At 43.0% G+C, this 116,047-nt stretch overlaps 1 protein-coding gene across 7 annotated transcripts; it reads right to left on the reverse strand.

Annotated features, from left to right (window-relative positions):
* Positions 1-6,240: 6,240 nt before the first annotated feature.
* On the reverse strand, positions 6,241-95,642 carry LOC124187758 (glutamate receptor ionotropic, kainate 2). 7 transcript variants are annotated; one of them, XM_046579871.1, is made up of 22 exons: positions 95,225-95,642; positions 91,138-91,581; positions 49,101-49,262; positions 41,287-41,538; positions 39,840-40,015; positions 38,990-39,043; positions 37,096-37,260; positions 36,023-36,175; positions 31,432-31,635; positions 29,597-29,800; positions 26,881-26,985; positions 25,519-25,776; positions 24,230-24,409; positions 22,193-22,330; positions 18,029-18,226; positions 17,716-17,941; positions 17,403-17,567; positions 13,093-13,193; positions 11,734-11,938; positions 7,405-7,705; positions 6,641-6,730; positions 6,343-6,367 (listed from the first exon to the last, which is right to left on the reverse strand). In XM_046579871.1, exons 2-21 carry the CDS (start codon positions 91,208-91,210, stop codon positions 6,655-6,657), a joined length of 3,396 nt encoding a protein of 1,131 aa, XP_046435827.1. In that variant the 5' UTR covers positions 91,211-91,581; positions 95,225-95,642; the 3' UTR covers positions 6,343-6,367; positions 6,641-6,654. The 7 variants fall into 7 exon arrangements, with proteins under 7 accessions (XP_046435820.1, XP_046435827.1, XP_046435823.1 ...); XM_046579864.1 differs by lacking the exons at positions 6,641-6,730; positions 25,519-25,776 and having other exon boundaries at positions 6,241-6,367; XM_046579867.1 differs by lacking the exons at positions 6,343-6,367; positions 6,641-6,730; positions 25,519-25,776 and having other exon boundaries at positions 7,481-7,702; positions 11,732-11,938.
* Between the last annotated feature and the right edge of the window lie 20,405 nt (positions 95,643-116,047).

Below are 116,047 nucleotides of genomic sequence, written 5' to 3' on the forward strand. Positions count from 1 at the left end.
AAAAGTTTAGCGTCGCGAACTGGTATTGCGTCTGAATGATGTCGAGTCGGGTGTCGAAGGGGGGAAAAAGCTCTTAGAAAATATCGACGCTTTTTCCGCGATTCTGAGTCTGACGTTGATGTCTTATTATCGGTATCTTATTGGCCGTATCGTGACTTTTTCAGCTATCTGTCTCATTGTTGGATACATGTTACTTCGCATTCCTTAATGCCCGTACATATATATTAACGGAAATGGACGATAAGTGAATAAAATGTGTCGAAGAAAATTTTTAAATCAGGAAAATCTAATCAAAACTTTGGGAAAAGTATCGCGTTTCGTTTTCGTTTAATCAGTCAGTGACTTCGTAGATTGAAATATGCGTAATACGAGTATAAGGGATGACGTATTAAAAAGCGAGTCCAATCGCAAAGGTATTCAACGTTCTGACAAATCTAATTCCGTGTACGATACGAAGCGCGTTGCGAAAAGGAAAATTCGGTTTGAATTCCCTTTCGACGTAAATTAGTTTTGTGTATACGCTGTATACTTTATAGCATTGCTACATAGCGTTGGACAATTGGCGCTTTTTGAAAGCTAAATGGAATCGTTCAGCAGATCATTTTCCTGCGAAACTCCGATTTGTTATTAAATACTGGCGCAAGATTAGCGTACTCGAAAATAAACTAACGCAAACTTCGACGCTCCCGAAGAAGTCACTTTATTCGAGATTTCATATCTTGCAGCGGTGCTTGAAAAGAGGCTTATTTTGCAAAATATTTGCCCGGTCATAAGTTGATCTCAACTGCGGACAATTAGAAAATTCCTAACGTCAAATCAGACGAACATAAGTGTAACCCTCGAGCATCTAGCAATCGGTCAATTGGAATTAAAATAATCTTAAATATAAATGTTCAAGGAGAAAAAAGATCTTTAAGTTATGAAAATCGTTTTTCTGCCTGTTAGTTTTTGTCAAATCTTACGAATAAAGTTTTTTTTTGTATCATAATTGGCGATTTGTCGAATGCACAAAAATCGCTATTCGTGGGCGTTAACTCGATAAATAATGCGTATGTAGAAAAACATTTCGGAATATTAAACTACGATATATTTTAGCTCGATTCTATAAATTTTTTTTCTTCAAAAGCCATTCCTCATCCCGTCGTTTTGGTTATAACGTCAATCTCAGTTTCCATCAGCTATGAATTATTGATTGGTAAAAATGACTGCTCTGCTGCTGCAGTCATGATCCATCAAACGATATTTGAATTTTACCATTTTTTTGTTTTTCATTTCAGAGAGCAGAAACAGGCACCAAAGAATCGAAGCTTAATATTTAAGAATAGACTCGTCAATTTTCAAATTACTCATTTGACATTGTGCACAGGCTTGTACGGTAATGTTCATTGCTAACTTGTTTTTGGCTCGAAACAAAATGCGAGTTCGATTCCACACGAATTACGTGACAATGACTCCCAATTCCTCACGAGCTAATATTTCTTCAAGGTACTAACGAACATTACTGTAAACAGATATTCCATACAAAGTGTAAATCATCGGCGACGCATCTTACACAATCCGTGTAAGATTACGGAAACTTCGGTCCCATTCGTCAGGATCCGATTTACTCTTGGGTAATAATTCAAAATGACGTGGCGCCATGACGACAGGACGATGAATCGCCTGGGCGTGAATTTAATTGTTCGGAGTCTCGGAGATAAAATTGCACAAGAAATTGCGCCGAAAGTGACACGTTGAATTGAGCGATGAGAAGAGAAGCAGGGGAATTAGAACTCCGGCAAAAACAGACGAGACGAAACGAGGGGGAGACGCTGACGCCTTGGGGAGGAAAAGAAGTTAGGAACGAGTGCGAAATAATATGAAAAACAAATACTCGGGCTTCTCTGGCAGCGTGCTGATTTTTTTCACAAAATTTATCTCAACCATTTCAGAGCTTACAAAGGATTACCTTACGGTCTCGCTGCACGCGTTCCCTTACAGGATAAGCTTTTTACCCCTTGCGTGATAAATCGATTGACTTCAAGGAGAGGATAATTTGGAGATGAAGTTTATGCGTTGAAGGAGCGTGAGAAAAGAGATGGTGTAACGAAGTGAATATTATTTGATCATTACGGTTTAAAACTCTGCTACTATAATTAGAATGATACATGGGAAATAATGTATGAATATACGCACAGCACTTTTTTCGAATCAAACTTACACCAATTCTGGCATCTACCCAAGCATGTTTCAACTCTTATTATAGGTCTTGTAACTCCAGTTATCGGATTTGTAAATCTTGCCACAATTTCTGTAAATTCAACACTAAAAAAGTTCTGTCCACATATTCATCACTGTAGATGTAAAATCTACATTATTTTTCGTTCCTTGTACCGATTAAAATCGATCGCGACAAGTATTCTCCCTATAATTTAATTTCATTTCGGTTGGATTTCACGTCAGTTGGCCAGCAATCGTCGAGCCTTGATTAGTCCGGGCTTGTATAGAAAATCGCAGGGAAAAAGATTGAGAAAAAATGCAAGAAGTGCTTTGCTCTACTTTATTATATACGAGACGTGGGTAGACGTACAAAATAGACAAACACGTGACGGATCGGCTCGGCGTCCGGATACGGATGCGGAGGCATATAATACGCTTTGCGATATACCGGGTGTCCGCAACAGAAATATCGAATTCGATCGAATTGGGCGTGCAAAAACACGCAAACAGAATAATAGATCAAGGCGAGAAATTCCGAATTCGCCGGTCGAGTGGAAAAAAAAGGGAAAATGTACTATTCAAATTTAGCGCGTATTACCCAGAGTGCATCGCGAAGTGATTGATAAAAATTTTCCAGCAACTGCTTACCGTTGCTTTGATCCGGTGTGGATACTGTCTGTGTTTTTTTTTTTTGAGTTTTTTTTTTCTTTTTTGGTTTCGAAAACTGCACTTGCCGCGAATCGCGGAAGATGAAATCGGTAAGTTATGTGGCGAATTTAAGGTAGGACTCAGCGTCAATGGGTCGTTAGTGCCAACTGCCTGCAGTCTTTTACAGACCCTTCGTTCGCTTTTATTCCGACTTTCTCATTCGTCCCGTTCAGCCCTCCGTCTTTTTCGGCTTTTCACTTGAGTTCAAGCGGGGCAGGGTAATCAGGTAATTAACGCGAGCAATCAAATAGCAATTAGCATCGAATTAAGAATCTTTCCTCGAAGAAGAAAAGATGCGAGTAAAGGAGAAAAAGATGGGGGAGAAACTCGCCTCCCTTTCAAAATAAATCCATTGAATTTCTTTTTTTTTTTCTCCGAGTCCCTACATTCACCTTTCGCCCTTCGCATTTCTCGCTTTCAGGCAACGACGCCTTTTCTTCCCACTTGATATCTTTGCGCGCACACTTTCCATCTCCAAATTCCACGTATTGATGATATTGATTTTACGCACAGTAAATTGTACGGGAATTTCCGTGCTAAAAGAAAATACTTTTTTCATAGTCGACGCATGTGATATAACAACACAACGCACTTATACGTAGTATGTGTAATTGTGTAATTAAAGCTGGAAAGTTTTCTCTTTTCAATTTAAGTTCACCTCCGCGTTCATTAAAACGATTATTAAACCGTTTATCACACTGTATAAAAGAAGGAATAAACAGAGAGAGAAAGAAAAAAAGAAGAAGAAAAAACAACTCGTAACTTTCCGGTCATTACGAAAGGCAGGCACTTTTATACAATTCTGTGTTTTTTTTTTTTTTTCTCCAACCTTATAATTAATTATTCCTTTTACGTTTATTAAACCAGACATTCTCGTTACAGAGAAATAATTTGATTGGCACAGGCCTCGTCGTGTTGCAATAAGGTAATAAATTGTTAATTAATTTTTTGTATTCCCCCACCAGGGTAAAAGCTAGCTGCAAAAATACCAAAATATTCCAGACCTCGTTTTGCGTTCCTCAAGTACGCCGCGACAATGTTTAAAACACAGATTGAAACGCACCTTTCGTTATTGTTGAAATTCTTTATTTCGGTATAGACAAATTATTCAGGGTCTCCGCGGGAGTTTTCGGCGAACATCATACGACACCCTTCGCACAAACAAACGTTTGTCCTACGTATAAATATTAAACAAATATAATCGTGGTAATGGAGAATTGAAATTATCCAGTTAAATTTAGGCCGGTTTTATATAAAATCTCTTTGTTCTGTCACTCGGGCTTCCAAATGCGAGTCTCGATCCTCGTTGCAATGAATTTCATAGAAGACTTTTGAAAAATATGCCACCGAAATGCCGTTAAACTTTTTTACCTTCCTGGTCTTAGGATTGCAAAACTTATTATAATACATGCTGATATTCCCTAACAATTTTCCATCCAACTTTCTCCTAAGTCGATAAAAAATTGTTACCCACGTTATCGGTTTATTACGTTATACACACGCAGTTGTTTACGCACTCTCCTTAAATCTCACTCATTTGACAGGTCTTATTATTTATTATTCTTCGATTCAGATTTATCTACACACGTCTCGGATTGTAAGGAATGGCTTTTTTTTTTTTTTTTTTTTTCGTAACCGTTGTCACTCGCGGAGTTTAACAGTTGGAGTTGAAAAATAATCAACTTGTTGTTAAATTTCCACCAGAATCTTGATATATTTTTTTTGTTGCAGAATTTATTATGTTGTTTTATTTTTCGTTTTGCATGTGCGCGAGTTACTCGATTTGTATTTTATTCAAACGTTCGAGTTATTTTCTAATGATAAAAAATTCATTGGCATCATAATTATTTAGTATACTCGTATGTATACATATATTATATACACATGTATATATTGGTCACTTTTGTATGTGTATAGTTAAAGTAATTATGACGCGTGGCAGATCGATTAAACGCACGTATTTTATAAATAAAATATGATTGAATTTTGGCAAAATTGACTTTCATCTGAAAACTGCATTCTACGATCTTATTTTCGCATGGAAATAAAATGATGACGTTGTGTACGTGAATAATTTTTTAACAATATTATACAATAATAACTTTGATATAAATAAAAATTATTTCATCGGCATAACTTACGTAACAAATTTCATGTACATACATAGATATACATATATATATATACATATATTTATATTTTTACGTATAATACTATATTTATATATATATATATATATATATATATATATATATATTTATACATCATACTATACTATAAATAATTTATTTCTTGAAAATCACTCAGCACTGTAAATGGATTACAAGAATTTTCTTCCTCCACGCCGTGACAATCGTTCAGCTAATTGAATTTCGCAATTGTGTCAAAATACGACTAAAACACTCTTCGTTTTTACCTACGTCATTAGCTAAACAAATTATCGTCTCTTATACGTCTATACTCAATAATCTCTTTTATCAATTTACTAATTACTTTACACTTCATAGAGTTTCATTATATCGTTTATACAACGTTACAATTACTGTACAAGACACGCGGATTGGAAAAAGATCAGCTTCACCGTTCACGAAATAATATACGCCGAAGCAAATATTTTTTCAAGACTTGTTTTCTTAATTTTTATATTTTCTAAAATGTTTTTTAGTATTTGTTTTTTTTTTTTTTTACAAATTCACATGGTATTATTATTATACGTATTAATCCACTTCCTAACCCACATCATCCATTTTATACAACAGGTAAGTGTATTCAAGGTAACACACGACGTTATTATAATTTATTTTACCCAATTAGTTGCACTGGAGTTCGTTGCTAGTGTTGTTTCGATGATTTTTTACACGGTATTATTTGTCGTAAAGAGAGAGAGAGAGAGAGAGAGACAGCAAAAAAAACAACAACAACCTTGACTAGCTAATTATGACTTCGATTTTTACTTTCATTTCCAGTGTTCTCTGATTTTCTTTACCTCCTCGACAATGAGTTTCCTCCGTTCTCTCTTTCCTTTTCTCGTCCTAAACCTCACCATGATTGTTCATTTCACCGTATACAACAACAACGTCGAACGAGTACGAAAAAAGTTTGAAACCGCACCCCGCGAATTACGAAAGAACGAGTTCAACACTTCGGTGACGATCGCGAATACAGTCCGAGTGTTAAATCGGCGGCATTCCCGAATCCTCGCGGCCGATTTTCACCGTCTGCTATAAGCACGTCTCCTTTTGGTCCACGTTTACGACAAGGGCCGAGGCGCTAGAGGGGATGTTTTTTTGGACGGGAACCCCGGTGGGCACCTCCTCGAGTATTGGTCAAAGGGTCGTCGTCCGCGAGACAGCGGCCGAGGGTGGCGGCGGCGGGGGCGGCGGGGGCGAAATCACCACGTCCGGTTCACCGGCCAGGTCGCAGTCGAACCTCCAGAGAATGCTCTCAGGGTGGTCACCTCCTGCAGAAATTATTCGAGGGTCAGTAAACGGCGAACCGACGTTTCGCTCTCGCTCTGCCAACTTTGGATTGCTTTTGCTCCGCGGGTGGGGCCGAGAAGACACTAGAAACCAACTATTCCGGCTTCGTGATGAGATTTCGGGAGTGCAGCGAGAGGTGCAAGCCGGAAAACTCGGACGCCTCGCGAGCAAACTTGTTAAATTTTCGAGAGTTCGGACAATTGCGAGCGTTGTTTCGAATAAGCGGAATTTCGAGCTTTCGCTGTACACTTTACCATGTTTATTCTCATCAGTTGTCGTCTGGTAGATTGTTCTTTCTTTTTTTTTTGCGGATGCTTATTGGCTCCGATTGCGGGTACAAGAATCTGCATCATTGTTGAGAGAGCCGGGAAAATAGTAAAAGCGAATTATTTCTCGCAAATCGGAATTTTATTCGTGAAAATTTTGAGAAAATTTAATTTCTTATTCTTTGTTTTTTTCAATAATGCGTTAGCTGTTCGATCAGCGCATAGAGGACAAGAGTTGGCATACAATTTGCTATTTGCAAAAAAACGTTTTATAACGTTGGAGAAAAACTCGTCATTACGACGCTCCTATTTCACAATCTTTCAACATTTTCACCCCGCGCCTGAGAAATAACTCGATGTCGTACGAATCAGCGACAAATCTCAGCCGAGTCGGCATTTCTCGTATTTTCAGGATATACAGGGTGCCTCATTTTAATCAATCGAGTCAAGCTTAATCAAACGATTCAAATTTACGCGTCAAGTAGGTACATACGAGTACTTTTTTATGCAGAATTTGACGCCCTTTTCAGATGCCGATAAAAAATAACGTACTGGTTCGCGTCAAGACCTTCGTCTGACCTCGACGACTCGACTTACGGAAAATCGTAAAGCGTCAGATTTCTTTCCCCCCTTCAAACCTTACAATTTTTGTCCGAAAAATTTGTCAATTGACTCAGACTCTTGGCTATTTTACTCACAGACATTTGACTTTGGATCGATTGAAGCGAGACACCCTCCGCAATCTAACTGACCTTGAGCCAAGCCGATGCCGGAAGAGTCCCGCCTCAGCCTCGGGGGTGGAGGCTGATGATGCTTGTGCGTGTGAGTGTGAGAGTGGCCGTGGGCGTGGGTGTGATGCCCGTGGGTGTGGGGGGGCGGGGGTGGGTGAGTGTGCGTCGAGGGGGTGGTTCTGGTGCAGGCCTGAGGTTGCAGACGAGGAGGAGGCCTGTGCTAGGTGTTCCCCCCGACTCGTCCAACCCCCCTGCATGTGTCCGCTGCTTCGAAGCTCAATGACTTCTTCATCTCCGTCATCGGCAACGCCCCAGCCTCCTGCTGGGAATCATTTACCAGTGTTAGCCATATCGAGCCGTCGAAAATTTCGTGGGTCATTCGGTTACGTTTTATTCAATCGCTGAGCAATATTTGCCGGTGCGAAAGTTGCCGAGAAGCGTGTGTTCTTATGTTGCAGGATTTTCTTCTTTGTTACCACTCGGTATTCTCCGCTGTTTGCATTTATTTCGACGCTTAGTTTTCGCGTACGGAGCAACGGGGGTGGAAAGAAACGAAACTGATATTGGTTAGAATCGATGGTTTATACGCGGTTCGTTCGTGAGGGTGGAAGACTCTCGGCCAAGAAGAAAATTTGCATATGAATCTGGCAACGACGCGATCCTGACATGGTGAAAAGTGGAGAAAACCGACGGGCGAGCTTGCACGGATCATCTTCTTCCAAACACGTGTTTCCGGTGTTCGATTTTTACAAGTACGAGACAGCCTCCCGCGGTTACTCCCATAAATATCTTTATTTCCATCGTCGTGAATTTGAGCTTGCAAAATTTCACGTAGGAATAAATTTCAAACGAAGAGCAAAACGAATCACTCGAGGAATCTTCGTAGGGATAAAACCTCAAGAATATTTACATTAAAATATCTACTGGACGTAGTTCTCAAGGGTCGACGTCAATGAATTCCGGGAAGCGAGGCATGTATATACACGCAACAGGGAAGAAAGGATAAAGAAAACTTTGATCTCTCTTCGCACTCGTCCTAGAAAGAAAGTAAAAATAAACAAAACAAAATAATAAAAGAATAAAAAAAAAAAACAGAAATGGAAATACCTGTATACATCATATATTGCGAAATGAGCGAGAGTGCGAAAACGAGACAGTAAAATTGAGCTGAATAAAAGCGAAACCCTCTGAGGGAAGTTCTCTTATACACGTACACACACACACACATATATATTGAAACTCGATAACATTTAGCGCTGGACGGGGTCCAAGTTCACCCTTTGTTCTCTGCCCACTCATTGTTCTCCTGTACTTCATATTTCTTTTCTCACCGAGGCCCGTATTATCGCAAAGACAAACACACATAATACGTGAGCACTTCATCCCCTCGTTCTCTGAATACATATGTATATTTTATCACGTTCAGAATTATTCGAGGGTTGCAGCCCTTTTGCAGAATTTTGGAAGAGGGATATAAGCTGATATACTTTACGGGGGGGAAACTTTTCTCGTTGTTGCCAGGAACGAAGCTTTTATTACGTATGTATAGAGAAATCAATCGAGGGGATCAGCTGCCTTTTTTCGGGCTTGAAAAATCTACTCAGGTTTTCATGAGAAAATTTTCTAATTTTTTTTCCTCCTTTCAGGTCGAATAAATTTACCCCCCCCCCCCAGAATTGTTTTTATCAATTATATTTTGTCTGGCTGCCGTCACGTCGGTGATACGCGTGTATGAATGATAGTAGGTTGAACAGAGAATTAGAATAAATAAGAAACAAAAATTGAACTTGGCGCTCGAACGCGTGTTTTTCCTAATTTTTTTTTCAAGAAAATAAACTGTTTCTCTTAAAACTTGCGAGAGCCGACTCCTTGGCTTTCATTAATTTTAACCGTAAGACATAAAGCGCTCTTTCTCCCGTCAGCAAAGACCGGCGCCTCGACTTCATCAGGTTTTTTTTTTTACTACAACGTGACGCTAAATTTCATCCCTAAACTGCGGAGTCCTCGTTTCCGTATTTTCGTTAGCTCGCCTCTAATTCCGTCGGAAGATTACTCGGACTATATAATTTTTTCTCGTCCCCGTACTATTAAGATCACTCGAAAAGATTAGGATTGCGGTGATAAGAAAATATTTCTAAATTCGTTTTTACGGTTACACGGTTATTAAAATAGAAGATGGAAGAAAACGTCTTTCCTGACTCAATCAATCACGTGCAAGCTCGCAGTTTCGTCGAGAACAGAATTAAAAAAATTTGCAAGGAAAACAAGCCGACTAACTTCGTACGACGGAACGTCGGAGCTTTTGGCAAATACAGAAATTGGCGATGACGTCTTCTTCGATTTCAGACTTCCTCTCCGTTCGTCTCTGTCCTTTCCGCGACTTCGACGGTGTTTCGAGCAAGTAAGTAAACGCCAACAACAATTACTTCGATCCGACTACCCGGCAACTTCCTCCGTTGCACGCCTGTTAAGCTATGCAAATTTCAGCCATTTCGAGTATCCTCATTCGCTCTCCTCGCGCTTCCCTCTTCCGTTCAGCTGAGAATGCAGCTTTCCACCTTGCACGTGCAATTATCAAACTGGAAAAGGCGATCCTCGAGTTATTTCAACCGAGAGCTATGATACGACTGTTGCAGCAGCGAAAAGCCGTGCAGCGCAAGCTTTTCTCTGGTACAGGAGAAAATTCGGAATGTATAATTCGAGCAGCTGTCTATTGTTCCGGAAAAAGTATACTCCGTCTACGAAAACAATCCTGCACTTTAAAATTTCCACTCTTTTTATACCGTTCTACGTATTTTTATTATGCAAAGGCAAGGAATGAGACAGAGAGAGAAAAGGGGAGGCAATTCTTTTCAAATTTTATCCCTGGCCCCGTTTCTTTCCCACCGTTGGATTCGGATTGTACGACGATTTTCCCCGAATCTGTCGACTCCGCAGCAGCCGGCCTGTTTTGAGGCTGACAAAGCGTTTTCTAATAGCTTGGCTACAGGCAGTGATTTATTTGCTACCACTCCGTTTGTCTGGATTTTCAAAGAGCGCCACGGTCAAATTTTACGGTAAACTCGAATGGCGGAGTCGATGCGAATGTCAAATACATCTCCCAATTTTCTTCACATTCGTAACGTGAAAATTAATTATCTGCTAAATTTATACTTCTCGACAACTTTCGCTGATGCGGCAAATGAGCGGAATAAATCCGCATTTTAATTGAAAGTATGTAGTTAAATTAATTCACTTGCGATCTGGGCTTTGAATTCTAACGAATCATTCAAAATTTGGTGTTAAAGAAGAAAACCATAGATAATTTCTGTGCAATTAATACGTAACATTATCTTTTTCTTTTTTTTTACAACGCATGCAATCAAGTCGCCATTATTCCTATGATGCAAATTCAAGCTGCAAACTGAATGCTCCACGTATATAAAAATGCAGCACGGGATAAAGCGGTATAGGAAAAAAAATAAATCAATAAAATAAAAAATGAAAATACAGTTTTCAAATTAATGAAAAAGTCTATTTCTTGTTGCTAAATTAAATTGCCTCGATAATTTTAGTAATTTCATATTTGCCAATTCTGCGGTAAACCATACATGCTCACCGCGTTATCACGTTCTGCATGATTGGATAAATTAATCCAGCGCTTGCACAAACTTTATACATTTATATATATGTGTATCCAATATTTAGGTATTACACAAACGACGAGTTGTATCACACAAAACACGAATATTGTTAACGAAATGCGGACAATCTAAAACATAAATAACCCCAATATACAATACAATATAATATATTGAAGTATACATATAATGTAAACTGTTATTTTCATCGTGCAAAATGCAAACAAGTAGTACGAAATTTAACGAACACGCATTTAACGAAGTTACGAAAAAAAAAAAAGAACAAAGCATTAACAGACAAAATTCAATACACAAGTTACAATCGCGTTCTCATCTTTGCGGTGAAAAACTTTGCCTTTTATTTTCCATTCTCGCAATGCGAGTAAAGAGAGAAAGAAAAACAAACCCTCGTAATATAAAAGAATGGAAAGAAGAATCCTACGAGGCGTTCAGTCATCGTTCCATCGCGATAATACTCCCTTCGTTTACTTTTTCCGTCATATCCGCGACGAGTTCCCGTGGGTCCAACTACTGGAGGCGACGAAACATCAACGACCCCGAACAAACAAGGATCATGTCCAAGTTATACGTACACGTGACTACGTATTTACGTACGCATATACACGTAAAACACCCCCGTCCATGTGCGGAGGTAGGTGTAAAGACGGGCGAAGGGGGTGGATTACTCCCACGGGAACTCGCCGCTCGTCGGGCAGGACGCGACTTACACCATTTAGTCGAGGCAGCTCGATGCTGGGTACGTATGTGGTTTCTTCGCGGGCGCAGTACCTTCCTCTTCGAATTGACGCGCCGGGGCTGCACCTCGGACATGGAAGATGCCCCTCGCGTGATATCCGGTGTTTCGTCGCGGGCTTCTGACGGGAACCGCATCTCACCGCGAATCTTAATTCCGATGCCATTTCAGCGCAGAGCGACTTCTCGGGCGTTAGTTAAGATTTTTGGTGGTTTTTTTTTTTTGGTTTTTTTTTTGTTTTTTTTTCGTTCAGCAGCGACAGCGAAAACAGCAGCAGGATATATTTTTGGCGGCGGATGCGATGCAACGATCAGGATCACAACGACATATATACACATAAGCATGTGCACACAAAAATTCAACAATTACAATATCGTAAGTGTACACGTATGGGGCGGGGTTGAAGTTAGGAATTTGAAATTTTACGAAAACGCCTAATTTCGTATTGTTTGGTGGGGAGACTTCGAAGTAAGGAAATCAAAGTTTTGAAGAAACAACAAAGTTCCGAATATTCATGTTACGATAGAGCAAAGTTTCGACAGAGAAAATTTCCGGAAGTTAAAATATAATTACACAGTGTAGTTTGGTCAACGAGTGGGTGTCAAAAATCAGTGAAACCGAAAATCGGAATGAACAGGAACGCAAAAATATCGAAAATCCAAATCGAAGAAAGATTGAAGCGGTGAAATTTCACCAAGCCAGAAATTCACGCAATAAAAAATCTTCGATCAATCGGAATTTCGAGTATCCAGTTTCTTTTCTTAATTTTTCTCACTTTCGCATGTTTCGGAACATTGACTTTTCGGAACTTTGATGTTTCGTCAAAGCTCTATTTCGTTACCTTAATTAAGTTTCGCTACCAAAAAATTCGGAATATCAAACCCCGCGCCACACATATACAATATATACATATAATATATGACGATACAATTTGTATAAATAATAATGATAATACGGACACGGCACGAGACGATATTTATACAATTGTTCAAACACCAAGACGAAATTTATGTAAAATAAAACTGAACAATTATCGTGCAAAAAAATATCATGTATTATGATTATCATTACAAGGGAACTGAGGCTGTCTTCATTTTTTCCTCTCTCTTTCTCTGCACGTGTGCTCACAAGATTATCAAATTACATTGATAACAGCTACAGTTCCCCTGTAACATATTTCGACAAAAAATCGGCGATTCTTCGATTCGTCGCGGTTCGATAATAACTCGCCGATTTTGGGTCTTGAATATCCCCCCCCCCCCTCGAGATTCGCCGATCGGGCTCAACCTAAGTTGAAAACCGGGCAATCGCGAACTTCCGGGTTCCGATACTCACCCTGTCGGACTGGGCGTGTTTTTTCGAGTTCCAGCAGAACTCGAGAATCGCGACGAGAATCGCGAGGGCGAGTCCGCAGAGCAGAACGACGAACACTCCACCTGGAACAAAATACCTCGGGTTTAATGTTCGGCTGCAGCTCACCCATTCCTTACTTTTGGTGCGAACGGTGAACCGGGAATAAGGAGGGAGAGAAGACTGGTTCCAGGCTTACGGGGGAGGGATTCCCCGCCATTAGTCAAAATTTACAAAGACGTTCGGACGTCGCGATTTGCATTCAAATAACAGCGCCCCGGTTGTAAATTCCCCTTCGTGCCTGCACTCGGGGTTCAAACGGGCCCAATTTCGGCGCCAAGGGTGCTCAGGCATTGATATCAGGTAGACGTAATTCGAAACGGAACTCGGTGCTATTTTCAACCGCACACAACTTTGACGCAACTTTCCAAAACTCCTCACCGGAACGTGAAATTTTTTTTATGGTTGCGAAATTTTACTCGATCCGAGCGTAACGCTGTGTCGGAAAAAAAAAGAAAAATATCCACCCGTCCCACCGTTTTTGTATCAATTTCAGAAATTCATGTATGTAAACGAGGAAAAATCGCTGAAGCAGGGAAATTCTTTAGTTCGACGAGAGGCGTCGGCGCACCTTTAATTCGGAAACCCTCGGGTCCAAGGGTCGTGGTTTAATTGAGTTATCGAGTAAGGGGCGACGGAAGGTCTCTCTTTTCCTCCGTCGAGGCTTTTCATCCCTTTATTGAGGGGTGGAGGTCTCCAGGAAGTCGGCGTCGTCCGTCATTCGGCGATGATTCGAACGATTTACTGCCAACCTTCGGGCTCGCTGGGAAAAAATATACGCGGCTTTTACACGAGAGCGCGGTTATATTCGCGATTGAGATCTGCTAATGCCCGGCGTTTTCTGCGAAGAGGGAGTAAAAAGGGAGGAGGAGCGAGGGATGAGAATTGTAATACGATACAGATGCTGATATTTCCAAGTGCGCGCGTGTAAAAATGCAGCGAAAAGGAAGAACGAATAAAAAAGAAAAAAAAAGTAAAAAATGGTGAGAAGAGTAAAAAGAAAGAGAGGGAACTTTGAAAGATTGAAATGTCGGCTTTTCCCGGACGATTTCCGTATAATGGAGGGGAAAACGATCCGTGTTAAAAGTGCTTGCGTCTATATCATGGGAGGAAAAATTTTCACCGCGTATTAAAAAGGCCATGTGCGGCCCGAATGTAAGGTACAATTTCACCATGGTCGAGAACCTCCGAAACCTGCGATCGATCCTTGCTCCTACATTATTGTAAATCCTTCATTATACATATACTTTATACGCGGTACCTTACATATATATAACCTTCTGGCCCGAAACGTCGCTTTGGATTTAATCGCCTGTAAAAGCTTCGTCGGTTTGTAGGTAAACGCTTTTTGCCAACCTTCGGATTATTCACCGTCGCGCGGATTTTCAACAATTTTAGTTTTTCTCTTGACTGACGACCCGAGTTTCCGGCGAATAAAATTTCGGTGGAATGGAGAGAAGAAAAAAAAAAAAAAAAAATGTCCAGCCGAGCATACGTATGCGGCATTCCATTCCAACTCAGTAAACGATTGACACTGACATTTTTTATTTTCACCACCAATTTTTTCTTACGACGGTATAAAACCTGCGAAAATCTCGCGCAAAAATAGAACGGAAATCGTAGAAATGAAAAATAATAAATAAATTACTTCCACTCCGAAGCTAGTGTGACGATTTTATAAATCGCAAAACAAATAATTTTATTAGTGGTGTTTGAAAATCAAATATCAACGTATACGGCGTTTCTGAGAAAGGTTTTAAGATCCATGGGATGAAAACGGCTTGTAAGAAATAAAAGAAGAAGAAAAAGAACGAAATCGCAAATTTGTTTTGGGAAAATTATTACTGTGATAGGAAAAATCCCTGGGGAGAGAATAAAATGTTTCGTGGCAAATAGTTTACTGAGCTAGAACAAATTACCGCATAACGTATACTTGAGTTGAATATTTTCTACAAATAAAAGCTTGACCGAAGTTTGCACGTATAAATCTTACAACGATTCGTCATAATTTTTCGAACGTATCTGAAACGCAAAAAGTCAGAGTAATATTTTGTGTAAAACGTTGGAATTATAATTCCGCGAGTAGCTAGTCGCTCAATTTGTTCGTGACGGTTAATTATCGGCGAAACGTTTGAATCGGCGAGTTGAACGGTTAGAAATAACGGCGAAACCCGTTTAAAACGAGACAGGGTTGATATTGGTGAAAACGTTGAGTTTCGAATATCCGCGTGAGTTTAAACGGGGAATAGGTATAAAGTACGGTTCGCATGGCGCGGAATTCACGGTTTGAATATAAATCCGCGTTGCCGGAAATCAGGGTACTGCAGGGGTGAAAGATTTTACCTCGGTCTTTGGCCCGCCCTTCGGGGCGAGTTCCGCGCCCTTTGACCCGCCGTGCGGGATACTGCGGAATATCTTAGGGTTTATACCTATACACCATCCACGCGTACGTACACCTAAGCCGGGAGAAAACCGTCAGGCTCCACCCGCTGGTTGCCACTATGTATTCATGGTGCGGGCGGGCCGCGACTTTATCAAAAGTTGCCCATTTTTCCGCCGTCCGGATCCTCGACGCCGTCCCCCCTCGGCGTCGCGACGCTGCCTCCCCTTCCATCCGGGTGAAACCCTACCATCTTCGCGTCCCACACCCTCGGCGCAAACCGCAATCGATATCGTCATTCTTCGTGGGCCGAATCGCAAACGTCGATTCTGTTGCTCGTCGCGAAATTATGGGTAGCGATGTACGTTGTTACAGGTATTCGTATTCACTTTTACTAAAGGGTTGATAATTGCTCGTTTAGAGCCTGTTATAGGGGTGATTGGTGAAAAAAATTGGGATAGTTGAACGGAGAAGTGAAACTTCTTTGACGCGCGTATGTCGATCAGGCTGTATTAGGTGCAGGAATTAGGGTGGCTGTTTGACCGTAATTTTGTTCGTCATTTCTGTTGAGTTGAAATTTTTGAGGCCGCTTATCACGTGTCGGAAGGAGAAACTGAGAAGTTTAAAATGAATAACTTTTCAGAGCCGCTATTAGAAATTTTTTCAATTTCGACTTTAGGTTGTATGAATTTTCCTACAAGATGAGTAATTTTTTGCATTTTTTATTGTTATACCGAAGCCACCGTTTCGGGTTCTCAAATTTTCAGATCAAACTCGTAATTATAGTGAGCTAGAAAACCCCTGATTTTGAAATGTTTAGTAAAATGATTATTTCAATTTCTTTCACATGTATTAACGATTTCACATCATTCACAAAATAAATAATTCATCTGTAATTTTTTTTTTATTCTTGTCAACACAAAAGTAAGAAAATCAGACCCACAATCGTGAAAAAAAAAAATAAATAAATACAAAAATGTATGTTGTGCAATTCGAAGTTTCAAGGCGTTAGTGAAAGGACGCGCAGGAAATATTCCAGCAAATTTAGATACAGAAGCAATTTCAAATTTCTGCTGAGCTAAGCACGAGGTGCGGAAAGGTTGGGTGGATGAGTAAATTTGCATAACTTCAGGATGTCGTGATTCAGGCGATTGTCGTCGCAGAACCGGAAGTAGAAACTTTTACTTCCGTCACCGTCACCTGACCGAGCGGACGAACCGAGCAGGTATCCGCAAATCCTGTGACTCGCGGTTTTCCACATCATTAAAGGTACTTCGTTCGGAGTGTGTAAAGACCATTTCCGGTTCACCAAAACACTTCGGGGTTTCTCCTGATTGCCCGAAAGACCAGCGACCGCTCGTTAGAGAATACGGAAGTGAGGAATGCGAGAAGCAAAAGCAGGTGTAGCGCACGAAGAGGAATCGCACTTTAATTACAGAAAACAGCGCCGATAATTACCGGTGGTAAAATTGAATATCAAGGCGGTAACGCGTTCCTTAGAGCCGAAGCTCAATTCGGTGAAATTGGTTGTCGGGTGGACGAAATTCCAGACCTCGATTGACGTAATACAGGGACGTATAGAATTTCCCGGTAAACGTCGAGGACTCAGGGGTTCGAGGTCGAGGTAGATTACGTGTATATACGTATATGTATAATGTAGGTACAAATCACGTGTATGTAGTCGGTCTGTGAAGTCGTAGAATGGCGGGTCTATTGAAAATCCAGGAGAACGAGGAAGGCTAGAGATAAGGAAGTAAACGAGAGAAGGAAGAGACGTCGACGTACCTACATCGTACACCTACGCGTGTAAACGATATACATATAGCGTAAAGTCGAAGGTGTGCGAGTGTCTCACCGATGTTCTCAACGCCAAGAGCGTTGGCTTTGCTCTCCTTGCTCTTCTCGTCCCGATTGCAAACGTCACCGGTGTTTTTCCACCACTTGTCGTAGAGTATCTGAATCACTCCCTTTTCCTGTAGCTCCAAGATGGCCAGAGATATTTTATCCCGCCAGGGCGAACCTGCGGTTGAAAGATCAGTAGTGAGGGGAGAAAAAAAACAAAAAAGAAGGTGGATAAGGAGCGGGAGGAGACGACAAAAAACGAAGAAGAAGAAGAAAAAAAAAAACCGCCGCCACGCCGCGCCGGAACGCTGCTGGAATTAGCGAACCTTTCGGCGTCGCGATCCCGTATCCTTTGCTGTCGAGGAGGCCGCCGATTTGCGTGAGATTGCAGTCTCTCTGGACCGCGTAGTCGAGCATCGTTGACTCCATGAGAAAGGCGTAGTCGCCCTCGAGGACGCGTTTTACGCCCTCCTCGTACGTGGAGACGAAAACGGCTGGCCTCTTGGACTCCATGAACCGCCACATCTTCTGGTAAATACCGATCTTCGAGTCCTTAATGGGAGAGAGAGAGAGAGAGAGAGAGAGAGATCGACGTAATCGTTATTGCAAACCGCGTTTAGATTTCCGCCTGCTACTCACCCTGAAGAAGGTCATCGTGCTCCCGCCCTCCAGGGTACCGTAAGAAATCTCCGTCTGTTCGGCGAGGTCAGCGGCGTTCTCGATCGGGGTGATCATCCTCTCGACGGTGAGAAAGGCGGCCAGATTCGCCGTGTACGAGGATATGATGATGAGGGTGAAGAACCACCAGATACCGCCGACGATCCGAGTGCTGGTCGCCTATCGCCGCGGGGCGAGAGAACAGAAAGAAAAAAACGGGGATGCAGAGGCCGAATGCTGGAAGGAGAGGCGCGATCCACGGACGGGAATTACGTCGTCAGCGACGTACAAGGACTGCCTTTAAAACGCGTCCGGCTAGTCGTAACGACGTTCGACGATCAATCGAGGGGACATCGGTGAACGATATTAGGGAGCTTCACGAGGGGAGATTCGGGCCGAGGAATGCCAATAAAAGCTACCACCGTCCGTGAATCGAGGACGGTTCGTAAGGAGAGGACGAGTTCCTCGCAAGCTTCTAATTAAGACGAATTTTTTCGCGGAAAGATCTATTCCGATCCTCGTACGCTCGCGTCGATTCGAGTCGATTCGATTGAAAATCGGCCGGATTCTACTCGGGACTCGCGAGTTGTGCCTGTCGACGACTCGCACGAGGCCTGTCAGCCGCAAGCGCTCCAGTCCTCAAATGTGACGGTGAAATGACGACGAGGGATGAAGTCGAGTAGAGGACAGCGAGCAACCCGCAACCCTGCATGTACGTAGCCAAAACCGCAGAGCCGGCTTGGCGAACCTTAGGTTTCAGATCTTAAATTCACCGAGAATGGGTAAGTTTAGAACTTGACTCGTTTTTATCCCCTGAAACTTGGCGTATTTTTTTTTTTTGTCGATGTTTGTACAGTCTTTGTGACGTTCGTCTGTTGTAGGGAAGGTCGATGGACGCGATGATCAAAGAGCGGGGTGGGGTTCAAGTTTGAAATTTGAAGGTTCTGAAAGCGTCTAACTCCGAATTATTTGGTGGCGAAATTTTAAGCGAAGAAATCAAACTTTGGAGAAATAGCAAAGATTCGAATGTTCGGAAAGCAGACGGTTCAGAGTTCCGAAACGGGAGATTCCGAAAATTCGAGTTATGATTAAGGAAAGTTCCGAAAAATAAGGTTTCGATAGAGTAAAATTCCGAAAATTAAAGTATACGTCACGCAGCGTAGTTTACCCAACGAATGCGTGTGAAAAAATAGAAAAACCGAAAATTAGACTAACCAGGATTCCGAACGTAAAAATATCGAAAATCCAGAACGAAGAAGAATCAAAGTGCTCAAATTTCAATCTTTTTCACTTATCGGAGCTCGCCCTTTCGCCATTTTGTCCTTTAGGAACTTTGAGCGTCGGGTTTCGAACCATTCGAAACCCGACGCTCAAAGTATGATTTCCTTACTTTAAGTTTCGCCACCAATAAATTCGTAATTCGGCGCTTTTTAATAAGGACCTGAATCCAGACTCCGTTCAGGAGGTGACGAGGAAAAAGTTCCGAAATTCAGATCTCAACGGGACGATCTTCAACGAAAAGGAGGGGGAATAAGGATTCTTTTAAAAACCATACGAAAAACGGAGGATCGGATAATCGGAGATAAAGTGACGTTGCCTGAATGTACGAACAACTCGAGGTGTACAATTTTAATGTATTCCCTTTGGGAATCGTTGATTCCTTTTCTTTTCTCTAATCGGCACGTGTGTACGGTATTCGCGGGAGCGTAAATACAACTTTGCAAAAACGATCCGAGGCGGGTGTTTGCAGCGTTAGTTTGCAATCACGGGGGGAAACTTGGTTCGCAGTAGTTCGCGAAATGCGCCAGGTTCTCCCGTCACTTCCAGACTGAGCGCGTCCCGTTTCATTTGGTTTATTTTTAAGTAAAAACGCGCTTCGCGCGGAAAGCTTGCCGGCAAAATCCGCTCCGAAGTCACAAAGCTATTGTATAACCGTGTTGCAGAGCCAGAAAGTCGGTATAGAAAGTGCATAGACACGCGGGGGATTTTATTCTCTCTCAGTTCCATCAGCAGCTCGTCTCTCCTCCTCCTTTTTTCGATTCCGCGTTTCTCTCCCCCGGCTTTCTACGATTTTGTTAAATTCGTTCCACCATTTATTTCCCATTTCCCATTTTCTTTATAACATTTTATCCCGAGGTATTATTACAGAAAAGATACGGATACAGACGTACTGATAGAGTGTGGAATTAGATGGATATATAGTAACTGCGAGATTGGACAACGCGGAGACAAAGAATTGCGCGTGGAATTCCCGGCGGTCGGGTTTTTTTTTACCCCGTCGTCAGGGTAGAGGAGAAGGAAAACAAATTAAAAGAATAAACCGTACGAGTAAAATCATAAAAACCGTCTGCGCGAGAGGGGATGCAAAATAAAAACGTCCATCAGTTTTTATCGAACAATGCTTGGTGGCCGGTTCCTCGTTACCACGCCAATTTAGCCGTGATTTTATATTTCTCCGTGCCCACATTATGATGTACACCAATATTCCCGAGAGAAAGAGAGAGAGAGAGAGAGAGAGAGAGAAAATAACTGGGAATAATTTAACAACGATATTAACTTTAAAAGGGAAAACCAATCGTTGAGGCAAGAACATAATCGAAGAAAATGAAAAGTATAACGTATTGATAGAGTGGCTGCAGAATAACCCTAACAAAGATTCGAGGGAAAAAACGAACGTGAATTTGAAAAAATGTATCGCCAAAGGCGAGACTTTGCGTTCCGATCGATTATTCGATGTCTAATTTGATGTTCGGGTACCGTCTCGTTTCTTTAAACCGATAAAGATTCCTCTCGGAAAATAAGATCAGGTGGAGAATTGATGGGGGGAAAAAGAAGGTTGCGAAAAAGCAGCTGTCCGAGAGGCAAATTTTCAAGGGTGCCTCGGTCCGTCATCGGCTTGGTACAAGGTACGTGCATGCAGGGTGTACGATGGCCGATCCGATGCTAAATGTTAAATTTCCACTACCAATATAAAATTGAAATTCGTTTCGAAATCCATAATTCGAATTCCACGACTCTCGACGAAGTTATGAATAGTAATTTGGCGCGGGATGAGGATCGGCGATCGGTCGGTGTTCCTTCTTATATTGCGGAGTGCAGTGTGCGAGCAACCGGTGCTCGGATCCTGGAGGAGAAGACCAACTGGCGCGTCGGGAGTTTCCGCGAGTAGAATTGAACGAAAGTTTCCGTATTGAAAATTTGATGCCCGGCTATCTTGTCGTCTGCATTTGGATCGAATCACCGGCGCGTAAGTTCAGCGACGTGCGGGTATAATAACGTCTGATGTACGAAACAACGAGACGGGCACACATACGTACCTGTATGTAGTACATATTACGGTATATGACTGGAGAATATTTACCGTAAAACGTTGCGCCGTACGCGTTACGCGAGTGTGATCGAAACGTTGAATCGACGATATTGCGTATATATATAATATATACGTGATATCACGTATCGCTGTGTGTGTGTGTGTACATACAAGCACGTCTATGTACAACAACGCGCTGCAGTTATAAACGTATAAAAGGCGGAAATAACGAAGTATTGCGAAATACGAAAATGCCAGATGGTGTAGATACGGTAGAAAGTCGGGGCGATGTCGGAATACTTGAATACACGTGTTGCGAAAAGGAGAATTTCGTTTTTCAATTTATCATCACCGTTTATGGATATTGGCAATACGCGGTTTATAAAAAAATTTTGATTTTGCAAAAACCGAGACTTCAAACGCTGCCTGGATACGAATTTCACGTTCACGTCGTCACGTCTTATCACACGCGTAATAAACTTTCTCATCTTTTCCCCGAAGCCTTGGGAGTTTTAAAAAACGTTGAAAGAAAATTTGCTCAAAAATTTCAATATAAAATAATAATGAGAAATCGAGGAAAAAGGTAGAAAAGTCGAGTGTGTGGAAAAACGAAAGTGACCCAAGCCATTTGCGATATGTTTGAACTCATCGGCGAGACTTGTAAGCTGCTTATTGCCGGATTCGAAGCTGACCGGAGCATGAGAAATGGGCGGATATCGGGAGGCGGAGGATCGGATGAGGAAAGTTCGTCGAAGGGTATAAAATCGAGTATTATAGGTATTAGCCGACTCCGCGGTGCGGTGTTGTACGCTTGTTACACGCTACGGCTGCATTACCTTCGGGTTGAGGTCGCTCCCTTGTTGCATTAGCGTCCCGACGGTAAACCAGAAGCTGTTCGCCAGGGTGAAGTCGTTCACCGTTCTCGGCAACGGGATGTCGTCGCTGTCCGGTTCCAGAGCGCTCACATGACCGCCCTGACAATTATTTTTATACCGTCAACGATAACGAGCGGTGGAAAATTTCACCATCGAACATTAGAGGAATTACCCTGAGTACCTTGACTTCTCCTACAGGGAATCACGGCAAGGATAACGCTATTTCAAACTATTTTTCATCAAATTTTTGCCGAATCTGTAACGATGAAGGTTGAACGGGAAAATACAGGCGGGTAATAAAATATGGATTTAATTATTTTTCGCTTGTAATTTGATTTTTAATATTGATACGACGGTGGATAAATTAACGTTATTAATTCGAAAATCGATTTTATTTGTTTAACGGCATTCTAGTATCGAATGATATTTTCAAGGCTAGAAAATTTTCCGTTTCTTTTACCAACCATTTACGGATAAACGACAGGAAGTTTGAGAAAGCTTGCAGAGCTTTCTTTCGTGTTTGTCGGTGATCTGGATCGTCGATCGAAAAAAAGCGAGTTTACCCAGAAAGTAATTAAACCGTGACCGAGCCTATATTTTCCCAATTAACCCAGTTCTGCAAACACACAGCAGACGCGTGGATCCGGTTTGCCAGCGTGTGGTTGAGATTTATATTTTGATCTTCCTCGCCCGTATTTCACCCCCATTATCCGTCGTACAAAAGCTTGAAATAGAGTGACGTTACCTTGTAACGCAAAATCTATTTGAAAGTGAGAAAATTAAGAAGAACGAGAGTCCCAAAGTTTCTTGCAGTCTTCGAACACCCTCGTGTTACAAAAATTGTCTCAAGAATTAATGCGAGCTTGTTATTATTACGTTCAGCATCGACCTGCATCGACGCGCGATCGTGAAGATGAGAAATGTGAAACGAGGCCGAGAATATACGAGGAACGCAGAAGTTGAGAGTTCGAGGATGGATTCCGGGGTCAAACTCGTACGGGAAGAGATGTCGTTAGGATATCGGGTCGAACAGGAGTTCGATGGACCGACGGTATTGCTTCCGGAAAAGTTTTAACGAACCAAAAGGGCGACGTACGCAGTCTAAGGTGTGTGTGTGTGTGCGTGTGTGTATAAAATACAAAACTGTCTTACAGTTCCGGGCAATACAAGAGCGGTGCGGATAGACCATGGGAAACGAGGAGAATAACGATAGAAGCGAGATGCGAAGCATTCAAGAGCTCGAAGCCTGGACACGGAAGGAGGAGAAAAACAAGGAAAGTCCAAAAACGAAGGGTAACGAACGGTGTAACTAACTCCGAGTTGAGTCAAGAGAGAGAGAGAGAGAGAGAAAGAGAGAGAAAGGAAGCTGGGATCGAAATTAACTTCGCCCACGATCAGAAGCTCCGGGAGAATCTCAGTCCTCAACAAATTTGAATTATTCATTCGTTCATTCATTCGTTCGTTGGTTTATTATTTATTTTTCCTCTGTCTGCTTTAATCTTTTTACTTTTACCCACTTCCTCCTCCTCATCCTTCCCGACCTTGTCATCCTCCCGTCTCGGTATCGAGCTTTCATCGTCAATTTGCATCTTTCAATTTATCCCCCATGCCAGAGTCGTGTTGGATTAGGGTGAAAACCGACTTGGTATCCCGGGGCGTGATGATAACAATGAAAGTCGAACCAGTAGAATGAATAAATATGCGGAGGTGTGAAGAAAAATCGAAACAGAAGCACGCACACACGAAGAGAGGTAACGAGTGGCAGAAATATGCGAAATGGGAAAATCGCAAAGTATGAGCGAAAGATTAGCGGCGATGCAAACGCCTGTTGCGAATTCTCGTTCTCCAACCGCAATATCTCGGGGTTAACAATCCGTGTCGTGTTTTTGTAGAGGGCGTTCGAAAATTGTAAACTCTTCCGTCGTTCGGTGCGCATAACCGCAAGCAAACCGGATTCGGGGGTTAAAATTTTCTGCGAATTGGGAGCATCCCGCCTACCTGTAAAGGACATTTGCAGCTCGGACAAGGCGGCGGCTCGACCCATTCGTAGGGTGAAAATCTCGCCACGATCCATATGGTGAGTGAAACAATGACGTAGGCGCCTAGCATGGAAAGCCATATCTCTACGGCGAGCGGATTCATGAAGGAGAAGAGACGCGACGGCATTCTTCCAGAGACCTGCGACAATTTTTAGGAACCTCTGGCTCATTACGTGTCCAATTAATTCTCACATCGTGCATCTCAGCTCTCGATCGTTCGATCTCTCGCAGCATTGATCGCAATTATATTTTAAAGACAATATTCACACGTCAGGGGGAGATTCGTTGACGATGCACGGATTCGCGCGTTTCGATCCGATCTTCCGTTCGGACGGGAATTTAACCCCTGAACCCTGCCGCCCCTAGAAACTGTATCAAATATTGAAGGGCGCGTTAGGCAAACTACCGGAGGCTGGATATTTGCATTGTAACTACCGAAGGTTCGCACGCTAAATAGGGATTCGGTTGGCCCGAGGATCCCTGCGAAATAATTACCCACATCCACAAATACCGAAACCTCAGTTTAACTATCCGCGAGATTGTATCGCGGCCAATCGGAATCCGAAAAGTCGAACCGCGTCGGAAATCGCAAGTCGGATTATTTAGGGTGGTTTTTTGAGGAGGCTGGTGGTTTGAAACGAACACTTTATCGGCTAATCTGATCTGGGAAATATACGCAGACTGTTTGTGTTTGAAATTGATGTTACACTTGTGAGCTGAAGTGCGAGAAAAAATACACCGAAGTTTTAAACTCGAGTTTAGATATCGATTTTTGATTTCAAATCGCTTCTAATTTATAAAAAAATCTAGTAAATTTCGTCGATTTCATTACAAGACGGATTCTTTTCTTTCAAGACTTATTCAATATAACGATTTTTCGATGAAAATCGATATCCACGGAATGTTGAAAAATTGAATATTCAACGATATCAACGTGACGATAAAAACAATTATAGAAGCAATTTTGAAGCTATCTCTCGTTTTTTTCTTCTCAGTCATCGTGAAAACCACAATAAATTCGATAAATACTTGCTGCCAGTGATTCTCACGAGTAGAGCCAGCTTTCGCGTCTAAGAAATCGAACTTGATCGATCGGATCGAGACGCGGATCGAACAATTAATGTCGCTAGGTCCCGCAGCTTCTGGTTACCGATTTATCGCGACAACCTGAAATAAGCGAGACGTAAAACGCTGGAACGGTTCTGACTGCAGGCCTCGTCGAGTGTCGGCGGATGTCGTTGAGTGTACCTTTGGGTTGAGCCCACTTCCCTGCCTGAGAAATGTCCCAGTGATGAACCAGAAGCTGTTGCTGACGCTGAACTGGTTCTCGACTACGTCGCTCTCTGCTAGGCAGGGGTGGGGGTTGTTCCACTCGTAGGGGCTGAACCTGGCCATTACGAAGAGGGTGAAACTGACCAGCATGTAGGCGGCCAAAACGTAGAGCCAAATCTCGACCGCCAGGGGATTCATGAACGAGAATAACCGGGTCGGCTGGCTTGTGGGCACCTAAATTTTCATCAACTAAAATATTTTAATTACAAAACGAAGCACACCGACTTTTACGCGATCTTTCCTACGCTCGCAGATATTCAAACCCGAGTATAAACCGCCCCCCGTGATTAATCCGGGCACGTAATGGAAGACAAACATTTGTAACAGCCGGGTTTTAATTCCGTGAAAAATTTGAAAAAATTATCTTCGTCAAACGACGTTGTCCTCGCGATTGTTCGAGTGAATTTTTCGCGACACTCGACACGGTCAACGTTGTTGTTGTACCCAAAGCCCGAAGAACAACACTCGTGGTTTCAATTTCCAACGACGTATAATGTCGGACGACCGCAATAATCGGCCGAGTAGGTAATTAATATCAACGAGTCAATTTGTCACTCGAATGCCGTGTATCTAACAGTGACACGTTGTATCGAATCGAGCGATGTGCTCTGCAATAAAATTGCACTGAATGTAACCGCGGATCGAGTCCGCAGGTGACATATTAACCAACCCGTCACGATGTGCGAGTGAATTATCATCGCTCAGTTTGTTTCCTGTCACTGGCAGAAATTGATGATACCTATCGTAAAAATTCAGAATTAGCAACGTTGAAATCACGATCAATTATTTTTTTCCCGATGTTCCTCACGTTGACAATAAGAAGGATACGAGTAAATTGGCACTTGTGAACCTTGATTTTATTCACGTTTCTACCTTGTCGCGAATTCTTCAACAAGTATTTTATCGCTAGCTGATAGATTGTCGATCGCGACGGACGTTCGTCGCAAGGTTGATATTCTTTTTTGAAAACATTTTTTCACGTCTCAGACGGTTAGCAGAGAGTTGTACGAGAAAGAAAAGAAAGTTTTCCAAGTTCGGTAGACGCGGTCGTATCTTTCCCGATGCTACATCAATAACTCTCGCGTGTCCGTGCGGTGGAGCAAGATCATGACGCCGCATGTTCATCCCCAGCTGAAATACGTGATCTCGATATTCACAGTCCAACTCTGCGTGCGACCCATAAAATTGGCATGGAGTGATTGAAAAAGTTGCTACGTAGGGTGAAATTTGTAAAACGACACGAAACCACACAAGCGTAGCTGAGCGAGTTCAACTCACCTTGAACAATATTCCGATCCCCAGATTCATGAACGGCTTTGTAAAGTCGATGACGCTTTCCCTCGCGTAGTTGATCGTCATTGAAGCAACGGCCAGATCAGCTCGCTGAAAAATATTTATACAAAATAATTGTGTAATTAATTAAATTTCGACGAATTATAATCCTGAAACAACGACACTCCACATTTTTGCTTTGCATTTTACAGTCTTATTCTCGTTCGAAATGCAACATTGTGCAACGCCAAGGTGAAAAAGTGCTGCAGCTGGACCAGCTTACCCAGCTATACTTAGGCGCAATGCAAACATCGCACAAACCGCATGGAAACTGAAGCTTGCAGGGTCTTTCAATTCCGCACTTCACTTTTCTCCGTCTTTTCGGTCTAGAAGCGGATTGTGGTACGAGTCAAGAGGCTCCATTCATACATGCCTGTACTAATTTTTTATTAAAAATTACAAAATACTGTAATTTAATGTAACACATACAGCAGAAAAGTGGCGGCATCTCTATGCCTTCTTTAATAAAATTACATTTCCCTCGACTGTTTTTTCACCCCAGTAGAAAGAAAAATGAATGAAACAACATGTTAAAAAAAGGATGTGGAAGAGCGAATTTACTCTAGCCAATATTTAAATACACACACAAACACACACGCGGGAGAAAGTGATGGGGAGATTTTCTCGTTCCTCATGTTTCTTTGATCCCGCAATTAGCCGTAGTGTACCAACGCAAAGTACCAGGGACTTTGAAAGTTTCAGGTAGAAAGCCGTGAAAAAAACTTGTCGTTGAAATGTTGAAGAGCCTTTTCATAACTCCGAGGCAGCGCGTGATTAAAACCGGTGAAAACAAAACTTCTCGATTATCACCGGCGAATGGCTTACGTTTAATTATTACTTCGATAGCAGGCATCAAAGTTTTCAAGTACCGCTATTCTTCGATCATGACGTATTTAACTTACAATTATCTAATGAAGGACGATAGAATTCAGTATTAATGATCGTTTTTTCTAACTCCAGAAATTGTAAAATTTAGTTTTCCAAAATTTGCACTGTTATTTGTCGAGTCAAAATGTAAGAAAAAAAAGACAAAAACAGGCATTATTGCGCAAGTTGATCGACGAGAGATTGTATAATTTTTCGATTAATGATCCGTGTTTATTGTCGTACCAACTAGCCTGGATGTTAATTAAAAATATCTAAAAAGCTTCTCAATGCGAATAGAGAGTCTTGAGTTACCTCGAGTTTTCTTCGCAGAGTTCCGTTTTGAAAGCTTCCGAGGTTTCGTTTTCCACCGCAAAGTGGTTACTTATACACGCTGCACCGCTGAATGCAGCTCCCAGTGCAAGTGTCTTATACAGAGAAAATCTCACGGTTTGAGTTGTCAGATTTTGCAAGGTATTCAAGATTTCAAAGGATGGGCGTCTGGTTCATGTGTAAATAAAAAAAAATGCAGCACCGTTTATCGTTTCTGTAAAGGTTCGTTTTCCCGATCTCAGATATTTTATAAGTAGATATTTTCAAAGGATCACAGGTGTCGATTCGAATATCGCGTATTATTTGCTCTCCGGGCTGAAAGTCAGCGCGATTCGTTTGTAGAACTTCTTTAACGACACAAAGTCCCAACGCCTCGTTAAGTCCGTGAAGATTTCTCGCCTCCCCTTAACTTCTCGCTTTCTTCGTCACGAGGTTATACTAGGGATGGCCACCAAGCCAAAAATAATCGATCACGTTTGGTTATTCCCAGCATGTACGCACATGCACGAGTCTCGGTAACGAGTGACGAAGAAAGCTTTCCCCTTTCTTCGCTTGTTCATTCTTGACAAATTTTTATCATTTTCACCGTATAAATACCGCGAGTGTACTTTCAAGGGTCGAATGTTAAAAGCTCGAGTTCGGTCGATCTGCACAAGTTTCAGCGGCACGGCGTGCTTTCGAAAGTTCATTTTAAAAGTTTTTCAACGTCTTCGACGCGGTGTTGAACCCCCCTTTCCCCCTATCTATAGCTACGACACTTCCTGCAAGGGGGGGAAACAAATTTAAAAAAGAAAGACGAGCAATTTGCTTGCGGCAGGTGGTCAGAGATCTTGTTTAATAACACAGAGCTTTTACAATTCAAATGAATCCCGTTACGCGGGAAGGGATCGAGTGACATTCGCGAGCCGCAGCCAATGAATCGTTTCGGTTAAATTTCGTCGAAGATTGTTCCTTCCTCGTCTAATTTTTTTTTTTTTTTTTTTGTTTTAAACTGGCATTTCGTGACGGCGCGTTTTACACGTAAATCAGATCGTGTAACACGTGAACGAGGCGTGTATATAAGCCGTACCATTTTTGCACGCTTATGCCGAACGTTTTGCATAACGAATTTAATATCGAGGAGAGAGAGAGAGAGAGAGAGAGAAGTGAACCGAAAAAAGAGGAAGAGAAAAAAAAACGTACATCAGCTTCTATCGCCTGGAGTATTTTGCATGCAAAATTAAATCAGACTGCTTCACTTTTACTCTTGTTCCTGTTACATTTTTTACATTTATCCCCCTTCGTTCCCTCCAAAGAATTTCGAATATGTCTTTGCTGTATTCATTTTTCTATCCGTCGTGTAGAAATAGTCTGTACAGAGATTCGTATTATTGTACACTCTACAGAATTGAACTTTGCCTGATTTGTAGACCAAGTTGAAGGGATGCAAACACACCCACGCACACACACACACACAAACTCGTACCTTTTCCATAAGCTCGCGAACGATTCCATTCCACTCCTTGGTTTCCGGATCGTATACTCCGTACATGTGATCGGGAACGAGTCGTATTGCATATTGGAAACCGACCTGGCCAGCGATCCACTTTAGAAGGTCTATGCAGAAGCCCTCGAACCTGGCGTTTCCGGTCAAATTCTTGTCCTCCTTGACCATGACGTACGGCTTCTCCTTCAACGAGACAATTCGCGTTGCAGTACGTAGGATATTTCGAAACCGAATCCAGCCAATCACAGATACATCGGCAAAAGAGGACCGTAAAAAAAAAAAAAAAAAAAAAAACCTGTATAAAATACAAAATAAAACCGATCTTGACGGCGAAACGCAGAAATTACGGGTATCGCAAAAGCGCGCAACGGCAAGTCTATTTTCCTCCTCTACCGTCTCGCGGAGAAACGGAGTTGGAGCTAATATCGAGTTCTTGCTCTCCAAAGACGACACATCGTATCCACTTACGTCTGTATTGGTTCCCCTCCAAGTGTGTTGCCACTTCGCCCGTAGCATATCGAGTTTGAATTTCGAACGCGAATAAGGAACGAACGACGGAAATTCCGTGTCATACCTCCGTAGGTACCAAGTTTCGACTCGGGACTGCGGGATTTTACCCCAAATTGAGTTACTACAACTTAAATTACCTCCAAGCGAATCGACAGCCCATCAGGGACATGGGAAAGATTTTAGTATCCAGGGGCTTCTGGGTTTCACAGAATTATTTCCACCTGGCACCCTCGTGTCAATTAGTTATATTTTGTAAACAATTATGAAATGATCGTTTCGCAGGCTGGCAGTTATTATTATTATTACTATTATTATCGTTAATTTTCTTTATTCTTCTGAACCCAGAAAAGAAATGTTTTCCAAATAAGTAGCGAGATCTTTGACGCGACTCCTTAAACGGTTCCGCGGAAGTAAAGCAATTAGGAAACTTTCCCCGTTGTTACTTCTCACTACGTTGATTACTTCACTAAATTTTCTTAGTCAAATCGGTTAGTGTAATTCGTCCAATCCTATTATCCGGCAGCCTTACGTTGTTTTTAAGCATTGCCCAAGCTATAGAGCACGGTAATGATAATGTCGTTGAAAATTTTCGTCAAACGTTACAAAGTGTGCCAAGAAAAAAAGGGAACCGCGCGTAGAATACGGAGCGGTGAAAAGATATCCTTGAAAAAATCATTTGCACGCATATCCACCACGCAGAATGGAGAGTTGATTACACAAAAAAATAAATAAATGAATAAATTGAACAAAAAAAAAAAAAAAAACAACAGCGTAGAAATTAAAAGTAGAAAAAAAGTCTGTGATTAGTTACAAGCCTCCGTCGGGAATCGTTATTTTTTCGGCAAAATAGCAGCAGCAATAACAACGGAGGTAAAAAAAAAAGAAGAGAGGATGGAAGCGGGGTGAAAATTGAAAAAAAAAATTCTTTTTGTTTTTTATTACGATCCTTTCACGACGCGTGAGCCTCGCGTGTATACGCGTTAATTATAAATCCAATTTCACCGGGATTATTTTGGAAAACCGCGGGACTTTTCCCGGCTGTAAATCCTCCGTTTCATCGAGGCCCACCTGCAGTTCGAGTTTCTTCGCCTCGGCGTTTTTAAAAATTATAAATCCAACGAGGCGATAAATTTATCGAAACTGCGGCTCGTAGTCGGCTGGATGAAATTGGATCGGCATCGCCGGATTGAAATTGTCGAATATCTGTAGCCGGTGTGTGATTTAAATGGTTTTAAAGAAACGGCAATAAAGTATCGTCGTGTGCAAAGTATCAGTGAGTCGAAAATGCGAAAATGCGAAAATACCTCTCTGGTCATGACGACTAGGGTGATGTTGGTCGCGGTTGTCTCGTAGAAGGCTCCGACATCCGTTACGTTTACTCCGCTGCCCGGCTTCCATTCTCCAACCTTGACCAATTCCTCCCTCTTCAATTTCAGTAGATCGAGTTTAAAGTTGTTCCGCTTACCCTCGTTGAATTCGACGTGACCGGTCAAGCCGTGGATCCCTGCCTGCAACTCGAAAATCCGATCTGTCGATGCGTGCGCTCTAAAATTTCCGACGGGAATTATTAATGCGACGAACCTGACGTCGAGCAAATATTTCACCGCTTCTTTATTTAATTGGCAATCAACCCCGAGACGTAATATTAATATAGTTTCCACTTCCTCCTCCAATATCATACCCTGTTTATCTTTCTTTGCCGCGATCGCTCGCTGAGGGAATTTTTCATAGCAAATAATATTTCACCGCTCGAGTATTATATACATGCATAACTGGCCGACTCAAGGAGTTGAAAAAGCGGAAAATTACTGAATTCATCGATCCGGTGTATTTGGTTTGTACGTAGGAACTTGTTACATTAATTTCCCGCAGCTGCTGGGCAAAGACTCGAGGTTTAATTGAAAATCGTCTCTTCCTCTTTACCCGGCGAATCGGTTTGTACTTGTTTATTCATTTCTTGATCTAGACGCGGGAGAAAATAACGAAAAAGTCGAATCGAAATGTTGATAAAAAAGAAGATAGAGACGAGCCAAGTTGTTGCGAGTGAAAGCTCGGCACCAAATGGCCGCATGATACACGCGCGTCGCTTTCAAGTTCCGGATTTCGACGTTAATTGCACGCCAAGATTTATCCCCGATCCCCAGGGAAGGGTGACTTATGCTCATTGTCACTCAGTGTCGCCGCCATAAATTCACGCCCACGAATTTCGGTTACCGAGCGTGTCCTCGTCGCGAATTGCGATTTCGGAAAAATTCGTCGCCCAATCAGTTTTGTTTCCTCCGACGCGAGAAAGATCTTTGGTATTTATATTAATTTTCGGCAAAGCCATAGTTGAAATTCAATTTCAACGCATACGCCGAGATTAAAGCGCTAAGTCACAAGGGTTAATAATCTTCCAGGCAGGTTACGGAATAGCTCATCTTCACCGCTGTGCAAATCTTTGTTTAATTAAACCAAGACGACGGTGTTTACCGCGGTTCCCAAGTTACACTTGACCCGCGTACAACTTCCGCGGAGGTATATTTAACCTCTGGTTTATGCACCCGAGTCGGTATTTGCGCGGTTGAAATTCTCCCCAGTCAAAATTGCATCACACTGTTCAACGCGTATGACAGCCAGGAATTTTCCCGGCATTGTCAGCCGAATAAAGAAAAACTTAGTAAATTGAGATAGTTGATAAATAGCGATTACCTCACGTCGAATGAATCGGTAGAAAATATAAACTTGCGCATCGATTACATCGAAAACTTTTTCCGAATTCAAACTGAACGTAGCTTCTATTTTTTTAGTGAAAAAATGAAAGTGCGATAAACAGAGAGAATTCTTTTAATTAAAATGCTAATATCCGCATTTACATTCTCACGGCAATTGCCTTGTATGATAACAATAATTCAACGAGGCACCGAATAACCCGAGATAATTAATCAGCATCGCGATTTCTGCAAGCACCGCAAGGATTATTATCACATATCGCGCGTTCTAGCCATAAATTTAATAAAATAGCGAAGGAGACGTTATTTTCTGCCTTTCATATGCGGCGATTTACCATGAAGAGTAAAACGAATCTTTCTTCTTTATTCTATTTTCTCTTTTCTTTCACCTCGTCGAAATCCGAAACCAATTATAACTTTATGAAAACTCCTGACGGCTTTCTAGTTCGTCCACGCGTTTCAATCCACTCCCGCATTTTTCGTTTTCTTTTTTTGCTATGAATTTTTACGCCCAGTCGTATGGATTCAGTTTCCTCCGGATGATTTACCCAAAATACATTTCTTTTTTCTCGTATCTTCGATTCGTACGAATCCCGTTTTGTCGTGTCCCGAGTCTTAAATCTTTACGATTAAATTGTTTACTCACAGAAAACAACCTTACACGTACACGTATGATAAACTTTTTGTACCTAGGATTTTTCCTATCCGTCATGCTTTCGTCTCAAGTACATGCGAGTCAGGGAAAACTTTTCTTTCGCAAAGACTCGCGTTTCGCTCATTTATATTCATCAACGATAACTGCGCGTATATTATTTTTACCTCGGTTTACACTCTCGGGGGAAAATTTGTTCGCAAAATAAAGAAACAAATGAAAAACAGTCAGCTTTTATATCACTGCGATCGGTTCGCCATTCAGGGATAATCCGCTCGTTACGATTCGCTTGCAAATTTTATCTTTTACGTATTTTTGCATCAATTTTATCGTATCATAATACATCATTTCTTTAAACAAAAAAGGGCATGGTGAATCTTTTACCGCTTTATACGACGAGGGGAAAGGATGGAGAAGGATTTAGGAATCCGGGTGGAAATTTCCGTCTTCGAGATTCTCGCATTTGGGAAACTGCGAGGGATTCGATCCCGTTTCCATCGGGAATCCCGCCGGCTTCCCGTCTTTGACAATCAGGATCGCGCCCGTCTCTCGACATTTGACCCATCGCCCGATCCTCTCGAAGGACCAACTGCCCTGCAGAATGTAAACGGATGAGGAGCCGCGGCGATGCCAGGATCTCGAGTGAGAGAGGATGCTGGAATACCGTAACGACCTTCAATTTGCGTATTAATTATTATCGCAAGCATCCACCGTCGCTTCAGGGAGAATCCGTAGCCTCTTCTCGCTCGCTTCGCTTTATTAGATTACCCAAAACCCCGTTCGCGTCATCCAAACAGCGTGGAATAATTGATTCCCTCGATTACGGATCATACAACCTTATCTCTCGATCGATACACAAATTCGGAATTACGTATTCCAACTGAATTTTCGAGCCATGAAAGGAATTTACTCGACATGGAATATTGTGTACAAAAAACGAACATAAAATTTTTTGAAATGTGAATAAAAAAAAAAATGAATAAAAAAATGTATCCAGTTCGAATATGAAGTCTCGAATAATATGACACACATATGTATACCTGTGAATACGTATACATATATATGGCGGTGTGTAAATTTATACAAAATAATTGAATAATTCGGGGAGAATTTCGTTGAGTACTTCGGTGCTTTTCAGGAATTACGTATGTTGTTGAAGAGTGCGGAGGTTACTAGGGGGGAAATTTTTATACGGTGAAATGTCATTACGAAACTTTGAAAGGTATTGCGAGCGAGCAAACGACCAACTCGACGTCACGTCTCCGTCAGTTGAGCGAGTGTGTCGACGTAAAGTGAGTACAGAGCACGGAAAGAGAAAACAAAACAAAACAAAAATAAAAAAAAAAAAGAAGAAAAAAAAACAGAAAAAAGTAAGCTATGAGGAAAAAAGGGAAAGAGAAAAAAAGAAGAAAACGTTGCCGAATGAAGCGAAATAAACCAAGTAGAGAAGAAGAGGAAAATGCCGTCTCTCGAGGACGCCGAAGTTGAGGACGAAAAAGGCTGCTGATCTCAAGAGGCTGTTAAATAGGCCTTGAAAAAGTAGGAAACAAACTTTTCCCGGTGAACAAGAAAGTAAAATAACTCCACGGAGCTGGACGAATCGAGTGAGTGAAAGAGACGCGGGGGAACGAGACGAAGCTGAGAAAGATAGTGGGGCAAATGAGGAGTAGAGAGAAAACGAAAAATAAGCATCATCGAGTGACTCGCGAAGCGATTCCGGATCCCCGCAAAAGACTTTCTTGTTATATGTTTTCTTCGGTGTTCTTGATTTTACTTTTGTCCTTTCTCCCTTTGACGGCAAAGATCGAAAAAAGGTGAAAAAAAAAAAAGAAAAAGAAAGACAGTTAGTGCTTCAAACTTCCGATTCTTGAATTTCTAAGGCAAACAACAAGAGCCCGGTGACTAATTGGCAAAAGGTACGCGAAATTCGTTCGAATCCGCTTTTCACGTCTGTCTATATAATATAATTATTAAACCTACGCAAATCCGTTGATTAAATCAGAGAGTAAGATAAATAGGCTTGAAAAGCTGAGCTTTGGTAAGATTGTTATAACGGCGAGAAAGGATTTCCCAGGCTGGCACAGTTCTCGCGTAAATCTCGGCCCGATTAAGGCTCCTCGTTTCTCGGCTTGCGGGGCGCTGATATAGGCAGATGTAAATAAGAGAAACCTTTCAGACGGCTGTGGAATAAAGGTTACAGGTACGGAGAAGAGCTGAGGAACGAAGGAAGGAAATGAGTAAAGGAATAAGGGAAGAAAAAAACGGGTCGACCCGTTCCTCGAGCGATTCTCACGAGGAGTTATACGCCATATTTTCAACTCCCGTACACGCATACATTTTTCTCCGTTTCTCACTCCCAACATCCCGGTTTAAATATGCGGCATATATTTTCACGCCCGTTCTTTCTCCGGGTATTTATTCTTCCTCTTCTCCGTCAAGTTCCGTCCTACAGGACGCCCAAATTTGCATCTCGGAAGAGAACGTTGCAAAATCGTAAACATTTTGAGGCGTTATTACGTTATATATACGTACGGCGTTTATGTAGTTGTACAGTGAGAGGCCATCGTCCCAGGGTTCTTCCTTGTCGCAGGACAAATTCGCCGGCCTGAGAACGTGGCTTCGGTCCAAGGATGCCAGACCGTGGGCAAAAACCTGAACGCTGTCGTACATGAGCGCTGGTTCTGCCTGAAACACATGGTAACCACTGGTTAGATTTACCGAAAACAAAGTAAAACGGGTTTCAGAAAAATCTCGAGGATTCATCGTCCTGCGAGAATAACGCCCCGAGCTTGCGAACGCGAACGAAATATGCGAGAAGTTCAGATCCGGACGATACTTTTCATCCCGAGGCAAGAAGAACGACCATTCACCGCTTCTTGTTTCGTATTCCCTCGGTGTGAATTCCCGCTGATTTAAGCGGCTGCAACGAAGCATTGTCACCGGGCAGGTCGGGATGCTTTATGGTTTGAACGGGTTCGGAATGGAAGCGTGGAACCGTGGTGGAAACCGAGTTAATTGTTGAGGTCCGTAGGACGAGTCGAGGGTGTTTAGTAGCTGCAGTGATTATCGAGGCGAGTCCTTCTCTCGATTCCCGATTCCGTTCGGAGCTTGCGAGCCGTTGTCCGGGCAGAGAAGTCCCGGACTATGCAAGTTGGTTGGCTGGTTTGGTTGGTTGGAAACGTGATGCGAATGCAGAGGGTTGCGGGCTTCGGAACGAGAATAGGAAATCGGGGCTACGGTTCAAAATCCGGCTCAAAATCCCCGCTGCGGTCATCGACGCTTGCACCGGGATCTGGCACCTCCGGCACTCCAGCTTGCAGCTTAAGCGGGACTCGCGAGCTTTCCGCCTGAAGAGCCGCGCGCTCCGGGACTCCAGACTTAATTACAGCGAGGCGAACAAAGGAGACGTCGCCGCGAAGTTCCACCCCGTGAAACCTCTGCGTAATCCACCCCTCACGGCTCTTCCTTCTCCCCTCGACTAGCCGAAAAATTATCTTTGCAGCAGCAAGGACGAATCGGCAACGGGATATGTTGATCTCAATAGACGATGGGGACATTTTTCTACAAATTTTTCTACATCGAGGCGTCAGATTTTAAGAACTGACCTGAATGACTCCGGTTTTGTTTAAAATCGCATGACCAACCGGCTGGAACCTCTCCATTTGTCTAAGGACCTCGGCTACTCTGGGTTCCTCGACATCTACGAGACGGAAGGCAGTCATGTTGACACTGTTGTACTTGAAGTCCTCAAGATCGAAGGTTTCTATATCCTGAGAAGTGGGAAGAAGATATAAAGATAGAGAAAATGAATAATAATACAGAACAAAGCTTCGTGAGATGTCGGCAAATTCCGACGTCAGTTTCCAAACAGATTTAAAGGAGAGGGAAAGGGATATAATAAAATTCGTCCGGCGAGAGCTTTACGACCCGTAAAGAAGAAAAAAAAACGAAAAGAAGAAAAATCCGAAAAAAGAAATGCATTATTCAATATTCAGAGACGAAGGGGAAATCTGGATGGAAAAATCTCTGTGGTATAACCGTGTATAAGAATCTTCGAAGAGGACGTCTCGCCGAGTATTTCAAGGAGGATTCCGACTAGCCTGCAACGCGCCCTGAACTAAATAAATAAGCTGTGGCAAGTTGGCGTGAAATATTTTGCGGCGAACCGATTCCAATAAGATAGCTAGCTAGCCGTTCTCTCAGCTCGTGCAGAGCTCGTATCCCTCCAGCATCTACCGAGCTTTTCGACCACTGCACAATCCGCTTCCTCCCCTCACCTCGATTCCCAATTTCTCCCATCTATTCGTTTCATCGATCTGCAGATGTATCGGGTCAAATTTTCCCTCCCTTTTCCCCTCTCTGAATAACCCAGAAAAAAATATACGACCGTATTAATTGGTTGATCGATTTTATCGGACCAGACGTGGTATCTCAGGTTTCGAATCGGATTACATACCCAGCTAAATTTATCTCACAACGGAAAATGTCTGACACGATATTTCCGCGATATTCTCGAGCATCCGTCATGCAGTGGATTTTTTTTTTTCTCTCGTACTTCCCCGATAGATGTCCGCAGTGTAGCTGCGCTCGAACGAACCAACGTACAACGTCGTTACAGGTTCCGTTATTTTCCAGCCAGACGGTCTGGCCGCGTTAAAGTTTCGCGACTCGTGGATTTCGCTTGTTTCCAAATGCAATAAGCTCGCGGTTAACTCCGAGAAACCAATAACGATAATTACAATTAATCCAGGATGCGAAAGTGACGTGGAAGCCACCCTTGGCCTCGTGCCCACGCCGCAAGCAGACCCTCTGAGCTTGCACGCGCGGTATGCAATTTCAGCGTCGCATCAAAGATATTCAGAGTTCGATCGTAGGTAGGTACCTACTGCATAGATCAAGCACAACGGATAACGCTTCGCGGATAATCAGACTTTGCAGAGGCAATGCCGCGGGTGAAATAACTTGACAATCGCGATACTAAACGAGGCTCGAATCAGTCGGTCAAGTATTTTACATTCTTTCTTTCAACCTCTTTCTAACCCATTTTACTACTTACGGCTATCAAGACTAGATAAAGGGAAACCGAGCTTGTCTCTGAGGAGCCACTGCAGTCGAGAGGGAGTGAATTTCATCTGATATCCTTCGGCAGGAGTGATAATTATAACCAACCAAGCTTATGTATTAAATATTCCTGCTGGCGCTGCTTCTGCAGAGAAATTAAAACCGGGTTTTTACTTCGTTGGTATAAAAGAGGGGAAATAATATTCTGAAAACGGTGTTCAATTCCAGATTGTCCCTTTTGTTCGCGGAGGGATGTGAAGTAAGAAATAATAATATAAAAAAAAATAAATAAAAATTTTGCAAGGGAAAAAATCCGCGGGCTGGTATCTTGAGCGATACGGAAATTCAAGCACGCGAGGAAAGTGAATTCGACAAATTGGGAGAAGAATTTTTTTTCTAATTAAAATTGGTTCGGTGTATACATGTATATATACTTACAAAGGTTGTGAACATGTAGTGGTATCTGTAGTCGTTCATTTGCAGCTGAAGTATCTGAAGCAGAGAAGAAAACGGAAAAAAGAATACGTGAGCGTGAAAAATGAGAGAAAAAAAAATTCATACTTATATATATATATATGTATATATATGCACATAGAAAGAAATTGCCCGCCGCCCCCCTCCCTCGCCTCCAGTAATTAATTAGTATGCGAAATGGAATATCATCATCGTTTTCAGCGCGCTGCCGATCAAGAAGAATCGAGATGAGGGGGAAAATGTTGACTGCAGGGCGAGGGTAAGTAAGTAAATCGAGTGGATGAAGTTAAATTAATGCTAGGTAAAAATAACACCGGGATGATAATAATAACAAGGAGAAAGGCGATGGGGGGTGAGGGTTGGATGGAGAGAAAAGAAGGGAAAGAGGCTGGAAGCATTTTCGTCGGGGATCGAATTATCACCGAATTGTAAACGGGGCGTTGCGCGATCTCTTCATCAATCTCCAGCAGCATTCGCTAACCGTCCTGGCAGCCAGCATCCGAAGGACCTTGAAGAGGGGCGGCGATCCTTGGAGGATAACGAAGATGGGGATGAAGCGAGAGCGAAAGTACCGAGAGCCTCCGGTCAAAAAGCATCCCTCGAAAATGGCGGGCGGTTTATTTTCCCATCTATTCACAAGGTCGCTCCGTCGTATTATCCAAAAGCGAATTTGCCGGCGCGCTCTTTGAATCTCGAGTTGAGCTGGCGAACAAGCTCAAGTAGGGATTTCGTCGCGTGGGCGGGAAAAAAATTTGGTGTACAAAGAACGGGGAGGATATTTTTTTCCTAGGTAAAAAAAGGCGTAGGTTCTTACCGCTCTGAAGAATTGCTGCATGTGCGCCGGATCCGTGTCGACGATAAGCTTGTAAATCTCCTTGTGACGAACCTCCCTGAGAACTTGTCTGTACGAGGATGGTCCCGCCTGTCGGATGTACATCTCCGCCCTCGTCGACGGCGGCGACTTGACAAGGTCCTGGAGCTTGAACAGACCTGTAAAAGCGAAAAGGAAGAAGAAGAAGAAGAAGAAGAAGAAAATGAGAAAAGAGGCTCCCCGCAGTTTGGACGTCTACCAGAAAATAGCTACCCTGAGAAAAGCCACTTTGCCGTTGTCATATCTCGATTAGTTTTCCACATCCTCTCCCGGATCCGGGGGATATAATCTAGACGTACGTATCCATAAACCGGAGGCCAATGCCTGAAAGCTCTTGGTGCCGTCATTGCAGCATTCCGACTTGATCGATGCTTTTTTAATCAAACCGGAAGCCGGTGTTCAAGCCTTAGACTCGTGGTCGAGGAAGCAGGGCGGACAGTCACGTAGTTTGAAATCCCCTCACGTTCTCCCCAGATTTTTCTGTCACGTCTTATTCGTCCGGGTTTAGTGCCGCTAGTTACGAGCCGCTTCGTACTCTTCCTGTTTCATTTTCAAGACGGCGTAACTTGCCGCCCGCCTTCGGCAATTCGGGCTCCAATAATATAAGGAATAATAATTGTCACAGTCGCGCGTAGTTGGCGGAAGTCGGAAATTGGAACGTGCTGCCGGACCTGATACTGCGGTGTAAGAAACTGGAGAAAGGATACCGGTTGAAGAGATATCGCCGGAGAAGAAGGCAACAAATTTCACACTGGAGGAACTCGAAGAAGAAGAGGCGCCCCTCGGGGCTGTTAAAAGAGTACCGAGATTGAAAAATAATAACCATTCGCTTCGGTCTCCGACCGACCCCGTCCAATATTTCTCTGGTTGCTCTCCGGCGCGATAACTGGGATGAACAACTGTGTGTCCCGCTGAGCAAAGACGAGGAACGAGGTAGATGAAGGGGACGAAGAAGACGGAAGGGGGGGGGGGGGGGGGAGGATGAGGAACGAGACTCCCCCACGTGGGAGATTTCGAGTTAGTGTCTTGTTGCGGCGAGATTTATGACGGCGACCTCATCCTTCCAGCTCCCTTCATGACTCTCCGAACCTTGAGAGCCCGGGAAACCGCTTCGCTGGTTCCATTTTCGTGCAAATTCTCCCTCTCTGCAAATAGTTGGTGAAAACCCCGAGGACGCTGCAGGATCAGGCATGGGGAACTTGGGCACTCCGTCTTTGGCTCAGTTGCATCGGTTTTTGACCAGTTGATAGAGAACTCAGAACTCGGTTGATTGACATGGAAAAAGTTTTCGCGGTTTTTTGACCCGATATAGCGTGGACTTTACGAAGCATCGATCATTCGGTTTCTCGAGATATTCGATGCGGTCGATTCGGGATCAGGATCGACTTACCGTAATCTTCCTCGTATATAATCGCCACTCTCGTCCAGTTCAGGAAGGACATCAGGTCCTTGAACGCCCTGTTCAGATGATCCTGGGCCGGATAGAGGTTTATACTGAACTCTTTGAACGTCGGCTCGAAGTCAACTCTCGCCTCCAGGTGCGGCACGTCCAACGCCTCGCAGATACTCTGAATGTGAGCCCCCAGCAGAGGGTCGGATGGCCCGAAGATACCCTGCACCGACCTTGAAAGCTGCTTGCAAGCTGCAAAGGAAAGAGAAAAAGCTGAGTAAATAGAGTAAAAATCGTCGTCTTTGTCAATTTTCGTTTCTTATTTATCCAATAGGGACAGCAGGAAGTCATAAAACGATATTTCACGGATCAAATCATTCACAAATACGATACTTCGATTCCTTCGAGAAAACTGAATTATTTTGCAGAAACAGAGAATCTCGGTGAACGAATTTCACTTCCAGATCGTCGACGTTCACGCTTCCGTTTCGTCGAAGCGACGATCCTTCTTTTCCGGCATCACGCGCCCGGCACTCGTTTCCACGTGTTCGGTCCATTCGCGGTATCGCGATTCGCCGAGCAGATAGGCGAATCGCAGTTGGTGAAAATCGATGATAGTTACGCGGGTTCATCGTAGATAAGGTCGGCCGAATTCCGGTCGCCGGTTCTCCTCAGCCGGACGTGAACCAACGACCCGGCGCGAAGACGATAAATATTTTATCATCCCGCAGGAGGAGCGGCCGGATTGACGGTGGTTTTATGCGGCTACTTCCGGTCTATTCGTGACCTTCGCTCCCCGGCAACGGAGGAATCCCTTCGGTTCTTTCTTCGGATAATCAATTCAGACCGTCGTTGCGATACGACCCTCGAGAATGAAGCTTCGGGCCATTTCAAGGAGGGTAAATATTCCCGGCAGACAAACGGAGCACCGCCGCTGCTTTTCGTCGGCAGTCTCTGTTTTCCGCAGGTGCCCAAAAAGCGCTGTTAAATACGCCATCAGGGTCGCTCAAACCGGCGTCGAAAGCCGACCGCTTTTCTCCCGACCGCAGGGATTTATCCCGTCAAACTTCTCCCTTTACCTCAAGAAAATCCGGATGCGTATCCAATTTTAATACCCGTTGTTGGCGAATTTTGCGGCTCGCGGTTCTTCGAGAGAATGGCGGAGTTTCGCGTGGCTGAGATGCTCGACGTTTTTGAATTCCGAGAAAAAGAGAAAGGGAACTGTTCGCTCTCCTCTCCCTTTTCCTCATCTTCTTATTCTCCATAATCATATTTTCCATCTAGTTTTTGAACCCGCGCCGCTCGGGTCGAGGAATCCGAGTGTGGATATTTTATTTGGGGAAAGTTTTAGACTCTTTCTTTTTCTCTTACATAAAAACCACGTATCATTGAATTTCTTTATCCCATTTCGCGAAATGAATGGGATAGAAATATTCCAACGACCTTCCCTGTCTGCCAAATAAAACGTGCCTAAAAATTCTCACGCTATTCTAGAAATCGATCAAACGCGTTGGCATTGCTGACAAAGTTCTTAGCAACCGAAATTTGCGTAGGTTCATTTAATCGGAAGCGATTGCTTGATATTCCCTCATCGACAAAATTTTACTCACGATTCGAAATTTTGCAGGAAGTTAGTGCAGGCTGCCCCTTTACTACATGGTAATAATCTTAACCCGTCCTTCGTTGTGCAGACCCGGAAAGTTTTCAACTTGTAATAACAGTAAACACAAACTAGGAGAGCAGATAGCAGAGAAACGCCGGAGAAATAACAGGATTTGGGCTTGTCGTCTGAAACATGGGGGTGAGTATGAAAAGGGAAGGAATAAAGGATGTTGCGACGTCATCTAATCCTTGAGCTGTATCGTCAACAACACGAGAAGCCTGAAAAGTTGTTCCACAAAAAAGGACCTTTTCAATTCTCCGAGATCTGAGGCGAGCAAAAGTCGGTTCATGTGAGAATTGAAAGGAGAAATCCTTCGAAGGAGGAAGAAGTAGGCGATTCGCTTTTAGCGAGGACTCGTCGGGAATAATGTATAAAATAATTTCCATATCTCACTTGGAATAAGGATGCAAATATATACATATACATATATATATATATATATATGTATTATAGATATAAGGGCCGTAGGCTGAATGCTCAAAACTCGAGAAAAACTTGCGTATTTCTTATCTTTTTTATCCCTTCTTTCCCGAGGCGTTTAGAGCCGGTCTTTCGTCTTGAAATCGCTTCGAATAATATGCGAAATACATTCAATGTGAAATGGAATTTTAACTTTTTCTTTCAATTCTTATAATCCAGAGGAACAGTAGCTAACTCGACTGTGGATGAACGAAGGATCAACGGCTGCACACTCTTCAGGATTCATCAAAAACTGTCGCCAATTAACCGGAAGTATATAACAACAAGTTTGATATTCACAAGTTCAGTTGGAGAACAACTTTTTTTTCCAATTGCGAAACGTGTCTCCGTATAAAAATGTGTCAAGTATGTCAGATTAGAAAAATTAGAAATTCGATTTTTAGTAACCTGAACATATCAACTTCTCAATGAATTTCCGGTATCAAAATTTTGGCAAAGATTATTAAACGTTTAAAAATGATTATATATTATATGTAAATGACGTAAATTGTGTTAAAAATCGTATTGAAGGATGGAAAACATCGCATTCGTTTGTCATACAACGATAAACATTATTTCAATCATGGTAATTTTTTCTTCCATCTATCCTGAGAATGTTACCAAATCACGTAATCCTCACAACCAAGTTTCTCAAAACTTGTACGTTGAACCTTTCTAATAATTTTTTTATCGAAGTGAATTCATTTCCTATACCTACGTGTCTAAATCTGTGCACAACGTTGAAGAAAAGTGTAGCCAAAAGTTCGCGAATATTGAAATTCGGCGTCCGGTTTTTTCCTAAGAGAGAAATAGCTGATAGCGAACGGGTTTCCTACCTAGAGTACATTTTTATTTACCCAAGCTGCCGTGTTTCAGGGGTTGGGGGTGGAGGGTCGTTACACGAGGCGAAAGAGCCGTCAGAGGATAGCTTGCGATCCGCCCTAAACATACGCGAAACGCAGGGCAAACACCGCAGGGCTGGATAACTCGAGTCCCAGGATCGCGAACCTCGGAGATTTCTGCAACAAGAAGCCTCCCGAGACTTGTCGCGTATTTTCGTCCCTGAAACCGGCCCGCGGAGCTCTTGACTTATGCAAACGACACATCGCACGTAGAGTAGAGAGTAAAAGCGTCGCCCCGCAACAACCCGGAAAGCAAGCGCACGCCGTTTTGCAAATTTCATCTCTGCTCAGCCTCCGCGAATTCCTCGCGATATTTCAAGGAGCAAAAGGCGTTATAATTAATCGCAGCGACACTCTCGTGTGGAAAAGGTGACGTGATCAGTCGAATGAAACCGTATTGTCACGATATATCCACACGAAAATCCGTCGTCCAGAGATAATTGCATCGGGTAATTCTATCATTGCATTTCTTCTATTTCTTATCCCCCTTTTATTTGACCAGTAAAAATTTTCCCCCTTTACACCATAATTTGGTGGCCATGAAAAACTTTGAATTTTACGATGTTCTTTTTTTAACGCAACTTTCTCTGTAAGGGTGTGAGATTCTTTTTTTATTTTTATATTTCCCTGTATCTCCACTTGTGTGCTTTCGGCTAAGATGTTGCGAAAATTCTTCTCCCCTTTGTATATTCATCCCTTTTATATTTCTACATCGCTTTCGTCCCGGACTCGTGTATTTACATCTGGGTTTAGAATTTCGGCTGCATCGATACTTTGCATCCAGCTTATACATACCTCGAGTATACGTATATAATGTATATTTGGTTATCACGCGTTCCCTTTGCTCGGTGGTTCTGAAAATAAGCTCAAGTTGAATTTTCGGTTACATCGCGACTCGACGCGGCGTGCAGAGAAAATAAAAATTATTATTATTGAAAACAAGGCTCGTTCCCGAAGGACGAACCGAACCTGGTTATTCAGAGCTAAAGGGAGATTGCGGCGAAGAGAGAAGAAGAAGGACAGGGAAATGGAATTTACTCTCGGCGCTTCGCGCTCACTTAGCCTCTTCGAACGCGCTGCAAGCTCCGAGCTTTTACCCCCTAGGTTTCTGGGCGATATTGACTAATTTACAACGCCTTTAAAGAAGGGCCCAGCGTCTTCTGCATCGAATAATATATCTCACCTGGGATAAGCCCGTCCATTTTCCACCCGACGTCGAAGGAGCACTTTCGGTTAGGCCTCTCTCTCTCTCTCTCTCTGCAACACCATGAAATTCGTCGGCGTATCTACGACGGGCGCAAATGAGACTCCGAGCACTCAGCGTATTAACTAAAGTCACGCACAATTAGCCACCAAGCACTAGATTCTGCAGTAACGGCTGCCTCGCGGACGAAACGTGTATATAGCTATGCATAATTTTGCGACCCCGGAAATTCCCGGTATCGCGTCTCCGACAATCTTGGAACTCTGATCGTTCCGGTTCTTTCAGCCGACGACCTAACAACCCGGCGGTATTATTATTTTGCTTTGCTCCCCACGATTACAGCGTGCTTTATTTTTTTTTTTTTTGGTTCCTCATTTTAAACAGTACTCCGAAAGCTGCAAAAACGTCAAGTAGTCAAAGATTGTTTTTATAATTCGATGAAGTGCGCTTTCGACGCGTAAAAATAAAGTCTCTTAAACGTGAAAATATAGCCGTCGTTATTTTTTCTCAACTACTCTTCGTCGTATCTTTATTTTTTTATTTCGCTTCGGCTCAAGTTGAAAGCTTGGATTCGAAGGAATAGTAATCCTACGATTTCTTTGTGCATGCAATATTAATACGCGCAAGCTTCGCATTCGCATAATACAGGTATGTATAAGTATGCGAAAGCTCTCTCCGTCCAGCTGTTGACGGAATCAGAATCCACAAAGCTTTTCCGTGAGGTTGAATGTAGGTAAAAGTGAAACCCCCGATGGCGGCTTAAAAGAATCCTGCAGTTCCGCACGCTACCCTTCGTTATATTTCGACCCGATACTTATATTATCTCCGCCTATCCGACACACCGAGTTATTGCTCGAATTTCATACGAATCAATAAGGGAATTTCGGTTACGACTAGGGCATAAAAAAAAAAAAAAAGTACTTTCGTCCCGCCTCTTGTCAAGCTTGTCGTACGTATACTTAGTCAGGAAACACCATAAAATCGGCGATAAATTCGGAGATAGTAAATAAAGAACTAAAAAAACAATTATACGGTGAAATGGCAAAAAATCGCCGAGGTCTAGACTTCTACAAATAACGAATCGTAAAAATTCTAATCAGGTCTGTAATAAATAGCAAAGGTATATTTGTTAAAAAAATATCGCTGCTAATCAAACGTCAGGGCTGAAATTTGACGAGTCGATTTCGGTTGTTCGTAAAAAATATACATACATGTATATTATCTTTACAGATATATTGAGTAGATTTAAACCATAGGTGCGGTGAAACTTGGCACTCAACTTGGAACAACAACGACGTTACGGTCGTATAGCTGTACCGACTCGTATGCTGCTGGGGTTCGCGCCACGCGCTCGTATTACACCGAAGTACCGAGTTGATTAAACGATAATTATGCATCGTCTATATAATAATGATAGAATAATTACTGCCCCGTACGTACAGGGGTTGAAGGTTGGTGGATATTGCGTTCCCCGCACGATATACGTTGAATTGCGCACATTTTTCAAGAAAGAATCGACTCTCTCGAACGATAGAGTAGAAGTAGTTTTCACTTGGAATCATCGAAATATCCAACCTGTGTACAGTTTTTGACGAGAAAAGAAGTAAGCGAGGATGGACAGAATAAGGAAGTGAATGGTAAAAAAAATGGTAATAAAATATTGAAGGCATGAATAAAATCAGGACTTCTCTGAGACGCGTCAGGTCCGCTCAAATCTTACTTACGTATTTCCCTCTGCAGGCGGGTTTTTGCACATTTTAAAGAAGAAATCGAGCTGCTATTATTTAATTCTTTTTATTTCGTTCTACTTTTTACCATCTCAAAATACGCGCGAATATTCCAGGCGAAACAGCGGATATTTGGGATTGGGAATAAATCTGCTGTTATCCATGTTTTTACTCCTGCTGCAGGTTTACTCCTCGATATCAGGTGCTCGGCTATATCATCCTTCTGTTTATCGTTTCTTTGAGCTGCAATAAAATTAGCCCAAGCCGGCAATTTCGAATCGGTTGTAAAACTTTGAGTCAAAAGGAAGCGGACAACACCGCGCGTTAACGGGAAACCAGCGGAGAAAAGTCTTTAGTCCGAAACTCGGCGAGATAAAAAAAAAAAAAACGAAAAATAAGCGATCCGTTTATAACGTGGTAATTAATTTTTTAAACGAAATGATAATTCATTTTTTCTGGCTTATTCTTACCCGCCTCGTCTTAGGAAAATTCACTTTTCATTCTACGTGAGATAATAAAAAAACGGTTCGACACTTTTATTCTTTTTTAATTTTATTCAAATCTTTTTGACTCTTCGACTCGATCCTTTTCGTCCTACGAAATTCCCTCTCCACACCGTTGAACTTCTCCCGTTTAATGATATTCACCGGAAAAGCGGTGAGAGCATTTATTATTCTTTATAATAACCGCGATCGCTGTTGTTAACCGAGGACATCCCACAAGCCCAGACTTACGGCTTTTTATCGCCGTTATTCCTGCCCGTTATTGCCGGAGGGTCCGTTTTATACATTCCCTTATTGCGAATATGGGGCAGCGGTGCGGTTTGCTACGTTTTAGCTTATTATTATGCCCTCACATACGCAAACATTCGTAGTTCCGAGCCCTGAATAGGCTCGACAGCCCGTCGCCCCGAAGTGGAGAACGTCATCAACCTTTCTTCATCCCCTTTTCAAGCACCTATAATTATCTTCGAATAACGTCAAATGCAGAGACGAGCCCGAGCGAATTTTTCCACCTCGTAAGGCTTCGTTGTATATACCTGAAGAAGTCGTTCGCAATTAGCTTGATAAATATTTCGCGATTTATTCTAACGCCGGGAAAATAGCTGTCCGCAATTTAGCTCACCCTGCAACCGTCCGACCTGTAATTGACCGTTACTACTGCGCTCCTCGCTTCCCGCGGTTCGTCCTGATGTTCCTCAATTTTTAACTCAGTCAAAGATTATGCGTTCTCGTAATTCTTACTTCCGCAACAATTTGTTCGACCACCCCTCCGTCTTTATTCCCTTATTTTATATAACACAAAAACAGTCCCTACAGCGGTATATAATTTAGGTGAAAAATACGTCAGCTTGCGCAGTTTTGACGGTAGAAAATTAAGGCTGAATTGTTTCTTCGTGTCTTGTTGTTTGTTCATTATTATTATTGTTATTGTTATTATTATTATTATTTTCTTGTACTCGTCATCCTGCCGAGTTTCTCTAACCACACAACTATTTTTAATTTCCCCATTTCTCTCGCGAAATTTATAAGTCTGTTCTAAGTAGGTATGCACAATTTTCATACCTAGAGATTATAGTTAATAAAAGTGAAGAGAGAAAAATAACTTTGCTCCCAGGAGCGAAACTTTCTCAACATCGTCGGGGGTTTGAACAGCAGTTTGACTAGCTTGTGGAGTAATTAGTAGCCGAGCTTAGCGATTGACGAACAACCGTCTTTCAACCCCGTGGCTTTGGGATTTCAAGATCCTGACGGTTTTGGGTCTGACCCTCTTATAATTACTCAGTTAACGATTTTTATAAAGTCTTAGCGATCACACGACCGACTTTTGTCGATAAATCGATTCGAGAAAGGACTCACCCTTTTTGCTGGTACGAAATGAGTCGTCCTTCGGGACGTACTGGATGTCGTAAACCAGCGTCGTGTTCGGCAGGACGCTCTTGTCCTTGTTGATCCTGTAGACAGCGTACTTGAACGCCAGCTCCGACGGGCTGTCCTTTTGGTCCTCGGTGAAAATCGCACCTGTAACAGCGATAGTCGAATTAATATGGCAAAAAATCTCTTTGCGAAAAAACACCCCGCTGTGAAATTGGATTCGCCAAGGGGAACGATAACTCATCGTGGTCCGATCTCGAGCTGTAAGGCGGGGCCAAGACTTTCACGGAGAGAGTTTTAATTGAATAAAATTAGTAATTAACGATGAATATATTCCAACAATTTCCGGCCCGCTGGTGCTGCTGCTCATGCCCCTTGTTACGTATCTACCCTGCGACCACTAGACTGTGAATTGATAATTGATTTCGACCCCTCGAGTCGCTCCTTTGTTTTAAGATGAAGAGGAGGAAATGAAAATGTGAGAAAAATTTGTACGAACTTTGGTCGGGATAGGTGGAAAAGAAATGAGAAATTGCGAGACTTTGTTCGAGAATTTCAACCCCTACGGGTTATCGTGCCTTACCGGAAATGAGAGAGGAAACGTGTAAGGAGCAGGATAATCGGGGAACGAGCTAAGAGTGAGACTATTTTTGCGAGGAAATAGCGATTGTATTGATGCAGGGTTGAATTCCTAGGGTATTTCCACAGCCCTTGGAAGGAGCCGAAATCGATTTGTCTAAATTCCCGTTTCCCTCGAGCTGCGGATAGTCCAAGAAAGTGAAAGGGTGAGTAAGAAAAACAACATAATTCTCTGCCCTCGAGCAATTACTTTATCGTTATGCGAGTGGTTCACTACACCGCGGCCATTGTTCTAATTTATTTATCGCATTTTTGTTTACTCCATGTGCTTCGCTAGTTTTCTATCTCTCGGGAATTCTGTCCGCTCGTTATTTTCCTCGCGACATCTCGGCCATTTGTTTTTCCCGTCACCTCCGAGATGATTTTTTTTCCCGAGAAAATTGCAGCAACCTCGTTATCACCTCTAAACTAGTTCCGAGCACTTAGAAATTTCATTTCCTACGGGAGCGACGTGTCCGAGAGAAAACAGGAGTCGTTATAATGATGAACTTTTACACAGCTTGTCGGGAATTTCGAAATTGGATATACGGCGCAGGGAGGCAAAATATGGCGGTTGGTTGGTTCGCGAACTGAACAGCGAGTCAAATAGACGTTTCCACGGGTAATTCGATGTTATAATGGTCGGTAATTCTCTACGGTGAATTCCCATCTCGGCTTTCATGGAAGTAAAATGCAAATACACCTTAATGGAAAATGTGGTAGTGAAAATAGTTTCAGAGTTATACCGAACATAAATATATAAATATGTATTTATGTAGAGAAATTCGCGAGCTTGCGCAGCAGGTTCCAAAATAAAAAAATAAAAAAAAATAAAAATAACGAATCACGTATCTTTCCTGGAAAAAAAAATTATACAAAATGTAACCTTCCTCACGTCTTTAACTCAAAGCTGTGACAGCTGTAAGTGTGTGTGTAAAAGCATTTGACTCATCACCAATTGAAGTAAAAATTGTGAGCACTTCGCGAGCCTCGAGTGTAAAAAAATATGCAAAAAGCGGTATAACCGCTGTAGGTTGGCGAGCTTGTAAATCTGCGACGTTAATGATCCCAGAGAGGGAGAGAAAAAGTGGCATCGATCTATCCATCGTTAAGGGAAAGTGACCTCGTGTGCCTGGAGAAGCGGGACTGCCCGCAGTTACTTAATAATTACACTCTCTGCAAAGCTAACGCGGTAATTGAATTTGCATGAAAACTGGCTTTCCTCTCGGCTCTCGAGGTTCACCGAGGCCGTGCTGCAGGTCGAAAACGACGCCCGGAAAATTCCACCGTATATTTGTCTCTTTCTCTCTTCCCCGTCGATAAGATTCTTAATTGGGTTTAATGAAAACGAGTCACGTTCTCGACCGATAATCGCCTCTTCTCTGCCATTTGTACGTTCGCCTAGGCTCCTGTTTACCGCTGTTATTCGTATATTCGAGCAGCCGAAATACCACGGATCAATGCCTCGTACAACCTAATGCTGAACCGACTTGATAACAGTTCGAGTTTTTCTCTCTTCCGGAAAGTTATCCAAACGATCACGTGGAAAAACGTTACATTTTTTTAATTTATCTTTTTGTCCACTCGATGCGCAGCACAAGAATCCAACTCTGAATATAAGAACACAGTCGAGTTCGAAGTAATGTTCGTGAATAATAATTCGTAAAACTTTCAGCCATTACAACGTGTGTAACTGATTTTCTTGTAATTAAAAAATTTCTCTTTCAGATTTCAAGCTCTTACAGGTATGTACGCGAAATGCTGTCTGTATTAAACGACACAGTTTCTAAGACTCGCTGTAACAAACCGTAAGCAACTTCTGAGGTAGAGGCGTTTTTTCCCCCAAGCTTTTTTAACAACCCCATAACTTAAAGCTGCGTCTCTCTTATACACGCCCTTGTATATCGTAAGTATGTATACTCTCGAGTCGTAAAATTTATATGTGATGCAGCAGGCACACGTATAACAAAAAGCTCGGTTCAAAATAAGTAGGTAGATGCTGAGAGCGATACTGCAGTAAAATTCCTCGCTTGGATCGCTCTTTGGTAAGGTAAATGGGAAAAAGAAGAAAAAATATAATAATAATAATAAATGAGGATTGGGAGACTTTTTTGTTCGATAGCTTGCGCCGTCGTTATAGTTATATAAAGGCGTCCGGGTGATCAGGGAACAAAAAAGAAAAAAAAAAAAAAAAAATCATTCGATGTATGAAAAAAATAACCGTAGGAAGAAGACGCGGAAGAAGCAAAGAATAAAGATCCAACGTTTTCTACGGTTGAATTTCCACCGTCGTTTTCCGTCTAACGGTCCACGTCGGATTGCCTCGTTCTAGAAAACAATCTGGGGATAATGGTCAGTGGATTTCGCGGTGTCGTAGGCGTATCTTCGTGTACGTACACACACTCCGATACACGCACTTCATCGCGGCTGCACTTCGTTCCGAGAACGTTTCCTGGGATTACAATTCGGCGATTGATGCGAGCGCGTGCGTAAAAAACGAAGCAATCGGGGATAGAATGTAGTTTTCAGAGAAAATAGTACCTACAACCCTCAAGCTTCACGGTCTTCCTTCGGTTTATTTATTCAGAATAATAATCACCCAGTCAAGCTTCCGAGCAATGAATAAATGGATATCGGTACACGCTGAAAGACGTAAACAATTTTCACCCCCTATAATTCATGAGTCGGTGAAAACGGAGCAATACGTGAGTTCGAGTGCGAGTAATTAATTTGTCGATTAATTTCTGTCAATCGTTGGGAATGGAATTAAATTTTTTTTTCGGAATCCTGCGTCGTGGCCTCGTTTATATTACCTAAACAATCGGCCGGTTTTGTCTGTACAATACAGATACAGCGTAGCGATAAGAGTCAGGGATTCTTTTTACCTTTCACGTGGTGATAAACCGGATGCAAATGTCGCTCCTTTCGTTTGGACAAATTTTTTTTCTCCCCGTTCCAACATTCGCGAGAAGAGAAGAGAAAGCGAGAGTTTATACGATCGGCGGGTCGCAGCCGGAAGTGATACATGCAACTCGGGGAGTTACTTTTCTCCTCCTCCCCCCCCCCCCCCCTTGCTTACGTCGTATCTCACTTTTATTGCCCGCGAGAAAGGGGTGAAAGGGTGGCGTCGCAAACCGGGATGATAAGAGCCGCCGGAGCATCTCGATCCGCATGGCTGCAAGCGTCTTGAGGAAAGTGAAAAGGGAAAAGAAAGAAGGGACGGGTGGAGGGACGAGACCTCGAAAGATTAGGAAAGCACCGGTGGTAAGTCGAGCTTATACGATTCGAAGAGTGCTTTTCTTTTCGCGTTTTACCTACATCCACTCGACTCTCCATTGGCATTACCGAATCGTTCGATCCCACCCTCCGAACCGACTGAAAAACGCTCGCGATCATCTCTCGGTCCATTTCGTTCACATAAATCAGGAAAGCGGTCAGGTGTTCACCGCATTTTGTCCGTCGCGATAAAACTGGCACGAAATCACCGCTAATGAGCATCGCACGCCTCTGCGAAATGACAGAAACACGGGGGTGAGGAAATAAAAATTTACGCAAATTTTTTTGAGCCTACTATATTCAAGGGGTGTGTTCCGGTTTAATGTAGTTAAAAACAAAAAAAAAAAAAAATTATATCGTGATTATACGAACGGAAGTTTTATTCTTCCGTAATCGTGCAGCTGTGTAATTATTATTGACGTTCTCATATTGATCTCGAGGATTCCGGATCGGATCCGTGAACTGGGAAAAAACCTTTTCATCCGTTTGAATGGCGGATAAAATACAGGATAATTCAGATTAGTACGCGTATAATATGTGAGCGTGGAAGAGGCGAATATACGATTAATAATACGCGTCAGTGGCTGCCTAAGCGACTGTGACGTAATCGTTTCGCTGGCCGATTAAGCATAAATTTGCGTTAGCCAAATCGATCGGCAAAATCTAATAGGTGCAGGTTGAGGAACGAGCCCAGTCCCAAAATTCTGGCTATAATCTAGTATGTATCGCGGGCCAAGCAACACGGTGCGTAAAAATGATGCGTGTAAAAAAATTTCACGTACGGCAACATTTTTCCATATATTCCATGTATATATAAGACGCAAATTATTTACCTCCGAAAAACCCAGCAACGCGTGAAATTTCTCCGCTCGAGATTCAAAGCGCTTTATGGGTTAGCGGCTGTTTTAACCTGCACAGCTCGTCGAGGGCCCGCATTTTCCGCTTTCTCTTTTTCACCCCGCCTCGATTAGGGACGATTAGGGTAGATTAGGGTCGACTTGAGCGTAACGAGGCATCGCATTCGTCGCGCGGAATTCTGACGGGAATTCAGGTGCTTCGTCCACGCCGAAAATTTTACAACCGACGTTCAGAGCTCGAGATTTTAGCCTGGTGAAAAAATTTATGAAGAAAAAATTGCCTGACCGAAATTAATTAAAAAAAAAAAAGTTGACGTTGAACAAAGTTTTCGAAAAGATTCCACCAAAGTAAATAGGCAATAAAATGTTCAATAATCTTCTGTTCCATTTCTTAATCCTTGCAGCTTATAGTTGTCGTAGTTTATTTATGAAAAAGAAAAAGAAAAATTAAAAAAACAACGACGTTATCGTTTATTTGTTGTTCGACAAGTATCCATGCACCGGCAAATAATTGTTCGAGCTGTCACGGATGGATTCAGCGCGAATTATGTGTCTGGATATATCGATGAACTGCGTAAGCGTTCGATCTCTTGTCAGGGAGCCGAGTTTTGCAGCTCCGTCCTAATCCCTTCAAACAGTAGATAATTGCTGCGGTACATCGGTAAACTTTCAAAGTGTGTATAATACATAGGGTTGAAGTTCTCGGGGCGGTTTGGTAAGCTTGGGCAACGTAAGCAGCGTAAGCCGCGTGCGGAGGTTGAATTTTCGCCGAAGTATCGACGCGTGACGAGCGGGCGAAACTTTTGAGACGACGTTGCAGAGAAACCGAGAAAAAAAAAAAAAACAACAAACAGAGAAAAGAAATTTTAAGCAACAAAATCAAAGCGACTTTCTCCAAGGGGTGAAAACGCTCTGATTACTTAATCAGTTTGCTTCTCTCCTTCTCTCTCTGACTTTCCGGCAAGTTTCTTATCACACCTGGAGGCGGAAGGAGGGTGTGGGAGGTGGATGGGGGGGGGGGGGGGGCGATGTTTGGAGATACTTTGGGCTATTAGCTTCCGGTTAATTACTCGGTTTCCTAATTTTAAGTTTCATCTAATTAGCCGCTCCCTGTCTGGGGTTTTCAAACCGCAACGGCTAATGTCAACAGGCCGGTCATTTCTGGGGAACTGGTTCTCGTAATTAACCCTGATAAACCGCGTCTCTTCCTCTGACGGTTAATGTAACGGGAAACCGTGATTGAAACATCCCAGGCCCGAGATGAACTCCTTTGTGCGTCGCCCTGTTTCCTCCGGGAATTCCGCCCAGCCTCTCGGCTCGTCATCAGCTCGTCTGCCGGTGGTTGTGCATATTTTGATATTTCGGTACGAAAAGCCAACATTTCCTCCTTTCATTCTCTGTACCCGAGTACCCACATCCTGGCCTTCGACGCGGAAAATTGCCGCTAATTAATAACAAGAAGGCAGGATAATCATCGAGATTCGTATCAATTTTCAACGTACCTAAAATCAATGAAAATTTCCTTCGTTCTGCCCGTGCAGAACATCTTTGCTATTTTCACATTTTATAAACCTTGGCGTTTAAACTGGTGCAAAATATCTTTGCTATTTTTAAATCTTATAAACCCTGTTGTTGAAACGTCGAAGATGTCAACCGTCCAGGTTCGCCGAACGAACGTAAGTTATATCCGTCGAATCGTAGGTCGACTCGCTTTCCTATATCTTTTTTTTTTTTTTTTTTTTCTTACTCACGTTTCAGTGTCTTTTTGGCTTTTTACTTTATCCGGAAACCCCGAACTGCCAATAACACGGGTACCGCAAACGCGGGGCTTCGGAAAAGATTAATGGTGGTATAAAAAAAAAAAAAAAGAACAAATAATAAAAAGGAAACGACAAAAAAATCAGTAAAAATCGGGGGAAAAGAACCGCACGTTCAGTCACTCTCGCACCGGAAAAAGTATTGTTTTTTGGTCGCACAATCATGGACGGGGTAGTGCATACATTATTATATACGCGCGTGCTTTCTCGTTTCGAGCATTTTGCTCGTATTATAGGTACTACATTGGGATAATCTGTGAGAGCTGGGAGGGAACAGGAATAAAAAAAAAGAAAGAAAAAAAAAACAACAACAACCAACAACGAGACAGTAAATAATAAAGTTTTTTTGTTTCAATTTTATACCGTGTACGCGGATGAATAAAAAAAAAAAAAAAAATTAGTCCAATCCAGTGTATGCCTATAAAATATGTATACTCACATATATCAACAGCGCATATATCAGCGCAGTCACGTATATCATAGCCTAGAATTCTATACGCAATACAAATATATAACGTACAATTAGTCGGTCCGCGTAAAATTTCATTTATATTCAATTTAGGTGGATATATGCTACCACAATTGTGATTTCGTTCTCGTCTTATTGTACAGGTATGTATACATAATGTATAACCTCACCGTCGTTTGTATAGTTAGCTCGTATTAAATACGAAGTGCAATTTATGACGGAATTACATTCATAACTGGCAAAGCGTCCCATTACTTCGGATTATGCTCGGATTTCCCGTCTGAGGAACGACGTCTCAATTATTTCCCGTAAATTCGTTACTCCCCCCCTACCACGTATCTCTCTTTCATCCATCTCGAAAAAATGAACGAAACGAAAAAGAAGTAACAGGGCCTGAGGAAAATCTCCCCCTTCTTTTCTACGCTGAAAAGAACGTACGCGATACACGATTCGCCCTGTGCCGCGGAACTTTCAGGCATATCCCGTTACGTATATCCGCGTGTAAACGTGTTATAGACGTGAAATGAAATTCGGGACGTACGTGGTTTCTCGCCGATCGTTCGCTTTGCGAATTCGGTTTGATCCGAAGCCGGGTTAAACGCGGCGAAAGGGTGCAGCGGTGCGACTACCTCCAGGCAACGCGACTGCAGACGGTTGGATCGCGATTTTGATAACGTGCGTGCGTGGTGTTGGCATATAGCTATGCAAATAGCGGTACATAGACAAGTCTATGTGCCGGAGTGAGCGATATATCAATTAGGACGGTTCGGACAATGAGCGCGCATCCATCTCTGGTCCCGGGGAACGGGGAAAACAATAAAGAACAATAAAGGGATCGCGTCTCGTAACTTTAACTCCCCAAAGCTCCATCCCTCGCACGTCCAATATCGTTTGATCGAGTCGATCCGAGTTCAACTCGCTCCCGGCTTTCGATCGAACCAAATAAATTAGAGCCTGACTCTCGGTGTCCACGTGTCACCCAATTTCGCTTCGACGATCTCCGTAAGGGATTGGAGCTTTCTGCTTTTTCCAAAACAACATAAAAACAAAAGGGAAAAACAATTGTTGGACAAATTTACGCGGATAACAACTTTTCCGACTTGTACAATGTATAAACCTTGCCAAATTTTACCCCTCGGAGTACAGAAGTCGTATACAGCTTGACGATGGCGAGTTTAAGGGTGGTTTCCAGCTTCTGGCCAAGGAAACGAATTTACGACGGTGACCGTTCTCGGTTTCTTCCACTTCTTCCCAGAAAGAAGCGTTTATCTTTTCTTTTTTTTTTTTCGGAGAGGAGAGCATGCTGAGTTACGGCCACGATTCGCAAAGGGTCATCTTTGGCCCATGAAACCTGCTAGCGGATTGTAATCATCGCGGTTGTTCCCGCCAGGCATGGAATCGTTTCACGTTTTTCCGAAAGAGAAGTTTTTGTTTTCAAGAGTAATTTGGAGACACGTGTAAAGTTTGGGGTAGAAAATTTCATGCATACGTATTTGTCGTTGCTACGTCAAGTGTCGAGCAGGCAATCATCGAGTTTGACAGCCCGGATTTCCACAGCTTTATTCCATCGCATTGAGGTGTACGTTATATCCTGGGGGGAAAAAATGAGCAAAAAGCAACGTTTCGTTCCCCTTGCGTGAAAAGAAAATACTTATATTTTGTCATATCGTTTGAATTTTATTATACGATCGACTGCCGATCTGAACGATTTTTAATTCATTCGTTATAGATGGCTTATAGATGTTCCAAGTTTTTATCGAAATTCGCTGAGTTAAGATTGTCGAGAAATTGAGACTAGATATTCACGGAGATATTGAAAAACTAATTATACCAATGTCGAGTTAATTAATCGACCAACTTTTCCGTTTCTGTAGACTAAACTTCAATTCTTCTTCCGCATTTATAGAGAAGGTTCCAACTTTATGATTAATTCGGATCAGCCATTCAACGAATAAACCCGAAGATTCGGCGGTTTTAGAAAATTCAATCGCACTAAAAACAAACGCGTCGAAAATCTAACATTTCGTAATTCGCGCAGGACTGGATTGCGTTTTTATTTCTTTTGATTTTGTAAGAATTAGCGGCTCGGTTAATTGTAAAAAAAATTAAAAACCCGGACCAAACGAGCAGCTGTTCATACACACAAGCGTAATGCGGATTGTAGGATTTGCAAAACGTAGCCGGTATTCGCGAGGTAAAAAATCTGTGAGGTCGGGTCGCATTGTGGGATGTTGTATTGTGTACCGCAAGAAAACAAGCTCTGAGCCGAACGGATTTTCCGGCTCAAGTCTATCTAGCGTGTTTTTGCATAAACGGAGAGGGAGCGAGGAAAGAGGAGATCCGTAAAGAGACGTGTAGCAACTTGTATTCGTGAAAAATCGTTGGCGTAATCGGAGTCGGAAAATTGTAGACGAACTCCCGCGGAATGAATGAGCTTCCGAACGATTCGTCGTTCCGATTTGCAATTAGTTACCGGCTGTTTGACAAATATAGAACAGTGGCCACCAATAATCACGTTAGATCCAATGGCTGTGCAAGGCAGAAAGTGTATATAAGAAGTTATGAATAGTCATTGCAGGAAGGATAGATAGTGAAATATATATATGTATATAAGCCAGTACCAAGCTCCACCAAACTTCGAAGTTGGGGAAACTTTTGCCCGGAAACTTTCTATCTTTCCCCCTCTTTCTTCCACTTTCCGATTCTCTTCCTGGCACAGCGCGAATACCGTCAGATAAACTTAATTACGTCTCAATTATATATAACATCCCCTCGCACTAGACCAAAGTAAGAATTGAGAGAATCTTAATTCTAGTAGAGATCCTAAGATAAAAACAAAAAAAAAAAAAAAAACAAAGCTTCCCGAGTCTCCCTTTGATCGAAATTTCCCAGCCGTGTAAAAAAGCTTTCGATGCCTGAAAGTATACTAAAAAAATTTCGGGATTTGTCTCGACATCCATTCTTAAAATTTTTACTTTACCGCGAAAAGTTTTGAAATAAATAAAAAAAAAAACCGAAAAAAAAACCAATTTCCGGCCTACGTTTTGACGTATTTTTTTTTTCCAGCCATTTTTAGGCTGTCTCTTTCACCTCTCATTCAGCGATTTTATCGCGGCTGAAGCGACAAGCAGCTTATACCGCGTATTTATTCCTCGTTAGTTTTATCGCGTAGATGGATACGACGAAGCTGCGGAGCCGGGGGATTACAAGTCGTGCATGAATGGAAAAAGAGCCCCGCCATCCGGCGTCTGCCGCAGAATAACGGATTACTTAATTTTGCCCATATTCCCCCTTTCACGAAGCTCGAATAACCGTAACTCAATTCCAAGAGCACTCCTTGGATTACGAGCAGCGTTGCGGGGAGGTTTGATCGGCTCCAGTGCGGTGTATCAACCCTTATTTCCTCGTAGACGCACCTCGACGCTTTATCTATACATATACCGGCGCGTATTTGTTTTATCTCACGTTACGCGATAAACCTGTTTTTGCTACGCAGCTCAGCTCTGCCCCAATTCTTCGAGGGCGTGCGTGAGGGAGGCGAAAAGTGGGCGAAAGAAGAGGGAAGAAAATTAGGACGAGAGGAAGGAAAAAATTTCATTCTTTTCTGGACGCGCTTTAAAATATTCCAGGCTTCTTTGGGATTTCCAACAAGACGTACGCGTGACCCGGATGCGAGATGAAAGCTCCCATCGATTAATGAAAGAGGCACGACGGCACGCGAAGAGAAAATCAAAGCGAGAAATGCGATGGAAAATATTCCACGTCATATTTCAATTTTTCACAAGGTGTGACCTCGCTTATAATTGGCGTGAAATTTCAAGAGGAGCGATTGCTTTAATCGGAGATAATGACGTCCGCGAATATTGACCCGATTTCTCGACGGTTGATAATAAATAATTAGCCTTACACATTTATGCCCTATCTGCAGGAAATCTTTGACTGCATCTTATTTCCATCAAATTCACGATCTGCCAGCGAGTATTGAAAAGGTAATAAAACTAGTGACTACAAAAACCAAGTTGGGTAGGTATTAGATCGAAATAAATTACGATTCTCAAAGAATCGAGCTTTGCAGAATACGATCGGCGTCTTGGTAATAATTGTGATATTTCTCAATATACTCTTCGTAACTTTTGTATTTTCCCATATTATCTGAATCGAAGAAAGCGACGATGTCTGTCGTAATTCGACGTGTCATAAGGGATAAGGATTCGAGTCGGAAGATAAGAATCAGGCGAGACTTTTTCGGATTAGATACGGTTTTGTACCTACATGGGGTTATTTGTTGTGCACGTATTTTATTTTTTTTATTTATATTTATTTTTTTTTCTTACCTCGCAGGTGGTTGGAAAGACGAATAGCAGCCATCCAAAAGGGTTTACAGGTGGAGAAAGGGAACGTACTACCCGTGTCGGAGTAAATTGAGTAAATTTAAACTCACCGAAGCGCAAACAAGACTCGTTTGATCCGTTTGTTCGGCTGTCGCGCACGTCGCTCGCTTCCCGTTCTTTCGTCGACTGCCATTTCTACGACATCCGGAACCACGGCTTGGCCGCTCCTCTTTCGACATTCGTCGGTCGAAAGAGGAGCAAATGAAGAAGAACAACGAAAAAAAAAAAAAAAAAACAATAAATAAAATAAAGCAAAAAAACGAGGCGAGAAAAGGGGAGATACGGCAAAGCCAATGTGACTCGCGTTGGGCTTTCGTAAAGCGAAACGAACCCCTAGGTGGCTGTTCCAATTTGCGAAAGTAAAAAAAGAAGCCAAAGAATACCTCGATGAAAGGAAAACTAAGTTTGTTAAACGAAGGGTAAATTGAACAAAAAATTTATGCATCGCATGCTTGTTGCGTATGCTTGTGTTGTTACATTAAGTATAGAATATTCGGCGTCGTCGACGTTGCAGGAAAGTTTGCGTTGCGCGGAACTTGCGAATCGCGGGGGTGAAATGTTTTTTACGAGATGTACAGAAACGAGCAACGGCTATCAAAAGAAACTTTATATGTATGTATTTTTATGCCCAGGGGGTAAAGCGGATAACAAACCGAGGGGAATAAAAGAAACAAAGAAAATGTTTTATTTCCTGCATCGACCCTTTTGCCCCGATTCCCGAAGCTTTCAACGTCCCCCCCCCCCCCTTAATTATTTATATCCCAATTATGAGTACGACTTGTCATGATTTATTCTACGAGTGGCAAATACAAAACACCGCTACATGGCGGGTCAAACATTCTCAGCTTATTATTATCATCCTCTTCTTTTCGATGTCTATTTTAAACTTATTTTTTTTTCTCGTATACACACGTGTTACCTAATTGATTCTGACAAGGATAGTACCCGAGGTGTACCTCGCAGATTTTTATCAATCTGTGATATTCTTTCGTAGGTACATAAAAAAAAACACTAAATAAGTATTTTTTTTTCTCCACCTAATCCGGCCGTTTAAGGAGTGAAAACTAAATATCGACTTTTCAGGATTTCTTAGGTTTTCTCGATAACAACGTAAAATTTTTTGATAAAACCAATCGGACATTATTCACCATCAATTCCTGCTTAGCATCCCTTATTCTTAGGGGTGAACCTTAGGGGTGATGTTCATCCTTGGAACGTTGAAATTGTTAGGTAAATGAAAAAAACTTTCCTTGCAAGTCTTCTATTACCGGTGAATCGTACTAATTAATCGGTGCGCTATGTTTTTTTACAAACAAACAAACAAACAAACAAACAAATTCCCGGCTTCCGGTATATCGAGACTGACAATGAGGCATCGACGCCCAGGCGTCACCTTGTATATTTAGGTGGCAGCCGACTTAACTAAGCGTATCGACGAAGGGCTTCTCCGCTGGCTTCATTCCTGTCTGACCCTCGCCTTTCCCCCCATCAGCATCACCGCCATTCGTTTCGAATTTACCCCCCGGACACGCCATTCCCCCGCCCCTTCCGCCCTCCCCGCCCGATTCCATGCATGTACACACTGTCAACGTCTCGTCTACCGGGTGACTCGCGATTCAAGCGGAATTGATTCGCTCGTCGATAATCAATGGAAACGGTCCTTCCAAGTCGCGACGCTTCTCAACCAGCTACGTGTAACGGTATGAACGGTGTCCCAGTCCCTTCGTATTATCTTAAATCTCGGACGAATCCTTCGGGACGTTTTGGCGTCCCGTGCAGAATCGCGAGACCGGGACAGCTGTGGGGGGGGATTGAGAGACGGACGACACTCGAATTCTCGGGTCGATCTCGATATTTCCGTGAAATTTATCCCGTGGGAATGAGTCGAGTGGTTTGAGAAAATATCTTAATTTTGAATAGCGGTTTTGACCCGAGTTTCTCACCTCCTCGCTGTTCAAATTCCGAAATTATATACGGCCGGATCGTGGTGTGAAATTTTGAAGATATTCCGTACTATTTCCGGGTCTGAGTTTTTAATACCCAAGCCTGCGTTAGCACGGGTTATTAAACCGCCTGAAATGATCCCGTTATTCTAATCCCACCTTCTGCATCTTCCGCTTCCCGTTCTCATTTTCAAGACAACGTAGTCACGTGCCGCCTTTACATTCCTGTAATTCCGAGTTAAAACGTGCTTGCAAGCTCTTGAATCTCTCCATGATTTTCCACACTCGTTTATCATTAAACACGCTACAGCGAAACAGTAATAATTTGTCATTTTACTTCGTCAAATTCGTGCAGCTTGTGGTATACGAGTATATTTATAACATTGAATATAGATCCCGCTTTGATAAACTGGTGCGAAAATTCTCGTTTCACGAGCGGAATATAACGTGTATAATTTGAGAGATAAAATACAGAAAGAATTCACTGAAAATTTGTCCCAAGAGCTCAATAACAGGTTCGGTCACCGGGGCCTTTTATTATACGGCCAAGTTTTATCGTGTGACCAGATGCAGATTGTAAACTCCCACACACACACAGCTAGAATTACGGACGTGTCTTACGTACATGACGTACCGGGTTCAACTCATCGTCAGTTCCACTAAAACTTTCCGCGAAACTGCTTTCATAAAATCATAAAATAATCCACTCGCTTTTTTATACGACAAGACTCGCGAATTTTTCATCAGTTATGCAAATTCAACCCCTTCGCTCTTTATCTTACACGTTGAAAAGAAGATTCAACATTGACATGGCAGGGAAGTTTTTTCAAGAATGTTCATAAATGTTGTAAAGTTTCCACCCCGCAGCGAGCGTAAATTAAATAACAAAGCAAAAAGAAACGTTCAACATCCCGAAAAGAAAACGTTGAAAATTACAGACTGTACGAAACAATCGGTGACCTGACGAAATTCAATTCTGTGAAAAAATTGCGTGAAATTTCGTCTTCGACCGTTTCTCCTTTCGTCTCTGTTAATCTGTCCCCAGGGTCAGCGACGGATCGGCGAATCGGTAGCATTCAATTGGCAGAAGGCAGAGCCCTGGGGTTTGGTGTCATTGAATTTTCGAGTCCGTGGCCTCGTCGAAAAGTCGTCGAAGGGTTCAGGATTCAATCGATCCCACGGGGTCGTCGGAAAGCGGGATATTTGCGTGTCCTAGAATTTAATTACGCTAGAATTTCCGGCTCTGCGGAAATATGCAAGCGAAATATCAAGCCTGCGTTTCGTGCAGTTTAATTGCAAAAGCTTCGCGTGTTTCTCGCTGCTTTTTTCCCATCGACGCCAGCTTCTGCCGATCATTCCGTCAGCCGAACAGGTGATGGCTCAACTATAACGTCACACCGCATCGAATGCGGGAAACCCGACGACCTCGTGTCGGATCAATTCCCCTGCCAACTTATAGGATATCCGTCGGCTCTCTGTGCGCCTAGGAAAATGTTTCTTCCAGTCTTTTCATCGCGTTCTAAACCCATCTCTCATTCTTTTTCCATCTCCGATATCTTCGGTTTGATTGAAAATCGATCCGAAGATCTTCGCGGTTGCGAATATAAAAATTAAATCAGAGCTAGAATTTATCCACGATGGGATAAAAATTCGCCAAACTGCACTGCTGGCTTCTAGACTGGCGAGTATTGCTTCTTTTGCAACAAATTCGACTCGACTTCGCAGCGTTAATTCATCCTGGAACAAAGTTACTTGAGAATGAATTCAGAGAAACTGTTGTTTGAGCTCTGACTTTTCGTCTTGCGTGAAAGAGCATTTTGTACGCGCGAGTTCTGCGAATTCAAAGTTACTCAGATTAGCTTTAAAGTAGATTTGCAAGGAACTTTATTACATCTCAATTGTCGACTCTCCAAGCTACGAACGCATCGGGCTGTTTCTTCGTGAATTTATCATCGCCTGACTTATACACCTACTTCCGAGTCTTGCGATCTCGTTAAATTTTCTTCACACCTTGCTTTACTTTTCTCCTAGTTTTCTTCTCAATTTCGCGTTCGATTTTCTCCGGACAATCGCTCGAAGGTCCGATAATCGAGCGTGAAATTTTGCGGACACGAGTCTTCGGCTTCGACGGCGGGCGAAGGAAACTAAAGAGTATATAAAACCCGGGTCTTGAAGTAAACCGAAGTAAAACTGTCACGTAGAGAGTATCGTTCATAATCCTCGATGAATAATGCATGGGTCTTGGGGACCGAGGACGACGCCAAGGAAGATGAAGAAGAAGACGAGGAAGAAGAAGATGGAGAGGAAGGAGAGACTCGAATTCCTCTTCGGTGCTGTGCGATCGGCCAGGGTGCTTGCAACGAGTGAACGATATCTTCTTGGCTATCTGGCTCGGTGGAAAAGCACGTTAAATATTTAAGGAATTCCGGCTCCACGTGTCGGGACTCGAGACGCAGCCTCGCTTTCCGTCGGTTGAAGCTTCGTCGGGAGTTTTGAGAAGATTTGAAACTGGCGGGTATTTTCTAAGCGGCTTTCGCGGCTTCCCCTTACCCGAAAAACACGCCAAGCGAGCGAGTCGGAGTACGCTATTGCGAAATTAATTTTCACTCCCTGCTTTTCAATTCTTCCACATTTTGTGTATTTTCCGTATAATTCGGTATAATTTCGTCTCGCGGCAAGCAAAAGAAAAGGGTTAGTATAAAAAGGAATTACACAAAACGAAGACTCGCCACTGCGAAAAACGGAAAGAAGGAACTTGTCGAAATAAATTTGCGAACGATTCAATTCCTCTTCCGCTCTTGCATTCTTCCTTTTTCATCCGCAGGATACTTTGCAAAGCTTCGAACGATATCGAGAAATTCTCGACAATGCGACGCGACGAACAGTGTTTCTCAATTTTCCCATCACAACGCGTACACAAGGTTAGTAAAAAATCTGAAAAATCCTCAAAAGACTTGTGCATAACGAATTTTGGTCACCGGATTCAAACATATCTTACAGCCGTGATTCTCGACGGGGAAACAGACACTCGGTCTGATAATTTAACAGGAATATTGCATCGAGATACGTTCAGCGGTTGAGCTGTAAGAGGATACCGTAGAGCCTGTAAATTTATGTCATCCAAAATTCTCGTAAATATTAAAAGTCGCGTCAAAGACCGTTCCCCTCTTAGTTGCTCTCGACCAACGGAGTGCATACCTACCTCAACCCCATGCATATTGCATGGAAACTTGATACGCTCTTACCGCTCACCATCCGCACCCTCCACCCTTAAGAAGGGTCAGTTACGCGAGTCTGCCCGAAGGGCATGAATTCCGCAAGACGTTCCGTCGCCGGTGGAAGTAACGAACGGGTCAAAAACGAACGAGTGGAATCGAAGAGACTCTGAATTCGGATGGTATCTATTTCGTTGTATTTAATTTTTCCCCCGATCCTAAAAACGGGGCTCCAAAATTGTCCGCCGGTGATAGCGAGAGAGATGAGAGCCGGTAAACGGACTTGCGGTGGTCAGAAGTAATGTCTTAATTTCGCGAACCCGTTTAATGGGGCGTAATGCCGGGCGATTGCAGCAGCGCGACGCGGGGTTGAAATAATGGGAAAATCTTAGTCGAGATTGAAAATAATAGACCTTCTCGGGCGAGCCGCGAGCCGGGAAGCTCTCGTCTTCGAGAAAATAACTGTGTAATCGATATACTTGTGTGTATTATACGTACACGGTGGGTATATAAGAGATATTGCAGCACGGTGATAAACTTATCGACGTGCCTCAATTTCTCGTCCACTGCAAGTGGAAACAAGAGGCAAAAGGTACGGAACCACTTTCATTTGCCGTCTCAATTATACAACAGGGTAGAAAATACACCGTGTAAAAGTTCTGCGTTACACTTTATGAAAGGAGTTGTAACGAGTTGACCCAACGAAACGTATTAAACGTATTCTTGGTTAGTTTTCCAAACACGCGACGTCCGAGTATTATAAGATTCGGCTAACCCAGCTGTCCATAAATCAAGCGGCGTTCGGATAACCTCAGGAAGAGATCTCCTGGCGAGGATTTCACCGGGACAGATGGATAGACGAGAACACGAGCGAGGGTTAGTCGCGAAATCTGCAGTGAAATCCGAGAGAGCGAATTGTTTCTGTCCTTTGAAAGATACATCGTCGTATAAGCGGGGATCCGAGATCTTCCGGTCCCTCGGTTCGTTTGCTGGAAAGCCCGCAGCCGAGGGGTGTACGAGTAAGATTCGAGGGAGAGGACGAAGAAGAAGGAGAAGAAAAAGAAGTTGAGGTCCGATACGGCGTATACGATAAAGTAATAACGACGATGACGAGGATAATAAGTATCAAAGTAACTTTGTCTAAGTCTGAGGCAAGCCTCGAGTTCACCTCTCTCACCCTATCTTTGAGAGAGTTTTTATCCCTCTCTCTTCCTTTCGAGGGTCCTTGAACGGGAACGAAGAAGTCCATGGATTCTCGAGTGGTCTCAGAAAGGAAGGAAGGAAGGAAGGAAGGAAGGAACCAAGCTGGCTGTGGTGAAGAAGATATTGGCGGCGTCGCCGCGAGGTATGCGAGGATCGCTTATAACGTCTGAAGAATCAACCCTTATAGATAGCGCGTAAGATGCTGTCTATGGCATATCAAATAACCCAACGGTCCGTGGTACCGAAGAGCCGCTGGAGTCGAGGATAAGGAGGACGAGGGATGAGGACGGCGTTTGATTCGCCCAAGACCTCCTCCTCAATAATTTTCCCATTCAGCTAACACGGGCTGATTGAAACACGGGACATGCGGCTGTATCCGCATCGCTAAACAGCTGCTGCGACTGTATTTCCACGTGTGCCGAACCTTCTGAGAGAGTGATGGAGAGAGAGAGAGAGAGAGACAGAGAGAGAGAGCGGATTCGACGCTCGGAAACTCGGGCCAATTTATACTTCAGGAGTAGCAACCTATACTACTTCGGTCCGGAACCTCGAGGAATTCTGATTCAATTAGTAAAGGCCATGAAATTACTTTCCGGTAATACCTCGATCCCTTTGCTCCAATGCGTGCCCACAAATTCTTCAAAGACGCCATTCGGTCTGCAAGAGATACTCGCCGAAGATCTACCGGAGGAGAATGTCTTTCGAGATTCTGTCCTGGAGCCTGACGAACGTCATCGAAAGTACAGGCAGGGCTCGATTGGCCTGATTTCTGGCCATCTCTCTCTCTCTCTCTCTCTCTCTCTCTCTCTCTCTCTATACATCCACGCCCACGTCCCATGGGCTCCATAACGAATCGACGTATCGTAAACCTCCTAAACAAGCCGTAAACCAGTAACCGAACACCCCTCGAGTCGAGAGCCAGACGGAAGCTGCACCTAACGGTCTATATAATTACCGGTGGTGACGTCGAGGTAACAAAGTGCTCCGTTGCGACTTGCGGAACGGCCATGCGAGCCTCGGTTTCACGTAGGTTACAACAACTACGTCCCGGGGATCGCTGCCTGTAGTCGACTAAATTCGTCGGCAAAGAGCCTGCCGCTGCTCCTGCTCTGCTCCTGCTATGTTCCTGTCTCTGGGTGTGGCATGCGGGCCAGTCGTGGCTTTGCTATCGAACTTCTCTACCTGTCGGGAACTAAATAAATCGATAATTTCAAGTGCTTTGAACGAGCGTTCGAGCCGTTTACAATTTTAAGCCTCCGAACCGCTGTTGAACAAGTGGAACAGACGTAATACCAGATCTCGTGGAACATCCTCGGTTAATACCGAAGAGACAGTTTGCAGCTAGTTTGTTCGTTTCTTTACAAATTATAAGCGTTTCAGACGTGTTCAACAAAAATCAGATTCCAATTTTGTTCTCGAAAATGATGCAGTTCGACATGTTCGCTTCAAGTATCTTGAAACCACCTTTGTTCGCCTGTTGAAGGCACAAGTTGTGCTTTCAACGTGACAATAATTAAAGAGCCCGCGAAGCAGCGAGTTCAGTCGCAATTACATATTTAAAAAGAAATCATTTTCGTGCTCCGAAAATGTCCGAAAAATGATAAACACATCAAAAGAAACAATACGAATCTAACAACACAGAACCCTCAATCATTCGACGGCGTGATACTTTTTCAAACGTACCAGAAATTAGTTATCTCAATTCGTTCGTCAGCTGCGTGCAAGTAGAGTTTCTCTCGAGCTTCCAATCAGAGAAGTACGTCAATGAACCCAGAGCAAGTCGGCAGAATGCATTCTTGTTTATTGGTCACGCGGAGTTGGTCTAATTGCGATCACCGATGATCAAGACTAATTACACCGACTCTCCAGAGTCGGGTGGACGGAGGTGAACAGAGATGAGAGAGAATTCTCCGCGTGGCGAGAATGGGACAGGTTAATTACCTCGCAGTCACTGTCCTAGACGCAAACAAACGGTTATCGGAGACGCCGACACACCTGGCTAGGCGATGCAGATGCGAGTCCTCAAGATCAACCCCCCGCATCATTGACCTCGGTACAACTGCCCCAACGGCGAACGATTTACCGATCGCACAATACACCGAAAGCTTCGCCCCTTCGTCGCTTTCGCCTTCCCCGTCCGTGTCTTTGACAGGTATTCCAGACACGATGTTTCAGCCGGCTCGAACATCGTCTGTACCCTGAATCAGCAAGTAGTTTTATACTCGACGCGATGGAATTCGAGATCGGGATTCTAATCAGCGATCGGTGATTGCGATCGCGCTTATCAGACCCAACATCGACGGCGCTGCGGAACCATGAATTTCGGACCATAATCTTCGCCCGACTTTTCTGCGGAACCGAAGGCGTCCCGAAGTCACTTCAAATCGAGTGGTCGCACTCTTCGACGTCCACGATACCGCGGAGCTCGGACGAAAGAGAGCAAAGCTCCGAGTTTCAAGACGAAAACAAATATCGGTTCCGCTCAATCTCGCCGAATTGAATTTTCATTTCGTAGCCTCTGATCTTCGTGTCCGGCAAAGTCCGTCGAAATAACTTATTGAATATAAATTGGGTGTAGAATATGTACGGAGATGGTCGAATTGAATGGAGAATTCTGGCCCCATTTACGCTGGCACACCTCTGACCATCCCTTTCGAAACGGTGCCGAGCCTTGCCGTTCGAACATAAATTGCATGCCGTGCTCCGGCACCGAGGGCTTATCAAGTTTAACCGCTGCGGTCGGTGTTACGCGGTAAATGGCCGGCTAGGTACAAGGAGGCGGCGAATATTCGGATTGGAACAACAAGAGTGCAAGCGAACGAACAAAGATTTTTCCCTGCAAGCTGAATCGTTCGAAGAGCAGCTTGCGCCTCTTGAATCGGATCGCGATCCCGAAACAAGGGAACATTTCGCGTCGGTGGTCCTCGCCACTCGTTATAGCATCTCCGATAATTATAATCCTATCGGCCTGGGTGGTTACGCGTGTATGGGATCGACCTAGGCCACCATGAACTGATTACAGGGCCCTAAATCAGTAAGTGGATTCGGGGATGACGGAGGGCCGGAAGTGCTGACGACCGTTGAAACGAGTCCCCATCTATCGATGGCCGGTGCGTAGGTGGTGAAAAAGCCGGCTTTCGACCCCCTTCGATTTTACTCCTTGGTCATGTTTTCATGTGGGAAAATCACGGATGGGGTACAAAAATGCGAAGGGGCAAAAAAGTCGAAAAAAATCGTCACTGAAAACACGTAGAAACACCGTAAATACGAAGAAATTTCGGAACTTTCATTTTTCTGTATCTCCACATTCTGTGCTTTGGTCATTCGGAATGTCGACCGTTCTGAAACCACTCTTTCGGATAAGAGAGCGTTTGATTAAACGAACTTTCGTAAAAACATTTATTCTACCGGGTGATTTATCGAAAATCCTAATTTCGGTACACTAATTATTCGTTGTTTTAAAATTCGTGTCTCAAAAATTTCGGCTTTTCGACCAGTCGACTTTTTGCTCTCTCGGGATCTTGATCCCCTGCAACCAAAATCACGCGGGATAAATTGCACTGAGAATTCAAGCTCGAGTCTGCAGGATCAGTTCTTACGAAGGTTCTCGACAATCAGTTGTGATACAGAAAATTCCGGTACAGATGGTACGGTGAGTGCTCAAAAATTTTCACCCATTCATCCTCCTCGTGACGTGCAATTCAACTCGAAACACCCCGGCTTTCGAGCCTGACGATTCACCCTACGAGTGCCTCTTGAGGGTTCTATACCGCCTGATTTTCAACAATTTTTCGAGGCGTGATTTTACTCGCGCGAATTGGCGAGACGGTTTTTTCACTTTGCGCAGATTTTGGGAAATTGTATTTTCAGTAATTGTACGCGAGAGGCTAAAAATTCTTTGGAGTGAGCAGCAAATTCTCTGTCCACGTTTATTATGCAGGGAATATCGTCAGACTTTTGACGAAAATATTGATTCTGCATTTATTTGCATGTCGAATCGGGCAGAGTGGATTGAAAACAGTGTGTTGATTTCCATGCGGATTTTTTTCCAGATTTAATTGAATAACTCGAAGTCTGACGCGCGAGGTAATTCAGATGAAACCGAACGTGGATATCATACAAAGGTTTTAAATCTGAGAACAGTCAGCTTCGTATTTCGACGTCATTGCAATCGACGATGTAGCGATTCATCAATACGTACCGTAATTTTGATACCCATTTGAATTCACAAAACAAATATTTGTCATTAGTTTCATCAATGTTACAGCTTTGATTTATCATTCAATAAGACGGTCGGGCAGTGATAAATCATTCTAGTGCAAGCATCGACTTTGACGTTGATGAAATGCGACATATCTGAAATTTGATAGCAACAGTTTCAATGTTTCCTGCGTAAACTCATTATAAACGTACAATTTCGTATAATTATAATTTTCATTCGAACGCGAACCTGAAATCTAGAATGATAATTAGGAACATTCAAAATTTCAATAATCTCCAATAGTTTCGAGTGGCAAACGATCTTTGGCTGTTCACCAATTTTCACAAACGTAGAAAAGAGGGTCGAAATTTAAAAAATTTCCACACTGCGTATAAGCTCGAACCTTATCGCGTGTAAATAATTGTCGAATGATTTTTCCAGCAAGCATGAGAAGAGAGTCGTTATCTTCCTTGGCAATAAATTTCCCAACCGGATAGAATTTCCCCGAATTTTCGCATCGCGGTGTCCCACAGCGGAGGGTTCGAATACAGGTATACATATATATTATATATGTCATATAACTCGGAAATGACCGAGCATCGGTCACGACAGGGTCAGTATTTACGAACGGTCGAATCGCCGGTGCCAAAGCGACGCTGCAAAACGGATGCGCCCACAAATTACTTGAATTTTCTCGGAGACGTTCGGTCTGAAAAATTGTACGCGTGAACCGCGACTTCCGGGTCTCGGTGCATAATAAATTCGACTCTGGATTCCCCGATGCGATATAACTTGTCATTGATTTTAGTGATTTATTTTTGAAACTTTCTAAACACCGAGTACCCAGTCAATCTCTACTACAGAATTTCACCTCGCAACCGGCTTTCTTCCGATTTCTATTTTTCTTTTCATTCCACTTCATCAGCCGAGGTTCAATTTCGAAGAGTAGCGAGTCTCGAAAAGTGGCGTGAAGCCATTCGGTCGGATCGATTCGACAATTACATGGTAAAGAGAAGGAACGATCCTGGGCGTGAGGCACTCGAGAAGTACAGTTAAAAAGTCAAGTCAGCTACTAGTGGAAAATTGCGGGACTTTAGCAAGTGTCACGCGCCCGATTCGAGATCGCTGTGTGAAAAAAAGTAAGATAGGAAGGGGTGAAAGGGAGGAAAGAAAGATGGAGGAGAAAGGTGAGGAGAATTTTCCAAGACGACAAAGACGGTGCCGAGGGGTGCTGTGACGGGGGGTGGGGGGAGGAAATGATTCGAGACAATTTCGCTACGCTCCGAGTGGCTACTTATGCTCAAAGTGGAACAGACCTCGTCCCATGCCGGGCACTTTAACGCGGTTATACATTTCAATTTGAAAATCGGTACGCTCTTACCGAGATATAGATATAGGTATAGATTTTCGATGCCGATTAGCCGCTGGCACAGTTTCTCTTTATAATTAGCGATACTTTTTTATTACAATAAATCGAGTCCAGGTGAGATGTAAGAAGAAAAGAAATTAGCGGACGAGTAACTTTCCAATTAGCTCTTCGATTTTCGGAGAGAAAGATTGTAATAAAAAACTAGTGGAATTGGTTCTCTTCCTGTGTGTAATTTTTTTTTTTTATCATTTCACGGTGAGTAGTTGCGAAATGTAGGTACACCTGCTTTCGCATTTTCTGCCGTTTTCCTTTTTTGTTTTTTTACACCCCCCTCCCTCATCATTTCATTACTGGATTCTCTCCCGCAGCCAGCTACGAGCTTTATTCCTCCTTCGTAAAAGCCATATTTTTATCGCGTTGTAATTAAAATAGCTCAGCTATCGCGCGCGGGATGGACGTTCCCTCGGCGTGGGATATTTACGCGTGATAATTGACGTTGAAGCTGCTGCAGAGTTCGGGGTGAAATGAAAATCGAAAAGCAAAGAGAGAGAAAAAAAAAAAAAGAAAATGAAAATAAATAAACGAATAAATAAATAATGACAGGGGGACGGGGTAAAAGCTACGAGAACTGTCGGGGGCGGCGATTATGCGGAGAATTTTGTTGCTGTCGTTGATTATAAATAACGACAATAAAAGGGTGTGCGAAATGTTATACCGGAAAGCTGCGGGCGATGAGAGAAGTTTTTATAATAAATTGTTGTAATTTTATTCCTCAGCTGACAAAATTCGTTCGAGGAGCAGCTCGTCCGGCTTTTTCGCACCCCCCGCGGGGTTGCGGATGGCAAATTTAAGGCACGACGGCCCGGAAGAGAGGGGGAGGGAAACCGCGTTTCCCCGTTTATTGTATACGGACAGGCCAACTCGGTACCTTTGAATTCGAGGGAAAAGGCGAAGCCAAATTCGGATTTAAAGGCGCAAACTCCAAGTATACGCGGCATATCTCTGACTATATGGTCCTTTATATGTGTGTATATATCGGAAAGGAATTACCCTGAATCCTTCACAAATCCGTGAATTTCCTCGATATATTCAGCAGCGACGCGGCCGCGTTATGATACGAAAATATTTTCCCTCTTCGACTGATGGAAGATAGTAAAAAAAGCAGGCTTCCAAACTCGGCCTGCCATTTTCCATTTTTATGCGCCATAGAGAGCGAGCTTTATTCGACGGGTGTTAAATTTTTTCAAGCTTTAAAAAACTGCTAATAACTGCTGGTAGAAAGCGAACTATAAAATGGAAACAGTCGTAAAACGGTACGTAGGTGCGATGAAATAACGCTGAAATAATTGTTCGTTTCAACTTGAAGTTTTCCTCTGCACGTACATTTGCCGCTGGTGACTTTCAAACTATACTTCACTCAATGTTTCGTCGTTAATTTTGCTCGATTTTCATCCACTCTCGAGAATTTTAGACGGTAAAATTGTTTTAAAACTTCTATCAGCGCTGGTTGATACCAGCGGGACTTCGACCGGAAGAAAAGAGAAAATATGCGTTCCGTTTTTCCAACCCTAGTTGCTTTATCATCGTGAGGCCTTTAATATTTTCTGTCCTAATCTTGCCCCAGTCGTTGAAATGACCATGGTCGAAATTACACGATAAGAAAAATCGATGATAGTAGAAATAAAAAATGGAAAAAAAAGCTAATGATAATGATAATTTTAAGCTGCAAAGAGAAATAGATTAAAACTGAATATTCCATACGGAAATTCTCCATCTTTTTACCGGAACACGTTCCCTCCGCTTATATCACGTCGGAATTCATTTAATAAAACCACCCGCTAATCGGAATTTTCAATTCTCACGTGGGAATAATACCAAGAAATTCACTTTCCCGTGAGAAGAAGAAGACGAATTCAAAGGCGAGGTAAAGAAAGTAGAGGAGGTTATTTTTATCCCTAAGATTTAACCGATGTAAAAAAACTACGCAGGGGTAAAATATTTCGAAATAATTCAGGATCGACGTTACATAACGTCCACAAGCTGAACGAACATTGAAAAAAGATTTTCGTATGTGAAACAGACGATAATTCGGCCGCTGATTTTCGATACTTTTGGTAATCTCTCGATCGTCGATAAAAAAAGCATCGGGGTAACTCGTTCCCGAAAAAGCGGTGAAACGACACAAGCGTGAATAAAATGTGTATACGATGAAGATGAAAAATAGGCTTGAAAAATACATGTGCAATTTGCTTTTTCGCACCATCTCTCCGCCACTTCATCTGGCAGAGACCCCCCGGAAGCCTTGCACCCCTTGCAAACAGATTATAAATTTTCTGTTTCGCTCGCTTCCACTCGACACTCACTCGACGTTCTCTCGGCACTCGAGCTCGTTTGCTCAAGAGATTTCCCCCCCCCCCCCCCCCTTCCGCCCCTGCTGCATTTTCACACCCTCAAGAAAAATAACTGATATTTACGGCCGCAAGCCCGATGCGACGAAGGTCACGTTTTTGAAATTTCTGCGGTGGATTTTCTCCGGTCCTTCCGCCACCCGCACAGTTGCAGAATTAAGGGTCGCACGGGGGTGAAGGGGGACGGTGAGGGAGGCCGATAATTCATCAAGAATACGCGGGGTGAATTTCCGAATTCGTTGAATCTATAATACGTCGCATAAAATGTGATGCTAGCGGTCGCGAAGAAGAGCGCCCCCCGCCAGGGGGTGAATTTCGTTAAATTCATCTCGCCCCAGTCTCGTCGGCGCCGCTCGAACGTCCCGCGCGTCTATAAAACCAGCTCCAACTTCTCGTCATCAGCTTCGGCGTCGTATTTCTACGACCTCGACTGCGACGACGCCATGATAGGGAAGGGGGGTGGAAACGGGGCTCGAGAGAAACTCGCAATGCGTTCACCTTGATCAATTTCTCGACTAGCAGCGGGGAGATTAACCAATAATCGATTCAACCCTTATTACTCGACTAGGTTATCTGTATTTTCCTATCATAATATACTCGCGGTCTCATTTTTATGTGCGCAGCCTTATTTCTAGCAAAGGCAAAGTCTACGTCCATTCGGAATCCAGCTGCTTGATTCTATCTCCGAGTCAAACGAACTAGTTTTTCTTAACTTGACGGTAAAAGCTCAACGCAATCATCCTATTCATTGATTCTACTACTTTTCAAACATGTCATGGCGCTGCGATCTTTTGGATATCCATTAATCGGTCGGAATAATTTATTATTATTATTTGCATCCACGTTTAAAGTATGTGTGTAACTCGTGAATTTAGATTATTTTTAATAATCGTAAAATGGAATTCGTTTTCATTTTATTTCTCTTCCTTTCTTTATCATATTATTTTTTTCGGTTTTTAACACGTTATTTACTATTTTACCCATACGGTCGACAATGCAATTCATTATCGTAACTTTTTAATTGGTTTGGGAAATCAAACGTGTGAAATGAAATTTTTCACCGTGAATCGTCGAAAGAGGTAATAATATAACATTCCACATAATTTCGAATAAAACCACAAATTATTTCAACAACTTTCTCCACCAGGATGAATATCATTTTGCACGAACGCGTGTCGCGTAGTTCATATTTCCCGTAAGCTCATAGGTTGATTTCGCTTATTTGATCTCCGCAGGAATTAAAGCGTGAAATACTTTATCTTCTTGCCGAAATTTTGTTTCATCAAGAAGAAAACGTGATTGATTTCCTACGACGATCTTATCAATCTTCTCCAATGGAATGTATTACCGTTCCATTTGGAGTACTTTTCCAGCGAGTAGGCGCGCATTCTGTAAGCTGCAAAGGTTGATGCCTGCAGGGCAAGGGATGAAGACGTCATTGAAAAGCCACTCGGAGCCGGTTCGTCTCGCGCTCCATAGAGAAACCGAGGAAGGAAGGAAGTGGATGGAGCCGGGAGAAGAATCACCGGTGAAAAATGGCCGCCCATATCCCGGAGTAATTCCAAGTCCATCAGGGACGGGGCAACCGCCTCGTGACTATGGTAATTCAAGGAGTTTACCTTTCCCGAGAGCCCCCGAGAGGAGGAAAGCAAAGGAGGAAAAAAATTGAGATAATATAAACTGAAAGCCAGCCGACCCTCGCCGCAGGATCACGCAAGATACAGACTCTGATTACCCGTGTCCTATTAGCCGGATGTCTCTTATACTCGGGCTCATATCCGGCGGGGCTGAGTCGTCCCGGGGAGAAACTTTTTGCCGATTTCAATGAGACGGCGGCGCTCCTGTCTTCGGTAAACAAGAAGCTTGCAGGATGAAAATCAGCGAGGATGGAAGGATATAAAAACGTCGTCGAGCCATTGGGAGCAGACGACGCGTTGAATTCGTTTTTAATCGTCTGGTGAACTTTAAAACATTCGTAACTCTTCTCCGAATTACAGGCTACAAGTTGAAAACGATAATTTTATTGGTCGGTGAAACTCAAAAACTTGACGATATTATTGGCCAAGGTTCTTGGACCGCAAGCTGCGGCATCCGTAGAGCTTTTTACTCTTTGTCGCGTACTTGCGTTCTGCAAAGGATGAAAGTTCGCGGTTCTTCGCCGGCGGAGTTTCCTCGATGCAAAAATGAGAAATGAATTCTGCGCGCGAGCAATTGGCACGCTGAATATCTTCCGTACCGTGGATGTGACAATATTTTTCATCGGGTAAAGGGAACCGCGTGTCGAGCAGATAAAGAACTCCGCATTTTTCAAATCCCCAAGTTGCCTCGCTCTATTCTTCGCCTCCGGAAACGTTGACTCTTCCGACTATACGTATCCGCATTGCAGAAGTAATCCACCTGGAGACGTGCATCCTTATCATTTTTCAAACTTCTTACGTTGCAGCTCGACGTCATCTCGGCAAGTTCTGCGGTCGCAATTATACTCCACTAGCTTTAAAAACGTCACCCTAGAAAAAACTCCCGTTTTCACCAACCACTCTTCTTCGTCTTCCTTACCCAGCTATAATATTTCGCACGTCCCAACAAACGAGGATTCAGAGACAAGGTCCTCGTTACTCGAATTACGGCAGAGAAAAGCTCCTCCGAAAACAATCACCGACGTTTTCCAGAACTCTGTTTAAAATTTTTTGCCAAAGGAGAAAGCGTAGGTGCTTTTCGGCCGCTACTCGATGGCGAGAGGCTTGCAGAAATCATCCCCGACTCGCAACTAGGCGACAATTAATTCGCGAACTTTGAGCGTGACCAATCGAGCACGGATGAGAGGCAGGAAGAGCCTTCGTTTGCCTCTTAACCTCGTTTCGTATAGTTGACCCGGGTTAATCGAATCATCGGGGGTGTTACAAGGCGTTATCAAGAGGACTCAATCCGCAAGGTCGATGGGCGGGTAGACAGAGTGCGGTACTAAGGTCGAGAGAAGCAGCCGCCTGTGTTAAGGCGGCTTTCCCACCCCCGAGTGTCGAACATCGATCGTGTATATCGAATGAATTAAGGCCACCGTCGTTATCCGCGTGTGGGTGGATGGAATATGAGCCGGCGTGTCCTCCTCTTCCTTTCCGCCCGACGACAGGCGACCTTGGAAAATTTGGAACACCGCGACGATTCTACATCGGAGAGTTCGGGGGCGACTTACGCCCCTGTAAATCGCGGCTAGTTACAGGCCTGACTGGGGGAGTCTCGGCCAAGATAACGCGAGCTGAAGCCATTTAGATAAAAGTGAAGGTTATATTAAATTTACACCCACCGAGTCTCGACCTGGGCTCCGATTGGCCAACGGTTCTGGGACTCGGATGCAGGCGGGGCGAATACGGGAAGAAGATTAGCGAAACGAGGGCCAAGGAGGCCAAACAACTCGACGTCGAAAATGTTGACGAAGTTTCGGATTTCTGTCCGGCGGAGACGGAAGAAAATTCATACCTACGTCTACACTTCCCAAGTTCTCACGCACCAACGTCGCGAATGCGATCGTGGATGAATCAACGTTTTTCATCGAGCTTGTCTTCGTGAATCCGACCGAGTTTTTCATCTCAAAAAACCTGGGGATTATTTTTACGGGTATAAAAAATTCTGGGTAGCAATAATTGATGCGAAATTTAGCGACACTTTGCGAAGAAAATATTTCCCCGTACGTAAAATCCGACAAGTCTGAGTCTACGGCAAAACAGACTCGTCAGCCAGTTTCTGTCTCGTTCTTTTTTTTTATTTTATTTTGAATTTTTACTTTTAAGCTTTTACCTAACTTCGGAACGTTGGTGTTCGATGCTTCTTTTTACCGCGCCTCCTCAACTAGCTTTTCTCGCGGGTTTTATAAACTTGACGAAAAGTTCGCTGCTAACTTCTTTAAATTATATAATCGCTACGCGTGCTTCGAGACTTCCGCGCTCTTGTGAATAATTTTCATGGGATTTTCGCGGGAGACGTGCGGTGGTATGGTTAAGAATACGTAAATATGTTCCCAGTTAACGAGCTATTAACGCGATGTAATCAGGTGGTAATTTTTTGCCAAATTTTTTGCCCTCTCCTCTCGGTTTACAATAAAATAATATTAGGTGAGTGAAACTCGATGTTCTTGGAAATAATGTTGCCTCTTTTCGTGTAAAGCAAACAAATCGTACCGCGTGTCAAAGAATGTAAGGAAGAAGCCGTATCCGCAGAAAATATAATTAACAGCTCTACGAAAGCTGCGAGAGTGTCCAAGGGGCGCGAAATTTACGTACATCCGGTAAAAACGCGACAAGGATACAAAAAAATTTCGTCCATCGGAATTATTACCGTCATTTTTTCTTCCCCGAGTTTTACGCAATGCATAGATAATATTTCAATTTGAATGTGACCATTTTAATCGTTTTCGTACGTACAAGATTCAGGAAAGTGTAAAGTAACATCTTGACTCATTAGCGAGGCGAGTCGAAGACTGTCCGATGGCTGCAGCTGTGCGTTGTGAGAAAACGCAAGCTCCAAAGAGAGAGAGAGATGGTGAAAAAAGTAGAAAAAAAATTAGAAGAAAAAGGACAAAGAAATAAGAAAAGTACTCAGTGGATAAGAGACAAGAGAGGAATAGGGAGAAAAGGGAGAAAAAATACTACTAGCTAGGCTAGTTTAAATGCAAGGATTTGCTTTCGCGAAGGCGTTCAAATGTAAATGAGAAACTCTGGAATGAGAATTTTTACGAACCAACTCGAGACACCTACTTCTACCACTTAACTATAGTTGGTATATATACCTACATACATGTATATCATGTATATATATATATATATAAGGCAGGTAAGTTACACAGGCATCTAGCCAGCTTGAAAACTTTTCTCAAAATATACAGTCGTGGGAGATGGGCGGCTCTTCGCAAACCAATTAAACGATAATAATCCTTTGCTTTTCCACAACATGTTGCCGGCGGGTATATTTTCCCCAGCAAAATTAAGCACCGCGTATATAATATAATATATAATATATACCAAAAATCAACCACCTTTATATTCCTTATTACAAAACTCGATTACGTTTTCACTCTGGTAATTTTATTCTGCTTAAGGTTACTGTTTTTTCGCTAAACAATCAAGGGTAAGTAAACTGTCGGCTAAAAGTTAATAGTGTCCATCTATTTCTATGTTATATGTTTATCCGTTGTTTCTTTGTACTTGCAATACGCGTACGAGAAATTCTCCACTTGAAGAGTTGAGAAGTCAAGTCCGACTACGCCGGAACTTTATTTCACGAGAATAAATCAAGTTTGACAAAAATGAGGTTCGATCAAAATTTTAAAAATATTTTAACAAACGAGACAAATTAACCAGCTCATAATTAGGGCCGTCGCAGGTACGTTATAGATATCAAATCAAAGTATCAGCTAATTGGAATATAAATTACTGGCCACGATAAGGCCACGTTTGATATTTTTTGCGACGAGAAAAAAATGTCGCATCTTTAAAATTTGATTATTATTTATATCGTTGAGGGATTTTCCTCGCCCGCGTTCAATTCCGAAGTTTTTTTCGGATTGTCAGTTAGGCACATACCTTGATCCGTGTACGTACAGACAACTTCGGACAATATTTCTTTCCAGTTCAACGTCTAGAGGCGAGCTCCGTCGAGACAAAACCCTTGGAGAAATGAACTTTAACTCGGTTACGCAAGGCTGACTTGGCGGATAATTCGATCGAACCATGCCCGCGGTTGGTCGCGCATCAAAGGATCGGACGAGGCCCGGCGAAAGGATCCCGAGATTCAAGGAATCCCCGGACAACTCCCAGCAGGCTTGATTACTGCGGCACCAAGTCGCGGATTAATGTGATCCCGGCGAATCAAGTCCGATCGGCTGATTGTAAGCTGAGTTTAATAACTCATTCGCGTGGATTGCGCGAAATTCGTATAAAGAGTAGAGAGAAATGAAGGGAAAAAGTTTAAATAAAAATTAAAGTACCCGAGGTAAAAAAAAAAGAGGAGTAAACTGGAACAGTCAGCAGGACGATAAAATCCTGAATTTATAGAGCCCGAGGTGAGAAGACGAAGCGGGGTGTGTGTGTATACCTTCATCCTCGAGTGTCCTACGCCTGTGTGTAAGATCCGTAGAAAAGCTCTCTACATAAGGTTTAATAATAAAGTTACTTAGCGACCGTTAAAGGAAACGGCGAAAGGTAAACGTCACGGATCTTTCAAAAGATTAGCTTTATTACTGTTGCAGCAAGAGCGGAACGGAGTACTTGAAAACTAGAAAGTGGGTTGAAGTAACGAGAAAAAGGGAGAAACGAGAGAGGCGCGGACAGTCGAGATACGAATTAATTGCCGAGCTTTCGTCAGCGATAAATGAGCCCTCGTGCATACCTCGGCGTTTAATCAACCCGACGGAAATCCGAGTTTCCCATTCAATTCCCGCCCGCCTCGTGCGCCTGTAATTAGCTATTTTTTCTCAGTGCGCCAAATTTCAATCCGCGATTAATCCGACCTCGCGATTCTCCCCCGATCATAAACTTGCCCCTTCAGAGCTCTCCGAACTGCGGCGTGCTTGCTTTCGTGAAGTTTGACTTCGCTCACCTCTATTGACCTCTTCAAACGCTTTTAATCTCTTTGATCATTCCACGGTCATCGGTTCTTCGTTAAATTCAATCCAATGGCGAAGCTGCCAATCACGAGCTTTTCGCTCTTTGATTATTCATCCGAGTTTATTCCAGATATCAGTTCGAATAACTGCTGTTATAAGAAGCAAGAAACGCGGTCTGTACAGTCGTAATTTTTTAGAATGACGCCTAGTTAATTTCTGTACCGTCAAAAGTTTTATAAGATCTCCGAATATGATCGCATACACTTGATAATATATATGTTCAGTTGTGGAAGTTTTCGTCCTGCCGCCTGACTTAACTTAATAACATATGACACTGTACCGCCGAGTGACGTGAAATTTCTGACGATGAGCGGTGAAACTGAGGGCTGAAAGTTCATAGCCAGAGATAGAGAGAGAGAGAGAGAGAGGACTTTGAAAATCTTACAATCTCGATACGCGGAAGTAAGATGATACGGCAAATTTCGCTGGAGTGTCGGTGGAAGTCGGGTTGTACCCAAACTCCGCAGGTTGGAATAACGCAAGAGCCAGCTAAGCGCGTTATCTTCGGCAATAACGATCCCCGAGACTCGAAATAGGTACGCGCCCGAACTATTCGTTATCATCACACCAGATTAACCTAATCAAAAGCTGAACTGTAACAGCGATCCAGAGTGCATTCCTCACGCGGTAGGAACGGTTTCATCCCGAGCTTACACGGACGTATGATGGAGAGCTTTGCTCTCCCGGTTTAAGGGGATTGGTTGGCTGGGAATCCATGCTTTTCATTCCATAATTTTAATACGATACGGTCGAGCGCAAAAAATTGGAAGCACTGAAATAGCGAACGAGAGTTCAGTTATCGATGCTTCGTTTGGAACGGTTCAAAAAAAATTCGTGAACAACTTTGCACGTTCACTCCGAGATCTTAATTTGCAGTAGTTACTTCAATATTGCAGCTTGATGATCATGTTCGATATTGGTGAAATATTGTGAAATTGAATATGTATTTAAATGTGCCAACATTGTGAAAAAAAGTGTGATCAGTGAATTTGTAGAAAATTCAATCTAGCTTTTCTATTCAACAATTTTGAAACAGTTTGAAATGTATCACCGATATCCAAGTAGTTCGATTATAATTCCACTACTTTCTATGACCTACTATTTTTTTAAAAGAGATTTCACTACCTTAGACAAATAATAATTTGACGAATACCGAAGGTGTAACTTTCCGGTGTAAAAATGACGAAAAAGCAGCATGTTTTTGCCAATCTGCAACCTCCTCGAGTAAGATTACTTTTCATTTTCCACGACGAGGGTGCAAGCTTTCATCAAGCTTCCTCGTTAATTAGTTGCAGCTTTGTGGCTGCAGCAACTGTTTTCACTACAAGGATCGCGCTGCGTTTGATCCACCGTTAAATTACCGCTGATATCGTTGCTTTCGCGATCTCGTCTGCGCGAGTTTGCGGATCGTTGAGCTTGTGTGCGTCTTCATTCGATATAGTAGCGTCGATTATGGCGTGTGGCGAGCCGGAGCTTTGGTCAAAGGACGAAGCGGAAGAGAGGAGTAATTGTGCCCGGGTTTGAACCCGGGCGAAGGTTTGGATAAACCGCGAACCGCTGACGGATCATTCGCCCCTCGTTCCGAAAGTGGAAAAGATCCTCGGCTCTAAGAGAGTGAGGCTGTATTGTAACCCCCGTTAATTGACGCCCATTAAACGAACGCGGAAACAGAGTTTGCCCGCGTCTCTCTCTAACTGCAAGAGCAGTTTGTTTTTTCAATGAATTTCAGCTGAATTGATACGCGGCCTTTGTCGCTAAAGGCCGGGATAATGATCATCGTTATTATTATTGTCCCCTCGGCGCAATGACGATAATTAGGCGAGAATGTTATTCTCGTGAAAGAGTTTGGCGAAGGCTGCTTCACCGCCTCTTCGGATACAGCTGGAATATCGGATCTTAACTTGGGGAAGAATGACGAAATAATACGCGAATTTCTTTTCGGTTCTGTACCGAGGCTGGCAAGGAACCGGGTTCGACAGGCTGATCTCATCGCCGAAATGATTACAACCACCACACCCCGCCCGACAATATCAGCCTGCTAACCCTGTCCTGATGGATTTGCTTTTCCTTCACCCTTTCTTCGAGAAATATACTCCCATTACAGCAATCGATTACGACTCGAACTTGCCGTTCTCACACTGCAGGTTCCAAATTTATAGAGAAAAAAAAAATAATATTCAATTCCAATTTCGAACCACAAATTTAAATTCGTGATTAACGATTTTAAGGCCCTCGGATACCATGTTACATGAAACTATGACGATGTTTTTTTTTATTTTCAACCACTATGATGGATCTATCATTAAAAATTTTGGAAGCCTCATCTTCGATTCGTTATCAGTGACCCAAGAAAACTACGCCTACCAATTTCTACCAAAATCAGAATATTTTCATTTAAATAATTGAGAAAGTACAGAGCCGATGAATCCCAAAATGTAATCAATTCTAAATTTGGTAAAACCGCGTCGATTGAGACCAAAATCATTGAAATCCAGTAACTCGTTTCTCGAAATGTCGTCGGACAAAAAAATTGATTACATACGTGCATGCGCACACACACACACACACACACATGATTCTCCAAACTTCAACACGCAGAAATCTAGTGAGACTTTGACTTTTCATTTTCAGGGTGATTACAATAACTTACTTTCTTTTCTGAAGACAGAGAAACGGGAAGTTAAAAAGTTTCCCACATCGCGTGAATGTTTTTCAACATTGTTTGAATCCCGGTAAAATCGTGACAAGCAGCTTCGAGTTTATCCGGAGCTTACGATTGATTGTAAGTTTACCTCACTATTACTATTTGAACAAAGACAAAACAATTCTACGCGTAAATATCGAGATTACAAAGAAATCAATCCCGTGTATAACGTGTGGAAAAAGGGATGTCAAGTCCGGTGAATTTTTTGGCTCGCCGCAGGATTGACGGACCGTTTCGACACCGGTTTCCTTTTTCTCGTCGCTTTTCCCCCGGCGATGTCGGCGTTCAATTATTGATTTTGCAATAAACACCGTCACGACGTAAGAAAGAAACATGTCGACACACATTCGTCGAGAAGATACAATCTTACAGACCACTGGGGTCTTCGTATTTTTACTACGTGCAGAATTAAAATTGTTTCCCAATTTTACGGCGAATCGTCTTATTCTAAGCCCTGCCAAGTCAATCAGAAAATGGGTGTTAGGAACAATAGAAGAAGCAAAACGAATTCAAAATTTCGGGACGTCATAGTTGAAAGCACAAATTTTTGCAATATTCGGGAGTGAAGAAATCTTCGCAGCACAAGTAGGGACTGTCTGAAATTCAGAGGACTATATTTGGCCCAATGTAACCCTTTTCTCACATCCCTTTCGATCCGTTTCTCCCCTCAGTGATGGTAAAACGCTACACATATACATTATACATGTATGTGTGTATATCTATATATATACGCGTACTGATACAGGCTGCGGAGAATGAGAAAAAGTAAGCGACTTGACTGCGCGAAGCTGAATTCCAGCCCGAAAAGAACCGCGGAAAAGTGTTTTTGCAGAATTGGCGGATTTTCGCCCGGCGAGCCGTTTCAACGGGTGTCGAGGAAATCGTGCATTATCTCAACTTTATCGCACTTCATGCTACAACATGTCAATTTCTCCGTTGCAAAAAGAGCTGTTCAAAGAACCAACACCGAGATAAATTTCTTGTCGAGGTTTCGAAAAAAATTCATAAATCATTTTAATTTTTTTGCCGAAATGAAGAAACACAGTTCTGGATAAAAAGTGAAAACTACTTCTTTAGCTGTACCCAGTGATGAAAATATTTCATCGAATATAATAGTCACAGGTATCACATTTTTTCCTAATTCCAATAAAATTCAAAACCATTTATGTAATAGTAACGATACCCGTTTTGTTGTAAAATTTTCCAGTAACTGTATAAAAGACAAAAATTGTTCCTCGGTAAACCCGAAAAATCGTCGATAAAAATACATAATCCGATCAAAGATCAAAGCGTCGAAGAAGAACGAATTCGCATAGATACAGAGAACTGCGCGATGAGTAGAGCCGCGAGAGAATGCATGGATCATTTTCACTGTTCCCTTGGAGTTTCCCGATTTTCCTTTACCGCTTCTGGCTCCTCGCCCGATCGCTTTTCCCGCCATTCCCCTTCATCGCGGGGGCGCTTTTCTCTCCGCACGAGGATGGATGAACTCGTCCCCCGGGGAACAGCGTCACGGAGTTCTTTTGGCCCGGAATTCTGGATCCCCGCCTAATACTGTACCTAGACTACAAAATAACCGACCCGGTACGGAAGTTCGAGCTCCTCTAATCGCGACTAGCTTCTCCCTCTCTCTCAAACGATCCCCATTTTCCGAACAATGAGGCCACTTTGTTGCCCCCGATTCCAGTCTTCGAAAATCGACCAGGATTCTTGCTCGTTTTAGAAACAAAAGTTCGTAAATGAAAAGATTTCGTCGAAGAGAGTCATTGAATGAATCGTATTTATTTCAACGTTTCGACCGTGCCTGGCCGGCCATTTTCAGGCCGAAACAAATCAGCGAAAGAAATAAGAAATCGGAAAAACAGAAATAACAAATATTCTGTCTGTAACGTTTTTATTTAAAATTCTCTGACGAAATATTTTGACCCGCTTAATCCACCATGGTCATGAAATCCAAATTAGAAGAGAAGTTCTCTGCCATAAATAGTGGAAGAATCAAAAAATCAGAAATTCGTTGAGGTAACCAAAAAGAACTTTCGCTGAAGTCTTTCTTGTTCAAGCTCGTGAGATATTTATTTATCAACACGTGTATCAAATGAATTTGTAATTACAGATTTATCAGAAAAAGGCTCAGGTGAAACGAATTGGTCTGGAATAATTATGTCGAGAAATGCCAGGCCCAGCTGTGAAATTACATTCTTGGACATCGCGTTGCGGAAAATCTGCTTAATAATTACCGTGAATTGTGCCAATCAATAGTGAACAGGGTTTGAAATTCAATCGTTCGTTAATTGAAATTTCAATGCTGTTGATATCGGAACACGTGTAACCACACAGAGGGTATGACCGACACGTTTCGCGAACACATTGATACCCTGGATATCATAAATACGTCCGATATAATCCGGCTTCTGCAAATCCCGGGGCACGCAGAGTTGGAGAATCTCTCGAATTCACAAATCACCTCTCCACGTTTGTCCTCCCGAGGGGGACGAAAAGCTCTGCACAGGTGGTGCCGAACGGAGGCGAGAAAATTCGAAGCTCGGCCGTCCCTCCGCCTCCCTTTTCACACCCACGTGACACGAGTCCTCGATTCTAATAACTGCAGCTTTCGATTTCGGTATTGTAAAGCGACAGGCAGCAGCCGCGAGGGCGATAACAGATATCGGTGTAATTCCGCAGCGTTTTGCACGCCGATTTCATCCTCCGTTCCTATACCTATAGGCAGATATACGTAGATACGTTACGTACGTGTGTACCTTGTACGTACACTCGTGAGACTAACCTACTTTTAGGAAGATATCAGTCGGCGGGAAAAGCCCTGGAGATTTACGACGGCGAGATGAAGTTGAGAAATATATTATGTATTATATACGTATACCTATGTATAAATATACGCGTACGTATTATATACATGTGAAAATAAAACGTAACAAGAGTGCAAAGTAAGTAAATGACGAAGGATTGGATCCCGAACAGCCGGCAGAGGATCAAACCCGCTTTGAAATTCTGTGAAACTGTCGTTTGAAGCTTTTAAAAAAGCTGTGATAATACACTTTCGGAGATACGCAATTTCTCTGAATAAATATAAAAATTTTCAAACTCTCTAAAAAATCGTGAACAGCCGCTTAATACTTTTATCCAACCACGGAACGCGAGGCGTAAAACTTTCCGGCCTGAACCGCATAGCCGTCGTGGTTTTGAGAAAGAAGGGGATCTGATATTTACTCGTTTATTTTCCGCCTCGTCCTGCATGCACCCCGTATCGGGAAATTGGTCAGAGGGATACATATGTACGGAATCTGATACAAAAACGCAGCTCGCGGAGTGGCGTTAAAAACCCTTTCGTCGTAACGCTAAGTTAATATTTTTGTCCCGGAATTTTTTCGCATCTACGAAGGTGCGAAAAAAGCCGGTAAATTTTTTTGTTCCAAAAATCTTCCCTACATATAGATGTATATGCAAAGGGAAGAGACGAGGAGATTTATTTTCTCTCTCCGTTATCTCGCGGACGAATCCTGCGGCTGCGGTGACGCTGAAAATTTTATGAAGGCCATTCCAAAACACGGTATCCGTGGGCAATTTTTTCGTTCCCCTATTTTTTTCCCTCCCCAGTTCGAGCGGAGCGCCGAAACCCCTGAATTCACCTACTAATTGCCTTCGTTATCAGGAAAGCACGTGATTGAAGGAACCTGCGGCGAGTCGTTCGGCCAAAATTTTATCACCGCGTGTGTACGTTACGGTTATTCTAACCGTAATTCCAGCTTGTTTCGAAACAAATAATTAACAAAAACGAGAGAGACCAAGTTTCGAATTCGATGAACAACGGCGATCACCGCCGAAGGGTTATTCCATTGTTTTTTTTAGTTCAAGTGCTTTTCCACCCAGGATTTTTGAATACAGATAGAGGAAAATTTGGAAATCCCGTAGTACTCGAAGGGTTTTAAAGGGCGGTTTGAAAAAACTCGTCGAGTACTTTAGCTTGTGATTTGTTTTTCTCGTACTTGGAAGCAAACAGATGTGTTACATTTTATATCAATTACGTTAACTACTGTCGCGTCAATGATATTTTTTACACTCGAATCTACAGCAAATTTGACAGATATTTACAAATCGGTAATTCGATCGACGTTGGCTCGGAAAATTCTATTCTCAAATTTTTCGTTACTCCTTTAAGGCTACCGCAGGACTTTTCCGAGATTTCGAGGATCTACCGAGGTGTGATAAGAAGATATCGCGGCATCGCGAGAACGACGAGATGAGCGCGAAATTCGAGAAGAATGAAGGAGAGCTGAAAGCCCGGGTGGACAAATAAAAGCAGAAATATCATTTCTCGCAAACTCGCGCAGGTCTCTCACTTTTCCGTTAACGACAGAGCTTCACAATTATTCCGTAAATTATACCGCGCTCATTTTTACTCTTTTCATCATTGCGTTTTTCATTTTCACATCATTTCTTTTTCATTTCGCAGGATCTTACACAATATTCCAAGAGTTTGTCGTAATAATTTTCACCAGTGCTTAGACGTAGATTTTGTGTAGCGCGAATTTTTAAATCCTTGTTCACTTCGAGCGAAATTCCTTATTCCTTTCACGCTGATTCCGTCAAAATTCAAAGGTCAATTGGAATGAGCCGATATCGCAGATGTGCCAACGCACGTACACTTAAGATATATAATATATATACAGTCACATACGTATATATACAGGCACGAATGATCGACCGTATTGAATTGAAATATACGGTAGAAGGGAATTTTTATTTATTTATTTACTTTTTTCCTATTTTTCTCTCAAGCCCCGAGGAAATATAAACATATTCTACACCTTTTTCCCCGTTTTCCCCGAGTTTTTCACCCTGGGGTTTTTCAAAGCGGCGGTCTTCGCGAAGCGAGAACTGCTTTTCGTTCAGGTGAAAGGTTCGGGAATCCCAGCAGATATACGGTATAAATAAACCTATGTACCATCGGCTGGTTTATTTCGGCGAAGACGAGCTCCTGGAGGAGTTCAGATTTCCCGACACGCACCTCGCGGGTCCGAGCTAAAATGACGCCCACCCGATTTATGCGCCCCCCTTTCCCAACGGAAGCCGCGCCGAACGGTTTATTCGACAAATATTGAGCGGGCACGTCAGGCACGGACGGTACTACATAAAAATACCGTGTATAACCGACCCTTAAGGATTCCGGTAACGTCGCTCATGCCCAGCTGTGCTTAAAGCAAAACTGCAACCCCTGACGCACGCTACGTGAAAACGAGATCGCGGACAATGGGAGGGAGAAACATCCGGTCGGATATGTCTATGGATATAAATATAAGTTCGCAGTATTCTTTCTACACTCGGCAGAGCTCTTCGCTTTTATCAGAAAATCCTGGTGTGGAAGACGGATAAAAATTTCATGCCAGACTCTCAAGGATCGTCGGATGTTGTACGTTTGTAAAAAAAAAAAAAAGAAAAAAAAATAAAACTCTGCGCCTATGAGAGATGGATTTTTAAAACGGTGTTGATGTTTCAAAAATTCAAGTTTCTTTACTCCAGTTTACGGTTTTGAATTTTTATCCACCTTGGGAAAGATAGTCTGTATTTTTGAAAACGTGATTATGACATTTGGGTGGATAACTTTATGTCCGGTTGTACAAGCATCGTGAAGTTTTTGAATCGAGGGGATATGATAAACATCGGAAAAATGATGACGACCAGGAAATTCTTGGTATGTTGAAGTATAGGATGAAGAGAGCTTTTGAAGAAGGGTGCTGCAAAAGAACATGCCGCACCTTCCTAGAGCTTCTAAGCATATTAAAATTCTTTGGTCCACGTTCCCGCGGCATATAAAACCTTAATGCCGTTAGTAGATAATAAAGATGGCAAAGTGTCTCTCGATTCGCTTCAAGATTTAATAATGACCGAGTCAGAGTCTTTTCTCCGTTCTTACAGCCTGCTGCTGGATTTTATACGCACGGCACCATAAGGATCGATACCTACATTAATTTAGGAAGAATTCGCGAGGCACACGTGCGTGGGCATTTTAATTCCCGCGTTTTCAGGACCCCGGAATTCAAATATCCCTTTCTCTTCGGTTTCGAATAGCATTGCTCCTTTTCTTCGTCGAAATCTCCAAACAAAAAAAATCGTCATATCGTATGTCCAAAACTAATGAAAGACGAATGTTCAATTCCGCGTATCTTGGGCTCACGTCTCAAACGCGTTGTGTAATGATCATATTTCTCGACACTGATGCCGTAGCGACTAATCAGCGGTTTTCAAATATTTCCTCCGTTACGTAACGGCTACGATTGAACTTCATTTTATATGTACATTTCATCGGGAAATCCGAGGAAAATAATTAACTCTAAAGCTTCAAAAGCGTTTGGAAATCCAGTCTTACCGTTTCTGTTTTTCAAAAATCATTATAACCGACGGCGCAATTATCTCGACGGTTATTATCGCCGAGCGTAAGAAATCCCGGATGCTGCACAGCTGCAGAGGTTCAAATTAATAGTAAGCTCGTCGCAAGGGACGGAGTATTGTGGCGTTTCTTTTATATCCGTGACCCCGTTGCCTCCTTATATTCGTTATATTCGCGAGTCAAGAGATGAGACCCGCGGTCGATGCTAAAAGGCGAGAATCGCGCAGTCGATATTATATTAAATAATAATTAGCCCAATTTTCATCGTCAAAGAAACGAGATTTTTCACTTTTTAATTATTTCTAAATCCAACCTTCGCGTTCAGAATATACTTCAACTTTTTATCAGCAGTGAAATCAGCCCCTAATTACGTTTATCTTGAGCTCCGATTTTCGCGCCCCTTTTCATCCCCAATTGCAAAGTTTTGCAAAATTGGAGAAATCTTTTACTCGCTTCCACCTGAGAATAAGAATTGAACAATTCAACTCACCGATTCTTATGACTGGAGGAAGCGACACGGCAGTTGTCACCAGAATAACGATGATGACGTACTGCAACGCCATTTTGTCCACTTGGTAGAATATCACAGAATTCGCGCACCGTCACTCGCGCCACCACTTAAGCTGCATCTTAAATCCCAGCCTCGGTTATTTCCGTTCGAAATAAAGGAACCGATAAAATTAAACCACGAAAGGAAACTGCGCACAAAACGTGAGAAAATTAAGAAACTCGGGAAGAATTTTTTTTTCTCGATAAAACCCGACAATTCGCATCACCAACACTTGAACTTCGAATGGCACATGCTTAAACCGTCGACTTTATTCCGTTGAAAACTAGACAACCGCACACACCGAGCATTGTTCCTTCTTTGGTGAAAAAGAACTTGGCATGCACCCTCGAAGACATTCACCCCGATTCCCGACGTCCGTCGCACCTGAAACAGGGTATAATTCATTTGAAAAAGAGCGAACGAAGTGAATGAGAAATAATGGGAGGAAGAAGCTGGGAAAAATAAAGGTATGGAAATGTATTAGCGAGTTGAATTAAAACAGCTGGCGAGGGGATCTTAGAGCCATTAGAGGAGCATATCCGCGTCTCGGAATTTCCATCGTTCCCGACTGATCTTCTATTTCAAACTTTCAAACAATGCGCCCTCCCCCCTCTTGCTATTTCCGATCATAGTGCATACCTCGTAAAATACAGATTTGCATACACGCAATTACGATTAAATTGGTAGAAAAATTACCGCGTAAGGAATTTTATATCGAAATACACAAAGCAGTGCATAATGCAAACCCACCGAAGCTGATAATATAAACCGTGGATTTTGCTGCACTCTTGTATAATTTACATGCGAAACGTGGACACAGAGTTGGGAAAAACCCCCTCCAGGGAAAAATGAATACAGTCGGACGGTGGGTATGAAAAACAAGTTAACAAAAAAATGCAAAAATCGTGTACGTCGCACGTGTGAATATAATTATTCAGCCCGTATGCAGGTATTCCGTAACAACAGTGACAAAAGCAAAAACAACGCGGCATCAACAACAACAACAACAACAACAACAACGACAGGGTGGCGTGTAATGAATAATATATTTCCGGTTTGGGACCGGTTGAATTTACACGACGAGCGGAGAAGTGCGGCCGGAAATTCTCTACTCGATCATTATTTTTTTCTTCGCGTATAAAATAGGGGCGAAAAGCGGGGAACTTCGCTCACCGCATGCTGAGGGAGTCGCTGACTATCGCAGTGGGCGTATTTAACAACCCCCTCGGGGGTGGTTCAAGTCGGAAAATGTATCCACGGGCCGAAAATACACGTGTATTTAATTACGATGACCAGGAACGAGACGACGCCTATTCTTTTCAACCCTCTCTTTCTCTTTTTTATCCAAATATCGCTCCATTAATCACATTTTGGCGTTGCATTATAATCCGCTCCGTATTATTATCATCTCGACCACAGCTGCGTAACTGTTAAGCTTTCATCCGCCATCGCTGATATAACGAGCCTTTGTCCGCCAAACCCCGACTCCCTCTGTTTATGCGTTTCAGTTTTCATCCCAACACCGCTGCTGGATCAGAATTTTATAAACGAAAAATATCATCGTTTCCGTAATTTATTCGCAGCGTCAGATATTTTGTTTAGATTATTTTTCAAATTTCAGATCGAAAGTGAGAATGTTTCGCAAAATATATGCCGGGTTTAAAAATGAATCGAATCATCAGTTATGTGCAATTTTTCGCATCAGAAACGGGAATTGTCACGTGGCGTACGGGATTCGCGTAGCGGTTTACATTTCATTACGTCATACGAGTTCTGAGCAAACATGTGTTGTTTGTTCGTTCACAACCGAACGCGTTCTATGCCATTCGATACATATGTTTGCGATATGACAACAGAACGAAATCTGCGTAGAAAATATATCCCGCATCCGCATATGCTTCTCCAATTGACGAATAAAAAGTAAGTCTAGCAAACGTGTCTAACCGTAAGTTTTTTCAGGCGTATAAAAATTTCGCAGATCGTCAATCTTTCCCCGATTAGCGAAGATTTTATCGGACCCTTCGATTTCCCGTTTCCACTATTCTCCTCATTCATCGGAGTCCGAAGAGTACCTTTGAGCAAGGTTCGCCAGGTCCAAATACTTAATCCCTGAGGATTTTCCGTTCGCGAATCGCGAAGAGATCGCGAATTGCACGGCAGGTACTTTTACAGTGAAACTTTTCGCCCGGCTTGCTAACAGTCGAATACGTGTGCCGAAGCGGCTCAAGTTCAAAGTTCCCTGGCAAAATAGGTATGCCAACATAAAAGGGCGGGAAACGGCGAACTGATATGTAAGGTACGTAATCAAACGGCACGCTTGAAGCATCTCGGCGAACGGGGGAAACAAACAACGAATGCGAGTTCGCGAGGGACGAGCAGGGGGCGAAGTTACCCCGTTCCTAAATTGGGTTAGTTGAAATCCCTTTACGGCAACTCTAATAGCGGGGGCGTGAGTGGCATGTAACTTGCCCTCAAGACCAGCCACCATCGGCCTTACGTACCGTCAGGGCACCCGACTCCCAACCAACCCCTTTGCCACTGGCCACTCGAACTTCTCTCGGCAGCAGCAGTACGCCGAAATCGAAAACCAGGCGTGGCGAAGAAATTGTCCAATTTTTTTGTTATCCAAATCACCTATTTTGCGCCCTATTTGTTCGAGAAGTTAATTCCAAGTTCATCCCTTATTGAATATCTCGAATTTTTAGAAAACATTGTTAGAAAACTGCCCCCAAACGATTTCGACGAGGGTATAAAAATTTTCCGAACTTTTTTCTCTTTCTAGTCGGTTGGATGTACTTTTTCTTTGCTTTCTCACGCCTCAGCTTTCCGGCGGCTTGACGCTTGAGGGAAGGCTTAGAGATAAAGAGGGTGAAAAAAGGAGAGGCCGAAGGTGTTCAAACCCTCGTAGAGAATTATGCAGCGTAAACACAAGGGAGTCGGTGCGTCTCGCACGGATAGACGCACACCAAGGCCCCCTAATTTTTGATATTAGGGGCATATTCAGGCGGCGCAACCGAAACAGCCTCTCCTTCGATATTGAATTTATGTTAGGCCAGCCTCGGGGCGGAAAAAATGCGCTCCCGAACCGAGAGGGTGGAGAGATTGACGGATTCTTCGAGACGTAACACTGGATTCCCCTTTTCTTATGGCTCCGATCGACGCGGCTTTCGGGCCCAGAAGTCCTATTTTCACGGGTGAAAAACTCGTGATTTTCAAAACACGGAACAAGGATCAGGGGCTGTTTTTTCGAGGTTCGCAACAACGCGAGAGCCAACGATTGATCCCCTCCCCTCTCGTTCGAACTTCGTATACCCGTTTCTATTCCCCCCTCCCTGACGCCCCTGTTCTTATTTTCTCTCGGAATTAGACCGGGTCGAGAAAAGCTTGACGGGGTTGTCGCTGGCCTTTGGGAAACTGGGGGAAATCTAATCTGGACCTCGTGTTGGGAAAAACTGCCGCCGCGTGCGCGTTCGCCAACCTCGCACGTACCAACACAAACTCAAAACGACACTTTGGAATCTTTTTTGGGCCAGTTTTTCGAGCCTTCGGAATCCACGCGTGTCCGCACGATTCATCCCTCCGGGATCGGACGAAACGCGCGTCTTCCGCGCCTCGGAACTCCGTTTTTCTTTTTTTTTTAATATCGTACCCGCTGCTGTTTTTTTCGACGTCTGCATCGGGGGAGAGAATTCGACGCGGGACTTCCTTCGGAGAGAAAAACACCGTCCCTGGGATGCACGTCATCCGAACAATGGACGGGAAAGTTGAAAGTTTCGAACGACTTTTTCAACCAGGGTATTATATGAATGTATAGTTCCTACAGAGTATCTCGTGTCTTACTCTCAGGCTTCTAGACCGCAAGTTTGTTCCTCGTCGAAACTTTTTTTTTTTTGTCCCCAATGCATCCGCCGGATTTAAGCAGTTGGATACATCGGCGGGGTTGTATAATTGCATAATTTCGTTCAGGCAATTGGAACGAGGGAGAAAAAAGTAGATCAAGAAAAAATAAATTTACCCTTTTACGTACTTATTTTCACACATATCCTCGTATCCTTGACACTGTAACGGCTGCACGCAGCCCTCCGTCTCGGTGGTTTTAAAAGTTTTAAAAACCGACAATCATTATATCCTCTCCCTCGAAACAAGATTTAGTAACAATTACGTAAGAATATTATCGAACATTACTGATTCAATTAGTCGCATAAAACGCGCGCTTGTGTTGCAATTTCCACATACTTGAAATCAACCAACTTCCAAGCATCAATCCGTACGAATTCCAAAAAATCTAAAAAGGTGTAACTTTCCCCCCTTCATATTTATTTGTTTATTTATTTATTTTTTCTTCTTCTCTTTCCTCGCCTCACTTCCGGTTCCTCGGCTCTCCCGATAACTGGGGGTGGCGAATACGCACCCTTGTCACCCTTTTTAAACACGCGTACCGTCGTTCGCGGGCGACGCGCGGTCACTGCTGCCTTCCCTCACCAACACGCGTTCACACCGACGCCCGGCGTCGGGACGCCTAACCCGCCTGCGCACCCCGACCGAGACTCGTTTCTGACTGCGTTTCGGCCTCGGGGGTGCGAGACTCTCCGCCTCTGGGTTAGTGGGCATCCGCGACCGCTGGACGCCAATATCCTGCGAGCAGAGAGATCCTTCGGTCTTTCCATTGCCGCTCGAACATTCTTATCTCAATTTTTTTCGAACCGTTTTTGCTACGGGAGAGTCCGGAGTTTGGATATTCTTCTTCGGGACGGTCGGGCCAAGGTTACGAAATTTGATTCTAACCAAACTTTGGTCGACTCGTCAACTTAAAAATCTGCCAATATTTGGATATGATTGAAAATGTTTTTTGCAACATCTGTAGCACAATTTTCAGCTCTACGACAACTTGTTAATTTGCTCTTTCGGTTCGATGAATATATAAAGCAGAAATCGTTGAATTCGATTTTTTGAACAAAGAAATTTTTAAACAGCTAAATATAAATACTAGAGAATTCAGCGATTCGTAGTTTTATTTATTTATTTTTGTTTACTTTTTCTTCTTCTTACCTCTTCAGCTCTGCAAAAATTTGCAAATTTAATTCTCGATTTTTATCGTCAGGCCAAAGTCCCTGAATTTTATTTTCACCCGCTCTGCTCCTTTCCTGATCTTAGGAATTCGGAAACCTCGATATGTACAATAAGCGCAGAATTTTCTTCAGCAAAATCTCATAAAAAAATGTATTGCTTTTTAGCTTTATGCAATTTCCAAGTGACGAAGAACCGTCCTACAACCGAAGTAAAGAACTCGAAGACGAAACCCGACGACCCGGCGACGCTGAAACGTCGTTGTCATTCCTTTATACCTACTTCCGCAGTTATTCTCGTTCTAGCACTTGATGAAAATGCTGCAACTAGACAGTAAACTTCCCCGCCACTGTGTATTTGCCCCATCAATTTTTACCCCTCTTTATATTACTCTTCTTCCGTTTCCTCAATTCCATCCCAGGTCGAGGGTATAAAACGACGGCGAGTCGATTTGCCACTCGGTAAATTTTTGCTAAATAATACGATAACTTGCGTAATAAAAATCCGAGCGACATTGATTTCCCTCTAATTGGTCCTTCACTTTTGAAAGTTTGATTAATTCAGCCTCGAATTCCGTACACAAAACTGAAAAAAAATTTCAAAAACTTTCGCGAAACTTCGTTTCATCGAAATCTACGCTGGTCCAAATCTCCGGCGATACTTTATCGGATAAAATCTAGCATCGATGGATCCGGGCGAGGATTAAGCGATCAAGAATGTATCTCGGATTCGCCGAGAACGGCGCGCGAATGATCTCTGAACGTGAAAATCCCCGACCCGGATGCTCTCTTTGTGGGCGATCAAGTAAGCATTGAACGCACCGACGAGTCGTCGCGATTTAGCGGCCCGAAAGTAATTCCGTCTCTGTCCCCCCCCCCCCCCCCCCCCCCCCTCTCAGCAGCATCCTCTCTCTGGAAATAATTAGCGGGGATTAAAGGCTGATTATTTATCCATTTGTCTATGCATTCGTTATTTCGCTCGAAATAATTCCGCGTTTCGCTTGCGCACCGGGTCAATTAACACGGTTGCGGTCTGCGTGACCCGAGTACAGTTTCTGTTGAAGGAGGAAGTCGAACCCTCCCGGCTATCCGGGGGGAAGCCGAAACAAAGTTCCGCCTCGGAGCTTCGCGGCTTCCCAACTTCAGCCCGCAAATTAAGGCTGTGTTAATTTTGGTTGGAACGGCGACAAAGCGACTGATAAAAACTCGAAATTAACAATAATTAAGACTCTCGCTATATCTCTCTTTCGCCGGCTCCGCGCTGCGTTTAATCGGGCTAATTTCCCGCGGCGGCAACTCGCCCGATGCATCTTTCTCATCTCGGCGTAACGCCTCGAGAAACATCTCGCGAATCTCAAATTATGCCCGAGAAAAAAAATAATCCAGAATCTACTTACCCGCGGATGAAATTTCACTCCGCTTTTTAGCGATGTTGTAAGTGGAAAGTTAGGAGAATTGAAATAAAAAGAACAGTCTAAACAATCACCGTTGATATTATTTTCGTTTTTGATCTTAATTTTGTTATGAGAATATCAGAATCGGATGAAAAACACCAGCGTTTCGTGACTCAGGTTTTTTTTTTACTGTTTCTTATAGATTTTTAATCGCTGAACAGGAGGAAATACTAAAAAGAAATTCATCACGCCAGGTTTTCTCTTGAACTCGTATTTGTAGTTTCATTTGGAGTGTAATAAAAATCTTATGCAAAATTGGTTTCTCACTTTCATTTAATATGTATTAGAGTGCGACTCGAGAATGAATACAAAGAGAATATAAGCCGAATGGAGGGAAAACAAGGGATGGAGATTCAGGAAAACAAGCGTCTTCGGAGAAGTATCAAAGAGAAGAAGAAACGGTTTCACAGGAAAAAAGAATGAACATGCAATGTTAAGTGCATTTCACTAAGAAATTGTTTGTTTAATTTTATAAAAAATATTGTTCAGTTCATCGTAATAAAATGGTGATTTTTTCATTATTGTTATGCTGTTTTTATGCAAACACCTTGTATTTTGCAATAATACCGTACGTAACGGAGGAAAATGGAAGTCATTTTTGGTTTCAGCACACTCGAAAACACAATATTTACCAAAAGCATCCCACGCAGCGGAAATAAAATATTTTTTTGCCGCCCCGCATAATTTCTAACTTACCGTTTCCGAAACCTTTCCTCAAATCGTTGCTACCTCAACCCTCCATAATTGTACGAATTTTTCTAAATTCATTTCTATCCACAGTAGATTCATCCGATTTCACCATCATTGGCACACAGTAATATGGCTGAAAATTTTTCCACGCTTCTTCGCTTTTCCCAACTTTTGCCTCGTCCTTAATCTCGAGGTATATTCCTTATTACATCCACTACAAAGCCTACTCGGCCTTTGTTCGGGTGGCGGAGGGGCAGGGCCGAGTATCGATTCCTCGACCGGTGGAATCGTGCCAAATAGTTTTGCAGGGTAGGGATTTTTCGCGTTCGAGCGGCAAGTGTCATCCTTGACATAATATCTCGGCGCGGAGTATAAGCCGTCTGGTCTACGATTTTTTCAGCCTATTTCTAACTTCCTTTTTTTACCTTCTTTTATTCCTTATTGCCTACTTCCCCTGGTCACGTGTACACGATAATACTTTCGGCGTAATAATTTATCCCCGAAAAACCAAGGGTTGTTCCGGCGGTCCAATTTTCGCAGTGGTTCTACATATTCGCAACCGTGCAAAAAAAAAAAAAAATCCTAGTCGATCGAACAGAATTAACGAATGAGAAAAGAAAAAAAGCGCAGTTCTTCAAGTATCACAACGGACGAGCTACAAAACGGATGAGATCCAGAGATAACGTAAAAATACATTCAGCTAGAATTGTTCACTTTGCAAAGCTGGTCTCGAGAAACCGAATTTTCACAACCAAGTTTAGAATTACAGAAATCTTATAAAAAAAATACTCATCGCGGCTTTTCATTCGAGTTTTGCACGTTAATTAATACCCAGATGTCACGCGGTGGGCAGTGTCATTAATCTCAAGGGTACTAATTAAGTAAGCGCAAAAACGGATCGGAAAACATAAGGGAGGCGTGTCGCATTTCCGCATGCTGAAGGCACTCGACTTCCGGTGTCTGGCGGCAGCGCTCGCCGTCTGCTGCATAAATGTGTTTGAGAGAGACGGACACACGTTACGAGGGATTCAAAATGGTCGCCGAGATGAATATCGCTGATGCATCGACGCGACGTTTCTAACGACGTTCATCGGTCACCGGTTTTTTTGTTCAACCGTTCTTTCAAGCCGAAACGCGATTAATTCCTCGGCTGATAATTCGAGTGAGAGATTTTACGATAGGTGCAGAAATTTTTTCGTCAAAAGAGGCGAAATCTCGAATAAATTAATCGGCGACACTCGGTTTTTTTCGCCGAATCACGCTCCGCGTAAAATTTTCACGCACGCTTAATTCGCTCCCTCCACAATTAGCCGACTAATTTTCGTTTCACTCAAGAGCTAATCCCTCGGCTGGGTGCGACGAGATATCTCGCGACCTGCTTATACTACTCGCCGGTTCACCGCGCTGATTTTACACCGCAAAATAGCTTCTATTTTGTGTATTATCTCGGTGCAGGCTTGCAGCGCTAAGCTCTGATGCGCTTGTGCTAACGGGCTGCTTTTTCATCCGCGTCATTTTTCATCCCATGTACGAATTGCGAATTCACATTCCCCGGTGCATAGCACGAAAGAGATCATTTTTTCGGCAGCTTTAAGATTCCCTCTTGTTCCGTAATATTAACAGACCAATGAACTTAATTTTCCCTTTTTTCCCACCATGCCTGACGATGTATCGTAACATCGTGCAGTTTCCGGTTGTAATTATACAGTCTTGCCAATTTCTGCAGTCTCGGTGACGGATTCCCGGGGTTCGAAACGTCCACTTCAGAATTCTATTATTTTCGGTCCAGTGATAAACGCATTTCGACGTACAGGATGTTTGCGATTTCCAGTAATTCAAATTGACGGTACCTAATCTTCGAGATTAAACATCGCAGAAATAAAGGACCGCAAAATTCTTATGGAAATTGTCGAATTGCCTGGAATTTCAGGATTTTATAGTACAGATGCTCCCGATAAAAAGTTCTCATGTACGCAAGCTCCAAAAATCAAAAGTTTCCGAGATACAGGCTTGGGAAGGGGGTGCATGGATTTTTGATAACTATGGATCACGTGATTTTTACGATGGAATCAGTTGCAGCTTCCTGCCTATCTTCGAGAATCGACCGTGCAGTTTTTTGAGTGATTTGTGCGATCTCAAGTCCCGTCGAAGCTTTGTAATTCACGAAAATGAGGAAATCCATAGATATCAAAAAATCTCAACACCTTTCTTCCGGCTCCTGTATCTCGGAAACTACTGACTTCTGGGACTATTGTCAATGAAAACTTTTGATCGGGAGGATGTGTACCACAACATACTGAAAATCGAGCCGATTCGACCCCAAGGCACTTTCCATAACGATTCTGCGAGGTAATTTTTCAGTATTTTCTGGCGGCGAAAAATCGAAAGACCGGATCCGAGTTCCGGCGTGAGTCGATCCAGGATGCGACGAAAATAGGCAGCGATTTCTAAAAAACAAGAGCCTCGCGTTATCGGTCGCGACTCGGCGATACCGACGCGTTGCACTTTTCCAATCGTGTCACAGATATTTGCGAGGCAGGGGAATTATAATCCGGTTATAGGCGAGTCGGGGCTGCGTTTCAGCCGGGCAGCGAAGCGTGCAGCACGCGTGGTCCACGCCTATAAGGCGTGCGGCGTGCAAGGTTAGGCGTCCCGACGCAGGATCAGCCCGACGCACACACACGATACGCCAAGCCGAGATTTCCGACTCCGTGTGCACGCTGGGTATCATTAAAGGTACCCACACGCGTCGCGAGTCTATCGTAGGTGTGCCGCACACCCTGCGAATACCAGGTGAAAGTGCAGCAACGCCGTAGAGCGTAGAGGACGCGGAGCGTGACGGTTACAGATACAGTCACGTTACAGGCCGAAGCTGCACGCGAAACGGCGAACGAACGCGTTATGCAAAGACGTCGTTGCTCCTTCCTTGCCGAAAAATTCGCCCGTTACACGTACGGTCCGTGCAGGTGGAAGCCGAGGCTCGTGCCGTTTTCACCGGAAACGCGCGATCCTCCCTCTCATTAATAGTCATTATACGAATAGAAATCCCATTATCATTCACGCGTGTGGGAATTCGGCCGAAAGTTCACTTCTCGTTCGAGTTGCCTGCTCGTGTTAGGAAGCGATTTTCGATTCGCTCGTAGAACTGGGTAACGCCGGTTGACGCCAACTTTGAAAAAAGTTTGATTTTTTAGAAACTAGAAGGATATTTCGGATTGTAAGAAAAATTACCCATTTTCTCGAACAATTATCGTAAATAAAAACTAAAAAACATCAGTTGAGCATTTAAATCACTTTTATACAAAAATGATGATTAATAATAAGCTGCAAATGTAAAAGAATTGATAAGCAAAGTTTAAAAATGAATATCTTCCGTATGGACTTTCTCGTATCAAACCCCAAACTTAATCTTCCATCATGCTCTCGTTATATTGTCCCAGATAACGTTAATAACGATAAAGTCAATCATATATCGGTGAAAACGTTTTTCCTTTTCTTCCTAACAAGCACTCGTATTAGCTATCAATTAAAAACTTCAAGAATTATTTATCAACGTAAGAAATATAAAAACAAACTTTATAAGTAACAAATAAAGGTATTGGTTATTATTCGATGTATAGAATCGAAATTTGTTTATCTCAATGAAAACTAAAAAAAAAAAAAGAAAAACGTTCTTTTGTTGACTTGCGTAATCCAATCGAAACTTACCTTCGAAACACGCGCTTGAACTGGCTCGAAACGTCAGGTTCTCGGTTACGAGACGCCACGTTTGCAGTTGTGCGATTTTCCGTGTTTTCGACGAATTCAAACACAGCATTGTTTTCCGTAACTGACTCGGGACTTAGTCGCGTAATTATATCAACTGCTTCGACTATTTACATTCGAACACACACACACAAGAGAGACGAGCAGCTAAACTTTCCTCGCGGAATTTCTCCGTCGTTCTGCCGCGTCTGTGTTTCAGCCGAAGCTTCGGTCGGTCGAACTCCGACCCTTTTGCCCGAGTTTGTTTTGATTTTCGGTATTGACACGCGAGCTCGCGTTCAATGTTTATCCGCGAGGTTGATGGGCGGACTTGCGTCGAAATTTCGATAACAGTGTAAGCCAGCCTCGATTTGCCGAAAGGTAATTCGTACGGTCCTTCTGTAAGTGCGGTTGTTCATTTTCCGGCGCAGTTTAAAAAATAAAAAGCTCCGTTTCGCTTTGGCGGCCAAGTTTTTCCAATTTGTCGAAGACAAACTGGTCCCACGTCGCGTTTAAGCTTTCGCAGTGCCAAGGAGAGTTCGTTTGAAATTCGCAGGCCGGGAAGGAGTTAACGAGAAGCGGTAAAATCACCGGTTGTATTCACCGTACACACATACCTCAGGTACGTACTTTACGCCCCAAGCCGAGAGGGACGGGGGGCGAAGCGAAATGTCCATGAGAAGCGGTGAAATTAACCGGGCCCCGTTAGCGAAACCTAATGTTGATTACGAGGGCGGACATTCCGGGGTTCTTAATTAAGGGAGCGTTCGTTCGGTGTCCGCGTCTCTATTAGCCTTGTTCTAGAGATATATAACCCTATACCCTGTACCTGACTTTTTGGCCCTCCGAAAGCTGAGAGAACCGCCCCTCGTTGAACTTGGACGTTTTTTTCATCCCCGTTCGTTCGTTCCTTCGTTTTTTTTTGTCTACCCCAGACTCACCTCGAATAACGCACCTTTCCGTTAAGCTCTGCAGACTTCTCTAGTACAATTAGCCACCCTCGTTGTCAGCTTGATTTCAGCCCGTATATCAGAGCTTTCGTTTACCCGCAGAGTTCCATCTTCCATTGTTTCCATTGTTGTTTGCGATTGTTCTAATCGAGCGTGGAGCGTAACATTTATTTACAAAGCACTCGAGTTAAAGCTCGACGTCGGCGGAAGAAAATACAAGTTAACAGTGAAACCGAGTCGGCCTCTGTTTACGACTTATCCTAGGTACAGAAATAAATCAGAATTTAATCCAGGGATTTTTCCTTCTTTCTCCGCGATTATACGTCGATCACGTGTCGTGATAAATATATTTCCAGGCGCATGTAACAGGTCCAAGGAATGTCTGGCTCGGGCTTGCACGATTCGCTCCGCAGTTGGTTGGTATACCTTGCCTTACAACCGGGAAACCTTGATCGCTCCATGGGTGTGTCCGTGTCGACCTCTTCCTCCTCGGCCAGATCTCCTCGGCTATATAAACTCTCCCGCTCATTTCCACGCTGCCATTTCAATTCAACGCGCTATTAGCTCCGTCGCTTGGTTCGCAAGATCATTTTTTTTATTATCTTTTTTATTTTAATACCATCATCGGTTAGAGATTTACGTTCAAATTTCCCGCGTACGGAACAAAGTTCTTCCCCTGCATATTACCATTAGAATAATTATAATTATCATGTCAAGTATTGAAAAATTCTATCACTCTGAATCTTCTAAAATCGTTCCATGCCAAGTAGATCAGGGGGAATTTGTGGGTCGTAGGTGACGCCTTCGGGATCCACCGAGGCACAGATGCTCCTGTTTATCCGCGTATACATCCCTCCACCCCCACCGTCGCTCGATCGTTGCTGATTTAACAGGAAATTGACGTTCCACTCCCCGTCTTGACTGTACTAATTGTGAGGCAACCATCCTGCACCCCAAACTTCCGACAGTAAATTGTCGGTGGGATTGATTGCGTTACCTTCTCGATACCTTGTCAAGCCTAATTACTTACGAGGTATATGTATATTAGGAATAATCGCTGTGAAATAATTCATTAATTAATTGGACGGTGAAGTTGAGTAAACAATGTTCACGCTGATATTCCATTATAATTATTGCCGTTTATAATTTCAGGCTGTAGTTTCACGTGAATGCAATACACTTGAAGATACGTTTGAGAAAAATTATCGAACAAAATTATCAAACTAGTGAACAAGGGTCAATTAATTCTCGATGCAAAGGTATAATTAATTTCGATTTCAAGATGGGGTTGGAATAAAATTCAAGCCAAACGATTAGGGGTCTTAAATGGAATAAAAATAAAAGATATTTATCCTGTATCGAAAATCGAAGCTGAGGCCAAAATCTGCAAGAGAATTCCAGTATCAAAAAGTTTCAATTTCTCTTGCAGAATCGTTTCCGCGAATATACGAAAAATTGCTTGAATAAATTTGAGACGCGAATAAAAATGTGCCTTAAGCGTTCCAGTTTATCACATTGAAAACCAATATTAGACGTATCTATCTTACTCTGTGTATTATATACTTTGAATAAAACAGATTCGCCGCGTCATTTCATTGTGGGAGAAAACATCGAACACGGGTAAGCACTTTCTGGGTGGATGAAATTTGACCGAAAACCCATTTGTCAATTCGTCGCGTTCCAACAACGTATAATGTCTACTTACGGGCGTTGTACGAGTAAAGTTACCCCAGGGCGCGAGTTTGCAAGAGGTTGATCATTCGACCTCGGGTCGGTTAAAAATACTCGCAAAATTTTTCTCCCCGCTTGAACCTCCTCTGTTCGAGGGAAAACCGAACGGCCAGCTCGTTTCTCGCATGAATTTTCGGAGAAAATAGGGGGAGGGGTTGAAGTTCCAAATTTGAAAATTTCCAAATGTGCCCAACTCCGAATTATTTGGTGGCGAAACTTGAAGTGAAGAAATCAAACTTCGAAGAAACAACAAAGTTTCGAATGGTCGGAAAGTCGAAGACTCAAAGTGCTGAGTTACAAGATTCCAAAAATTCAAGTTCCGATTGAGCAAAATTCCGAAAAATAGAATATACCCACAGAGCGTAATTCATTCAATAAGTGGGTGTAAAAAATTAGAAAAATCGAAAATCAGAATGACCAGGATTCAGAACGTAAAAATATAAATAGTCCGAAACAATGAAAGATCAGAGTGGTAAAATTTAACCAAGTCAGAAATTAACATTTAACTGAAGACCTTCGATCACTCGGAATTTCGATATTTCAGATTTTAAAATTTTCTCAATTTCGCACTTTCGGAACTTTGACTCGACGGATTTACTCCCTTTCGGCATTTTATCTTTTCAGAACTTTGAGCCTCGGGTTTCGTACCATTCGAAATTTTGATATTTCGTCAAAGCTTGATGTTTTTGCTTCAAGTATCATCACGAAAAAGTTCGGAATTCGACGCTTGGGAACTTTTGAAATTCAGAATTTCAACTCCGCCCCGAAAATAGGAAAAAGACGAAAGAATAATACAAAGGGATTTTTCACCCTTTCCTCGTTGAAAAGTTCTTTCCGCACCCCGTATTTCCGCGCCTAATCGCTCGCAACGACGGTTATTATGCACAATTAGTGCACCGCGCGATCCGCAATCGAGAGACACCGATCTGGTTTATACATATATCCATCCGCGCCGCTGTGCCGCACAGTTGCCGCTGATTTATCGGGTGAAATTCAAACTTGCGGACGGTGCAAAGAATTCTTGTTAGAAAGCTGATATAGCCTAGTTTAAATTACGCGTGATCGCGCCATACGCGTGCGACCAAAGCCCGCTTGACTTCTATTAGCTTGTGGGCAACAATCCGTTATCTCAGCCTCTCGCCGATTATACGTACGATCTATTAACACGCGGCTGCAATAAACTTCGCCGATCGAAAAATCCTTTAACGGAATCCTAGAACTCTTTGACCCATTTTTTTTTTCTTCCCATAGGAGTAAAATTGCTCTTAAAATATGTAATAACAACTGATCAGCTGTTGCGTGCTTCATCGATCTGTAAAATGAGGTAATTCAGCACTGTTAAAAATTTCTATACGCAAGTTCCTGTACTGTATCGAAAGTTTTAATCGGACACGAAACAGTGAATCCACCATACATTTATCGTGTCTTCAGTTTACAAATGCAACAAATTTATTACACGACGTAGTAAATTCGAATTACTTTTTTGTGTTTTTACTATAAACTTGAGTGAAATAAAAAGAATGTTATTGTAAATTTAAGACAAATATACAGTAATTTACGTCGCTGCGCCGAATTTGTAAAATTTGTAAATTACCAACTCTTTTGCGCAATAAATATCTTTTCATTCCTTGTTTCGCGACTGCGGAGTATCAACTGCACAGGTAACGGAAACGACGAGAGATCCGAGATTAACAGATTGAGCGCATCGCGTTATGAAGGATTTGCAACTCGCGGAGCCCTTTGAAGCTCGAAGCATCGCATAAGGGCCGAGTCCTCGTAGTCTGAAAGGACCTTCACTCCTGGCTGATTAAATTCTGTCTAGTAACGTATACGATTGTGACGATAGTAGTTTCCCATGATTAATCAAAGTCGGTCCAGCAGCTTTCCGAGGACGCAATTGCTCCGAGATGAAAATAGTGAATTTCGCTCGTTACTCCGCAGTATCTGCGCCGAGTTAAAATAAGATACCGACTCGCGTCAGGTTGTATCAGCTGTGAATACCTGTTAGGCGCGAGTTGAATGGCACTAGAAAATATCTCGTCGACATTATGTTGGTAAACGGGTGTAGGTACAACGGCTATTCTCGATTTACGATCGTCGAGGTAAATCCTTTCTTCTCTTCATCCCCACCGCGTGGAAGGTGGATCGAGGAGGCGATAAATACGCGCGTCGATTAAACTTCGGATTCCTCCTGCACCGCTCCTCGTTTTAAGATCAGTACAATTTCTTCACATCGTGCATGCGGGCTGACCTTTACCGAGGATCCACGTTGTAGGATCATGGGAATCGCGCGGCTTTTATTGCGTACGATTTTCCGCGGGAGGATTCTGGCTCCTTTCGATTACCATCGACTTACAGGACAGGCTAACAGGCCGGCTGATTTGCGCAACTCGTGCAGCTATCTAACAGCTGCCCTATTAATTATTCCGCGACTGCAAGGTTGCTCCGAGTCCGTTCTATCACCGATAAGAAAAGTCCTCCACGCACACACACACGCACACACATAAGCACGCGCAAATTAAACTCAGGTGCAGTAAAATCCGAGAAGGAAATCGGCAGGTGTCGTTACATTTTAACTTGTTTCGTTTTATTTTCAAACGTTTCCAACTCCGACGAATGGGGCAAAATTGCGTTCAAGACAAGGAGAATTACGCCAATTTTCATACTCTATCGTCTTAGCAATTTTCCAGATGCATTCGCAGATATGCAGCAGCTGGCTTAACGCAGGCTCCGTCCACTTCCAGAGCTGTAATGATCGGGGAATCGATCGTTGTTTCGAGTAATCGAGTAGTCGGAATATCGGTATGAGTTTCGCTTCCGGCTGATGCTTTCCGTAGGTAAAGCGTCGCTTATGATCGTCACCGGCGATGATGGCGCGTCTCCTGCTTCCGAACCGTGCAATAATAACGAGCACCGATAATGACAGTGATATCGGTGACGTAATCATCGGCTCGTCATAAACGCGCTTCGTGTTGCAGTTTCCGAGTCTTGAGCAACGTGCTTCCATCCTCCTCGTAAACCGTCACGATATCACGTTGCAAGTACCGAGAGCTTTAGGCGTTTTCGACAAATTTTTTACGCCCGTTTTTCGAGGGGATGAAATTCCCACGAGATCTGCGGTACCGGCTCGTTTTCACCTTTCTGCTAGAGATGAGATTAATTACGTCATGAAACGGTGAAAAAAGAGAATAGAAAAAAACAAAAAAAAAAAATTTCGTCCCGTCTCAAGTCGCTGCTTTAATTCTTCTCCTCGCTGTGTATCCAGTTGAATGATTATTATCACGGTGTCATTAATCACAGAGCGAGGCGGGTGACTTCGTCAGTCTTTTATTCGACCGGGGGTGCATATGATATATCTTTTCAGTGTTTTTTCCTACCTCGGAGAAAGAGGACTAGGATGATGTAAAAGCGAAATTTTGACGAGAGGAAATATAGTTTTGTTTCAGGGCTTGAAAAATCTTTCAGACCGGATTCTATCCGTGACAGTAAACAACGATTCAACGATCGGTTTTACCGCTGATCGAAGCATGGCTGTGAATGGAACCTGATTTTGTCGGTTGATAACGGAGCTGGTGATAAGCTCAAGACGGAGAGAGGTGAAAGCGCGCTTTAATGCATCTGCGGGATAACGAATGTAGAGTATATATGGGACAGAATAACGGCGTCACACCCGGATGGCTAATTGGAAAGCATAGATAAATAGATCGAGGTCCAGTTATCAGCGACCGATAAACAGGAGTCGGTTTAAAACCGGCTTTAACGGGGCGTAAAATTCGAAGAAGAGGGTAAAAATGACTCGCGAAAATATGTCACGCCCGGAAATCGACTGCGGTATGCTATTATTGACCGGAAATGATCGATTATTTTTCCTAACAATCAGTTTTTGTTTTTCGTTCCCACGAACGACGCAGTGCAATATCAATTTATATGATTAATGCATCGATTATTATCATTGTCTTACTTACCAAATGCCTGTTTGATATAATTAGTGAAATAACTATAAATCATCAAAAAACTTTTCCGCTATTGAGACTACGTACTGAAATTTACAAAATTTTCGTTTCAAACACACGATTTCAATGAAATACGAAACAATCGATTGATCCATTGATTTTTTCCGATTCACCCGAGTCATGTTCGATTGTTTTTGGAATCGATTAATCGATGCACCGATTATTTTCAACTCAGTGGCCATCGCTGCTGAGTATGCTGATGAACCGACTCGCCGGGTCACGTAAACAGATTAGTGGCAAGTTTCTACGGTCGAGCCAATTTTTTATCCCTCGTGGAGACGGGCATTCCGACGTCTGCGAAGCCCGGCGTCTCGACGCTGCATCCCAGAATGCACCGGGGCGAAGGTGAGCATGTGGGCAACTGCAGCGCTCGCGCTTCGTAAGCGGAAATCCGCAATCGGCGCTTCCACGGTGCATGCTTGCATTTTGGCAAGCCGGATAACTCGCCAAAAGAAGAAAGAAAGGAAGGAAGGAAGGAAGAAAGAAAGGAACAGGGGAGCCTGGAGTAATTGGCCGGAAATCGTAATGGTCTGCTTAAAACTATATCCCTTCTCTTATGATTATCCAAGTTTTAAACGGCGGAAGTTGAGTCGCGGAAAATGAGAATGGCCCGCGTATAACGAGCGAGTTTATTCCGGATCGGCAAATTTCGCCTGCGAAATATGTTTTCTATCCAACTGTACGCGTAATCCTCCGATACCGCCGAACACGCTTACGATATTTTGTTGAAACGTATCGACGCGTGTCACGATCGCCGACAAATTATCTCTAATCTATCTATCAGTCAATTATACAATTGGCACTTTAACAAACGAGCCGCATTATACAGTTTAGACTGCGGAGCGATAATTTTATCGATTCTACGGGATAATTAACGTTCCCTCATTTTCGTCCGTCGCATGCAAACTGAGTTTCCGGTTGACGATTTCGGATGATTTCATGGATTTCGTCGATCCGATATTGCGCAGTCCTATAATCGCAGACTTTCCGCCACGCGGAAAACGATCCGCTAGAATATTCGCAGTCGTAGAAAGAACTATCGTACGTTCAAGTCGCTGGTTCGTCGCACAAAAAATTTCCATTTGTATTCTGATCGTATCTCTGCAGACACTGGATTAAAAAAAAAAACTGTATTCGAAAAAGGGTGGTTTCAGATTTCAATGCCGAAATTTGACCAATTTCTCATTACTTTAGTTTAAAAATACGGAATGAAAAGAGTTCTAAAGTTTTTTATCTTTTTCTTTTAATTTACCCAAAAATTGTAAAATTCGATGAACGTAGGTTTGTGGGAATTTATTATTTTTTTCCCCTTAAAATTGACCAGTAATGGTATGGTTTCGTGAGTTGTTCCACGATTTGTCATTACAGTGAAAAACTTGAGAATCGGAGGGTCGACCAAGATCGAGGTTAATTGTCGAATCGATCGGCTGAATCTCTTCGCAATAAGAATGCGTGATTTGTTCGTCTTTGTCAATTATCAAGAAAATATTCGACGTGGTTGCGCTGGTTTCTCACTAGGTATAAAAATCGGCTTTCGGAATCGAGAGAAGTTTGTTCCCCGATGGCAGCCAGCCGACTGTCGTCGACCGGATAAAGCAGCTCGGCTAGCGCGCGCTCTTTATATGTCCAAAGCCGAGCTCGGCAGGAATGTCGTTATTATTTAACATTTGCAGAGCGTTTATACGCCCCGTGGCCCTGGTTGCGATTTAGCGTTCTGAAGTCGACGCAGCGCACAGATGTAAACGCGTCGTTTGGCGAATACGACGCACGCATAAGAGAAGAAAGAATCGGAAAGAGCAGAAACTAGAAGCGACTTTCAAAAGTCAGAGAAGTTTTCATTCCGCGCAGTTGTGGTAAAAAAATAACGTCTAAACTTTTCTCCTCAACTTACAACGAGTTTCTCGGTAAAAACCATGGCGTAATAATTAAAATATTCTCGGACGTGGTTTCTTTGCTGCACTTGCGTATCGTGTCTACGCTGTGCAATTTGCGGCCCTTCAGACCTTCGTTTGCCAAAAACGCCAAGTCGTCTTAACGAGGTTCACTTCTCGGCTACCTTTTCACAGGGACTGAAAATTCAACCGCGGAAAGTAGAGAGAAAGAGAGACAAGAGAAAATGTGATGTTTCATTTGCGGAATAATTTCCACTGCGAAAATTATTATTACACTCTTTTCTACCGAGTTTGTTACATAAAGCCATTCACATTCACCGGCTAGTCGAATAGAATAGACGCGGCATGATTTCGCTGCATAGCGCGAATTGCGCGTTCGATCGATTAAATTTGATCGAGGAGTAAAAATCCTCTCACGTTTTTACTCGAGGCTCATTAGCCGTCTCGAGTGCTGCAATGTAATCGCTGCGTGTGCAAGATGGCAAGTTACGAAGCGGCTGAAAGGGAAATACATAGTTGTAAATTGGCGCCGAATCTAGAATCCATTATCTTTAATCGTAAGGAGAAAATAAAATTCTCGAGTAACGTGTTGCGTCGATTCTCCAAGCGAGAATATTATTATTTCCACGCAAGACCGTTTACCTAGGTATTACATCTATATGTTTATACGAACATATTACACTTAATGTAAACTCAGTTTCACCTGGAAAATATTATATATAGTATATTTATATGTATGAAACACCTTCGCCTGCGAGCATATTATAATATACACACTCATTTTGCCGAGAATTGCTCAGCTCTCGGTGCTTCCGTTTACCGTAATATACTCTGTTTCATTTACCCGAGGAATATACGTCTTACGCGTGATGTCTGAAAATGATCTGTTTCTTGGCTATTCGTTCTAGAATATCAGCCTAAGATTTGTCGCTTGGATATCGCTAAGTTCTCGTATTTCCGTAATTCCGAAACGATGATCATTCCGTAACAAATATCGCGATAAACGTCGTCTAAAGAAATTGGATCCAATAATTTGGTAATTTTTTAACAGAAGCAAATCTTCCCGAATCTGAAAATCAAACTCGCAAAAAGTGTGGACGAAAAATTTTAGGAGAAGAAAAAAAAGTTGGTGAAACCCGAGGGACTGAAACCGATCGAACAGATTCAATTAAACTTTCGACACTGTAGTTTGGCGATAAAAACAGGCGGATGTACAGATCGAGCAGGAAAACCATACGGGGAAAAAAAAATGTCCCGGTTTTGGCCAGAAGCCAGAAAAGTAAAAGGAATCGAAATACCTGGGTCAACGAAACGCGTTTAAATCGCCGAAATTCGGCGGGTCACTTGTTTTTTGTTTTTTTCTTTCTTTTTCTCAATTTTTTCTCAATTTCTCTCGGTTTTTGCGACAAATCCAGCGGGTCGAGCGACCCCGGTTTTTCGATCCGGGAACACGGAAGCGTCTTGCGGACGGCCGTAGCCCACGCGGTTCGTTCTAACGCGTGCACGGATAGACGGACGGCCGCATTCGTATCGGTAAACCGAGTAGAACGAGCCGCGGCTCGCCTGCTCCACCTATTGCATAACCGACTTTCGAGCTGCGCTGTAGCCGCTGTGCAATTGCGGCTGCATTTCATCCGCGTCCACCTTCGAGCCGACGTCGAGGAGTCGCTGCCTCCCACACACCGATTGATTGTCGTCTAGGAAACTGGGCCGGGGTCAAAAAGTAGAATGGCTTGACTCTGGGATACGAAGGGTCGAACAAAGGTCGGATTTTCAAAGAGACGAGAATCTGATTCGCGGATACTTAGAATAAAGGAAGAGAAAAGTAATCGGATCCTAAGATCGATGAAGAAGTCAATGTATTCGATTTTTAAATAGAATTTCGAAACGTAGGTTTACTGTATTTTGAATCCTCGATAACCAGAGGCGATGCACGGAAAAGTGAAAACTCGAATTCTCAAAGAGCTATCTCAATCCGAATCAATGAATTTCAAAATATACAGCGATCAAGTATAGTGAAGAAAAGAAAAATATAGAATGAATGAGAATGTAGCAGCGCGAGGCGTAGAATCGTCATTATATTTTGAGTCCTGAATTCCTTCTACATACAATTTTGCGCTTATACATTTTCACTTTTCTGTATTTCCAACGCTCTGAGTTTTGCGATTCTATTGATTTTTCACGTCTTTGAAAGTTGTATATCATGATCCTTCTATTATATGGTCATTCTGCCTTTTTATGCCCACCCTAAAAACGGAATTTCGTACTTCCATTGCGCCTATTTCCAAGAAAATCCATTCATTAGTCTCGGTATTACGAAGTAATTGGTTTAATTAGATTTGACGAATTTTCAAATGAAAATCGTTTGCGAAGAAACTAAAACTTCATGAAAATGCGAGTTGCAATTTTGAACTATCATGAATCCTAAACAAGCTTTTTCAATTATTTGCTTCTTTTAGAAAACAGATCAGTCGACGTAAGCTTCCGGAAAATTTCATCACCGTCTATTAGTATCGAATCATTAATCGGTAACCAATTAATTGAATTGATTTTATCGACGAGAAAATTTTCACTTTCCGATTCGACGATCATATCGAAGTTTCCTTTCAAACCGCGACTAAATTAGACGAGTACAGAAAATTCGTTGGGATTAAACCGGCTCGTACAGCCTTCGATAGCATCGTTATAACTCCATTTCCGGAGACGAAGCTATTTCCGGTTTGGAAGATATTATCTCTCTCACGTTGCATAAAAGTGATCTTTTTTTTTTACTATTTTTAAAATCTATTAATTTATTTTTACCAACCTTTGGAAAAACCGTCGTTGTGGAAGTGAATTAGCCGATCAAGTTAAACGGATTGAATTATCCGCAGTACGTTTTTATCCGTGGCAAAAGTAACGACTGAGCTGTGGTAGTTGTATTTTTTACGTAATACATGTAACAAGGATGTGAAAACGGGTGAAACGTTATTCATGAAATCGTCGGGAGATTCATGGGAACGGTTTATTCTCTTATATTTATTATTTGCATACCCGTAGGTAAGACAAAGTTCTAACGCTATTCACGCACACTGAGTCACAGAGAACGGCGAGCACACCACCATCGTGCATTGTAGTTGCGCTCAGCTATTATCTGTACGCTAGCCTTACGAGCCGCGGTGTATTTGCCAGCTGCAGTTCGCCTCGGCCATTTTAAAATGTACAATTATTGCCTGAAATATCCGAACAAATGATCGTAAACGGCGTTTCTTGCTCGGAGCAGGATTTCGTCCTGGCGGGGGTAAAAATCTAACGGCGCATGAATCGGATCGGCGAGTTTATTGCTCAGAGAATTAATCACGATTTGAAATACTCATAATCACCAATAATAATCGAAGAGTCTTGATTAAAATAAGACGAATAATCTGACACCCGTGGCGGTTCAGGCAAAAAAATTTCTGCACAAATGCTTACGTAAATAGCGACGATAATTCCCGTGCATTCGATCATCGCTGCTGAATCGTTCGGCGCTTCTGATCGATGTCTTTCCTCGAACGAACGAAAATTACGCAGGGGTGAAAATGCGGTTGTCAGTGTTGAAAAGACGGCTTGACGAGGAACGCTCGACGAGCATTAATGCCAAGGTTAGTCCCGCAGGATTGTCCGCGAAATTGCGACGCAAATTGTTGCACGAAAGGGGAACCGAGAAACGAAACGAGACCCGGAAGCCGAGGCACGGCTCGATTCCAGGCGTCCGATTAACCGCTGCCGGGTTTTCCGGTGCGCGCGATGCACATGCAAGCGTGTAACGACAGAAAATAATAACTCGGAACCGTCGAGCCGCGTAATTTAGACAAACGAGGATGCTCGGATAGGTGGCAGAAGTGCTTTCGCGAACGATCGCGGGAAATCGAAAACGGAGAGTCAACAGGTGGCCGCCTCGTCTCCGAGAGGATCTCGCCGCCTTTGCCTTTGCAAAATGGGTACTAGGGCTGAACTGCCGGATATCGACTCCGAAACGGTGGGAAAAATCGGGTTTCAACGTTGCGTGGAAAATGCGGATTATACAGAGCGCTTGAGGCGAGCGCAGCTGAATTCGTGCAAAATGAGCGAGTTGCATACGTGCCTCCGGGAGGCAATTTATTTCTGAAAGAATTCAGGTCGTCGGGGTCACTTGAGGCCGTCAAGCTTTTTAGTCGTTTACCTTTTAAGTTGCGATAGAGCACGCTCGTTAATCGGTTCGATTAAGCGGCGCTCTTTCCTACCCGCCGATGCGATATTCCGAAGAATTTTCGGCTTCTTTCCCATCTCCACCCTCCGACTGTCCGGTGTTATCAAAAAAACAACCGCCCGAGCCTTCTGCCTCGGAGATTAAAGAACGGGCCGTTTTTCACGACCGCCGCTTGCTTTCTAAACAAAGACGCGGGGATTATCATATTTATATATCTCGTACCGAGACGGATCGTCCGTGTATATTTCTCTGCGGGTATGAAATGTATAACGAATGTGAATTATTATAAAGCGAGAGAGAGAGAGAGAGGAGAGCCTTGTGGCTTTGTAATCGCACCGGTAACACCGACTAATTATCCGGCTCTTGTGGTATTGAATGCAAAAAATTGAAAGAAGAAGAAGGGAAAAAATGAACCTGAGGAATATAATGAGAATAATGGGAAAGAAAATGGCCATTTTATGCACCGCTTATGCAACCATCTCCTAGTTACTAACGATGTGTAGTTCCGAACCTGATTGGTGGCTGCATTGGACTTCTATCCGTGCCAAGGTAACCACACATTGTTAGATATCTTGGAAAAGGCGGCTCACAACTCCCGGCTCTCCATCTTGAACGTAAATCGCGTTTTAAATCCTTTAATGCGGCGATATCAGAACCTATAAAACGGTGGATATAAGAAGACGGAGATGATTACGATGATGAAACTCCGGGCCGTTGCTTCCTCGGTAAAATTCCTGATGGCCTTGCCTTTCCTACGAAAATTCTCAGCCGTCATTTGTAACAGCGGAGAATAACGTCCTCGGCACTACGACCGAATATCGCAATTTTGGATCGGTCATAATCCCTACATCCGGTCTATAAAATACCGACCGCAAAAGTGTCTCGCAATTATCTGAAACAGAATATGAAGCCTTGGAGTGAAAAATGCTGGAATGAAATGGAAAAACTCTGTGTCGAGTGGTTAAAAATTTAGGCTGTCAAATTTTGACAAATTATCTTTTTCGGTTCGAGCAAATAAAGACTTGCCTTATTGTTGGCGAATGAATTCTCCACGATGTGCCGACGCGAAATTTTGTACAACGTTCGCACGAACCGTACCA

Source organism: Neodiprion fabricii, chromosome 1 (genome assembly GCF_021155785.1).
Source record: "Neodiprion fabricii isolate iyNeoFabr1 chromosome 1, iyNeoFabr1.1, whole genome shotgun sequence".
Classification (NCBI taxonomy): Eukaryota; Metazoa; Arthropoda; class Insecta; order Hymenoptera; family Diprionidae; genus Neodiprion; species Neodiprion fabricii.

Coding starts and splice junctions, on each gene's coding strand:
- LOC124187758 (XM_046579871.1), bottom strand. CDS start 91,210: ATGGCGTTGCAGTACGTCATCATCGTTATTCTGGTGACAACTGCCGTG. Junction 41,539..49,100: donor ATTTCGTACCAGCAAAAAGG/GTGAGTCCTTTC, acceptor TTTCCTTTGCAG/CTTGCAAGCAGCTTTCAAGG. Junction 37,261..38,989: donor ACTACATGTTCACAACCTTT/GTAAGTATATAT, acceptor CCCACTTCTCAG/GATATAGAAACCTTCGATCT.